This window comes from Eleginops maclovinus, chromosome 11, assembly GCF_036324505.1.
Source record: "Eleginops maclovinus isolate JMC-PN-2008 ecotype Puerto Natales chromosome 11, JC_Emac_rtc_rv5, whole genome shotgun sequence".
Lineage (NCBI taxonomy): Eukaryota > Metazoa > Chordata > Actinopteri > Perciformes > Eleginopidae > Eleginops > Eleginops maclovinus.
In genome coordinates, this window is record NC_086359.1 from 22,858,322 (window position 1) to 22,980,217 (window position 121,896).

General features: G+C 41.1%; 1 protein-coding gene across 1 annotated transcript; it reads right to left on the reverse strand.

The window, feature by feature from the left end:
• Positions 1-26,136: 26,136 nt before the first annotated feature.
• On the reverse strand, positions 26,137-121,317 carry uvrag (UV radiation resistance associated gene). Its single transcript, XM_063895821.1, has 15 exons — positions 121,030-121,317; positions 117,261-117,378; positions 113,964-113,998; positions 112,714-112,875; positions 111,493-111,567; positions 111,299-111,384; positions 101,840-101,945; positions 98,117-98,243; positions 89,205-89,289; positions 86,439-86,526; positions 85,443-85,503; positions 81,429-81,594; positions 64,812-64,887; positions 38,365-38,456; positions 26,137-28,785 (listed from the first exon to the last, which is right to left on the reverse strand). The coding sequence occupies exons 1-15, from the start codon at positions 121,132-121,134 to the stop codon at positions 27,966-27,968; spliced, it is 2,202 nt and encodes a 733-aa protein (XP_063751891.1). The 5' UTR covers positions 121,135-121,317; the 3' UTR covers positions 26,137-27,965.
• Positions 121,318-121,896: the final 579 nt, after the last annotated feature.

Consider the following 121,896-nt stretch of genomic DNA (forward strand, 5'->3'; position numbering starts at 1 on the left):
GGGAAAGGTGGGTGGGACGGAGGGCGGAGAGGTCAGGGGAGAGATGGGAGCGGGGGTAGAGGGAGATGAGAGAGAGGGAGGGACGGAGTGAGGGGGAGCAAGAGGAGAGAGGGAGGGAGAGAGGTAGGGAGGGAGGAGAGAGAGACAGAGGATTGAGGGAGGGACTGAGGATAAAGAGAGAGTGAGAGATGGAGGGATGGAGGGAGGGAGGGAGGGAGGGAGAGAGTGAGAGGAGAGAAGGAGGGAGGGAGAGAGTTCAGCATCCTGACCGCCTGGTGGAAGAAGCTGTTCCTCAGCCTGGTGGAGCTCGAGCGGAGGCTGCGGAAACTTCTCCCTGAAGGCAGGAGGCTGAAGAGGCTGTTGGAGGGGTGTGTGGGGTCCCCCGCAATACCGAGTGCTTTGCGGGTGAGTCGGGTGCTGTAGATGTCATGTAGTGTAGGGAGTGAGACCCCGATGATCCTCTGGGCAGAGTTCACGATGCGCTGCAGGCTCTTGCGGTTGGAGGCGGTGCAGCTTCCAAACCACAGCGTGATGCAGCTGCTGAAGATGCTCTCAGTGGCGCCTCAGTAGAATGAGAGCATGAAGTGGGGGGGGGGGCTCCTGCTCGCTTGAGCTTCCTGAGGAAGTAGAGGCGTTGCTGGGCCTTCTTTGCCAATGCAGTGGTGGTGTTGTTCCAGGTGAGGTCATCTGTGATGGTCACACCCAGGAATTTGGTGCTGCTCACCTCCTCCACAGCAGCACCATTGATGGTCAGAGGGAGGGGGCTTGGGAGTGGGTTCTCCTGAAGACAACAACAATCTCCTTTGTTTTCCCCACATTGAGGAAGAGATTGTTATTTTGGCATCAACGGGCCAGCTGGTTCACTTCCTTCCTGTAGTTAGTCTCATCGTTGTGGCTGATGAGACCCACCACGGTAGTGTCGTCAGCGAACTTCACGATGTGGTTGGAGCTGTAGCTGGGTTTGCAGTCATGGGTCAGCAGGGTGAAGAGAAGGGGGCTGAGCACACAGCCTTGGGGGGCCCCCGTGCTCAGTGTTAGTGTGTTTCGATGTGTTGTTGTTGACCCAGACAGCTTGTGGTCTCTCTGTGAGGAAGTCCATCAACCAGTTGCAGAGAGAGGGGCTGAGGCCCAGGTCTGTATGTTTACCCACAAGCTGCTGGGGAATGATGGTGTTGAATGCTGAGCTGAAGTCTATGAATAGCATTGTGACGTAGGAAGATACCTCACTGAGTATAGGCTATTAACTTCCGCTTGATATTTGGTATACAAAATGGCAAATTAAACAAGACAGAAACTGTATTTCGCTAAGACACTCGTTTTGGAGCATCACCACTTACCAGTGACCACTCGGTGAGTTGCACATCTTTGAAAACGAACGTTTAAGGTTGATTTAAGGACCGCTTTATGAATGCCCTTACATGAAGCATGGGGCACCAATGGTTAACAGGTCGGTGTCAAACACACCATTTCATCCTAGACAAACCAGAAATGGGGCTCAAAGTGCAAAATAGTGAACTTATCCATACTCTTATTGTAAAAGGATAGTTTAGGATTTTTTGAAGTGAGATTGTATGTACTTAGCAGCTAGTCAGTGGATCATACACAGCAGACTGCTGCCAGCAGCAAAACTAAAGCAAGCCTAATCAAATCAAGGTCAGTTTAATGTACTTTACATTATAAATGTGTACCATTTTAGCTTCTTGCCAGACGATTTTTTCCAATAGGAAAATTAAGTATATCTCACTCTCTCCAGCACACCAGATTCCATTGACAAAAATGGCTATTTTGCTTTGCAGCACAAAGGAGTTGCTAGTCTACTGCTGCCTCATTCAGGTTGTTTATGTAATTTAGGTAAATCACAACAAAGCTGAACTATCAACGAAGACATAGAATAGCACAATTGAACTTAATCATTGAGCCAGCAGTAGACCAGCAATTTCTGTGTGATGCACAATTTCTGTTTTTGCCAATGGAATCAGGTGTGCTGGAGAGAGTGAATTAACAAGCATACTTTAGTTTCCTGTCGGAAAGGGCTGCTTGATGGCAAGGTAAAGCAGGAAAAATATAAATTAATATAGTAAGTGTACACTGAAAATGGAAATGTATTTTATCATGTTAAAACAAACACAATCTTACAGTATACAATTCATAATAATACATAAATAAATATTAACACAATGTTAGCATTGATATATGAGGAGATAGTTTCAAATGCAATTCATGTGTGGCTATAAGGGACTTTCTGACATCTGTTTTATATGCTTACCTGTTACAGATTTGAAGAATACCAGATGAGCAGAAGCATCATAGATGGACCACAACAGCCTTCAATCTCGTGAAGCGCATTACAGCACGAGTCATTCACAGCAGAAGGCTATCACCAACACAATACTGTCCGATTTGATTATTGATTGCAACCTTCCCCTGTCTATTGTGGAACACAAGAGTTTTCGGCACTTTCTGAAAGTAATTGACAGTAAGTACAGCCCAGTGTGTCGCAGAACGTTGACATCAAAAACAGAAAAACAAAAACAAAACTTCCCCAGTGAACAAGAGCATGATGACGGAGATCATCTTGATGACCCTGATCTCTGGTGTGACTTAACCCTGGAAGAACAGCAAACGGTAGATGCTGCTACGGCAAAGAAACAGCGCCTGCAGTGTTTTGCGCATACTCTTCAGCTGGTGGTGGGAGACGGTTTGAAAGAAACAAAAGTGGCATGTCCTTCTCTTTCCAAGTTATCAAAACTAGCTCATTGCAGCACACAAGCACAACATTCAAAGATGTGTTTGATAGTGAATTTGGGGAACAGAAAGGCATCCCTGCTGCAGTCAACACAAGATGGAAGTCAACACTGAGGCAAGTAAAGGCAGTTTTTACCAAAAAGTTCTATTTTGGTTTCATCTGACCATATGACATTCTCCCAATCCTCTTCTGGATCATCCAAATGCCCTCTAGCAAACTTCAGACAGGCCTGGACATGTACTGGCTTAAGCAGGGGGACACGTCTGGAACTGCAGGATGTAAGTCCCTGGCGGCGTAGTGTGTTACTGATGGTAGCCTCTGTTACTTTGGTCCCAGCTCTCTGCAGGTCATTCACTAGGTCCCCCCGTGTGGTTCTGGGATTTTTGCTCACCGTTCTTGTGATCATTTTGACCCCACGGGGTGAGATCTTGCGTGGAGCCCCAGATCGAGGGAGATTAGCAGTGCCTCGCTGGGGAGAGACGTTCAAGATTAAAAACTCAATTGAGCAACACTGAGCATGTTTCAGTCACTGTGGACATTTGGTCTGACCGAAAGATGAGGGGATTCCTTGGTGTCACTGTCCACTCGATATAGAAAGAGACAGCTAAAGAGAGGATACAGCTAAATACAAATCTCTTGGCCTGCAATCGCTTCAAAGGCTCACACAGCTGAACGAATCTGTGACCAATTTGAGTCAATATGCGATGAATACAACATCAAAGATAAGTTGGACTACACTATTAGTGACAATGCTGCTAACATGTGAAAGGCATTCACTGTGTGCTTCCCCAGTGAACAAGAGGATGATGACGGAGATCATCTTGATGACCCTGATCTCTGGTGTGACTTAACCCTGGAAGAACAGCAAACGGTAGATGCTGCTACGGCAAAGAAACAGCGCCTGCAGTGGTTTGCGCATTCTCTTCAGCTGGTGGTGGGAGACGGTTTGAAAGAAACAAAAGTGGCATGTCCTTCTCTTTCCAAGTTATCAAAACTAGCTCATTGCAGCACACAAGCACAACATTCAAAGATGTGTTTGATAGTGAATTTGGGGAACAGAAAGGCATCCCTGCTGCAGTCAACACAAGATGGAACTCAACACTGAGGCAAGTAAAGGCAGTTCTCCAGTGTGATCATCTAAAGCGCTGTGCCATTCTAGAAAAGGCTGGGCATAAGGAGTTGTCATTCACACCACGAGAGTGGAATCTGTTGAAGGAGTTGGTGGACATCTTGAAGCCGTTTGGAGAAGCAATTGATTTGACACAGGGAGAGAAGGTCGTCACAATCAGTGCAGTTCTTCCATCCGTCTTGTCCCTCAATCATCACCTTGAGAAGCTGAAGCCTCAAGTTCGTTTCCTGAGCGGCCTGGTCGGAAGTCTCCAGGCATCCCTGAACAAAATATTTCTTGGGATCTTCCTTAATGTGAAAATGGCCGGGACTCAAGATGGGATCACTGCCCCCTTTTCAGACCCAGTCTACCTCAAAGCAGCCGCCTTGGATCCAGCCTTTTCTCTGCTGTGGGTGGAGCACCATGTACTGGTCAATCGTGACATCAAGGCAGAGGTGGCACAACAAGTTAAAGGTAGATATTATTGACTTCAGTGCAACTTTTTTTCTCGTAGTCTGATCTTATTGACCGCATCAATAATTGCATTTTTCAGTCTAACACTGTATCACCAACACCAATGGTAATAAGAGCTCTTTTGTTTCTGCTGCTGTTAAATGTTTTTTCAGAATTGATCCTGCAAGATGCTGCAGAGACTGAGCAACCTGTGCCTCTGGTTGATGAAGAAGAGCAAGAGGAACTTGGACAAGCAGAAGGGCTGTTTGCTGAATACCATAAGAGGCAGAAGAAGGATGTTGGGACCACTCCAGCACTACAGCTAAGTCACTACCTAGACACAGCCGAAGGACAGAACGCCCTTTTGTTCTGGGCACTGAACATGAAGTCTGTTCTTTCACTCTTCTGAGTGGCCACCAGAGTCTTGGCAGTGCCTGCCTCTAGTGCTCCAGTGGAGCGAGTTTTCAGCCATGGTGGCATCATACTACGTCCCCATCGTGCACAAATGACTGACAGACTTTTGGCCAATTTGATCTTTTTCAAATGCAATGCAGCATAGGGCCCTGACATAGAAAAGCACAACTCTGTTCATTGTCATGTTCATGACACTTCACATCTAGTCCCCTTCCAGACACACACATGCCTTTTGTTTATTTCAGATGTGTTTGAACAATGTTCTTGGTTTGATGAATATATACAGATCTTAAAAGCATACATGATTTGTGTAAATATTATTTCTCCTTCGTTAAAAGGACTCGAAAAGACTTGAAACTTAAACGGTAAGACTTGGGACTTGACTCGGGACTTGACTTGGGACTTGACTCGGGACTTGACTTGGACTTGACTCGGGACTTGACTCGGGACTTGAAAGCAGAGACTTCAGACTAACTTGTGACTTGCAAAACAATGACTTGGTCCCACCTCTGGAGATCAGTGTCCAAAATACACCGACGCTCGGAGGGGATTCGGGTAAGAAGGTGGGCGGGTCTTACCGTGGTTGTTTTTTGCTAATGCTGTACAACCAACAAATGACGTCAAAGATGAATTTTACGTATGAACCCGAAACCTAACTCACCCACTTTTTGAGCGGCTTTCACAAACTTGGATCAGGAGGGAGAGAGACAACCTTTGTTGCTGAAACGTTCTGAGTCTATTAACACACAGGGGAGACATATGTATTAAAGACAGGGTTAGGGTTAAATAATTCTTAATCCATGTCAGACCTCATTCATCCTGCAAACACTATCCATCCTTTTAATGTACAAATATCAAGGTGTTTTTCTTGATTTACATCACACTTATGGGGTCCCCATCCTTAACTAAAATGGGAAAAATGATACATGCATTTGTTATGAACCATTCATAAGACTGTACAATATAGCTTATAAGATACATCAACACCAGGCAAACTTCCTCCTTGGAATAACCAACCCTGACTTCAAAACCACACAAATAATTCTGCCATTACATTTAACTTTCAGATTCAGACTCCTCTCCAAAACATACTCAATCTTGAACGAGATTGGAGCGGGGGCTCCCAAATTCTTTCAGCACGAGAGCCAAAACATAATTTTGATGTCTTATCGTGACCCAAACTTATACAATTACAGTTCAGTTGTCCTTGAACCGGCAAGTTAAATCCTTAATTGTCATAACATCTGCATTTAAAAGGTCTGATAAAGATACATCAAACCATGAATTTAAAAATGTTCATGAAGTGCAATACATCCATTGTTAAAAAAACCTCAGATCAATAATCTGTTAAGTTTTTCACTTCATAACAAAGATGCATCAGAATCTTCCCCTGGTTGAGGAACCGGTCAGATCTTACTGTAAATCCAACATTTCTGCTGCACAGTCACCACGAGGCTCTCTGATGCAGCCCCTAGTAGCTCACACAAGTGCTCTGAATATACAGTGGGGCAAAAAAGTGTTTAGTCAGCCACCAATTGTGCAAGTTCTCCCATTTAAAAAGATGAGAGAGGCCTGTATTTTATCATAGGTATACCTCAACTATGAGAGACAGAATGGAGAAAAAAAATCCAGAAAATCACATTGTCTGATTTTTAATGAATTAATTTTCAAATGATTGTGGAAAATAAGTATTTGGTCAATAACAAAAGTTCATCTCAATACTTTGTTATATACCCTTTGTTGGCAATGACAGAGGTCAAACGTTTTCTGTAAGTCTTCACAAGGTTTCCACACACTGTTGCTGGTATTTTGGCCCATTCCTCCATGCAGATCTCCTCTAAAGCAGTGATGTTTTGGGGCTGTCGCTGGGCAACACGGACTTTCAACTCCCTCCAAAGATTTTCTATGGGGTTGAGATCTGGAGACTGGCTAGGCCACTCCAGGACCTTGAAATGCTTCTTACGAAGCCACTCCTTCGTTGCCCTGGCGGTGTGTTTGGGATCATTGTCATGCTGAAAGACCCAGCCACGCTTCATCTTCAGTGCCCTTGCTGATGGAAGGAGGTTTTCACTCAAAATCTCACGATACATGGCCCCATTCATTCTTTCCTTTACACGGATCAGTCGTCCTGGTCCCTTTGCAGAAAAACAGCCCCAAAGCATGATGTTTCCACCCCCATGCTTCACAGTAGGTATGGTGTTCTTTGGATGCAACTCTGCATTCTTTCTCCTCCAAACACGACGAGTTGAGTTTTTAGCAAAAAGTTCTATTTTGGTTTCATCTGACCATATGACATTCTCCCAATCCTCTTCTGGATCATCCAAATGCCCTCTAGCAAACTTCAGACGGGCCTGGACATGTACTGGCTTAAGCAGGGGGACACGTCTGGAACTGCAGGATTTAAGTCCCTGGCGGCGTAGTGTGTTACTGATGGTAGCCTCTGTTACTTTGGTCCCAGCTCTCTGCAGGTCATTCACTAGGTCCCCCCGTGTGGTTCTGGGATTTTTGCTCACCGTTCTTGTGATCATTTTGACCCCACAGGGTGAGATCTTGCGTGGAGCCCCAGATCGAGGGAGATTAGCAGTGGTCTTGTATGTCTTCCATTTTCTTATAATTGCTCCCACAGTTGATTTCTTCACACCAAGCTGCTTACCTATTGCAGATTCAGTTTTCCCAGCCTGGTGCAGGTCTACAATTTTGTCTCTGGTCTCCTTTGACAGCTCTTTGGTCTTGGCCATAGTGGAGTTTGGAGTATGACTGTTTGAGGTTGTGGACAGGTGTCTTTTATACTGATAACGAGTTCAAAAAGGTGCCATTAATACAGGTAACGAGTGGAGGACAGAGGAGCCTCTTAAAGAAGAAGTTACAGGTCTGTGAGAGCCAGAAATCTTGCTTGTTTGTAGGTGACCAAATACTTATTTTACCGAGGAATTTACAATTAATTCATTAAAAATCCTACAATGTGATTTCCTGGATTGTTTCCCCCATTCTGTCTCTCATAGTTGAGGTATACCTATGATAAAAATTACAGGCCTCTCTCATCTTTTTAAATGGGAGAACTTGCACAATTGGTGGCTGACTAAATACTTTGCCCCACTGTAAGTGCATTTACTATAATGATTCCTCTCCCACTGATGTTGAATATGTTGGCGGACGGTTGGAAGGGAACCAGCCACAGCATGCAGCAGTGACACACAGAACATGATACTTCTGTTCTGTAACTTTGACACATGGGGATGAAGTTGAAAATGAGCAAAGTGGTCCTTTAATCTAACGAGTTACCCTCTGCAGCATAAAAATAAGCACATTTGATCTGCTGATGTTTCTGCAGTCTGGGTCTACACTACATTTGTCATGCAGATACTAAAGCATGAACACTGCACAGTAAATGTAGACTAATGGTCAAGCAATCTGCACTCCAACCACCTGAATCGGCCTCCTCATTAGACTCTAATCAGACTTTAATATGGCTCAGTGTTGTTCTACAGTGCATGTGTGACTTATGTGTGACTCGTCCGTTACTCAGTGTACACTTACTTTAATGTGCTCTTGATAGATTGAAGCGATTTCGCCCCTTGCTCCACTGCTTGCCATCTCAACGTCATTAGACATCATTGTTATGATAACCAGGACAAAATCTTAGGAATGGCAAAGGCCGAGGGAACATTTGATTAAATACATCAATCTCTATTAGGAGGCCATACGTGGAGTCCACGCTTGATACATACAGACGATGAAACCTGCTGCACTGCAGCTATAAATTAAAGTGACGTTTATCCAACTTATCACTAAAGCAGACTTTGTCACTGAAATAGGATGCTTGAAATATTTATGGGGAATATGAGTGAATTTCAAGCTTTGAGAAATGTTATTCCTCTGCCAGGTTAGTCCAGAACGTGTTACATGAACTTTGGTTTATGACGCCTGAATAAGAACTGTGTTACAGCTGCATGGCACACTGTGCACTATTTCTGGTTCGGCCATTTATAACTGAAAAGTATACTTTTGGGTTAGCCACGGGTAACCCATGTTTTCTCTGTACACTTCCTGACGTTGCGTGCTGTCTCTTATATGTACCCGCACTGCCATGTGCTTTTCATCCTCAGTCTTCAGCTCAAAGTGTGGTCATATCCAGACTGCTTTTCTTCGGCTAAGCCTAATATTGTGTAGGAAATTCCTGATACAGTATTCAGCTCAACCATTGTTATACACAAAGTTAAATATTGGCCGATAGGCTTTGCATTACATAGCTTATCTCATCCTTCCCCTCCCTGCTGCCGGTGATAGGCAACCTGTCTGCGTTGGGAGCAATCACACTGGACAAAGCAGGAAGTATTTTCTGAAACTGCAACAAAAGAAAGGTCATTTGTTCCTCTAAGGTTCTGTATCATGTTAGCTATGTGTCATTAAACTTGACTTACTGTCCTGCATCACTGTTGCCAAAGAATACTTATTGTATGCTAAAAAGGAAGCATGCATGTCAGACTGATTGATCTAGCCCTATGGACCCTCAGGCCTCCACATCTAATCTGACATATTACATTCAAGCACATTTTAGATATTTTCACACGCTGCATGTATTCTTTCAATTTGACTTAGAACCCTTTCACACATGCAATGCAGGTCCTGAATATATTTAGACATAGCCCGGAAGAGTTGTATGAGAGAACACAACTGTCGGACGGTACTTTAAACAGATTTCACTCTGCCTGTTTCCTCATTTAAAGTCTGTGTAATGTCCGATTGAGCCCATGTGGCGATCATTCTCTGGAGATTTTGCAGTCAGTGAGTGTGCATGGTGATGACATTTCCATGTGCTAGTGCAAAACCCAAAATATGCCAAACATCCGAGGTTGAAGAAGAGGATTCATTTTTGTGAGAGCAGTAATGAAAATGTCTTATTTAGAGATGACTAGACTCTGGGACTTCTGTCTGTAGCCAATGTCAAAGAATGGCGAGAAACTCAGTTCAGTCAGACAACTCGCGTGTTTCAAATATATTTATTCATTTATACATATACATTTATTAAGGTTGGCATCTAGGCTCGGGTCTCATAACTCCACAGATTTACATAGAACATTGAGTGATGATTCGATAACTAACCCCCCGAGCCTACAGGTGCAAGCTGGGGTGGTGGTGGGGCAGGCAAGCAGCAGCGAGGTGAACGTAGAAGCAGCAGCAGTAGCAGCAGCAGCATTAGCGAGGCAAAGGTAGGCATATCTGACAGTTTAAATAGAGCACCAGATTTGGGAGACTTTGTTTGGTTGGTTGCAAGTGTGGCGAAGGCCGTTATGTGCGAATGTATCATTGGTGCTCGAGTTGACTGCCTGAACTATCTCGCAGGCTTCGCCCCATTTGTTGGAGATCAAATTCGGAACCACCTTCACAAAGTACTCTTATTCTACTCTGCCACTTTAATTTTGACCAATCCACAACACAAATGCAAATTCCCTGAGAAATTAACCTGTTTCAGATCCATCTACAGGCCTGAGGCTGCTAGCAGCTCTGTGAACACCAGACACTATTCAGGCATTGAAGCTACATGGTAACGTCAGCATGCTAACATGCTCATGATGACAATTTTAACATGTTGTTACCATCTTTACTCAGAGTGCTAATACGCAACAATTTTCCATTTAGCACAAAACACAACATAGCCTACAGCTAAGGCTGATGGGAAAATCATTAGTAGTAGTAGTTTCTCTGTCATTCAAACCATTTTTAGAGGGCTGGAGAGGTAAGACTTAACATGCTAACATTTGCAAATTAGCACTAATCACGATGTACAGCTGGAGCTGATGAGAATACCAGTACATTTGCAAGCAAAGAATTGGGCACGTTAAAAAATGTATTGATGAAGTCACAGGATTGCCAAAGTTTCTGTAACAAAATAAATGAGAAAAAAATCCAACAGTTGATGAGGCATTTAACTCAAACCGTATACTGAATGTAAGCCAGCACAATAACACAGAAGAATTCATCCTCTGGGGATCATGAATGCGAAAGGATATCACAATCCATTCGGAAGTTTCGATCTGGGTCAAAGTGGTGAAGAAAAGAGACAAACACTAACATCACTAACATAGCTAAAAACACGCAGAGAGGTACGTTGCCAGTCCTTCTGTCAGGTACTGAAAACCGGTCAGACATCCTGACTCCTGAAACCCTACAGAGAGATACTCTTTGTTTTGCATACTTTATGTTGTCAAAGTAATTTTTTGCATGGACAGAGCCAACGGAAACAAAACCAAAGGGCAAATGCTAAATATTTCCAGAACACTGCAATCTACAAAGAATACAGTCATTTTCTCCTTCAGCGGATAATTACACACTGAAGTAACACTATCAGACATATTTAACCCAAACTACAATAACACCTTAAAAGGACCTGTTCTTAAGCTTAGTCAACGTGATATTCTATATTATGTCATTCTTCACATTACCAGACTTTGATACTGTGTCTGATTTCAGCGTTAAACCGGTAATAAGGGTAATGTTAATGGAGTAATAATGCCATTTTATGATAGAAGGGCTGAGTATCCATTTCAAGGGCCACTAATGGAGTACTGGTGTGACAGAAAGAAGCTGAGGAATGTTTCAGGTCTCCTTTTACAAAACCAAGAAAGAAATATCCCACTAGTGAACACCAGTATGGTTGTGCAAAATAAATTCACATCTATTGCACAATATCAAGCAATACACCGCCAAGCAATACACCGCCAAGCAATACACCGCCAAGTCCTTGATTGACCATACAGTAGTATTTTATGTTTTTATAACACAGTAAACAAACAACTTCAATATTTGCACTGCCTGTGTCCAGACATGTATGAATGCCTCAGAAACGTCTTGGCTCACCAAATGGAACCTTTACAATTATAAAATATTTGGTAACCTAACCTCTGAATATTGCAGGCTGCCAAAACATCGGAAGGTATTTTCTTTTTAGGATTGAAGCAATACAATCCTAGCTATTTTAGAACATGGGGTCATAGCTACCTTTTAGGACACTGAGGTCTCGACCTTTTTATTTTTCCTATGAAAATTGGCAGCCATTCCACAGTTGAAATATTCACATGGTGAGTATTTCAAGGCAAATTCCATTATTTCTTTTGTGGGTGAAAAATAAATAAATCATGCCAATAAATAAAGTATGCTCCAATATAACTCTACCCCTGAGTGGAGAGGGCTTTGAAACCTTTAGGTCTTTATCGTTGAATGTAAATATAGAGTAAGGCTTTATTTAAAGTGTCTTGAGTCCTCATGATTACCTGGGAAGTTTCCTGGAAGAATATCTGGTATGTGTACGTTATGATATCATCTGAAGTCATGTGGAGACCGTGAAGTTCTGTTATAGTTTTGGAGTTTCAGTGGTGGGCTGAACTTCAAAAACTGTTTAACTTTTATTAGAAAACTTCATTTGACAGCTAAGTTAATATAGGAAATAGAAAAAAAAAATCCAAGATAAACCTTTATACATTGTTTAATGTCTGAATGGTTCAAGGGGGGATTTGGCTTGTCCAGAATCCTGTTTATATCTGCTTTTTTGTTACCAGTTGAGAAATAACTTAAAGATACATCTCATGCTGGTTGGTGATCATAAAACATCTTGGAAGCCCTTTCATACCCCTGATGAACCCGGGCTCCTCTCTTTTTACCTCAGAATATTATTAGACCCAACATTAGCTTGGGTCCCTCTCCAGGGGAAGTTGGCTGGGTCGGGTCGGGTGGTTACGGCTGTTTGTCAGTTTTCTGCTCAGTCCAGGAACAGATTTCTGGAAGGGTCTTCAAAACAGTGGCCTGCCATATTCCTTCCCCCAGTTGAAAAAGTAGACCATGAGGCCCTATAGAATAACAAGGAATTCCTGGAGCACAAATAATCCTCCCCATATCACACAATAGGGGAGTATGTGGATTTTGTCTCCAGCACAGCTCTGAAAAATGTGCAGAGTGATAAGAACACTGCCCTCTTTATCGTAAAAAACAAGGGACACAGATTTAACTGAGCAGGCTTACCCAGCTATCCATGTGACTTCCTGTCCCTTGTTGCATTCATCCTACACGAGCGATAACTGAAACCATACAACCCTGATTACACACATCAGGCTCCAGAGACATGTGTCGTCCTGGCAGCTAATAACTGCATGTCCAGTCTTAATATAATGTATAACAGTAAAATGATACTGACGGGATGATAACACGTCAGTATCATTTAACATAACACACAGCTGACATACAGGACCTTGATTGATTCTGTTCGATAATTAAAATGACATATCTTCTTTCACAAACAGGATAGATGGTTTATCTAAAACGAATATGGAAGGTGTTATTTAGAGCTTTCTGTTCTCACACTATTTGTCTGCTCTGATTGGTTAGCTGGTTGGCTCAGCTTTGTTGTGACTGGTCAACCATTCAGAGATGTCCGGCCCCTAAGCAGCAGCAGCAGCAGCATCCAATAGAAGCGCTCATTTTAAATAGTGACGTCATTATGTTACTGAAGTAAACAAAGGAGTCCAATGGAGGCGTTTCAGGCGGGGAGGGGGAGGCGGGTGGGAGAGACACTCCCTCTGGAGGAACACAGGGATTTTAGCCTTTGCAGACCATTTACATGCACTAAAACCTATAGAATACACTACAGGAAAGGGAAGAACCTCAAAAAGCAAAACAGGGCCCCTTTAAAAGACACACTTTAATGCCTACTATGTGTGAAAGATACTCCTGAATCATATAGGCTCATATTTCCATATAAAATAGTAATACAAAATTGCTATCAATTCTAGACTTCCGTAATTAATAGTTGATTGTAGAATTTCATTCCTTTAAAATAGAAAGCTTTGAAACATTGTATGTATCCAAATTCTGACACAAGTGTAACCTATATCAGAGGCCAAATGTGAAAATCAGATCCCAAAATAAAAGCCTGTAGGTAAAAAAGAAAGGCCACATTTATATAGCTGGCCAACTCATGTCTCAGTTATGATTTAGGAAGTTGATTCCAAACATTATCCCATCTGTGTCTCTGGCAGTGAACCTGGTGAGAAATGTTTCATTTAAGTGCAGATCTTTGATTTTCCCCTGATTTACCTGAAGCAGCAGATCTGATTCGACTGAAGCTTCTGCCCGAGCTCTACAGAGATAGAATATATGAGTCACTGAACATGAGCATTTACAGCTGATGATGATTTAGCCTGCCAGGTACCTAACAATCAAACAAAGTCCAAATCCATGTTTATTTGACTAGATTCTCTCATAATACTGGGTGTATTGTTTTGTGAGGCAGCGTGTCCTGTTTCACTCGACATGGCCTACAGTAATATATAGCATATGTGAGTGAGTGACCACCTACAGGGCTGGTCGGAGGCACAGCAATCGGACTGGTGCCAACGTCATGAAGTTATGAAAAATCCTCTTACTTTAATATCTGGAAAACTGACCCTTACTCCAATTGATTCTCCAAGTTTCTCCAGCCAAATCAGGAGCACTCATAAAAGATGTGTCCTTAATATGGACAGATGTATCTCAGAAAGCTCTTCAGACGAGAGAAATGCTGCAAGACTCGGTAATACTGAGCAGAGTGATAGTTGTTCTGAGTTGATCTGGCAGGGAGAAAGTAAAGGGGATTGTTCCACTCTAAAAGGCCTGTACAACAACATTCTGTTTTATTACCTGCAAATCTACCTGGTGATTTATGGTGATGAATTTCACCCTGAGCCCAGACATTCATCTGGTGGCTCGGTGTTATGTGTATCCTCCCAGCGAGGGAAAAGAGTTAGAGGAAGTGACATTTTTATAGAACCCAAATTGGCTCCAAGATTTTTATGCATTCATTAGAAATAAAGCTTAATGTTTAGAGGGAGACAACAGGCAGGCTGACTTCATCTGGTACTTGACAAATGGGAAGAGAGAGGAGTTCCAAGATGGGATGTGGAGCAGGCCAACGGGAGGCGGAGCTCAGGACACAGTGGAGACTGTTGCATGTTGGGAAATATGTTGTTTTTATGCCACTGAATAAATCATTCACCTTGTTAATATTTAATTCACAGTCATGAAAGTATTATAATTGAGGTTTACTAATTATTATGCTTTTATTTATGAAATTATTATAACAGTTTATTTTTGCACAACTTATAAAAATGTTTATACTGTATTGATTATTTCTGAATGATTGTAAACCTTTCAGAATTGTTTGTAAAATGTATTAAAATATTAAATAGGTTGACCAGATATTGGTCAGTAATCTGAATATGGATGGCTATAAAGTTGAATAAATGTTATTATTTGTTAAATAATAATAACCAGTTTGAACAGTATTCAAATTATTCAGGCAAAATGTGGATTTTAATTCATGATAATTAATGATTGATTTTGGAGGTTGTTGTTTTAAGGTTTTACTAAATATGTCTTCCATTTTTTTAAATCATATCATGTATGCAAGAATAAACTCATGTTATAATTGTATTGTTGTTGTCCTTTTACATGACACAATACATCATTTATAAACAAATTATTTCATATTTCTCAAACTAATGAAAAATAACATTAATCAAAGCTTTTTCTAAAAATAAGTAAATTATTAATTATCATTTAATTGACTAAAGATTAAAAGGATATTTACAATCATCATAATAACTCCCTCAGAATATTGCAATCTCCGCAGGAACATATGACTCTTGTACAGCATGGCATGAAGCTGCATTCTCATAAAACGGGATGAGCCCTTCTCCGCCTAGTGGTGCAAACAGGTATTTAGTTCGTTTCTATGGTTACATTCCCTGCTAGCTTGTTATAGGTCAGCGGTAACGGGGTCAAAGTAACCGCTCCAGAATGTCGCTCTGTTCCATGTTCAAATTATTTCAACTTTGAACTCTCTAGGGCTGCCCTCGACTAAATGGTAATGGACTGTACTATCAGGGCCTCAACAAAAGCTCTGCCCTTTGTTTAGATGCTGGCAGTCGGGAAGCTTCAGATGGCGTGGATACGGAGTCAACATTTTTTCTGCATGTCACCTTGTGGAGCCCGTCCTTTACACACTCAGAAAGATCCACACTTTGGATTTCCTGCCGACGAATGAACTGAATGACCAGGCAGCTCTGAATGAAGTGAGGGGTTTTCTGGCTGACACGTCAAAGCACACGCAGCACACGGATGGAGTTATGTTTTCCTTCCTTCGACTAATAGACTAATGAAAAATGTGTAGACAAAGAGCTTTTCCGCTGAGTAACATTTAGTCAACTAATTGGAGGCTGACCTTTCGACGGGCAACCAGTCAGATCAACAGCTGTATGTAGCGGCGCAAGCTAGCAGAGGAGTAAACCATAGACGCAAAACTTAACTGGCTGTTTCCACCGAAGGCTCTGCAGCCAACCTGGTGGTGAGCAAAGAGCAAATCATATCATGTGAATGCAGCTTTAGCCAGTGTGGGTCTTAATGAAGATCTTAAATGTGTTTGCTCCTTGTAGCGCTGTAGAATGTGTGTTACTCTTTCAGTGGTGTTGATGAACTTTGATCAGCAGGAGTTTTAATGCTCCCTGCTGGCCCGGGAGCTTTCCAGGCCAGGGTGAAATACTGGGTCACTGCGATCTGTTTCCACACAGAACTCAAGAGGAGCAGCAGAGACCATTTGTCAGAAATTAACTTGACATGTTGATGAACTGTTCTGCTTAATGTGTAACCGCCAGACACATATCTGAGAGCAGCTGAGGTAAGTGACTGCAGTCGGATTACACTGTCCATGAACATGCACTATACATTTGAGAGGTGAGAAGTTATATAAAGTAAGCAAGAACGACATATTCCTGTTTCGGGCGAATCGGTCACTATTTCCAGGCAGATCAAAGCCGTCCATGCAGCCAAAAGCACATTCTTTATTTTTCACACAAGAAAGCTTTTATTCTCCAAAGCATCGCAGCCAGCAGGCTTTGGTAAATCCTCAGGCGAGAGTGACCCACCTGCTGAGAGCTTTTCTAGAAAAATGTCTTGGCCCCCAGCCCCTCCCTGTAAATCTCACCTCCCTTACTTAGCACTCAAGTGGCTCTCCTTCACACACACACACACACACACACACACACACACACACACACACACACACACACACACACACACACACACACACACACACACACACACACACACACACACACACCATCCCTCTCCCCTCTTTCTTCCTCTCACTCCTTTGTGTAGCTCCTCTCTGAGAGACAATGAGCATCAGATGTGTGTAATTGCTGCTGGGATGTAAAGGCCTGGAAGCACCTGTGATGTACGAGATGAGACAATTACACACATGACAAGGTAATTAGTAAAGGGAACATCAAGTCCATTTTACAACCTTGAAGACTTCCTGATAAAACGCCGGTGTTTCAGTGATTATCAGTGACCGTGGCCATGTGTGTCCCATTATCAGAGGACTGAGTTTGCACAGCTAAGATGGGGCTCTGCTCTTGGTTTAAATCCAAAATTAATATTCTGTCCTAAGCTGAGCATTTTATACGTGGGATGATACAAACTCAAACAATTTATTAACTGAATAAGCTATTTTCTAAAGCTAGGTAATTGTTCACAAATGTTTGGTCCTTTTCCAAAATAATCTGCATACTTCAGATTATTTAAATTTGATTTTCATTCAGCAACCTGTGAGAGTTACCTGTACAAATTGATCATCATGCATCGTCTTTAACTGTAGATCGATGTATCTACATTTCAGGACCACAACACACATTTCTATTGCGTTTCTCATATGTTTCCACTCAACATGTGTTAGAAATACAGTTTCAAAGTAACCCACCCGTCCTGAAGAAGACTCGCTGATGTGGTGAACATGACAACTTGATCCCTTAGTGTTTGTAATGATGAGTATTGGAATAAAGTCTGGTAAGTGGAATGAAGCTTAAGAAGCTGACTTTCTGTGCCCGTTTTGGATTTGATGACAAAAAAACAAACAACACACAATTAAAAGCTCTAGAGCATCTGTTGCCATTGCCTAAAAGCAAAAGACTAGCAGTGGCTTGGAACCTTTTCAGCAGAACCAATTTCTTTTTGGACCAATACCATCAGAAGTTGTAGGTGTCTGTTCAGTTTCACGCAGCACAAGTTACTGTAGGTTCTCTTTCTCTGTCATTTAAACAACTTTAGAGACCTGAAAAGTTAAGACTCAGGAGTCTACAGCCATGGTAGCGTCTTTGTGGGGCTGTACGTAGGCTGAGGGCTACAGGCTAACGTTAGCATGTTAACATGCTCAACGACAAGGCTGAAATGCACGTACAATGTTTACCATCTAAGTTAAAGAAATAACTTATTAGTACTAAACTAATTCAGCTGGGGGAGAGGATTTTGTGTTTTTTGGGGGAATCGGCTCATAAACCAATATATTTGACACAATACAAATGTTCACCTGATGAAGTTGAGGTCTCACTTTTATTAATGTGTGTGGAAACAGGGCGAGAATAAAAGTCAGAGGATCACCAAAGCCAATAAGCTTCATCTTCTAGGGAACACCTCTGTCTCACTGCAATCCATTCATGGTTTTTGAATTTGTTCACTGCAATCTGTAATTGTGCAGCAGACAGCGCTTTAGAAGAGCCTTTCAGGATCGACTTTTTAAAAACATGGTCAGATGTTTAATGACTGGAATGTAACACTGTTGCTAACCCATGTGAGGCACAAACCTGACCAGAGTAGAGGACCAATTAACCGACTGATTGGATGAAGTCATGCTACTATCATGGCTAAAGGCAAGAATTAAAGAAAAGAAAATAGGTGTTCTTTTTTATACATAATATGCAGAGGTAAAACGATGCAATTTAAAACAAGTATATATTTAATGCATTAAGAAAATGCAAGTAGGGAAAGTATTAGCATTAACATCCCACCTGGACACACAGTAGCTACTTGTTTTACATAGGACAGTATAAATGGGTGTGGTAGGACTTCATCAGAGGAAGGGAAGATTCATGCTGAAACAATCTACCAATAATGGTTCAATATGTGCAAATAACTTGCAGAAACCAACGGCATTTCTTTTAACTCCCCTCAGTTTTTTCTCCTTAAACTCCATTTGGTGGTATGTAATGCTTGGTAGCAGCTTAGCAGGACACCATTATTGTTGACGCTCAGTCCGTGTTGCAGTCACGAGATCTGCACCATGAATCACTGCACGGCTGTACCTCAAAGGCACAGAGAGAGGGAGTCATTCCCAGGAACAAGAGAGGAGAACACATGATGTTACCCATGACAGTACTTCAAAACATGTACGTACCACATACAGGACAATGGCTACTGTAAGAGAGCAATGATCATCCATCAAAAATCCAACCTTTCCCTCTGTGCTGTGATATGCCTTTTCATATTGTGTCCTATTGTTAGCTGCAGGGGGTCTGTTGTTGAGGCCCATTGTGTTCGGGGAGTATTCCCCTCTTCCTCAATATGTCAGGTGTCAATTACGTCATTCAAACTTTGTGAAGGTAATTATAGAAAGCCCCAATGTCTTCGAGCAAGAATACACTCCGAAATCCTCTGATATGGACGATGACATCAATCCCGTTTTTAATTTCACAAGTTCATAATAAAACCGTCACGGTCATTGTGATAGTATACCCAGTCCTGCTCTCACAGCACTCCAAACCCAATATTGATATTGCTGCAATGAGATCAGCTGGACACCGCTGCATTTCATTATGCTGTGCAACTGGAGCATGTGGGGAGAATAAGTGAGCCCCATAAAAGTGTGAGTGTGCTGAATGGCTGGGAAAGGTTGAGGCTTGCATTCTTAAAAACAAGGGAAGTGATAGAGAGGAGAGAGTTTTACTGCCGAAAGACTGGAGAGGTGACTGGGATTTCATCCGGGCAGATAGTCTAGTTTCGGAGATGGTTTAAACAGCTGAGCCGGGTCACAGAACAATGTTGACCAGCCAAGTCCAGGACCAGGACAGGTGGAGGTGAGCGGGTCCACCAGGGCCTGGTCTGAGCTCTCAGACAGGACACCGGAGCTGCTGCTTCTCCCACTGCCCTTGTAACCTGGCCCCAGGATCCCTATATTATGACTATAATCCAGCCATAAAGAGTTACAGTCGTGGTATGAGGTCTCCACTCGCTAATGAAATAGTAAGTACTTTACGTCCTTGTGTTGACTTTAAACCACAGAGCTGAACGCCGGCCAGGCGGATATCTGACTTCTGCTCTCTTCTTGTCCTGAGCCATTACATACTTTTAGCTATAATTCATTTACGTCATGGTGTTTAGAGACATATGCAACACAAAATTAACTCACATCCTGTATGCAAAGTCAAACGCTTAGTTTCAGAAAATGTGCTCATCTGCTTTCTAAATGGGAAGATGGATGCCATTTTATATATCAGGCACAGTAATACAAGAGGCAACAATGGTCTGAAATGTGGCACCATTGCCAAAGTGCCGCAAAGGGCCCCTATTATGCAAAATGCACTTTTTGATGTCTTTTATACATAAATATGTGTCCCCGGTGTGTAAGGAGACTCACAAAGTGTCAGAAAATACAACCTTCTCTCTTTTCCTCCTTACCCACATCTCTAAAAACGGGGGTACAAACGAGCTGATCCAGATTTGCTTCGGTTATGACGTCATAACCGAAATGTGGGCTGGCTTTACATTGAACTCCTGGCAAAGTCCCGCCCACGTGACACGTCCCAACCTATCGTTCCCCAGATACAGTCGGCAAGCTGAATCCCCTCTGCAGCACCTCTGTGTGTCTGTGTATTCAGCAGGATGTCTGCAGGACGGACTTAGAGTTGTTGTAAATATAATGTCTCTGTTCTAGTGGTAAACACTGGAGAAAGAACAAGCTATGTGCTGTATCAGAAACAATGCGCCACGTGTTTCTGAAGTATTATGGTCTGTGTTTACATTAGCAAGCATTGCTAACACTCAGAGCTAACGCTGTACTGGAGAAACTGTGTGTAATATAAAGGTCCTGTCCTTGTGGTAAACCGGAGAGAGAGAGACGTTTGAGCTCCAGACTGCTTCAGAAATAATGCTGGATGTGGTTTGGAACATAATATGGCGTTAAATCAGGGCAGCGTTTAGCTGAGTTTCTGCAGCTCACAGCGTGCATGCAGATGCTCCAAAGAGGCATGGTCAGCTTCAGGTCAGCTGAAATTTGTCACAGAATCAGCACTTCAGGAACAGGGCTGAAATAGAGGGGGATGAGGCATGCTACAATGGGGGATCTGTTTGGTGTTTTGAGCAAAACACTTTACAGACAAGTTTTCTACAGATATCAACAATAGTATAATAGATGACTTTTAAATCTGTTCTATTTCCAATTTTCCAACAGGGGGCAACTCCATTGGTTACAAAAAGAAGTCTGCGTCTGTATAATTCTATGAGATGATTAACCTACTTTTCGCTGTTGCTGTGGTCCTGAGTCGGGGGTGTGCCTGTAGCTGTGGTCCTGCCTGATGCTCACTTTACTACTTCTTTGATGGCTCCACAGGATTGTTGACATTCATCTGGATCCATATTCTTCTTATTTATAGACACAGTTATAAAACAGTGTAAGTAGAGCGGTGTCATACAGTTAGTGACCTGTCTCAGTGTGAGCTGTACAGTAATATCTATCTGAAGTTTGCTTACTTTAGTCAGCATAAGCTATTAGTCATTCCAGACCAAGTAAGGCTATAGCTCAGAACCCCTCGGTGTATTGAACTAAGCAAGTGGATGTTTTCCCCTGTCTCATTTCTAAGACGAGGAATGTTATTTTTTCTTCCAAAAGTTACATGTCCACTTAAACTCACACCGAGGTGTGGTCAATCTTATTTCGCTTTTTGCAGTCACCTCAAAACAAACTGTTCAAAGAAAGATTCTGTATGTATAGCTTCCCTTCTGACTCTGGTGTTCCTTATAGAAGCATGTTGGTCACTAATCCACACAATACAGAAAGAAGAAGGAACCCTTAATGTTCCCACAGAGGGGAAATATACACTCTGCATTTGACCCGTCCTAGTGTTAGGAGCAGTGGGCTGCCATAAGTACGTGAAAGCAGTACATTGTCTACTTGTTTAGAGATTTCTAAAAATAAGTGTACAGTATGTGGAAACACTTGGCGTGAAGTGAGAGGATTGCGGTACACGAGTTGCTGCCCACGGTACCAATGACGGGACCAGGTAATGACAGGGGGATGGAGTTTCAGTGAGACCATAGAATGACAAGGGTACGATGAATGACTTTGACCCGGGACCCACGGTGTCAGACGATATGTCTGCAGTATAAATGAGGTGCTGATGGACTGCAGCGAGTCTCCTCCCTGTGCACATTGTTAATCCTACCCACAATGCACGCTGAGATGGATTCTACTTTATGACACAACACACATCAGGAGTGGACAGTATATTTGGGGACTATTAAATCAATGGACAGAGTAAGTGAGGACACTGCTATGAGGGTAAAGACAGAGGATAAGAGTTCCTTCATTACTGTCACACACACACACACACACACACACACACACACACACACACACACACACACACACACACACACACACACACACACACACACACACACACACACACACAGTGGTGTAAAGCCAAGAGGCCGGGGCTTAGACAGCAGGCGTTGCTGCTCTGGGCTGGTGTGTATTTTGTGAGGTGCCTGTGATGATGACCAGTACAGCAGACTATACATTGCAGCAGCGCTGAACTCTTTAAACGGAGCACTCAGCTCGAGAATATGAAGATGGCTTTGTGAGTAAGGAAATGAGGTCTGCTTACCCTCACTCTCAATGCCTTGGTTCTTGTTCTCATAAACTTTAAACTACAACAATAACCTGCAAACTATCAACGTTTTAAGTCGTGCACCTGTGCAGAGGCACATGCACTCACATAGAGCAGGTCTGCCTTCCATGATGGCACAAATGTCCCGTCCCAGGCTGGATGAAATGTGATTCCCAGAAGGCCGAGCGTTGAGGCCTTCAGACACCTGCGGGGGCTTAGCTGTGAGAGCAGACAGTCAGCAGTGACACGAGGAGCTTACAGAGCAGGAAACTGGGTAATGTGAATCTGGACACAGAGAGCACTGGGACAGCTTCAGCAATCTGCATTATTGCAATTCCTAAAGGAATGCCTATAAAAAGCCCAACAGGTGATTTTAAAAGAGAAAGCTTTATTTTTAAAGATATTTTTGGGGGGCTTTTTGCCTTTAATCGGATAGGACAGTGGAGAGTGACAGGAAAGTGGGAGAGAGAGTCGGGATGGGATCCGGAAAGGACCACGGATCAGGAATCGAACCCGGGTTGCCGGCGTACGGTGCAGGTGCCCCAGTCAGTTGCGCCACGGCCGGGGCCAGAGAAAGCTTTATTGTATGATAAATATATTGATAGCAGTCAAACATAATCGGCCCAAAAGTGATTTTCAAGCACACTGTGCATTCCAAAGTTACTGTTATCCGGTGCTCAATGTGAACAAACTCAAACATTGCCTGTAGCCCTAAAACGCATCGACACGGTAATACCAACAGAAAGGTTGGATGTTACCCAGACGCGTGTATAATGAGTTAAAGGAATAAACACAAGCTTATTTCATTAGAAAAGGGCTTACGTCAAGTGCTGAAGGCACTATAAGGTTAATCACATGTATCACCACATTTGTACATGTATGATAGGTCTGTGGTGCTCACAGGTGCTCTACTTTAAAGAGTCCTCTCCTGCTGATGTTCAGGTGTATATCAGTATGTAGTGTCTCTACTTTAAAGAGTCCTCTCCTGCTGATGTTCAGGTGTATATCAGTATGTAGTGTCTCTACTTTAAAGAGTCCTCTCCTGCTGATGTTCAGGTGTATATCAGTATGTAGTGTCTCTACTTTAAAGAGTCCTTTCCTGCTGATGTTCAGGTGTATATCGGTATGTAGAGTCTCTACTTTAAAGAGTCCTTTCCTGCTGATGTTCAGGTGTATATCGGTATGTAGTGTCTCTACTTTAAAGAGTCCTCTCCTGCTGATGTTCAGGTGTATATCAGGTATGTAGAGTCTCTACTTTAAAGAGTCCTTTCCTGCTGATGTTCAGGTGTATATCAGTATGTAGTGTCTCTACTTTAAAGAGTCCTCTCCTGCTGATGTTCAGGTGTATATCAGTATGTAGTGTCTCTACTTTAAAGAGTCCTTTCCTGCTGATGTTCAGGTGTATATCAGTATGTAGTGTCTCTACTTTAAAGAGTCCTCTCCTGCTGATGTTCAGGTGTATATCGGTATGTAGAGTCTCTACTTTAAAGAGTCCTCTCCTGCTGATGTTCAGGTGTATATCAGTATGTAGTGTCTCTACTTTAAAGAGTCCTTTCCTGCTGATGTTCAGGTGTATATCGGTATGTAGAGTCTCTACTTTAAAGAGTCCTCTCCTGCTGATGTTCAGGTGTATATCGGTATGTAGTGTCTCTACTTTAAAGAGTCCTCTCCTGCTGATGTTCAGGTGTATATCGGTATGTAGTGTCTCTACTTTAAAGAGTCCTCTCCTGCTGATGTTCAGGTGTATATCGTATGTAGAGTCTCTACTTTAAAGAGTCCTCTCCTGCTGATGTTCAGGTGTATATCAGTATGTAGTGTCTCTACTTTAAAGAGTCCTCTCCTGCTGATGTTCAGGTGTATATCAGTATGTAGTGTCTCTACTTTAAAGAGTCCTCTCCTGCTGATGTTCAGGTGTATATCAGTATGTAGTGTCTCTACTTTAAAGAGTCCTCTCCTGCTGATGTTCAGGTGTATATCAGTATGTAGTGTCTCTACTTTAAAGAGTCCTTTCCTGCTGATGTTCAGGTGTATATCGGTATGTAGTGTCTCTACTTTAAAGAGTCCTTCCTGCTGATGTTCAGGTGTATATCGGTATGTAGTGTCTCTACTTTAAAGAGTCCTCTCCTGCTGATGTTCAGGTGTATATCGGTATGTAGTCTCTACTTTAAAGAGTCCTTTCCTGCTGATGTTCAGGTATATATCAGTATGTAGTGTCTCTACTTTAAAGAGTCCTCTCCTGCTGATGTTCAGGTGTATATCAGTATGTAGTGTCTCTACTTTAAAGAGTCCTCTCCTGCTGATGTTCAGGTGTATATCAGTATGTAGTGTCTCTACTTTAAAGAGTCCTCTCCTGCTGATGTGCAGGTGTATAGCATCTCTACTTTAAAGAGTCCTCTCCTGCTGATGTTCAGGTGTATATCAGTCTGTAGCATCTCTACTTTAAAGAGTCCTCTCCTGCTGATGTTCATGTGTATAGCATCTCTACTTTAAAGAGTCCTCTCCTGCTGATGTTCAGGTGTATATCAGTATGTAGTGTCTCTACTTTAAAGAGTCCTCTCCTGCTGATGTTCAGGTGTATATCAGTATGTAGTGTCTCTACTTTAAAGAGTCCTCTCCTGCTGATGTTCAGGTGTATATCGGATCAGTATGTAGTGTCTCTACTTTAAAGAGTCCTCTCCTGCTGATGTTCAGGTGTATATCAGTATGTAGTGTCTCTACTTTAAAGAGTCCTCTCCTGCTGATGTTCAGGTGTATATCAGTATGTAGTGTCTCTACTTTAAAGAGTTGGTCCATAACTTGAATATTCCGGTCTAAAAATGTAACCCTTGGCGCTGGCCGTCGTGCAACTGGCTGGGGCACCTGCACCGTACGCCGGTGACCCGGGTTCGACTCCCGACCCTTGGTCCTTTCCGGATCCCACCCTGACCCTCTCTCCCACTTTCCTGTCACTCTCCACTGTCCTATCCGAATAAAGGCAAAAAGCCCCCAAAAAATAACTTTAAAAAAAAATGTAACCCTCTTAATCTAATGTATTTTTCTGCTTCTCATGGTCTTATATGTCAAGTTATTTGATGTGCTTGAGTACATTTTAGAAGATATCCCTCTCAATTTATGAACCAAAAAAAGAATTCATTAAGAAAACGAACAGATTAATATATTATTCAAAAATGATGATTAGCCCTAACATGGCGTTTGGTGAGCTGGCTTTGTTGTGAAAGATTACTTTACCCCACTCTAACCTGTGAAAATGTTTTACAAAAATATCATGCACTTCATTTCTCCCATCATTAACTGATCAAATATAGCATGAAAGTCAAGTCACACTTCTGCTAGCCAGGAGTCCTTCTCCTCCCCGGCCTGCTGTGGTCATTTATTAGCAATGTTATTAGGTTCCACACGCAGCAGACTTCTTATTTATTTTCAAGCTAGTGGAATAGCTCTTTGGAAAGCTTTCAGGCGATCAATTACTTTGATACAGACGGAAACCATGAGGCGTCTCCACGACTCCTGGTTGGATTGCCATTACCTTTGTTGCACAAAGGAACGTTAAGTGCACATATCCTCATGAGAATGAATCGTGATAACTATTTTTGTTTAGTCCTAGAAGTATTTGTTGGCATGCTGACGCTCTAAGATGGTGAAACATGGTAAACATTATAACTCCGTAATGCAAGTTGTCAATGTGAGCAAGATAGCATGCTGTTAGCATGTTTGCTACATTTTTTATTTTATTGCTGTAAAACCCTTACAGTTAAACTTGAGCACACCAATAGAAATAGAAATATATGCAGAGCACTCTCAAGAGGGCTACATACATCCATGCCATTGAACTGTAAGTCTTTAATAACAAAAAACCTCCATACAAAAGTATCTGTACATGGTCACTGTATAGCATTTTATGGAAATGATCGTGTTTTATCTGTAGTTTTAAATACAATACCTCAACAGTGAGCCAGAGCCGCACTGGATCTGAAACACAGCCGCGCTGAAGTGTCCATCTCCGTCCCTGCCTCTGGACTCAGACACTGGTAATATCAGTCTAACAATATTAATGAGCGACATCCCACGAGAGTGGGGGAAATTAAAACTAAATATGGATTTCCTTTGAAACAAAGCACACACAATCATTGAGACTTAAATAATGCAATAATTGAATACCAGTGCAAGAAAGCATTCAGAACATGGACACAGGACAAAATCACAGACAATGGAAAAGAGACATTTGCTATTAACACTTACAATAGAGCCTGAGTGAGACATTCCAACAGAACAAACACACAGAATGAAACTCTTTGGTCCACTGAATATGAGTCAGTGGACGTGACATTAACATGGATGGTAATAATAATGGGGTACATTAAAACAGAAAAATAAAAAGAGAAAAAAGCAGGACATGGAGATGGACAGAAAAACAATTGCACCGTATCCCTGCCATGTGCTCTGAACTCCAACCGGACACCCGACCCTCACCTAAAGACCTGAAGGAGAAACTGGACTCCACGAGGAGAATGAGGGGGGGGCTGAGCTGTCGTGGGAATGCAGAATATCTGACTCTCACCTCCTTTTGTGGTGGCAGCACCCTGCCATGTACAAAGGTCATTGGTGGAATTCATTGAAACCTCACTGTAACTGTGTAGCTGTTGCATGCTAATGTGAAGCTGCGACGCACACATATACACACTGCGTCCTTCCTCCTGCACACACACACCGTGCATGCATCCTGAATGAAGGCTCGGGAAGCGTCCTAACATGGGCTTGTACAGTTAAAGGTGTCAGTGCTGGGACAGTCGGCTCAGAGAGGACGATTCATTTGAATTATATTTCAAGTTGAAACTATTCCCGCACTATGAATGTTGCAGTAAAGAATAAAAAAAGGTACTGCATAAAGGACTTGAAGTGCGATTGATACAAATCGTAGTTGTTCTACATTAAGGTCCCCTGGATCAACTGACTAAACCGAAAAGACTGAAACGTTGACTTTAATTAAATGTATTATCTCAACAGATTCCACATAACTGTATTAGGTTAGTTGAACGCAATAATATTAAGATGAACCTAATATTTTTTATTTAAACTCAGTAATATGGCTTCCAACTAGCCTAATACAGTTATGTGGAATCTGTTGGCGTATTACATTGAAATAAAGTCAATGTTGAGTGAACAATAACACTAATTCATAAGAGCCATTCTTTATGTCATGATCCAAATTATGTTGTGAGTAAAAATGTCTGTATGATGATGCATTGTTCCATCTATTGTTAAAAAATATATACTGCTGGCATCAAAAATAAAAGCAAAGCTAACTGTCCCAATACTTACACTTTAACTGCATTCCATTTAAAAGATTACCATGGAAACATTACAATAAGTGCAAATTGGTCGTTATTCCAGAATAGCTCGTATCATTGTTGATGCTGTGATGAGGGAGTGGACCCCGCCCTTGTCCTGATGTCCCTGCATGTGTTTTCATGCCTTCCTCTCTCTTCAGGTGCTGGCCTCACTTATCAGAGTTCTTGCGTGGCCTGCGGAAGCTGGACATGTTCTCGTTTAGTGCATAGATGCGCCTGGAGAACTCCTCGAAGCCGGCAGCGTCCAGCTCCCCCAGCTCCCCCAGCACCTGTTCGTCACATTCCACCGCGACTGCGTGGTCCACAGGGATGGAGCGGTAGTCTTCCATCCGGGCTTCGTCTGCTACCCCTATCCCCATCCCTAAACCTAAACCGGTGGCCTCTGTGCCCATGATCTCCTCAGCTTGCTCCACAGAGCAGCGCAGCTCTGGAGCCAGACCCTCAGGTGCCTGCCCTGGTACCACAGAACCGTTCATTGCGCCTGTGTGCTGACTGGTTTCCTCACCTGTGTCCTGCACTGTAAAAGAGTGAGGCGCAACAGGGCTACTGGTCGGTTGTACCTCAGTTTCTTCTCGTTTATTTACTTCAATCTCTTCATCTGTGCTTCTACATCTCCCAACCTCCACTTCTGCCTCCCTGCTCTCCTCCTTCTCTTCCTTCTCCTCTCCGTCCTCGGTGGGCTCTGTGGTCTTGGCCAGGTTGAGAGAGGCCATGCCGGCATCAAGGGAGGAGGACAGGTGTTGGGGTGAGGGTGACGGCGCTGCCAGGCCAACCAGGGTCTGCTTTTCCCCCATGGCTGTGTTGTAGCTAGGTGGAGGAGTTGGCTTGTCTGCCTCTGAACTCGCCCTCTTCCTCAGGCCTCTGTCGGGGGAGCTGGTGTGGCAGGGGAAGCCGATCTCTGAGGCAGCAGACACACCCAGCTGAGACTTGGCTGGTACTGGGATGGAGCTAGAGACGTGGTGTCTGTCACTGTGAGGAGCAAAGAGAAAGACATAAATAATCAAGGACGTAAATAAAAGCAATGACAATCAAAGACTGAGGTAAGACTAAGTAGCAATCTCTATATCCAAACTTAAAGCCTAGGACGTCTCCCAGGCTCCCTTTGGACCTGATCTCCAAGCACCCAACTCTTTTTTCCCTGTTCAAGGAGAAAGACAGCTGCAGTTCTTTGTAAATCATTCCAACTTACAACATTCAGAAAACATTTGCGCATCCTGTGGGACTGCACTCAACTCTGTGCTGACTGGAAGTGCGCAGCAGGCGTCCACCCAAATATGTCAGACATTCTCTTCGATAACAGATAACAGACTCTGTATCTGGGGACACCACGCCTGGCCCCAGTACTGAAGCCATAAATTTACTTAAATGGGGGCCATATCGCCTCTTCCGATAGCCAGTGCCAAAATTACAGGACTATTTAGCGCTCCGCTTAACTATTCCGCTATGCCAGGAGCCGAAGCTGTTGGGGTCAAAGGTGAAGCGGGGCCTCCCGGTGCTCTCAAAAGTTTCACATGTGTTGCTTAACGAGTTGAAGGACATAGCTCTGCCTTTTCAGTTGGACTTGCAATCATAATAGATGTCCTTGTAAATCTTTTCCTGTCGTTTACACCCACAAAGCAAATCATTCTAACAATGGCACTCAATGTATGGATGTATTGTTTACTCATTCGTCGTCTGACGGACACTTCAACCACCAAAGACATGACAGCTTGTTAAAAAGGGCCTGACCTTGTCCAAGGCTGGCCCCCTGCCTCTGTGGTCCTGACAGGGTTCACAGGCAGTACACTGAGAAGAGTGAAGGAGTCTGGCTAGTTTTAAGAGAAACTTCGAAGTGATACAGTAAACACCAACCATGCACGCTCTGAAAGTACAGTGTTTAACCGCTGATGGTTCCAAACTGTAAATACTGGATGGATAACATTTAAGATACTTGAAGGCATACAGATCTTTTTGTGGTCAAAAGTCAAAGTTAAGAAAATGAAGGCTCAGGGAAATGACCTGCTGGTGTGATGGTGTTGCTATGTAGTGAGCAGAACAGGAGATGGACTGTGCTTTGCTTGGCAGTGATGTCCATCAAAACACATCGTTTAATACAACAAGCATGTGCTTAATTCTGCAGCAAAGAATTTTTAGGCAAAATGGAAACAATGTGCTCTTTTACACAAAATGTTCAGGGGTAAAAAAAATAATATTAAAAAATGAATGGAGGAATTACTTGCCATCTCAAACACGTATCAGTGACTTTCCTAATGAAACCCCCATGGGATCTTTGGAAGCCACTAAAAGAAATGTAAAACTGATTTGGCAGAAAGAAAGAAAGACAGATGTCAGGAGAAGCCAATTATCATTTTGGTAAGTGGAAAATGTGATTCAGACTCTTTGAAACTCAATACAGGATTGGAAACCAGAGAACACTGTGGTACTGAGAGAGTGGTTCAAGTTGCCATTCATCATGTATAAGAAGCTAATAAGTTACTACCAAGTCCTTGAGTTTGGTTGACTGATGTCCTTACGGCATTGGCTGATTAGATGGCTTTGATTTTAATTAGTAACAGCCATTTACTTCCATTCCTTCCTCCAGCTGGCTCTCCAATGTAATCCATCGGATAGCTGGCCAGCCGGGCCTTTAAGCACATTTATTAATGACGACGTGATGACCATTTGATTTAATGCCACTAAGTCTTTTGTATAATGAGGAATTTCATATTTGGACCATGTCATTCTGTTTACCTATGTTTCTAAGTTGGTCTACATTTGTTCTATTATGTGTGTAACTTGTGCAGCAGTGTATGAGTAACAGAGGAGACTGGGCGTGTCTGTGAATACTTCAGTCAAGTAAACCTCTGAACAGCCATAACAATTCTTCTTGAAACATTTGTACTATTATATCAATGACGTGTTTTTATTGTGGGATTTTAGGCTACACATGTATGGCCACTGTGAGCATGTGTGCTGATTTAAGTTCCTGGGAACACAGAAACACATTTCCTAAAATTGTTTGGAAAAGCTGGAACTCATACAGGTCAAATACTAGCATTGCATGAGCTAACTGTCTCCTGTTGACATTCTTGGTTAACTGCGTGACATTTTTCAAATTAACATTAAACATTTGCTATGTCCCCATCTGAAATGTCCTTCTCTTTGCATAAATCATTCTTGGAAGTTGTCCTTAAACTCCATTTTTAGAAGGGGGAATGCAATTATAACTGTATCCATTACTTGATGAAGAGTGACAGAATATCTACACTAATGGATAGTTATTTTTAGTTTATATCAGATTTTTGACATATAATATATGGTTCCCATAGGATGAGTTCTATTTCTTTCGGGGTTCCCTGACTTTTCTTTAGCTCCATCAGCACGTCAAAGTTAAATTTCTACAAGATAGATTAGAAGAATATTTTGTATAGTCATAATTCCAAGAGGAAGAGTACTCAAGACTTTGGAGATGTCCTTGGATGCCAGCACAAGGTGAACTTTTGTTATTTTAGTAAAATGTCTCAACACTGTTAAAGACGTAATATTAATAAGAGCCTCTCAGGTTGAAGTGTTTCGTTTTGTTGTTAACTTAACTATTACAATTGTAAATCTAGAGGAGGCTAAAAAAGAAACTTCACAGACACCTTCTGAATAGATGGACACAAACGCATATCCATGCCTACAACAGACAATACTTTCAGATGTCACATAACTGTATTAGGTTAGTTGAAAGCAATAATATTACCTTTAAATAAAGAACATTATTAATTTCAACTAACCTAATATACCTATTTGAAATTTGTCGACCTAGACACTTCATTAAAGTCAACATTTCAGTTTTTCAGTGTATGAGATGAAGTGTGCGCTCCACACAAGCATTTTAAAGGCTGTTATGGGTTCAATCTTACGTCTGGGACATTACTACTCCAATTGTGGACCCCAACCGCACAGCAACATTTGTTGCAACTTTAGCCTATAACCCTGACATTGCACCTGTTTGCCTACAGTCTTTCCATTGATTTGCCTCCAGTCAACACTGTGACGTAAGCATGACAACGGCTCAAAAGGTTGCATACTTTGGACTTATTTCTTCCAAAAATATTCCCATCAGGCTCAGCAGTACATATTCGAATGCAAACCTTAGGTAAGATAATTGCTTAGCATTTAAGCGTCATTGTTGTAAGCATATTAGCAATATTAGCATTTGGTTCTGTTGTCTCCAGGCATCCCAGAATCATGACACATACAATTGCTGTCGGTTGGGTTGGACAGCACACTAGAAGTTGTTATTGTGCACATCTTTAGCATTACTCATTACATAAGTATATTTACCGGAATGTTTTAAACTCTATCGTGCAATAGTTTGAGCTTGGAAATTGTTACGTTCGAACACTAATAACTCCCTCCTAACTGAATCAATAAAAATCAAGAAAGTGAATCCATAAGAGGAAATTGTTCCCTGTATGCACACTGCAATACGCATGATCATTTACAGTAGAGGGCTCATATTTCAAACTTTCTGTACAGCTTTCTGACTCTTGGGTAAGGGTTATGACAAGCGAATAGACTGAATGTGACCGCTCCTTAATATACCATACTGATGGGGAAAAGGCCTGTTGCACATCCCAATTATATGATACACAGCTGTTAGCTGATAGCTGCCCTGCACTGGTACTGTAGCTATCACCTTCAGTAAGTCATAAAAGGGTAACTGGACCCCAGTCTGTTGCATCATCCTGACAGCACTTTCACTGCACACTGTTACTGAGGTCTCAATCAGAAAACGGGACATGCCAAGCCAGAAATAACTCCTTTGTAAATTTTAATCCTTTCCACTGCTGATGTCAACCTGGCATATTTCAGGCAGACTCAGGAATTTCATAAACCCGACCTTTCCACTGTCCAATCCCCAGACCGGCTTCACAACATGCCCCTGTTCAATCCAAATCCTGCTAGCAATCCAGGATTTAGGGCCAAGAACAACAATGGCAGATAAGATTTGGCCGTTTGATGTGGTTTAGGGAAATCCCTGTGAAACTAAAAGAGCAAACATTACTAAGAATCTGATACACAGTGCGCTGGAAGCTACGTTTTCTTTTTGCTCTAGCAGGGCAGGACTTATTGACTGTCTGGCCTTTGAAGACAGGGAATTACTACAGCGCAGCATGTGCAACACCATCAACAAGCTGACAGAATAACCCCCCCCCCTGCTAGACGGTGCAATATCTGAGCTATTGCATCAAATATAAAGGGCATGCTGTCGCTGAAATGAAGAGTAATGTCAAATTAAATGAATAGATCATACAAATAACATCACTTTTAAATTGATATCCATTCAAATCCATTTTGTCCAATTATGGCACTTTTACAGCAATATGTGTTATTGTGCATTGTCCCTGTTGATTAACAATGAACAATGTGCACTAAATGTAAGGCTACAACATCTTCAGCTCACTTATTCAAACATGATATCTTCTTTGTTTAATGAACAAAAGTAAAACAAATGTTGATTTCCGGTTCAGTAAGCTTACGCTAACTATCAACTTCAAATTATTCTGGGTGATTGAGTTGATGCAATTCTTTTAAACAAAGCTAGTGATTAGCAGTATTATAAACACGTGTTTCAAGGGTAAAAACAAACTGTGCTCTGTGTATGTTAAGGGAATAAAATCTGAATTCCAAATTAAAAAGCGATCATGGCGATCATGCTTGAAAAATGGTTTGTAGAAGTAGAAAACGGAATGGAAATTGCATTATTATTCCCAAGGGGTAAGGAGGAAGTGGTGTTTGGAAAAGTACCGCACATTTACAGAATATCACATGAACAGAGAAAAAGAAAACATCCTTGATTTATTCCTCGAAATGGTCAACTGCTATTATAAATAAAGTAAATCCATAGGGCACCTGTCAGGCTTAATGTACCATGCAAATGCTTATTTTAGGTATATAAATTTCAGATTATATCCTTTTTATCTTCCACTGATGAGACTGCAGCTGTTTGTGTAGGTCATGTATCACAGGGGGACTACCGTGCTCTTCCTAACTTTACACTCACTATCGGCTCTTCAGGGAGACTCACATCCTCCAGCTGCAGTGGTGAATCTCCCTGGTCTGGAGCTCTGCCACACCTTGCCTCCCCCCGTGAACATAGCCCTGCTTCCAGGCACCGGAGCGGGATTACAGGGACCTGTGAACCTCTGCCAGGCCCTCAGCGGATGTGAAGCAGCAAATGGCAGCATGTTGAATGTGTTTGCTTTGATGTTGGCAGACTGGAGTTTACAGAGAATTGGTTTCTGGTACGGTCTCTGTCTGCCTCTGGGTAATAGATTCACCATTTTTCTGCTGTTTCTTATCCTTCCGAAAGATTAAAAATACCCCTAAACTGCCCATTTTTCACCAGATCTGGACTCTATATACTATGACATGTTATGATGTGTCTGTGAGACAGGACTGTATAAAGATAATATCAGCAACTCACCAGAAGGGCATCATAAAGCCCACTGTGTGCACTTAGAGGTTTTTCATCCGGTCGGTGTAACATGTCTGAGATGAACCCGCTCTGCTCCCATAGTTTGGGGCTTGGTGCTTTAGGAAAGGCTCTCCCTGTGGACTGGATGCATACTGAATTAGTTCTATATGGAGGGTGGAACCGTTTCCAAATGTGTTCTGGAAACGGTGCCCTTGGTCATATCCTTCATCACATCATCCTTGTTTGGATGCGTGGAAGGAAGAAAGAGGTGGCAAAGAGGGATAGAGGAAGCAGATTAGTCTCTCTCTCTCACAGTCTATAGGATAATTATCTGCAGCTGCCTCACATATTTTTATACATCCATATTTCATGAGCTGGAAATTGTATCTGAATGTAGTCTTTTACAAGAGCCAAACAAAGACTGGAATGAATATGGAAAGGAAAAAAAACGCAACAGTTTGTGAAGAAGAATCTATGCATACTCTCCTTGTGACAGGTATTGTGAAACCGTCACCTCCTCATCCTCCCTGCAGGCTTCACAGGACATTAGGCGGAAGCTGCAATATGTCTAACCACTGTTTGTATCCTCTTGTTATAAATCTTGACATTATTATCCTATAATGCTCTTTTCTGTAAATCTTTTCAATATAGGGGCACGATGATAACTCTTTGTATAAGTAAATGAATAAACAAATGCAAGAAAGAAATATAAATAATGTGCTGAAATTTCTTTTGTTTAGGATTTGCATGAAGTTGCAAAGTAGTACAAATAAAAAATACAAATAAATAGTTCATAAGCCATTGCATTTCCCTGTGAGGATCAATGAAGGTCTGTCTTATTTAAATAGGGGGGGAAAGCTAAATTTCACATTTCAACACGTTATGTTTCAATTTGTCTAATACAGACATGAACTAAAATGTGTTCGTTAGTGAGCCTCTGAAGAGCCTGTTCGGCCAATGTCACTGATAGAGTCAGAAGAAGAAGAAGGAGCCCTTACTGGTCCCACAGAGGGGAAATGTACATTCTGCATTTGACCCATCCTAGTGTTAGGAGCAGTGGGCTGCCATATGTGCAGTGCCCGGGGAGCAGTGTAGGGAACGCTGCCTTGCTCAGGGACACCACGGTAGCACTTGGTCTTTTGGGAACTTGAACCGGTGACCTTCCGGTTCCCAAGCCAAGTCCTTCTGGTGAGCTAAGATAATCGCTGCTGGCTGCTTCTTATCTACCTACAGAAAAGAGTGGTATCAACTGTGAAATATTTCTTTGCTAAATCTTTGTAGCAGAGCTTGAAACTGTATGTGTGTATGAACAGTTTGTTAGGGTGAATGATGATCTCAGTGTTGTTTCAGCTCAGTGTTGCTCGCGCTGATGATAAAGTCAGTTTTTGATTCTCTTCTGCAGACTTCTGAGTCAGTTTTGTTTTGTTGCTTCTGCAAGCCACTGTAGAAATGTTACACTTCCACCTCCTCATCTTTCAAACTTTCATGCATGTGTACACATATACACACACATAGCTCAAGGCTTAGCGAGCCCTTGCTTTCATCTCATCTATCTTTGGGCCCTTCCACTTTCCATTAAGGAGGGGGGCGGGGGTGGGCTGATTTTAGAGCTCAGGCTTTTGATGGCTTCTTTCCTTTCAAAACAAAAGATTATTCAATTAATGTGTGTAATACACATTTTCCCCTTTGCTGACCCTGGGAGAGGAGAGGAGATCAAAGACAGCTTTCTCTTTTATAGGGCAGTGGAGCTGAAGTCTGACGGAGAGCGACTCGAGTTTTAGTGAAAGGTTACTCACAGGCCATAAGCTGCTGAAGGAGAGAAGCAGAGAATTAAGCATTCCACTTCACCCGGACAGAGTGGCTGCAAATCTCATTAAACACTTCTTTTAAATGCAGAGGTACTTCTGATGTGCAGAGGTGCTACACTATTACTCTTGCCTAATACTGTACATATATACATATGATTCCTGACCATACTGTGATAGGTCACAGTAAAATGTTGTTGTCAGAACAATATTTCTTCCTTAGAAGATGTAATACTGCTAGAAATGTATACATATCCAGGTATATATACACACACACATACACAGTATTTACATATACAGCTGGGATAAATATAAGCACTGCAACAATTATCTGGTTGTACTATTTATAGGTTTGTATTTGAAAACAATTGTAAAAGTGTTTAAATAATGCAAAAAACTAACTACGAAAACAAGCTTCATTTTCTAACACCAAAATATTGTCTGTGCAGAAAGTAACAAGTTTTCTCCTAGGATGACAGTTTGTCCCTTGTTTCATGCATCCTTCACAGAGACAAATCTGCCCTACTCCAGCCTGAATAAAACCTACCATCCTAACCAAACACAAGGTTATCACCAATCCTCCACCAACTTTACAGTCAGTGCAAGACTATGGCAATTAGGCCACTCCGGCGGTCCTTTTCACTATTAGATGACCAAGACTTGAGAAAAGCTGGAAATGGGACACATCCGGAACACATGACCCTACTCCAGTCCTCTTTTGTTTAATCCTTACAGTCTTTCACAAACCTTAGTCTGGCTTGGCTCTATTTTTTCCTAGCTTTGCACCACTTCAGACCTGCACCGAGGAGCCTGTTTAGAAACACGTTAACCCAGGAGTTAGACTCAACTGACCCACATTGCAAACACTGAATCATCAAGACAAAGATGGACTTTCACAAGCAACTAAACAAAACAAGCTGCTTGAATTTCTGAAGTTGTTTCTTTGCTTTATCCGAGGTCTGAAAACAATGAATCTTTTGCAGTGGAAGCATTCGCCAATAATGTTTTAATTAATCAAAAACAAAGAGGGAAATTCACGCAGTCATGGATAACCCATACAATTGCACCTAGCATAACACTACACTACATTGAGTGTTGTATTATGGGTTGCTCGTTACTCAAAGATACAGGAGTCTCTAACAGCTCGTGTGACGTTAAATGGAGTGTGTCTCCCAACACCTTGACTGCAGGAACATCTGGGGACAGAATCGTCCCTTAAGTGAGCGAGAGTTATTCGTAGTACAGTAATGCGGACTGACGATAAAAGCCAAGAAAAAATCATTCCCTATGTTTCCAAGAACCTGACAGTATCTGAGTGATAGGCAAGGTAGATAAATGTGGGTTTTATGTTGAGCTTTAATGAAAGTATTTCATGTTTCAATTTATGACAGAAAGGCTTCAAGATGTGGACTCTTTTCTCCTTGGAATACATTTCAACCACGGCTTGCCTGAAACTCAAATGTGTCAGCATGTGTCTGTGACTCGGGAGGTAGAGCACTCGTCCACCAATCAGAGTGTCGTTGGTTCGATCTTCATCAACGCAGTAACTTAAAACGCACCTGTTTCGACTCTACCACGGCAATTCAATTATTGTTTGAAAAAATAAAAGCACTTCAAAAAGTTAATTTAGGCCTTGTTACTAATTCAGCACTCACAATGGTATGTCTTGCTTGAACTGAATATATCTGCACTTTCCTTGTTGTTCAGAGTCTGAATCTCTGCTGTTTTTGCACTTATTGTAAGGGCTTTGGATAAAATCCTCAGCCAAATTAAATGCAAGGTCATGTAATGTAATGTGTCCTTAGGCTAGATACCTTACCCAAATTGCTCCCACCAAAAAGCGCTATTTAATTGCAGTCCATTAACATCTACATTTCCAAAGAAGTGTATTGAAAATCTGTGCAATTAGGAAAGGAAGGAATCAGGAATGTACATTTTATCTTATCATTTTATATACTTTAGATATAATGCAAAAATGGAATATACATTCAAGTAGTAGCCATTCATTGTGTTGTTTATGCATTGCTACTTTTGTCTATCAGTTTATGTGATTTATTTAGGATGTGGGTTTGTGTGACGTACGTGATTATACGCTGTCTGTTAAAGTAGTCAATTAGAATAAGCTTGTTTTGATGAAGGTAATGGGTATTGATATCATTAATATGAGGTTATTAAAACATGGTCGATTGTATGAGAAACGTTTGATTGAATTGAAGCACATCCCTGTTAACATTATGTTTTTGGCTGAAGTCGCCTCTAGAGAAATATTTTAGGTGTAAAGTTTCTGATCCTTACCATCGCACCAGCAGACCATGCTCCAGAAAGTTCTTCAGGTTGGGTAGTGTCTGCTGCAGGTCGGGGGTTGTCAAACCATGTTGATATCTCAGCTGCAAGAAAAGGGAACACATAGCGATCATTTACCTCAAACAAACCACGACATCTTCCATTCTTCCATCCCACAACCCCACATATAATGTGGAGCGGCTAGCACACTGCGCATCACTTAAACACGTGTGCACATTCTCCATGGTCGGATGTTGTTAGGAGAAGAAAGAAATACCACCAACAGGAGAGGTCTGAAGTCTACATTCTTTCACCATGACACATTTCTTCTTTCCCCATCAGACCATTACTCATCTGGACACACAATGGGCATCCTCCCCTGATAACAGGCATGTGAGCTAATATATAAGGCGTGTGGAAAGACAGGGGATGAGATGCGGGTGTAAAAACATCTGGATGAAATGGGGCAAAGAGAGCACATTAGAAACCCCATTACACTCTCCTATGATCTCTCCCTCGCTCTTCAATAGACCCACTTCTAAATTAAGCCTTGAAATTTCCCTTCCATTACAGTGTTTTATTTCATGATGATAGAATCAAATCCAGTGAACAAAAATCAACAAGGCCACCTTGAAACTGTAGCTTGGTGCCAGAATAATCTCCTCCAACAGTTGAGCGATGTCTAAGCAAGCCACCTCTTGTCCCGGAGAGTTTATTTAACCTCTATTACTGAACAGCAGAGGAGCATCATGCCGCACGTCCAGCGCATATCTCTGAGGCCCCGCTGACACACACACTGCTGCACCAGCTGACATCTGTTTGCTTTTCACTTCAGTGCTACAGGAACCACTATACTTCTTACACACACTTCTGGTGAAGGGATGCAGTGCACATCACTCTGAGAAATCACTCACCCAAGACTCTTAAACATGGATGAGTGATATAATATAAAGATATAACAGAGAAATACATCTTTGAGCCTTAAAGGGCATAGGTCACATTTACTTGTTATTTTCATTTAGGATGAGATCAATTGTTTGAAGGGTATCAGCAGCCCCCAAAACACATCAATAACTGTTTTCTAAGTAATGTAAGTAAGTAGTATTCTGAGTAATTGGTTTAATTTATAACCATAATCCTGCTGTAAAACAACTGGTTATGCTTGACTTATAGCAATAGTAATGGCATAAGAGGAGGCCACATGTTCGTTTGTGTCAAATTTGTGGACTGCATGGTATGAACGATACGATATGTGCATGACAAAGTGTTTCATGTCTCCATCAATGTTTCTGGCCGCAATTGGTCCAACAGTAATGATGGTATCCGAGGACGAGTTAATCAAAGAAGCTTAGATTAAGGGAGTCAGACAAGAGGTGTCGCCTCAAAACCCAGACGCTGATGGAATGGTTATAAAACCTCTGAGAACAACATAGAGATCCATTCATGGCTCATGAAACCTCAGGGTCTGACCAAATGACGGCGCTGCGCTGTCCACTGGGCCAGCCGAGCGGAATTGGGTTTGAAGCAGTAGGCCAAGATCAATAACACCACCAGTTTAGAAACCGAAAGAACATAGCAACATTGAGCAGGGGGCTTGCTTGTTCTGTGGCCAGATGCTATAAAAAAGAAAATCCCGATCTAATGGAAATTTCAAGGATACGGTCTAGAAAGTATGAATCAGAAAGCGTGAATCAGATATGAGCAAAGAATAAATATTATGGCTTCAGAAAGTTAAACAGCGTTTGTTGGATATACTGTATGCTTTCTTTGATTCTCAGTCAGAAGGATTAACAAAATGCTATCTTTAAATTCCATTACTTGCCTTGAGCTCTGAAGTGTGTGTAAAAAGCACACAGCGTGTCTGACAGGAGCCCTATGTCAAATTACACGGCTGTATGTCTGCGTGTGTGGGAGAGAGGGAGTGTGCATTCGTATGTGTGTGTGTCTCTGATTGTTTTCCTCACGAGAAGAGATCTAGCCATGTGTGCAGCATATAGAGACTTGTGCTATGTCTCAATGTGTCTACTTCTGTACAAGTTTTGTTTTTAAAGGGCATTAAAGCGTCCCAATGTGAAGTATGGCAAGATGCAGTGCCAGAGAAGTACCCCAAGTTGTGGCCCAGCTGCAGTTGTGTTTGATCTGGCCCACACAGCACTATACAAAGAAAAGTTATTTGTGCTAGCTAACAGAAACAATTGTCACACCTTGTGAGGGCCCAGCAGCTGTGTGACATTTCAGACAACACTACACTTAGAATTCAAACGTAGTGCAAGTGCTCAAAATGCATCACACGGCAGTGTACTTACTGTACTGTAGAAGAGTATCCACATTGAAACACTGCACAGACATGGCTACAGACAGTGATTTGTTCATAATCCATGCCACCGACAAGGTAACAAAAGAGAATTCCACTTGCTTTGAAGTTTGCTCGGGCGTGTGCCAAACCTCTGCCAGTGGGCACCAACAACACTTGAGCTAAGTGTCTGTTTGGCTGCAGTGGGTGACTGCTGCTTCACACCATCTTTGTAATGAGATGTGTTAAACACATTCAGACAGTTTGGAAGACTAAATATTGCAGGCCTACAGCTGACCCGGTCCACGGCAACCAGACTCTATTAATATTCATAAACTGGTCTGGCCCTCCCTGGTGGAAGCTGCATTGGGTTTCTCCTCAGAGTGCATGGTGTGTGTGTTGCTCATGGCCTTCGTCTTAGGAAGGCATACATCCTGGACGCTGGCTGTCGAAAATATGCAAACCCCCTCACTTCTTCTCTGCTCTCTTGAGACAAACATTACTGACCTGGCTGTGTCATCTGAGGGAAAAGAGAACCGAGAATGTTGTAATGCTTAAGCTGGGTGTCATTTCCAATTATTGGCACCTTCATGAAGGTTTGGACTTTAGAGTGGAAACAACCAGCTAAGCTAAAGCTTACATTCTGGTCTTTAAACCAAACTGGTCTTGGACAGTCACAAAATAAATAGATTTCTGTCGTGCTCAACAGGAACAAAAGTGTGTGAATCTAAGAGTCAAAACAGTGAGTATCTCAGAGATTTTTTATACAAACACAGCAATGAGAAATACCTCTGAGTGTTCATATGTCAACAGCTTCGAACCAGATTATACAAATTGCTCCGAATCAGTCCACTTGAGACAGCTTGTCATTTCCAGTTTCCCTAACATATATCATTGTGATGGATGCTGGTGTAGTCCTTTGCGTGAATGTGCTGCTGGCCACGGGGTTCTTTGTAATGGGGCTAACCAGATCGTGGTGAGAAATTCCCAGCGCCCATTGAGGAAGGTGGTAAGGCGAGAGGAGTTGGTAGGGGGGGTTCTTTCATATGATGACATAGTGAAACAGATACAGCCAGGTCCCCCCACCACGGCTCACACCTTTGTGTCTGGACACTCCCTTCCCTGTTTAGCTATTCTTCTAAACCCAGCATTGCTGTGGAGACTTCCAAGTGTGCGAATAGGAAATCTGTTGCTAGTGTTAGGTTCAGAGAACTGACCGTCACATCTGAGAATGATGGGAATCATCCATAGTCTGTGACCCATAGAATCATCTATCTCAAAGATGGAGAAACACCCTACATTTTGCAGCGGAGTAAACAGTCCCAGCTTGCCAATCTTCTTGAGCCATGAACACACAAACACACCGACTAGAGCCGGAGGGAAGCAGTCAGTTTACAGTACATGCCACCCATCATTCGGCAAAACCTGCTTGTTTGCCATGAGCTCCGTACAGAGGCTAAACAAACACAGCCTGGCTTATGCCACGTATTACAGTTTCCGTCGAATGTCAGTACTAATCACCTTCACATCAGACCACAAATGTGGGCGGGCTGCAGAGAACTTTGAGGTTGATTGCTGATGATGTGGCGGTGCAGGTAAAAAGAGCACACCTCCCCGCTACTCGCATGCTATGAGGTCACTGTAGGTGCCCCTTGTCAGCGCATACCTCTCAACTGGTGCATATCGTTAGTATCATGGACAAGCGGCCGTCCATCCTCCATGGAGATGAGCAGTGCAGGACATCTGAGACACAGGATATTTTCATCCACAGTGTTGTGTTTCATGTGTCAGGAGGTTAAAATATCCAAATCAAACCCTGGAGTATCCTGTGTATGTCTGACCTGCATCAAGGACAATTACCTAGTTTAGCTTTAGATGTATAAATCAGGAGGCTTTTGTCCACAGGGGTAAAAATAGAAATGGTTGTTTTACAGAGTACGTATGTTTTACATACTCCCTGGGGATGATAATCAGGGAGCTCATTAGGTTCTATGACAGCTTGTTATAGAGGGGCTAACCAGGTGTTCCTCCCTCCAACATCCCTCTGGTCAAACCTTGGACTGGATACTTGAGCAGAGACTGGGAGGGTGTCACAGACATTAGTCTCCATTCATAGACCTCATAGCATATATATGTAGAGAACTGGAGCTATGGGAGATAAGCTGTCACTGATAATATGTCAGGACTGTGTCCCTTCTTGTTAAAATGACTGATTCATGAACAGCTAACATACCGGTGAATAAAAAAACAAGCTGTAACACAAATATTATTATAGGAGCTGAATGATAGCATTGTATATCCTGTATTAACATTAGAGTGAACCAATATGTTACAGTAATAGAACAGTTCCTGTTGATTATACCGGCATTTCTACTGATTCTGCAAGGAAACACTATAAATCAGCATGCTGGGTTGTTTATTTTTAACCCAATGCAAATTGGTCAGTGAAACTGCCAAACAACCTACGTGTTTGCGAAAATTAATAACTTTAGGAATGACTGAAGCTTAAACAAAACAGCTCAATTATTATTATTATTATTATTGGACACTTGTTTATGTTAATGAGTCCAATGGAATAGTGAAAACGGTTAGATTCTAATAAGCAATGCTTTAAGCTACTATCGCATTCATTTCTATTTGAACTGGAATGGGTGTTAATGCATAATAGATATTCCTCAAAGTTTTAAATACTTAATTTCAAGAGAGACAAGCCATAAAATGGTCAATAACCAACAGTTTCTTGCCTCGTGAAAGCAATTTTTGGGCATCCACAGAATCCCCTGGAGCTGATTGGCTAGAGTATGAAAACCACATACCCCACACATAGTTCATGTTTCTTTCTATGATAAAGCTCAAGGAGCTATTAAGTCCAACCAATAAATTGCTTGCAAATGTTTTAACAGCAGACTGTAGGCTTGAACTGTCCTGATGGCAGCAGGCAGAGTTCAACTGTCATTATGAATGAATTGTCGTTACAGTGGTCATTCATCTGTGTATGCATGTTCATGTCGATCCAAATATCTTAAAGCTACTACCTACAAGGACTTATTAACTGGTTTCAGTTTAAAACTGATGCAATATGTATGATCATCAAAAGCTATAGTTCATCTTAATGCCTGTCACAGTGTCTTAGTCTCCGCGAAATCAGACGCTATTCTAAAAATAGTTATTGGTTAGGGCTACTTAGTGGGCCGTGATTAGCGAAGAGAGAAACAAAAATTGATCAAAGAACAGAAAAAAAGGTGTTAAGGGATTTATATAGAAAGCCTCTAAAACAACCGTAGAGATTAGTCAATCATTCAACAGATGACAAGAGAAATGTGGGATCTGAAAGGTGTCAAAGCAGATCCTACATCGTCCCGGATCGCTGTAGACTGCTATGCATTTTTAAAATCTAAATTGAGAGAGCTGGTTTTACATCAACTAATGAATTTGTATTGTTAGCTAGCTTGTACCTCAGCTAACATAAGTTGTATGCAGCTACACTAACTGATGTATTATTGCTATGCATCCTGCAAAATTAAAAATACTGCTGCATCATTATTTCACCCGCTTCCAAAACAAATGCACGATGCAGGTCTTTGCAACAAGAGGCGATGGCAGTCAATGATAACCGCAGTCTTCATTCCAGAAGAACACTACTACTTTAGTCCACAGGGGACACCACAATTACCATGAAAGAACGGTTCTTGTAATTGCTTCAAATCTTTGTTTACAGCCACACAAAACTCATGATCTATTTGTGTTTGCCAACTGTTGTTCCCAATTTTTCGAAAGGGCTAAATCCAGCTTTGAGGAAATAAACAACTCATTCACCTCGGTGGGCTGATATGGTTAGAGAGATGTATAAGAACACTGTATTTATAGATACAGAGATTTTATGTCTGATTTATTGTTTTGACGTTACAATAAACAGTTTGACTCGTCCAAAAGAATTACACCATTGCCGGTTTCTGTTGTGGCCAAGCTGCATAGCCAGACCTCACAAGTTTTTGTGTTATACAGTATATTTATTTTAACCCAGAACATGCAATATCGCAGCTATGTTTGACTATCATTTTGAACATGGGGAGTTAAACAACGGACATTTTTTGATCTTTCGCCTTGTAGCTGAACCAGAAAGGGAAAACTTGGTATAACACCATGGCGACTGCTGTTTATTATCTTACTTAAACTGGACTTTCCCTTTTCCACTGTTTGTAGCCATGAGCCATAGTGAAAACATCCAAACTAGCCCAAAACAGGTCACATGATCTCTAAATGCATTTTTTAATGGGGCCAACTAACTTGTCCACCGCCGTATTGCTAATATTAGGCAATATTAACAATATATCTCAAACTAACACTCCAATTGGAGATGATTGGTAAAATTGGCTTAAATTGGTAAAGCATCATTAAGAAATTATGTTATTATATCCCTGCATAGGTCTGCTAAATTTGGAACAAAAGAGTGTGAGAAAAGGTAGCCAACAGTTTGGTCCATGTCTTACTTCTGGCAGCTATAACAGATCTGCCAGGAGACTATAACAAAAACATTTGTTGTTAACACGAAGGTTGAAAACTTACATATGTACTGAAACATCTACAGAAATGCAGCCAGAACAGAAATGTTTGGGGTGATAATGTAAGGTTAACAAATACACACAGAACTACTTGTGTTGTCAATAGTTGGAAAAAATGTAAGATTGTACCTTTCAGTATTATCAGCATGCGTCTTCATATGTGTTTTGCCTTTGGTTTTGTTTTTGTGAATGTTATCTGATTTACATTACACAGGACCCCCCCTCTAAGAAGCTCTTTCTAGCTCACTGGTGGATTTGAAATGGTTGATTATGTTGGCTACAGTGCGGTGCTCCGATGATTTCGCCCATATGGCTTATTGTGGGCACATAATGAAACTTGCTTTATACAGCCTTCACTCATCCACTAAATAAGTTACAGTGAACTGTTGACCAGGACGCATACAAAGCGGCCGAGACAAAGCGGCTGCAGATGAAACCTGTGAACAAATTATATGTTTTACAAGAATATGAGGATAATATGTGAATTCTTATTGGTCCTTAGTGTTTAAATTTGGTGTATATTTTTAGGGATCCTCTGTTGTTTTTTTGCTGACCTGCAGTTTTTGGAGTTTACATTTGCAGCTTGGTATCTGACAACGACAGATAAAACCTCACATGGAGCAATGGAGGTTCAAACCTCAACAATCATGCGGTTCAGCGTTGAATATGAAATCCAACTTGATTAATCACTGCAGCCTTTCATGTGTCTCAATAAATATACAGAGAAAGGCTGAAGAGTTGTTTGAGTCTGGCTAGAGTCATATAATTCATTCACAACAGAAATGTACTTCTCTTATACTCAGAGCAGTTTTCTGGCCTTGAATACGTGCCACGCTCATCATCATCCAGTCTTTAAGCCAAACTGGGAATCTGGATTCATAAACACCACTGGCGTTTGCTTACCACAGGAAATATCTTCCCACATATTCATAGTGAGAAGCATCTCTCCTTGTTTTTACTTGTCTTGCTGAAAGTATTTCTTCAGTTTCCATGCTTAAGTTCGAGTTAATTATTATTCTTTTTCCAAACCTTGCCACTGACTTACATTGGATGTAGACTAGGCAGAAAATGTCATCCCGAAATGTCAACACTCCAACGCAATAACTATGGCAGTGGTCTAATGGAAAGAGAAATGATTGTTCATCCATACTGTATGGCCCAGCTTCAAACGTTCCCGAGGACAAACAGAAAGAGTCAAGCAGGATCAACAAAGTATCACGTTATGTCTTCTGAGTGGAGTTTATTTTCATAAATTGTTCAGACATAGTAAACCACCAACACAAGTAACTGTATAGTAACTTTTAAGCTCTAGGGATTGTACAATAAATTCATTTAAAATAAATACTCCGACAAAAAGATATGAACTGAGTCTGTGGAGTCCACCAGGGACACACAAACACTTGTTTTGCCAGAATCATGTGTGTTTGGAGTGATTAAACAGAAGTTTGGTCCAGTTTGTCCATGTTATTATCAGATTTTATGTCAATACAAATTATGAGTGCTATTTTTTCAACTAATGCTACTCCCATCAGTTCCGGAAAGATGTCAACGCAAGCAATACAACATTAAAATATAGGTCTATGGTACCTATGGCTTTCAGGCATTAGTTTTAAGTGGTTGTTGAAGAACACCTTCAGGTTGTAGCAACCAAAATAAATTATTCTGCTAAGCAGCAAGCAATAGGAATAACTTGTGGAACTATCATGACTAAAATGTAGCTAACATCTATTGAAAGAATTGGAAATGGACTATTTCTGTTTTTAAAGGGATGGGTTAATGCCTCATAGCTTACATGAGCCTCTACCATCTTAAGGTCAGTGTTTCGGCTAATAGAGGCCTTTAGAGAATCATAGCAATTCAAATCTAATATTAACAATTATCTTGTTTATGGATGTGAGCAAGATAAATAGAGCTGAGCTAAAATAAAAGTATGGTGAAAAGGTGTCATATGGTTTTTAAACCAAGTTGGAGGAGTTCAGAAATCTTCTCATTTGGTGAAACTGCTGGTCAGCCATGCTACTAAGACCTCTGAAAAGATTGTTTGCTACAGTCCTGTAAAAAAGTACCCATTGTGTTGTAGATCAGAGTCCAGCACATTGCATCTTTACATGAATAGCCTTTTAGAGTCTTGGGTTGTGCATGGGCTAAAGCCTTTCACTTTCATAAACATATCCACACCTCTAGATTATTAGATAGCAGATAGTGGTCCTGTATTTGTAAGATTATGGTATTTGACTAAGTTATTGACTTTAGCAGCGGCCTTATCACTGTAAGATGTTTAAGAACCAAAGCAAACTCAACACTCACATACATGGGAACTGCCTGACTGCATAGTTCATACTATATGTTTAAGCACTTCCTTATAAGCTGAAATGTAATATTCAATGTACTTCCTGTCTCTGTTGCCATTTCAAACATGCGTGTAATAAAACTGTTTTTAATATTGCATACTCGCAGTTCGTCCACTTCATTTAACATCCTTTTACTCTCTCCCCTCCGTTCTGTCTCCGTGGTAATGTAATACAGGTGTGGTGTACTCACAGTGCCTGAGTCTGATTCAAACGCTGCCCTAATTCAAACCAGATTCTTCCGTCGCATTACTTGTTGTTACACTTTGCGGAGTATCGTATTGCCGCCAAATTCAGTCAACAGATTTACATAATTATGGGTAAGGGCTGTGTGAGATGAATAGGAAATTCAGTTAGGGAGACCACCGTGGACAAGGGACCAATGTTAGACTCCTGTGACCCCAATCACTGCAGGGCGTGCGGGAGGTGGGTACTGCAGTTCCGACAGTTTTAATGAGATCCCTTCATGATGTGGTCTGTCGATTGGCTGGTTGGTAGAGAAGGCCAATGTGTGCTACAGTGACATCTATTGGACGGGCCACCATCTATGAGAGTCACTCAGATGTCCCTCACCACTGCAACAACTATTGCCGTAAAGTAACCCACATTGGCTGAACCTGTTTGTGAAGTCACAACACTGAGGTCAACTTCCTGTTAGCAGTATTGGCATGCATCATCAATCCTCCGTGGCAGCTTTAACAAGAACTCCTGGAGCCTGACAAGGCACACCTACAGAAATATGCTAATTCACTGCTTTGTAGATTTAAATTCAAAGCATACGTAGATTGTTCTTGAGGGATGCTATAAAAGTGTGTGGTCTATAAGGGGAATGGTGGCGAACAGTTAAGGGCACAAGGAAATGGAGGATAGTTCTAATGTCTTCTCTTAAGCATGGAAAGATACATGCATGGAGGAAAGTGTTTTTCCGAACAAACAACAAACTTTGCCCGAGTTGTAGCGTGTTTTTTAAATAAAGCTGCCAAATATAGTCATTCAAACATTATTTTAACTCAACCAGAGTCTGATCACACTCGTTTTATTATTTGTAATAAAAGTGTTGTGGTATTTTACAAGGGAAATCTTTTTTTATATGCGAGTTGTGTTTCCACAAGGCCCCTAGGAAAATACTAAACCAGCGATGGGGTTGAATCTATGGTCTGTGGGCAGGTGCCTATCCTGGCTTCATGCTGCCCACAATTTCTCTCCCTTCCAATGCTCATGAATGGGCATATTATTTTCCCTTCGTTTCCTCTTCATTTTGTGGATGGTTTTACGACTGAGATTTTCTGTTAGTATTACCACGGGATGGGAGGTCACAGCCTGAGCTGGCTAACTGTGTACATTCCCCCTTCATCTGTCTCGCTTACTAACTTTTAAATGTATTGCTTTCAAAGTGATGGTTGACGAGAGCTACTTATCCAAATGTCTGCAGTTGTTTTACCAAGTCAAAACTGTGAGTGAGCCATAACAAGAAATGAAGAATGATTAAAACTGATCTGGGATTTGTTGTTTCTCACTATTCCTACACGTAACTACAAAAGGCATATTTGCATCTGGCAAATAACATTCTATACCTCTGTCAGCTTACTTCATAAAAACTATTTTTCCAGTTGGAATACAACCTTGATGACAGTAAAACGACCACCTCTGGCCTATAGTCCACAACTGGCTGGCCAACTACAAGCCCTATCAAAACAGTAACCAGAGAGCCCCAGATTAAACCTCAGACTTCCAATATTTCACAGAATTCAAAGGGATTTCAAGACAGATCCCGCTACTATTCTACCAGTATAAAATATGCAGCATCAAACTGGTTTAAGTTTAAATTGGAAAACGAGAGTTCTTTCTATATCCACACCATGAAGGGTTTAGTATGATTATCACATGCGATCTACTGTAGTTTATTGACTTAATTTTTGCACACAGGGCATAGTGGAGATTTGGAAGATAGTTTGGTTGTGTGTATTTGTGTAACTTTGTTTGTGGGGGAGCCAGACAGAGTCATCTGGATAAGGTATGAACATATTAAGTATTAGCAGGCATCCTAGTTGTAAGCTGGCAGATCAGCTGTGCCTGGGTTCTTGTAGAATAGATCGGAGATTGTGATGAGCTTTCCAAGAAACACGTTTTGTTTTTGTGCGTATCTGCATAAATGTGTCAGTGGGGGAGGTAGACAGAGCTATCAGGATAAAGTAATGGACATATTGAGTATTAGCAGGCATCTTAGTTGTAAGCTGTGCCTGGGCTCTTGTAGAAGAGATCTGAGACTGTGGTCAGCTTTCCCAGAGCCACCGGTAAAGTCCACATTATGTTGCAGAAAAAACGATTACATGAGAACATCAGACAGGAAAGTACAGCTTTGAATGTGAAATATGGTCTAAAACAGGGGTTTCCAAACCTTTTTAAGTGTTTGCAGCTCATTTCTTAAAACAGAAGCCTCAGATTGCTCATAATAAGGAGAAGTATGAAGGGTATATTTCAAGCTTGTTATGTAAATACGTTTTCTTTATTTACTAAGATTTGTTAGAAAATGTTTCGGCTTTAATTGACTGACTATTGAAAAAGTGGGTTTATTTAACACCTGAATACTACTGTAATATATATTTACATATACATTTAACAAGTACAATTTAAGCAAAGCACAAGTTTCACGTGTGGGCCATATTCTTTTACACATTTAGAAATTGCTGGGGCGCATTTGGCCCCCGGGCCTTAGTTTGGACACCCCTGGTATAAAAGTTCAGCACTAGTTCACATTGATTTAAGTCACACTTGACTGACTAAATTGTGGAGAACATAACTGGGATTTCTATGCTGAAGAAGTAGTAATACACTGTAATGGTTGAGCAAACAGTAAATAAAGGGTTAGAGGGGACTTCCAGTAATCTCTGCGTCAGAAATTTGACTGTAAAATTATTGTCAGTAAAATTCAGTGTGTATCTTTAGAAAATATAGAAGCAATGATGATATCTTAAAAATGGCATATCAATTAAAAAGCAGCATAGCTATACATTAAACAAAAGAAAAGAAGAACCCTTGGCTCTCTTCTTTATTGGCCCCAAGTATCAAATTGAAACCTGCCACGGTATGGGAGGAGTAGAGGCCGTGTCCGGTTTACTTTGGAGAGCCCGGAGCATTCTGTGCTCATCTGGGTTTGTTCAACTGTGACCCTGCATAGTGTTAAGGATGTTAAAACTTTTCTTTATGCACTGCCGAAGGGCTGCTAAGATTGGAATTGAAACAGTCATAGTCCACTACAGAAAGATGTTGGTCATAATGAATAGCTGATTAGAATCATGCACAATTTAATGAAAACAATATTTTGATCTCACCAACAAAGCAATGCGATGCTTGTGGCAAAACCCCCGTGTGGAGCGCTAGTGCTGTGTTTTCAATCAGATAAAGAGGTGTAATCTGCGATAAGACCGGCAGATCCAAGCTCACTCTGTCCTCAGACTTAGTGCTGTCCAGAGTTCACCCCACTCAACTGTATGCTTAGAAATAACAGCTCATGGCTCTTAATTTGTTTGCCTACGATACAATGATTAAATTCATTAGCTATGCACTTCCTCTCCAGATGCAGCCAGCCAGACAAAAGATATGCTGTAATACATTTAAATATTTCAAACATTTTACTTAACATAACCAGGACCTGATGGCATCCCTGGCCGTGCTCTCAAGGTGTGTGCAGTTCAGCTGGCAGATGTGTTCACAGACATTTTCAATAGGTCACTGCTCCAGTCTGTAGTCCCCACATGTTTTAAAGAGTCCATCATTGTCCCTGTCCCCAAAAAGACAAAACCCATCTGCCTCAATGACTACCGCCCAGTTGCACTCACCTCCATCATCATGAAGTGCTTTGAGCGGTTAGTCAAAACTTTTATCACCTCCACCCTCCCTGACTCACTGGACCCCCTGCAGTTTGCCTACAGAGCAAACAGGTCCACGGATGATGCCATCTCCCTCACCCTCCACACTGCCCTCTCCCACCTGGACCAGAGGAACACTTATGTGAGAATGCTGTTCATTGACTACAGTTCAGCATTCAACACCATTGTGCCCTCCAAGCTCATCATTAAGCTCAGGGACCTTGGGCTCAACAGCGCCCTCTGTGACTGGATCATGAGCTTCCTGACGGGCAGATCCCAGGCAGTGCGGATGGGGAACATCACATCCTCCACCTTGACCCTCAACACCGGAGCCCCTCAGGGTTGTGTGCTCAGCCCTCTCCTCTACTCCCTGTTCACGCACGACTGCGTGGCCACACACAGCTCCAACACCATCATCAAGTTTGCTGACGACACGACCGTCATCGGCCTGATCACAGACGGCGACGAGACGGCGTACAGAGAGGAGGTCAGAGCCCTGACATCTTGGTGCCAGGACAACAACCTCCATCTCAACGTCAGCAAAACAAAGGAGCTGATTGTGGACTACAGGAAGAGGCAGAGAGAAGCACACACACCCATCACCATCGACGGGACTCCTGTGGAGAGAGTCAGCAGCTTCAGGTTCCTCGGGGTTAACATCAGTGAGGACCTGACATGGACACATCACACCAGGGTCATATCCAGGACAGCTCGACAGCGGCTCTTCTTCCTCCGCAGGCTGCGGAAGTTCAACATGGACTCCAGGATACTCTGCAACTTCTACAGGTGCACCATCGAGAGTATCCTGACTGGCTGCATCACCGCCTGGTATGGCAGTTGCACCGCCCTCAACCGTAAGACTCTACAGAGGGTGGTGAAAACTGCTCAGCACATCACCAGGACAGAGCTGCCATCCATGGAGGACCTCTACACCCAGCGGTGTAGGAAGAAGGCCGGTAGGATATTAAAGGACCCCCATCACCCCAGCAACAATCTGTTCTGTCTGCTGCCGTCTGGCAGACGGTACCGCAGCATCCGGACCAAGACCACCAGACTCAGAGACAGTTTTATACCACAGGCTATAAGACTACTGAACTCCTGAGCTGTGTGAATGTCTACTCACATCTGTTTATAGTACACACATACATACATATATATATATATATATTATACACATCTGCCATACATATCTGTTTATAGTACACATATCTATATATTATACATATCTGCCATATACATCTGTTATACATAATATATGCATCTGTCCATACCTCCTCATTCAACAGTGTAAAGTATTTAAATACTCTCAAAGTATTCCACATATGTATATATTTCACATCCTCAAATCTTTATTGTTGTTATTGTAAATATTCTTCTCTCTTTTTCACTATTTTATTTATCTTTTGCACCATGTATGTTGAGTTGTTGGAGGAGCATGCGACATAAGATTTTCATTGCCAACATATACGCTGTATCTGCTGTGCATATGACCAATAAAACCTTGAAACCTTGAAACCTTGAAACCTATTTCAATGTGCACTAAATCCCTATGCAGTTAAACAACCCATAATATTTGGTTCACCTAATAGAGATGCATTTGAAATGTAATAATGAAACTTCATGTGTCAAACTCTTGTCCAAAATAATAGGTCATAAATACATAACATGGTGGAAGTTTTCAAAAACATTTGACCTTGGTCTCAAGGAAGCCAACACGAGTAGGACTTTTAGAGAGAGGCAGAAACAGACAGATGAACAAAAACAAATAGCTATTGTGTGGTCATGTTTTTTTCCAACCGCACTTTTGGTAGCCAAGTATGTGGATTGTTCCATTAATTCAGCATGAGGGAAAGAGTGTGAGGTTGGATTTGTGGTTTCTAACTCTCTAATGAGCTGGAAGGAGGCCACAGCTGACTTGAACTGAAGGTTAAAGTAAAATTAAAGTCAATCCAGCTCTCCTGCAGCAGCCAATTCATATTGAGCAAATATTTACAGCTTCAGGAAAGCAGCTGTACTGAACATCATCTTTTCATCTTACGAGGGACATTAAAAAGTAAGACAGATAAAATATTTTAAATCAGGGAATCTACTTGCATGAAGCAAGTTGAATATAAGACCTTTGAAGACTTTTTTTAATTGCACTCTGAAGGACATGTATGACCTACTTTACACACTTTCCGCTATCTGGATCTCGATAACGCTGCGAGATGTTACCAATTATTAATAGATGTGAAAAAAAACCCAGTTCATAACATTCTACTTCTCATGTCGTAGCCTTTTCTGGACTGATTTAATACATTTTAAAACAAGTTATTGCACTTTTTTTGTTGTTGATATAAATAGGAGAAGGTCCTCCTAGACTTCTGCAGCCATAACTCTGTTTGTAGAAATAATACAATTTGACCAAGTCAAAATGAAAGTCGAAGGAAAAAATACATCACCATTCAACCAAGAATCCAAACAGCAGCTTTCATCAGATGGATTTATTGATCATAACTCTGTGGTCTGCAGACTGGCCAATTGGTGTCGTATGGCTGAGTTTGTCATGCGGAATGAGTCTTGTCATCTCAGATGGAAAAGATTCATTTTGACATTGCAGCTGGAGGCTTGGTTCTCACATTCAGCTCCTCTCAGGAATAACTCTATGTTCCAAACTGCTTTCCTCTGACCGTTATGCTTGTGGTGGGGCTAAAGCTCCAAACACATAAAAACAAACACATAAGCTGACGTATATTTGTAGTTGGATGCGTTTTTAGCTTGTGTGCAGTTTCTGCGGACAACCTGCTAATTGGTCTGAGAAGCACAAGCCAACGACTTAACTGCAACATGTTCAAATAGGGTCTGTTTTCATGGGGACAACAACAGGTTGGGGAATATATATATATATATATACACACAGCCCTGGAAAAAGTTAAGAGACCACTGCAACATTATCAGTTTCTCTTGTTTTATTTTTTCTAGGTATGTCTTTTGAGTTAAATGATTTATTTATTTATTGTAATTTTATAAACTACTGACAATTTTTCTCTGTGTTGGAATTCAACAGACACTGGAATGGCTGCCATACAGGTAGAGATAAAGATTTAAGAAAAATCTGGAGTGGTCTCTTGATTTTTTTCAGAGCTTATATGATAAAAGCTTTATCATTCATTTATGGGAACAACATTTTAACAGCGGTTTCGACATCTCACATTGCAATGATTTTCCCTATGAAATCCAATCAAATAATGCCTCATTAGAATTATCCTTTAGGTAGCAATTTTCTTTAGTCTTGTTTTATTTGCTCATGTTAATACTGATTATGCATACAAAAATGTATGTAAACAATCTTCTCTATTCTTGGAAATACACAGACGTACACTGACATTTAGTTTCTGCATTTAACCTATCCTGGTTTAAGGAGCAGCATTCTTGCACTTTATGTTATATCTTGTCTTTATTTGCAACTAACTGTACTTGTATGTATGTATTTTTGTGCTCTTTTATCAGTAAGTGCAATTCATTTTTTTTTTAGAAAACAAAGCAACATTGTTCATTCAGACTTAGACCAAACAGCTTACAATAATTATCTTCAAAGCAAGAGAAAAAAAAGGACCCTGTTGCAGCCTCCTCTTTTTTTAAACTTAAGCTGGTGTTTATTTAACAGCTGTTTTCATGAGCCACTTAGCCCCCTCTACGCAATAACTGTAAAATGATTATTTGGCCTCTGGGACAACAGGCCTGGACCCATCACAGACGCTTCATTAATATAGACAGAAGGAGGGGGCTGGATGGCAGCGAAGATGACACCCAGCACACATGCTCTCATCCTGGTAGAGTAATGGAGGCTGACATTGGGGATGATGGAGAGACACCGGCCTAATGAGGTGAATTTTTGTTTGATTGAGAGGAGTGTTGGAGCGACTGACGTTCAGAGAAGGAAATTAATGCTGACATTATCTTGATGAAACCAAATTAGGGGATACTGACCCTCTTAACTTGATGATGAGTGCCACTAAAAGAGATCAGTTGTCCAGAGTCACTGTGTTAATTCAGATGGGAAGCTGCTGATTGGCCAGAGTCTAAGGGCTGTAATGAAATCCACATGGAAGCAGAAGGCACTGGGTAGCAGCAGTTACAGAGTGAGGGTGTCTGATATTTTTTCAAATAGTGACCAGATGAGGCCAGCATTGTTTTATTCTGAGAGCTGTTTAATGTCACTGAGCCACAGCAAGTCCTGCGCTCATGATGGAATACCTCTACTCCCAAACACCCATGTGACAGCACACAGGGCTTGATGAATTAACAACAAAAACAAGTTTTTCTAAACTTGCTGACATAGAATATACTTGGTCTCTGCCCCTCTTTATTCTTATGACAAGTTAGTGGGGGCCCCAAGAGTGAGGTCTGGCAGCCAAGAAAAGCCCACAAGCAGAGAGAAATCTTTTGTTTGTGTCTTGGTCCAGTTTCCCCTCAACTTCCCCAAGAGAAAAACAGAAAACTGCAGATATTTCGACACACAGTGACACAACTATGATCAATGGAAGAGATATACCCTCCAGAGTTGTAATGGACTGTCTGATTGGTTTTGGTCTTTCCTTTTGTCTCCAGAGCAGTTACTTTCCTCTGAGCCTAAGCCAGCATTTTTAAATATTACCACAGAAACATGAAGTGGAGTAGAGACGGAGGAGTAATCTCTAAGTGACAGTGCTGAAGCAGAGAAGTATAGCATGTAGGGAGACAACAGGAGAGCAGACTTGAAACAAACAGGCCTTGGCTACAAATTCAAACCATCTGGAAACTGCAGACGCACTATTAAGTAAATGATGGAGCAGAGTAGCCAACACTTTCCAAACACCCAGAATCACAGCAAATCCCTCCTTTCAGAAAGCTCCTCCAGTCAAACCCCTGACCTGTGGGAGGACGATGTTCATATCAACACCGATTGACCTTAAAAGACAATACATGCAAATTAAACATTTCCCCGTATTCTCTGAATGACCCATTCATTCTGCTACCATGAAGAAACTACTGTATCCTCTCCATCCGATGACGTCCTTGCAAACACAAACTCTCTAAACTCTCTGAATAGCTAGACAAAAAATACTTTGGCACTGACTGTATGAAATTCTCTCCGATCATTCTCCATTTCTCTCAGTCATACACACACATACACACAGACACAGAACTAACATTTACTTCTATCCTTATATTTAGTGGAACTAGCGCGCCTATGGTGCCTCTTTGCGGTGATGGACAAACCTGGAACTACCAACCACAAAATGTGGAAATTCAATTAGACGAATTTAAGTGTTTCATAAAGTCATAGGTGGCTGTCCAGAGGAATTCCCATAAAACCCTGCAGCTCAGGCATAATCGCAGCATGCTGACGGACTCGCTACATACACACGCCCAGAACTAGAAACCACAGAACAGTGACACACACTTACAACTGCGGTCTGAGACTGGCTTATAAAATGCAACTTCTGGAGGATGTCAGGCTGACAGACCACTCTGCATTGTACTGGTCTGGATTGGAGTGTCACATGCTTCCAATCTTTCTTATCAAACATGGGACCTGCAGGGCGGTAAAGGCTTTAAAAGCCCCGCACCTCAGACAAACTACCGCCTTCCCACAATCTCCTTGATAAAGTGAGAAAGGAAAATATCCGTTTATAGAAAAGGGTGCTCCGACTTCTGGTTGTAAAAAAGGGTCCCACCAACAACTGACTCTGGCCAATGAGTGGCACTGGATGTGAGCTGTAGCTAACAACAAAAGTTTGTGATGGAAAACAGAGACCACACAGTAGGGCTATGAAAACCCATGGGCATAGAGAAGTGTACGTTATGGCCTGGGTTTGGTTAATAGGTAGCTTGAACAAGGACTTCCAGTCAGAGAACCACGGGGCGACCAAACCACTGGGAGACTTTTTTTTTTTCTACAGGATTTTTCTTGGAGCAGAAAAAACAGTTCTTATCTAAATGTCATTTCTCAGTAGTGTTTCTTCCTGTCTGAGTGCGGGAGCTGCTCAAGATTGTTTTACACTTCTCTTGTTCAGCCTAGGCCAACACAAACAAACACTAGGTTGCTTCCAACTTGTGTTTCAAAACTTACCAAGAGCCACAAATATGACAGCAGTAATTATTATAATCATTATGCATTTCACATATTTTGAAAATATTCAGCATGTTGTAATGCAAACATACAACCTGATTATCTGATCAAATTCTTAGTATAGTTCATTATAGTATAGTATTGCATAGTATAGTACAGCACAGTACAGTACAGTAAGGTATAAAATGGTATGGCATAGTATAGTATCGTACAGCACACTATAGTATAGTATGGTATGGTTTGGTATGGTATAGTATGGCATAGTATAGTAGGGTATAGTTTATCATAGTTTGGTAAGGTATTGTATTGTTTAGTATAGTATGGCAGTGAAGTATACGGTAGTATGGTATAGCATAGTATAGTACGCTATATTTGATCATAGTATGCTATGGCATTGTATAGTATAGTACGGTAAAGTGTAGTATAGTATACAGTAGTATGGTATAGTATAGTAGGGTATGGTACACTATAGTATAGTAGGGTATGGTATGGTATAGTATAGTAGGGTATAGTTTATCATAGTATGTTATGGCATTGTATAGTATAGTATACAGTAGTATGGTATGGTATGGTATGGTATAGTATGGCATAGTATAGTAGGGTATAGTGTAGTATAGTATGGTATGGTCTAATATAGTAAATGATTGTATGGTATGGTACAGTTTAAGTATAGTAGGATTTAGTGTCTGAACAATTCATATAATATCAAATCAAGTCAGATATTATTTAGATTGCGCCACATGATAACAGAAGTTATATCATGGCCTGTTTCATACAGAGCGGATGTAGAACGCACTTTAGGTAGAATCAAAATGAGATAGGAGAGGCTACAGACAGACCGTGTAAAACAATGAGATAAAACAGGCTTTAGACTACAACCGTTGACAGACCTAATATAAAATCCAGCATCAGAAAACAGGGACTTCCTCTCTCTGGATCAATCACAGAGGGAGAGGGCTGAGAGCCATCAGCCTGTTGTGTCATGTCAAGCTGTTAACAAACTCATAATACAACCCACACCACCACTTATGACCTGTAAAAAATCATTTCTTGCTTGAAATGTGATAAATAAAGTACACTAATCACATGCTTTTCACTGTCAACAGGCATCTTGTTTAAGTGGCACCTTAATGGTGTTCAAATTCAAAACACATAGTCAAACTCAGGGTTTCTAACTTATCCCCTATTAGATATAAGGAGGGGGTGATTATCCAACATTTGTACAGCATGTGGCCATGAGTACAGATGCAGGTTCATGTTGTTCTTCTGTGGGCTAAAGCAAAAACACATTAATGGTGCATACAAAATAAAAACAGTCCCTTTTTGCCTCACACCTTATATCATCCTTCTCTTTTGGGATGAAAGTGACATAAATTACATTGACTTGGCACTATATTTTTTCTAGTGCCTGTCATGTCCATTATATGTTTTATCACATCAATCCCTGTAAAATGGAAAACAAATGTGGCTGTTATGGAAGGATGAAGACAATGAGTGGCAGTCGGCCGTTGAAATGGCCTGATTACTTCCAGGCTCTGTCTGGAAGTAAGCGATGGTGGCGGAGCCTGGGGAACCGTGGTCCAGGGTTCAGGTAAACAAACAACATACAGTGGGCTGCATTATGATTTCTGAACATTGAGGAGTCTGTTTGGACAGTGTAGATGTAATCATCTGTTTTTCTTATTTTTTTTTTTAACATTTCTCTGGAACACACCGAGAAGTGAGTCACAAACCGCAGACCTCAGATCGACAAGGAGAGGAAGAACAACAGGCTTGTGAGTGAAACCTGGAATAGACTCGTCTAACAATGTTTTGATTCTTATTTAAAAGAATCCGAGACATGGAGGAGTGAATAAATGCACACATTTGACCAGATAGAGACGGACTTATCTGATAGGAGCAATGCCTTAAATAGCAAATAATGGATCCGTCAGATCGGTCTGTCCCTATGAATGCCTCGACTCACTGTAGGTGGGTTCAGGGTATTGGCTCTGACACATTATTGCCATCACTCCTATCTCATTCAATATAATTGAAGGAAAGACATGTGACAAAAGAGATCGGGTCATACCATTGTCCAACTCTAAGGAGCCAACCGTATTTATAAAACCCAGACTGCAACATCTCAGAAATTCACAGAAGAAGGGAAATAAGGTAATATGTGGAGAAATGTGTAGATTCTTGGCAACTCAGCCTGATGTGGAGGGAGTTGTGAAGTGGAAGGGAGCTGTGTAATGTTCTGTTTGTGCATGTCTTTGCTTGGGTCATATGGTTTTTATCGAAGCACAATCACATGAGCTAATGTCCGCAAAGGGCGATGCCAAGACCTTGTCGTTTCTCTTTTGATAAGGGTTATGAGATTTGAAACCGAGGTGAAGGAAGGACCTTAACATTGGAACGTGTCAAAAGAACATTATGCATGCTTACAGTCACCCCTCTAAACCTGATGACACCGACAGAACAGTTAATTCCTATATCGTTATTCTTTTAGGGTTAGGGTTAGAAATAGAAAACTGATGGAGCCCCGCATTCAGCTTATCCAGTCAGACGTGTGGATGAAACATTTCTTTCTTATATTGTATTCAAACCAGATTAGTTTATGTGGATCATACTATGCCATTTTGATGTAACCTAGCTCTTTTTTTTCACAGTTTCATGTTCAAATAATGCAAACAAGTAAGTGATAAGTATAAGTATAAATATAAGTAGTAATGTACAAAATATTGTAAAATGCCACATCATATTTCCCACTTCTTCTTTTTACACTCCCCCCACCCCATTGCTCCCCGGGCACTGAACAATAGCTGCCCACTGCTCCTAGTACTAGGATGGGTTAAATGCAGAGGACCAATTTCACTGTGTGTGCTCTGCTGTGTGCATGTATGTGACGAATAAAGAGGGTTTCATCCTCCGATTCTATCTATAAATAAAAAAAAGTCATTTTCATGCATAATATACTCTTGCTGGAGCACCTAATAATAAATAATCCCTTCACCAAACTGGCTCCTGTTCCGCTTGCTGCCACCTCCACTAACCGCTAAACACAGTAGGCTCCCCCATGAGTCACAGCCATGTTTTATGGAGCCACAGTTGCCACTCTTAACGGCACTAGGCGATCTGACGTATGCTTCAGACCACCAGAATGGCACTCTGCCTGCAGCTCATGGTGTAAGATTGCACTGAGACTTGGAAGTTGGGAGACTGCAGGCGACTTTCCCCAGTAGACTCAAATAAAGGTGAACCCAGAGGTCACCTGCTCGGGCCACAACAAACTTGCTGAGTTTTAATTCCAATACTAGCTTTCCTGTGCCTGGGGCCCACAACATATGATACGGCAAGCTTAGTGACTAAAAGCTAATTGCTGCGCCTAAAGAGCTAGCATAGCATTGGTTGTCATCTAATCAGCCCCACATGCCGGTTCCACAACAACGTAGCCTAGTGGACAACACAGTGCTAACACATGGCGTGCCTCCAGACAAAAGGCTGCTGGATTTCCTTTGGAGTCGGCCACACTCACTTGGACAATTTGTCTCTGTGAATGGAGGAATGGCAGGTCCCAGTGGTTGTGCACATCAGGCATAGCTACATACCTGTGGCCAACTACTTCAAGGAAATGACGGCTAAATGCCATTAATTTAACAGCTTTGCAGAGAGAAAATCTAACTTCTGGTATAAGTTTAACTGGGACCAAAGAGAAAATATGCATATTAACACTCCACGTAAACATGAGTCACTCAGATGTTTTGTAATATGTACTGATTGCACAAGAAATAGAAAGGAGCTGTTCAGAATGGCTGCATGTCCATGAAGTATTTCTTCACTCCTCCTGTCAATCACATTGACCCGAGGTGGCAACCTGGGAGTGTGTTACCACCTCCGATCCAGGATAAAGCCTTGCCCCTGGCCTCATGACTTGAGGCGTAATAAAAGCAAACTTCTCCCTCCGCCACATCAAACCAGGGTCGACCAGCGTCTCTGTATCGCTTTCCAAGACAGCCACACAGGGCAATTTAATAAGAGATGGACAGCTAATGTCTCCCACCCAGGCTCAAGTCCGTCAGCAAACCAGCCAATCAGACGGTCTGCTCTGATACCAGACCTCTGCTTTGTATCACACAGCCAGACATCCAACAGGCTCTGCAAGGGCTGCATAACATGCATCGCTTAACAAACATTAGAGACAAGGAAGAACAGTTACAAACAAACATAATTAAGACTGAATCCTGCAACAACAATGCTGTCAGTGAATGATATGAGCAGTACAGGATCCAGCCACCAGGTGTAGGTTAGTACAGCCACTATTTCCAAAGAAGGCAACAAAATAATCCATTTATTACCAAGACAAATACTTCAGAGCAGGAGTGAAACAAAGCCTTACTGATCAAGTAGTTGAGAATGAAAAGCTTGAGGAATCCTTATTAGATTTACACGGAGCAATGACGTGAAGCCTTGAACCGTTGTGTAGATGTTCCCAGTGTTACGTGTGTGATCCCAGACTCGCAGGAGAACACTTTTGAATTAGATAGCGACCAAACATGCATGGGGAATTTCTGTTTTCACTGGATTCCTTTTTATCGACTGTGACATGTTTGCTGCTGCTTCAGTTTTTGAAACAATGGTGTATTATCACTATCATATGGAGCAGGAGCGCTCAGGTTGAACCATTATATTGTTTTGGAGTAAACCTGATATACCCAATCTGAATGTGGACGTAGTCAGGCACATATGGAATGCATGAGACTGAAAATGAAATATCAAACTGTCAAATACTGCTGCTATACCAAGCATAGACTGGATACCAAGCTGTGAAGAGCAGGGAACTCTAGCTTTACTGACCGTACAAATAATAAGTGTTTGTGTCTATGCAACCTTACATTGAAGATGCAAAGAGCAATTTGTTTCTCTCTTGTGTGCATGAGTTATATTTGAGTTGCTGTGCAGCTTTTGTCCAGGAGGTGGAAAGAAATGAGCCACAGATGTCATGCTGTCAATTATTAAATTATCATCCTTACAGATCACACACTTCTCACATGTGCCCACCTGTATTAGAGCCGATGGCTTACATCTGTTTTCAAGACCTTAAAATTGAATCCTTTTGTATTGGTTTCATGGAAAAAAGGTAAAACATTTGACTATCTGGACCTCATTTCCCCCTGCTGTGCATGGATTCCTTTGAAGCTTATAAGAACATGTTCCATTCTTGAGTAGCAAAGGAGACATCTCTCCATCCCTGACACCGCAAATTCAGAATTGTTATTCTAATGTTAATACCGGGAAGCAGATTCAGATAGAGAATACTTCTCCTCCAGCCACCTACGTGTGTATGTCATGCATATTAAAATCCCTCTCCTCTCTGATGCATACATACAGTACAGTGTGGATATTAAGGTTTAAAAAAACCTCATCCTCAATTTACACTCTGCAATAAGCTCTTTTCAGTGTGTTATTAAACCAGGTTACACTAGGAATCAGTTTCAACGTAACAAACAATAAAGTACAATAAGTTCAATGTATTACAAATATATGTATGAGCAATATAAAGAGCCTTCTTGAGGCTTCACGCTGAACTGTTTCCAGGTGTCTGATTTAGGTCACAGTAGTGCAAAATGCGAGTCGATGTGTGTGTGTTCAGTCTTGGTAGTTGATGAAGGCTTGAAAGCGGAGATGTATGCCCACATATTTTTACAATCCATCTATAATTTTAGTCATTGTGGTTGTCCATACTGTCATGTTATTATGTCCGACAATTTTTTAAAAACAACCTCTATTTTCTGTCTGTCCGTCCACAAAAGTGATCCTTTTTTGTTAATCTTATGAGGTTTCTTTCACTTTACCTGTCAAATACTATATTTAGAGAATTGTTCCTTACTTAATGAAGGGTCTAAAGACAGGAAGGGTTGTATGCTGTACAGGAAAACTGTGTGAAATATAGCTATATCACGATAATGCTCAGACATGATGGATGAGTGTCATCATAATGTACAATGAACGCTAAAATACATGTACACCAGATTAAATATTGGTTTCTATTTTGGATTCATGAAATAACACGCTGATTTATCGTTCCTTTTTATGGTTTTGCACAGCAATTATTTTCATTTGGTGTCCAACATGTTTTCTTATCTGGCTTATTTTCTTATTCTTGGACTCTGGTCCTCTGTAAGATGGCAGATTCAGATATTGGCAAGCAGCTTGTGGTCTGGCATTAGAACCCTAAACCTCCCAATGTGCAGCAGTTTAAAGTCAGCCACCTGCTAACGATAATTGCCCGGTCCTTTTCAGTGGAGAGGCCCTTGGTTCCCGCCTGGACGAGGAGGAAAACAGGCAATGGAATGCAAATGGTGTGAGGGATGAATGTAGGGAGTAACCAAGGTCAACATATTAGGTGTACTTTAATAAGCAGGGACAGGTCAAGGGTTCAACCATCCCCTGAGGTGTTTATCGGAGATGGGGGGAGAAGAGAAACCAATTTACAGCATTAATTCAACTTGTGTACGAAATGTCAGCTGCACAGGCAGACACATCCGCTCCTTCAGAGTGTGGTGATACTCCGTTGTTGTTCTTCTTGTCAACAAATATGGTGAAAAGACCAAAAAATAAAATCAATTGACACTACAACAAGTGTTGCTTGTGTAGCCCAAGCTTAATCTATCATATCATATGTTTATGGGCAATGGAGCTACTCGTGTCCTTGTTTTGAAGGTCCTGGACTACAATTTTGACCTGATGGAGCTAGATGGTAAGTTATAGTTCAGGGAAACTTTAACAACTGTATAAACGGCCATGGCAACCCACTCCACCCATACTTCAGTTACAATCTGGACCAAACTGTTGTACAAACTGGTCGTCATCCATATTAACATGCTGCTAGCATGGCTAAAACAGGTAACACATTTCATCATTACACTGAACATGGGAACTGTACTATCACTTTGTCCCACATACACTGCCCCTCCATAATAAAATACGTCCAAGCACACCCTTTGGCAGGTGAAAGTAGTCCCCAACAAATGCATTGTTTACTCAAGGTAATTCAATTCCTATTATGTTTTGTATTAAATGGCCAAGAGGCTCTGCTTTTCCCACAGATGATCAACTTCTTAATATTCAAATGGAGTATATCAATTGAAAGCACTTGTGTACATTCCCTTTGATTGACATGGATAGGATAAGGGTCTTCCACTAGAAATATGTTGTGTATTTAAAACATTTTCTTCTTTAGAAAATGTTCTACTCACATTCTACCCATTTGCCTTTCATGCAAACATGCGTGCACTATGTGTGTGTTCATACCTGGGCAATGTTCTTGTTGAGTAAGTAGACACCGTATTCAAAATGAAAGCGCTCTCCTCTGGGGTACAAAGGGAATCTGTTAAAGACAGGAAAAAAAAGACAAACATGGTGTTACACAAGAGCAGGGGATTTATTCCTCCTGATCCGCCGCCAGCAGAGTCTGGAAACAAAGGCATTAAGACACTCAAGAAACGCATACATTCCAAATAAGCACAGTCAACAGCACTTGGTACATACTGCATACCATATTATAGGTCTTTCCGTGTGAAAATGTCAATAAAGGATGGTTGGATTAAAAGGGTTCATTGCTTATTAATTTTACTTTGGGAGAGTGTAGCTCTTTGGCTTTACGATATGCAATGAATCCTTAAAGTGGCCGTTCTTGGAGCCAGAGGCGTTTACACTCGCTAACACTTGTAGATCGCTGATGAAGCTGGGTCCGGGTCTATGATCCCATCCCACGGACGCCACCTCCGTGTCTCGTTAAACTGAAATATCAAACAGGAGCGGAGGCGTCCGAACAGCCTGTCCATCTGCCTCTGAGCAGTAACAAAGAGAACTTTTACTTTGGTGGGAAAGTCCCACTGGTGCCCCTCAGATGTCTCAGTTAGCACTTGCTCATGAAGGATTGTGAAGACATCCCTGGGTGTTGGGGAAGGGTGAGAGAGGAATATGCTGACATGTAGAGGGAGCATTATCATTGCTATCGGGGACTGAAGGTTGGACTCATCCCTTCCTGTCATTATGTGCTTATGTCTGCTGATCTCCCACTGAGGAGGGTACCGTATTTGGGAGAAAACAGTCCAATGAACCAAGCAGGACTGACACACACATCAACATACTGGCAGAGACTTTGTTATCTAAATGCTTATCTTAGAGCTATCTAAACTCTAAATACCTCACCTTCACCTTCAGAGTAACCCAAACCTAATCCCACTCTTAACCTCTCACCCAAAAACTGAATAAGTGCTTGTTAAGAAAAGAAAAATCTAAGAGGATTTGCGTTACTTCTTTCTGCCCTTGAACCAGGACATCTGGTGTTTGGAAGCACACAATTCCAACAACACACGTGAGATTTTAGTGCCAGGACCTGCCATATTTAGCTCGCTTACACACAGATGCCGCATCCATGCAGTGAGCCCCATCAGCAGCTGCTGAGTGGCAGCAGGCCATGTCAAAAGGGAACGAAAAAGCAGAGGGAATACTGTTGTATAAACTGTATGAGCCTTTATTTCTGAAAACTAACTAATAAGCGTGTTTTATTGGGAGGCTCACTTCTGGATACAGAACATAGTAGTCCTTCACAGAAAGGTCATCAAATGATAAAACATGCACCAGGTCTTTAAGATACGATGTCTCTCTTTGGAACGACAGTGAATTCATTTGCTTTTGGTGTTAGGTTTGTGAGAAAGGATGTTTTCATTGGTTGCTTTGTCATTATGGTTATTAAAAGAACTATTACCACCTGGTTTTTGTTGGCTATTCTTCCTCCAACTAGTCAAGTTAAAGCCAATATTTATGTCTGTCCAAAATATTGTCAACTCATCACTTTACCCTATTAATACATTTTTGAAACTGTCATATTTTACACAACATGAATGCAACTTTCACCCTTTGACCAAAAATGTAATTAAGCTTTTAATTTTCAAATGGACTTTTCTGCCAAAATATGACACCTCTGTAAGATTTGAAAAAAGTTATATCCCTAGCAACTAACTCAACAAGCCGTGGCTCTGTTGTCTTCAGCAGCAGATGCGCTCTGATGTGTGTGTGTACTGTACAGTATGTGCAGACATGTGTTGAATGCTTTGCATGTGTGTGTGTGTGTGTGTGTGTGTGTGTGTGTGTGTGTGTGTGTGTACTGCTGAGGATGTGCATCCGGGATGCCTCCTGTGTGTGTGTGTGTGTGTGTGTGTGCCCCCTGGGGAATATGTCATGGTCTTCCGTTAATCCTCAGTGAGATCAGATACAGGGTCCCCCCACCTTTAACTGTGACCTACAGGCGCTTGCAGCAGTGTGAGAATACAGCAGAACACACACTGCTCAGCGCTGGCTGTTTTCTGGACTCCACTGTCAGACCCTGCTCACAGCATTGGAACCCTGCAGGTTCAAGTGTTGATTCAGATGTGATACTCTGAAGGCCACGTTTTCTCAGACCTTGATGCTCTGAAATCTTTGATAACACCCACGTTTCAGCATTTCAGCTGTCCAAGCATATGCCTTTGATAACATCAACCTGAGGATTTTGTTTTATTTCATCTGTTTGTTTTCCCCTACTCGTATCTGAGGCCGCCTGGAGATGTCAGACAACATTGTGACCTCATGCTCACTGTAAACACCTCCTCACTCACACTGTGACTTTGGGAAGCTAGGAAGTAAACCCTTAACAGATGGAGGTCATTTCAGCCTTTTCTAACAGGATGTTGCTTCTAAAGACTGGTGAGTAAAGAGTGAGATGCCGTTGCCTCGGGGACACACTGCCAGCCACTTTTTCGGCCCTCCATATCCCCGACTTGCAGCCAGAGCCCCATGGAGAAAGCAACATGCCAGAGGTCATATCTAAGCACTAGGAAGTGACTAACAGAGAGAGGAAGAACAACAAAACAGGCATTCCCCTCGCGCCGCTGGCATTCCCAACATCACTTCCCCACTAACAGATAGGCTTGGTTTGCTGATGAAAAGGAAAACAGAGCTACTTCCAAACACACACACATGTCTCATCGTCACAGTCCCAAAGTGATTAATGACCGCTGTCCACTGCGTCTGAAATCACACTGGAGAGACTCAGGGTCACCACACACCAGGAATTCCTCCCGGGAACGTGCAGCAAAGTCAATCGTATTATTACACACCGGCGAGGAGGATCCAGGGAGGAAGGCTGAGGACGGAGGGAAGGGAGGAGGCGACAAAGCAGTATGTCATCTGGTTAGCCAGCACACTTTATTATACATTATCTACTACGATAGCTTCGTCCTACCGAGATCAAACATGTCTTACGAAAGGAGAACTTGCCAAGAAAATGCTCGAAATAAGCAACGGAGATGTAGATCAAGAAAACAATGATGCAACAAGGCAAAATACTTAGTCAATTTAAATGAACATAAAGATTCATTCATTTTGAAAAAGCAACTTGCAGGGGGGGGGGGGGGGGGGGGGGAGTACTCAGATTTTGCACATGAGTAAAAGTAGAAGTACTCAGATCTTGTACTTGAGTAAAAGTAGAAGTACTCAGATCTTGTACTTGAGTAAAAGTAGAAGTACTCAGGTCTTGTACTTGAGTAAAAGTAGAAGTACTCAGATCTTGTACTTGAGTAAAAGTAGAAGTACTCAGATCTTGTACTTGAGTAAAAGTAGAAGTACTCAGATCTTGTACTTGAGTAAAAGTAGAAGTACTCAGGTCTTGTACTTGAGTAAAAGTAGAAGTACTCAGATCTTGTACTTGAGTAAAAGTAGAAGTACTCAGGTCTTGTACTTGAGTAAAAGTAGAAGTACACAGATCTTGTACTTGAGTAAAAGTAGAAGTACTCAGATCTTGTACTTGAGTAAAAGTAGAAGTACTCAGGTCTTGTACTTGAGTAAAAGTAGAAGTACTCAGATCTTGTACTTGAGTAAAAGTAGAAGTACTCAGATCTTGTACTTGAGTAAAAGTAGAAGTACTCAGATCTTGTACTTGAGTAAAAGTAGAAGTACTCAGGTCTTGTACTTGAGTAAAAGTAGAAATACTCAGATCTTGTACTTGAGTAAAGTAGAAGTACTCAGATCTTGTACTTGAGTAAAGTAGAAGTACCAGAGTGTAGGAATACTCTGTCACAGTAAAAGTATTCAAAATGTTCCTCCAGTGAAAGTAGAAAGTACTCTCATCTAAATGTACTTAAAGTAGCGACAGTAAAAGTAGTCATTGTTTGATTGGTCCATTTCAGAATAATATCTCTGATATGTTTTATAATTATTGATCATTAAAGTGTTCTCAGAGCTGGTAAAGGTGCAGCTAGTTTGAATGGCTCTGTATACTGCAGGGTAGCTGCTGGATTTACTGCAGGTGAACTAAAGTCTGATTTAAGGGCTGATTATATTTACCATCATTAAACCAGATCTGTAAAGTAACTAAAGGGATTAAATACATGTATTTGAGTAAGAAATGTAAATACTCAAGTAAAGTGCAAGTATCTCAAAATTGTTCTTAAGTACAGTACTTGAGTAAATGATCTTAGTTACTTTACACCAGTGGTAACTTGTTTCCTAAAATGTTCAAATCTGAACATGGGGACAGATAGTTATAATTATAATGTCTGCACTAAGAGTAAAAGTGTTAGTGGTTTGTGTCTCAGAGAGAGATAGCGCATATCAGAGGAAGAGGAGACAGAACGCCATTTTTAATCACTCAGCCAGCGACGGCAGCAGCAGAACTAAAGCATCCTCTGCACTAAACAGGATGGAATAAATTACAGTCCTGGAGGAATATGCAGCTCAAATCACAGCCCTGTCCGTCCATCAGGGCAGAGGGTTCAGAGTAAACAGACACCAAGCAGAAAGACTCACACACGGGCTTGGAAGAATGTGTTTTTCTGTTGTTGAGCTCACTTTCCCTTTTGCAACTTGTGTGCAATCCTGTTAGTCCTTTTGTTTAATTCTGTTGTACATATAAATCAAATTTAATTATCTCTATCCCAGCATATTTCTTCACTTTCCTTAATCAAGCTGTTTCTTCCGTCAGCACATCCTTCTCCTGCTCCCCTCAGTGGCAGCTCTGTTGAAGGGTCACGTCTGTGAAACTAACACAGCAAACCCAATATGACAGGCCCCATAATCAACACACCAGCTCACTCTAGCCTCCATTGGAAAGACTGATTGCTGAAACAAATGTGCTTTCAGTTAGCTAATATTCAACTCTGTGTGCACTGGACAAAAAGATGAAAAAGAAATGACAGGAAAAATAAATCTGTCACTTTTATTCCCCTCTCATTAAAAGATGTCTCTCCTCTGCAGGATAGCTCAAGTGCACGCTCTGGCTTTCTGCGTACTCACCAGATACGTGATTAATCCGTGCAGAGCCTGACACTGTCAAAAAAGACAAAAGCGCATCTCACAGGAAAGCCCCTCGTCTTTATGAGTGAGAATATCAGTGCCAGCTTTTTAACAGCTGGTCTAGACACCTTCCAGATATAAAGGAAGGACTCTTGTTAAGACTAGGAACAACCAATAAACACAGAGCTACAATGATGAGGTAAAGTACAGGAAGTGCTTTACTTTCTCATCCTGTCCATTTCTTTTTAAACACTCCTCGCCCGTTCTTTTATTCCTGTTGAAGGATCCTTTAAAAGCTGGCTGACATACACTTCTTTCCTGATCCGCCACCCCCTCTGGCTACATTTTCTCTGGACTGCGGACCCTGGGGCCTCCTAGCAGGTGTCAGCAGCACATTTTATACCCTCCAGTTAAATGGTCACATTTGTGGGCAGAGAGAAAAGATGGGTTTACTACGTCAAAAACACTCCCGTTTGTGTAAGGATGTTTCTTTCTGCATGGTTCCTGGAGTTTTACACAATACTGGAGCCAAACTGGAGTCCTGTTTTCTGAGTTAAACCGACCATGGTCTCTACAGGCAGTGCTGTTAAAAGTAGTCTATTAGAGAGGGTCAGTGGGGGCTTCTTGTGAGAACCGTAGACGGCATGTATATTTAAGCATGTTATAGTATATTGGACTTCCTTATTCCCTCTTGGGTCCGTTGTATTAAACATATAAAGGAAGACACCGCTCTGCAGGTGGGTGGTCGTGCTGAGCGCTGCTGTGGTTCATGAGAAGAGGGTGGGAAGACTCCTGGTGACTGGCTGACCTGCAGTAATGTATACACAGGCCGGGGTCTCCACATGTGTTGGATTGCCTGTTTAGACATCCTAATTAATACGCCAAATGTGCAAAACAACAGTTCTGGCTCACATAGTGGAGACGAGGCTTGGCTAGTGTGTGCACGCCCCTGTTTTAATGGTGGGGGGGGGGGTGCTTGTGAGTTTCACAATGTCTTTAATGTGCGATTTCAAACAGCACAGGGCCATAAATCATGTAGGCTCGCTTTAGAAAAAACACCTGCCTTGCAACTGTCAAGGCTCTAATGGCAGTGGTTACTATATAAATCACAGGGAGCTGTAATTTTCAATATCTGGGAAATGATTACACTGAGCATCTGTCAGTGAATGCTATTTTAATGACCGCTGCTGCACTTAAGACCCCAGTATAACCGTTTCGCCATCTTGGTGTGTGCCGTTAAGTCTCCTGAGTGATGTGGCGGTTTCTCGCTCCGTCATACTGAGTTTTCATCACGGCTCTTAAGAATATCCAGGGGTCTGCTGACCCCGGCTCCCAACCCCTGAACTCTCATTTCTTCCCTTTCCTTTTGTTTTTATTCCATTGTTTTAATCACATGCAGAGGAGCTCAATCTGTCCTACATATTATTTTGTTGCCAGAAACTTAAGCCAGAGCAGACATCACTGCATCCCTAACACATTATTTAAATAATGACATGCTATCTAACCTCAAATCAAAATATTATAACACCCGTTTAGGATTAATAATTCAACCTCTTGGCAGTCTCTGGTCAGAACCGATTCTCATGATCATAGCTTCACTAAGACTGAGAGTCTGCAGCCAGGAGTGACCTCACGCCGTCCTCTGAGCCCAACGGTAGCAAAGGTATGCAGTAAAGATGGTGATATAGATCCAAATGTTCACTTTGCTCTGATGATAAATTATTGCTGATCAGAAGCAGTTATCCGTGCCAGAAAATTAAAGCAAAACCGTACGTTTCCCTCTGTGGCTAAACCTGGGTTTCACATGAGGTTGTCGTTTGGTTCCACTCAAAGACATATGATTTATTGAACAATAAACTCTGGTTGACTTTCCAGAAAAACATAAAATAAAATGTTAAAAAAAATCCAAATATATTATTCTGATAAAAATGATGTGCTAAATAGTGCGCCAATTAAATTAGAACAAGGTGCCAAATAATGTGATCTTGTGAATGTGAATGTAAATATACACATATTAGATCAATAAATATCTTAACAGTTATTTATAACATTTCATAAATAAAGCTTTAACTCAAATATATCTTTCAGATATTTCCATCATAAATCAAAAGGCTCTAACACCCTCAATCTATGAACAAGAATACACTCCTATGAGAGGTCACTCCCTCCAACCTGATGCATCCATCAGAGAGCCGCTCAGTGCAGATGCTTCTTGTTATCCTAAAATATGGAAGACTGATCAAACAGACTGCACAGCAGGGCTCCCAGATGAAGGGCTGCATATGAACTACATGTCAATGTGGAAGAGACTCCGTGACTTCTTCAGAGCTTTTATAAACACAGCAGTCCTTCCATTGTCCTTGAGTAATATATCAGACAATCTCAAAAGACAAGTAAACATCCAGTCCAGAGAGCCTTTAACATACAGATCTAAAGAATGAGATATTTGTTGGAATTCGTTTAAATGCTCATTTTAAGAGTTGATCACCTCTTTCATCTCTTCTATTTAGAACAGACACTACAGTATGTCACAGAACAAGGGAGAGGGGCCACTGGAATAAAGTGAAAGAACAAGAACCTCAGCTGTATTTAACCTGTGGTTCTGTTAAAGCAGCTGAAACGGGATCTGTTGTGTGTGAGTACTGCCGTTACACTCGGTTTTTACAGTCCTAAATAATGTCATTATTCTGTCAATAATTAAACAAAATATATAAAACAAATATTCTATTAAATCATAGTCCTGGGTTATTTTCTGTTCAATTTTTTGGAAGGGAAATATAACATCTGTTGTTCTTATTTCGGTGAGAGTGATTTCAACCACTTCGGGTACAAATGGGAACACACTAATTAAGAGCCAGAGCCAAAATTCATTGTGAATGAGTCTGTGGCTCAGTGGATTAGTGCGCTGATCATGAAAGCACAGGTTCAATCCCCACTGCAGTCAGCATGTTGTTGTGTCTCTGGGCAAGACACTTCACCCCAAACTGCTCCTGTGGGGACTGTCCCCAGTATTGATATATGTAAGTTGCTAAGTATTGTAATACAAATTAAAATGAAGAGGACACCCATACTCATTTTCCTGAGTACTAATTTGAATTATTTTATAGAAACACATAGAACACCATGAAATACTTATTTCAGCCGTGGAAAAAATGAAGAGACCACTGCAGTATTATCAGTTTCTCTTGTTTTATTATTTACAGGTATGTCTTTGAGTTACATTATTTTTTATTTTATTTTATTGTATTCTATAAACTACTGACAATTTTTCTCCGTGTTGGAATTCAACAGACACTGGAATGGCTGCCATACAGGTAGAGATAAAGATTTAAGAAAAATCCAGAGTGGTCTCTTAATTTTTTCCGGAGTGGCATGAGTTTGAAAGTTGTGATACCTCTACAGGTCTTGAGTTCCAGTTGGAGATTTAACAGATGACACATTTAAGAGCAGAATGTTGATCAGGTGCCAAAATGCCATTGACCCATACTGCACAATGTTGCCTTGGAACCAGAAATGCCATAACGGATATTTGAAAACTGAAAGACTAAAGAGAAAAATCCATCTGTATGACTGGATATCGACTACTAAGCCTCTCCACATATGGAACTTGGGCAAACTCACCCTTTTAGATTTAGGTACTTAATTGCCTAAAGTGATAACCAAACTTTGCTGTTGTGTGTTTTCTGCCTAGCCTTTCAGCAGGAAGTGCAGAATGCTCTGCAGCCTCAAGGCTTTCCCTGCCGTTGCTGTGCAGGACAGGTTAGTTTTGGTCCCCTCTGCTCTCGGCACCTGGTCCCTGCTAAGGGAAATGAAGCCCAGGAACAATAACCTCTTTTTTCACAGCTTCCGCTCGTCTGGCCTCCACCAACAATTTGTTTTGTGTTTGAACCAAGCAGTGATTTGTAAATCCCACTGACATCCTTTTTTTTCTTTAGCTGTGATAAAGAACACAACAAAATTGACTTGCTGTAATACTTTGGGGCGAGGGCTATATGAGGCAGCGCTTGCTTTTTAATGGCCGGGCTCTGGACTCAATCAGACACCGGACATCTGGATCGCATCTCTCTGGTTCTCCCCTATGCAATCAGAAACACTGGAACCGGGCTCTCTGCAGCACAAAATGTGGGCGCAACATGCTGTTAGAATCCACTCCTTTCAGAGAATGTCTCTGAATGGGATCTCAAAAAAGCCAAATCATAGAGGAGCGCCCAACAGAGCAGTCATTCCCACACTTTCAAACCTTCTAACTTGAGCAGTTTTAGGAGAGTAACATTATTCAGATCAACACATGACTCATAAAGTGGCGACATCTTAGCCCATATGAAACAAGCTTCACTCACTCCTACAGATTTAAAGGAATAACACGACTCAAAAAGGTGGAATATATTCCTTTTCTTCACACTACAGTGAAGGCCCAATACTTTTAACACTTAATTTAACAGGCAGAAGGAATTTGACTTGCTCAACTACACCCAGAGCTCTGAAATGAATATGCTCAGCAACTGAACTGTGGATCTCTATAGGTACCGTAGTAGAGCCAATAAAAGGGGTGGGTAAGCATTACTTATGGATGCATGGAGTCGTCTAAGAACTCCATAAAGATTCATCACTTTTGCAGAAGTAGGGTCAGGACAATTACCATTTACCAGGGGCCTAGAGTGCAGCATGCACCTAACACACCATACGGTTCCTCTGTGCACCCCATTACAGATGACTGACTGCTGGCTAATCCTACCACGCTCTGAGAAAACTGATCCCATGTCACCTCACTTATCACCACGGGCTGCCTCTTTCCGACACTTTAATCACCGCTTTTCTGTACACTTTTAGAGCCCGGCGAGTTGCTTTCCGTCTCCCCACACATCATTTTGCTTTGTCTGGAGTCCGTTGAGACCTCAGGGGTCATAAACATAAGGTGGAGGGGGTGTAATTTTTCTGGAGCGTTTGGCCCCACTCAGGGACACCTCAGCTGGTTTGTGGGGCCGGTGGACAGCCACACATCCTACCAGTTTATTTCTGTTGCTGGCGTATATATCCAGCATGGTAGGATAGACATGTGTAAAGGGACTCCTATTGAGCCTCTCCAGCTGTTGTCATGACATAATGACCCACACAGAGAGATAGTCGCTCAATCCCAGGGTTGTGTGATAATGTCTCTCTTTTTCTCAGACACTTTCTCCCAGCTGTTTGTCTGTTTAAGTATGACACATGTGGATGTGAGAGTGTCAGAGCTGATTTACACATCGTTCCCACGTGCTTCAATAAGAAGCTCCTTGTTACGGAACGAGAGTCCAGCACAAGGAGAGACTGGTAAACGTGTTGACCCTTGCTAGGGGAGGCCAAACTATTCCTGAGCCTGGCAAAGATACTTACCACCTATCCAGCTACTCTGCGCTGTCCAATCAGGGCGCTCAAACCGGGCAGAACTTCACTCTCCTAGTTTGCAGTTGTTGGTTTGGTTCCTAAAAATGTGGTTTTGTTGTGGAGATTCTTAAACAATTTAATTTTAAAAATCCATATTTTCAGAGATGATCATGAGACGTGAGACGAAATGACATTTTAAAATGTTCATAGTAATACGGATTAAAAATAATTGATTTAGGAAAAAAAGTAGTGCTTCAAAAAATCTAATAAAAAGAACAGCTGCCAGTATTGGCATTATTCTCTAAAATCTGAAAATTAAATCGATGAAAATTTTTTTTCACATTTATAGTGAAGAACAAAGTCCATGTGCAAAATCTGAAAACAGCACAGTTCTGTCCAACAGCACCAGCAGCCCGACTGGATGGTGCTGCAGCTGACCCCGGTTCAGCTGTTCACCTTGACTGGAGTGAGCGGTTCAGCTGGAGACATGGTGTCAATCTGGGCTCTTGAATTGTTTGGCTTTCCCTCACAGGGTTACACCCATAGTTGGCAAATGTCTGCCACGCTACTGTAACATTAAAAAGGTGAGAATAAAAACAAAGTGAGGCTTCTGGCCTGCAGTCCTGTTATAATCACCTGATTTACCACCGCCATGTGGCCTGCATCTCCTCTCCTACCACTTTAAATAATTTACTATAATGAGCCTCCAGGATTCAAACCAGCCCCGCTCAGTACTTTACAGACACCTGAAGAGCAGACTGCTCACACAATACACGGCCCGCAACTGTTCCTCAACTACCCATATGTACATAATTGTACAGCTTCTAAAACCTTTTTCCTATTGACCAATTATGCCAACAATTTCAGATAATTAAAGATACGTACAGTATATATGATGTAGTGTTGAGCTACTCGAGACGGGTCTTGAAACCACTTTTTAAAGGTCTTGGTCTTGTCTCGTAATGGACTGCATTTGTACTTGGTCTTGTCTCGGTCTCGTACCTACAGTATTGGACTCGAGATGTTATGTCAAGAACTGCTGTAGCTGGGGATGTGATTGGATGTAAACCGCCCTGTTTCAAATGCAACCAATAACGTGGTCTTACTGACTTTTTTTCACTGACTTTTAAGCACTCACGGGACCTCAAATATTTTACTCTTGCGCAGCAATGGGACATGGGACTGGACCCCCTCACCTTTCCCCACCCACACTCAAACGTCGTGAAGTAAAGACGTCGGGAAATTCAATGATAATTAAATGTAGGAAAACAAACCACGAAAATGTCCCTTTTCTAATTTTAAATGAAAAAAAAATAATCACATTTTCAATAAGTATGATGAAGTTGAATTTATATCTTAACTTTTCTACATGGGTCTTTTTCTGATGATGGGAATCTTTCAGATGAAATTGAATATGATATATTTTTTTGACATTTTATTGTATGTGTATTATGTAGTGTAGGACTCACACTAGTCTGGTTCGGGTCTTGATTCGGTCTCGTCCTGCCTCGGTCTTGAACTGTTCTAGGCCTCGGCCTCTTAAAGTCTTGGTCTTGTCTTGGTCTTGGTTAAGCTGGTCTTTACTACAAAACTCATATGCTGTATGTGAACTCTTACCTGTCCTATCCGGTATCTAGCTATTGCTACTATTACAACTGAATTTCTCTGTGGGGATTTATTATTTTTATCTGTTCTTATTTGAACTTTTCTCAACTTATCTTATCATCATTCATTTAATCTTAATCAGAAAAGTTTTGATTTGTCAGAAAAAGCTGTGGTTTTGAATATGAATAACTATAAGCAGACTGTAAAAACCCTTATTCTTCTTTACCATAATTCACAACATGTTGACAATCAAGTACAACAATCATTAAGGCTCCCAGTAATAAGCAGGATTAGTATTTATACATAAAAAAGGACTTTAATATTTTGCTGATGGAAACAAGTCCCTGCACAGCAAAATCCAAATTGTGAGCATCAGGTAACAGCTGACGAGCGCAAGCATGACTCAGCCATTTTCATATTTATACTTTCACAGTCTAACAACATACCCAGACTTCTCACTCCAGCTCAAAGGAGGCAATCATATTAAGCCACACCCCCCCCCCCCCCCCCCCCGCCATCCAGCCCTTCAGAAGAGGCGCTTGCATGTTTGGAATGAGCATACCTAAGCATGTGTGTGATAAGCGTGCAATTATCATAACGCAGCAAGGATTTTTATTCGAACTTGATGCATAGTTACAAGAAATAACACACAAAAATAATTATTTCATTACGCCGGCCCCGCTGTAATAACAGTGCACTTCATGACAAACGACCCCGACAGAGCCCCAGGTCAGGTTAGATTCTCGGTTTGTCATTTGCTTCTCTTCATGTCAACACAGTACTTTCCATCATGAATGGCTTGATTCAACAGAAACGATATAATGTGGTGAGGAGAGGAAGCAAGGTGCTTACAGCCCGAGGGAGAGAAACATGTGTCCTGAACAGGCACTTTGATTTGCAGAATCTCTGGTGAAAAGACAAGAGCGTGTTGTTACCATGGGCAAAACAAACAGATTGAGACAGGCAGAACCCTCCTAGCCAAGCTATGCAGGTATGAGGTGGAACGGTGGAGAGCTTTTTCATGTTGCAATTTAACATCTGAGAATTTTAGAGCTGTATTTGGAGTTAGGGGGCTTTTATACGTGTTATACTTTCAAGCCGTGTGAGGGGGAGGGCCATATTTTAAAATAAATTCATTATTTTCACACAAGTCATTAGTTAAGCCAAGGCAGACTTGAATTTTTCCTATAAAATTAATCTTTGTTGTTTTAATCTTCATCTAAAATAATTGTATACACAGAGGACTGCAAATACCAGACTGTGTTTCGTTACAGATTTAAATATTTCATTGTGATGTACCCCTTTTTATATTAAGATCAGCCAAAAAAAGAAAGAGCAACAAAATGAATTTCAATGGTAATTTAAGAGAAAAGAAAAGAAAAAAATTATAATTTGAGAACAAAGTGGTAAATAACAAGAAAATAAGTATTATATTCTGACTATAAAGTCAAACATTTGGGGGGGAGAACATAAGGAATTCTCAGATAAAAGTCACATATTTACAAGGAAAAGATCAAAATGAATGGGTTTTTTTTTTGCCAAGGAACCACATTGCTTTACTTTGCAAGGTAGGATTGAACTCAAAACACCACAGACGCTGCTGGAAGACAGGGATCACGCACACCTGAGTGAGGAACACAACAAATACTTCTGAATCTCTCAGAGGTCCTAAAAGTACTCAGGTCTTGTACTTGAGTAAAAATAGAAGTGCTCAGATCTTGTACTTGAGTAAAAGTAGAAGTACTCAGATCTTGTACTTGAGTAAAAGTAGAAGTACTCAGATCTTGTACTTGAGTAAAGTAGAAGTACTCAGATCTTGTACTTGAGTAAAAATAGAAGTGCTCAGATCTTGTACTTGAGTAAAAGTACAAGTACTCAGGTTTTGTACTTGAGTAAAGTAGAAGTACTCATGTCTTGTACTTGAGTAAAGTAGAAGTACCAGAGTGTAGGAATACTCTGTCACAGTAAAAGTATTCAAAATGTTCCTCCAGTGAAAGTAGAAAGTACTCTCCTCTAAATGTACTTAAAGTAGCGACAGTAAAAGTAGTCATTGTCTGATTGGTCCATTTCAGAATAATATCTCTGATATGTTTTATAATGATTGATCATTAAAGTGTTCTCAGAGCTGGTAAAGGTGCAGCTAGTTTGAATGGCTTTGTATACTGCAGGGTAGCTGCTGGATTTACTCCAGGTGAACTAAAGTCTGATTTAAGGGCTGATTATATTTACCATCATTAATCCAGATCTGTAAAGCTACTAAAGGGATTAAATAAATGTATTGTAGTTTAGGAAAAGTATACCATTGACCTCTGAAATGTAGTGGAGTAGAAGTACAAATAAGCAAAAAATGGAAATACTCAAGTATCTTGAGTATCTCACTGCAGTCTATCCATCGAGTTGTAGTTTTCGATACACAAACGCTATCACCTCATCACAATCTGTATGTATAATGTCCTCCACTGAAGGCATTGATCCAATATTAATAAGTGGATCAATTTGGTTTCTTGAAAAAAAAAAAAATCTTTGGAGAAAAATGTGTTTTTTCGTAATAGACAGAATGCTGCGGCTACCATAAGCTAATGGAAGAGAGGTCACTGCAGTATGATGCAGCTGAGGGGGGTAACTGTGGGGGAAGCAAACACTTCTTACTGTTCGTTTACCCAGGATAACTGCCACTGATCGGAATGAAGAAGACGGTTTTTTTAACTGAAAATAGAAGAAACTCTCATTTAAAACCCTACCAGACCTTCTCCAGACAGCTTTTGATTAACATTTTTTAAAAGGTCTTCCTATCTTGAATTGCATTCTCAAGTACATTTTAAAAGGTTGCTAAAACATTATATGAGCATTACAGAGTAAAATGTAACTGTGCCTGTGGTTTGGCCTTGTGATGATGGCTAAAATGTGATGACCATTTTTGTTTCACTTCGTATACCATTGTTCATATGATGAAATGAGTTGTTCTATTTTGCTTTTAGTTTTGCTTACTGTTTGTTTTGTGTGTGTGTGAGGACCCCAGGAAGAATAGCCAACGCTTATGCTAGTGCTAATGGGGATCCTAATAAAGAAAGAAAGAAAGAAAGAATACAGGACCATTTTGGCCATTTAAACACTAAACATAGATTCCAGCGCAGAGGATTTGAAATGAATTAAAATGCTTAGTGAAGCAGTAGAAGGCTCTCTAGGTTTACAACTCCTTACCACTGTGTATTAAACACCTGGATTTATGACCTGCTGAAAACTTAAATATAGGACCTCAAAGAGAATAACAGTATAACAAGGCTGGCAATTTATTGACTCTAACATTCCAGGTGTTTGGAATCCAGCAGCACTGAGTTATTTGATGTGGCTCTTTCAGTTTGATAGATAGCGAATAAACTTGATTAAAACTTCTCATAAAGAAATAATAATGACAAGAAAAAACATGTTATGCGTGCATTCTTTGTTTTGCCATATTGACTTTTATGTTACTTTCATCAATTGTAAAAAACTTTTATGCTTTTTGAGTCTTGACAGATACAGTTGGATGTGTCTGATCGATTCCCCTTTCATCTCACGCTAATACTTTTCCACTGAGAACTGAGTTTTTAGAGGCAATAGCTTCTCTGTATGACTTGTATGAGAGCACATTGAGGTCTTTTTAACAGATCAAACTATGAAAGAGTTCCACATTGGTTGGCAAAACTGAAAACAGCTCAGTATCAGGACACATTCCTAATAGACAACGGAATAAAAGATAGATCCACACTGAAACAATGTATGTTCCCCACATTTCCACAGATTGAGGATCATTTGGTGGTTAAAAATGGTGGATGAATAAAATCATTTTCACATCAGAACTAAGAATATGATCCATGTTTTCCTTCAAGTTCCCATGTGTTACACGGTCATGTTTTATCTTTGGAAATACATTGATTGACATGACAGCCTTGCTGTGTTTGCAATCAAACTGTGCAGTAGAAACAATGTGTTAAAAACATGGCATTATGTTTGCATTCATTTGCTTTTCACTTAAGATATCACTGCACAATTACAGCCTCGCCCAAATACTGCATATGAGTGAAGCAGGAAATAATAGTGTCTTCAAGTCTTAGAGCTGCTGAGTCATATTGCACCTCAAACAACAAATATTCCAGAGTTCAGGTTTCTTTACTTCCTCTCCAGAAAAAAGGAGAGTAAAAGAAAGGATGTAATTCAGAAATCTCAGTTTCAGTGTCAGCCTGCTGCCTGCCACTCCTCACTCGGCACACCCACCGGACATCCATCCCATATTTATTCTCCGTAACAACAAAGCTGTCTCTGCCGTCTGACCAGACATTTGACACCATCTTCATATTTCTTGACTCATTGTACCGTTTTCAATGAATGTTTTCTGACATCATTTTAGACTTTTATGGGGAAAATGAGCAAAACCCTGGGATTGTATAAAAAGACTGATTAGCGTAATTTAATTAACAAATGTGTTGCAATAAGGAGCTATCTTTAAGAGTAAGTGTTGGAAAGCCATAGCAAATATTCAATTCACTTTGAGAAACAGAAACCCTGGAACATGTGTTTGTACAGCGAGTATTTATGATGCGTGCTGAGATCAGCTGATCTGGGCGAGTTTTGGGGCCTACTTACTCTCTCTCCTTCTCAGTGAGCCGGTCAGTGATGGTGTCCTTGATGGAGGAGCGTGAACCCTTGTGGATCACCGGGTACCGGAGAGGGATCTGCAGGAAGCACGAGATCATCAGCACCAGGTGCGACGTGTAACCCAGGGCGACTGCCACGCTCCCATCATCCTTTGCTGCAGGGCACAGAGTAAGAAGGAAGTTCAAGTGATCAAACATTAGATCAGAAATATCGTATTTATTATTCCACCAACACAACAAAGCCTGCAGAATAACATAATGCAGATTCAATTCAAAACAGAAGCATCTTAAATCACCCAAAAGTCAAAATCACACAGTCAGCAATGTATATTTGTATGGACTTTCACTTTCATTATATGGAAAAATAAATTGTGTTTACATATACCATGTCCACATCTTGGGAACAAAAAACAGAAATAAATACAGATCCAACCAAAGATAGGTTGGTCTCCACAGGAAGGAGAGCAGCTGCATTCATGTGGGATGCTGTTTTGAAAGTGAGACAGAATTTGGAACAGCTCACAAGGTCCCAAAAAACATTGGTTGCAGAGGGATCCCCAATTTCTTTCAGATATGTGCTTGACAAGCAAAAGCCTCATGAAAAACTCTCCCCTCCGAGCCGGCCTGAGACTTTAGGGTTGAAACTGTACGCCTCTGTGAACATTTCTGACAGCGAAAGCATCTTGCTTTACATAAGAGGAACAGGTTCAAAACAAAACACTAAGTGCTTTCACATTCTCAAACAGCAGCAGGACACTGCTCGAGGCAGAGATTTTAAATAACCTTGTTTTTATCTATTTTACTATTTTTACTATGGCAATTGTGCGTGGTGTGTTCATTGGCTCATACGTTGCACCGTTGTTCTTCCTGCGATTTGTCTAGCACCAAAAGCACCTGGAGTAAACAGTTTCCTGACCTCTGGTGCCACACTAACAGGAATAACTAAAAGGACACCTTAGGGTGCAAGTGGAGACAGCTCAAATCTTGTCAGGCCGAGCTGACACAGAGAGCTTAAAACACTGAGGGGCTCAGCAGAGTGCCACTCTGTTCCACTTTGACCCACAGTAGGATTAGGACTCCCACTAACCCTGACCCTGGCTTCTAATCGGGACCATCCTCCCCTGCAGGCCTGTCTGACCTGACCTCGACACCATCGGGACCGTTTTGGACTTGATCTTGCTTATCTCCGGGGCAGACCTCACACAAACACAGCAGGGGTGAGCCACAGTGTGCAAGGGAGGGGACGCATACTTACGAAAGATTATTGACATTTAGCTCGATTTTTACCCATTATAACTGTTATTATTTACGATGTAAATGTAATATCTCTGCTAGGCTTTACCAACAACACAATACAGACTGTTGCAATCGGGGGCAATTAAGCTGCCATGTGCAACAGAAACACTTGGAATTGTACTGTGCAATAGTCACTTTTTTATGTAAAAGCATACATATTTATAAATGTCCCAACATTTTATAAGCTCTCAATACTTGTTACAATAAATGTTATTTATGTAACTGAATTGTTTTTTGTTTAATTGCTACTACTCAATTTTTAGCCATGATTGTGTGCTTATTGTCTTTTTTTTACTTTTCTTATTCTTTATTACTGCTTGTTATTACCTGCAATGCCACTTTTGCTTTAACACATTTCCCCGCTTTTGGAATAAAAAAGGAATTTTAATTCTGAACATCTATTGCTGCTTCCTCTGTTGCTCTCCCCATTGGTTTTATTCCATTTTCCCCCTCTTAGTTGTTGTGATTCTTTGTTGTTTTTTCATGTGCGTTTCAGGGATCTAAGGTTAGGGCTATATAAATAGAATGTGATTGATGGATGGTAACATGCATGCTTTCATTGTCTCTTCCTCAGTTCTGTGCATGCTTTACTGCCTTCTGCAGGAAGTCTAACGGCCACAGAGATGTTAGAAGATGAATATTAATGTCTGCACTGAAAGAAAATGAAACGTTGACTTTAATATATTATGTCAACAGATCTCACATAACTGTATTGGGTTGGTTGAAAGCAATAATATTAAGTTTGAATACAAAATATTAGGTTCAACTTAATATTATTGCTTTCAACCAACCTAATACAGTTATTTGATATTAGTTGACATAATATACTTAATTAAAGTCAACCTTTCAGTTTTTTCAGTGCTCCTGGATGGCTTTTAACTTTACAAACCACAAGCCACCAAACCAGGAGGGGGGAGGTTGTTACTGTAAATGGCCACAGCACATGCTCATTCGTTTACTCACTGCTAGGTGTCCACCTATGCAGGACTGGGAGGCAGAAGCAGACCCAGGCCTCCACCTTATGGGAACAAGTGATAGCTGCAAACACAAATGGGCTGGCTGTGACCACTGTGCTCTAAAACAAGTGAACAGGTGGAGTGTGACAGCGGGGAGCGGGGGAGATCGGGAGTGTTTGTGAGTTATGGGTTCAGAGACGTGCTCGGCCGGACCAGCTGTGAGGTTGGAGAGCTGGAGAACGTGGAGTGGACAGTGGCGAGTGTGTTCTCAGTGTAGGACAAGTGGTGCGGACCAAAGAATATCATTCATAACTGACCCCTCCCCCCCTCCAATTTATCTGAGCTATAGAGGGGCCATGCAGTCACCAAGTTTCCGTCGCTGTGACAGCAATCACCATTCATCACTACACACAGGGTGACCCGGACCCTGACCTACCACACCCACATGTTAACAGGGGCTGTGTGGCACAATCTGTCTACTGACAAACATGAGTTTATGAGTGTTCTGACACCTTATATAGAGTATTTGATATTAAACCATGCCGTTATAGAGAGGTGCAGTGATTGCGTATTTCCAGAAGTTAGCACCACAAGGACTCCCTCAACGGAAAAGCAAAGGGGGTTTGGAATATTGCATAAGATCTGTTGCAAACACACATGTAAAAGCTACATGTGTTGTTCAGCAGCATAATGTCCACATGTTTTTTTACATTTTGAAGCATAATTGCAATGAACAGAAGTAAAAAGCTAACATGAAGCTACAAAACTCACTAGTTTCTTGTCATGTCTTAAAACAAAACGTGAACAACTATCCAGCTTTTGTTAACCAGAAATCTTATTTTAGGCAAATAACCAAAACACATTCAAAGGATTGTTGACTTGAGACGAGGGGAACCGGATGTGGTAAAATGCTAACTCCCTTCTGGGTTTTAGGACTCATTCTTGCACCGCTCTATTCTAGCTGTGTCACATTGGTGGGCTGGAACCAGTTTTTTTAAGATTGTGGTGGACAGAACAACTCCTCCATCTGCAGCAGATCAGAGAGGCTAAGTGATTAGACAAACAGAAGAATGCAAACCAAGTCCAACATGCCTGGCACCAAACGCTTTTGCTAAATATTCAAAATTAAAATTCTTTCTCCTTTGTATTGTTGTATCAAGATCAGTATGGGGCCTTCTTGTTCATCATTTTGGCATTACAACACTATTACTTAAATTCTATCATTTTTTTTCCTGCATTGAAGAGGGAAAAATACATACACAGATACTTGATGAGAACACACCCAGGAAAGTTTGTGCGTACGTGCCGTTTCGAAGGAGTATGATACTCAGACAGTATCTGAGGCAACAGGTGTTGTTGTGTGTGTCTGCATTGCGTCTTTTATTCTAAAGAACTAGACAGTCTTTAATAATAAAAAAAAGAGTTAATAAGAATGTCAACCTTTCCCAGCTAGTAAAAATATTGATGATACAATTATGTCATTATGTCTTTTGTGCATTTAAATGACATACCGGTAATTATAAAATTATGTAATTTATGCACGCTAAAGACTGTTATACCCCCTGCCAAATTGCCATGTGCAGTAGCCAAATGTATGATATCATAGATACTGTATGTATGAGATCATCGGCCTTCAAATTGGTTTCTATTCACCAACATCTACATAACTACCATGGTTTGTTTTGCATGCTTCACCACAGACCATCCTCCTGTAACTCAGACACTCAAAAGCGGGCATGTGATGGAATTACCTTGAAAGTCTTCAGAGTTCGGCAGCTTCACTTCGCAGATGACATAATCTGACTGATTGGCCTGTGGATTTAAAAAAGAGGATTTATATTAAAGACCAAGATCAGACACAGAAAGCAGACAGGATGAAACCCGGTGTGGACCAGAACACCAGCTTTGGCAGAGGCACGGGTTTTAAATTATTCCATCACTGTGTGGTGGTGTCGTGTCATGCTAAATAATAGCCTTAATATTGCATGTAGCCCATGATTATATTCGACTGGCTTTAATCAAAATGTACACAAGTCTGTCTGACAGTTAGAGATTCTTTCTGCTCAAGTCAAGACATGTGTAAGTGTAACGGAGGACTCCTACGCTCACTTTAGTCCCCCCAAATGTATCATGTTGTTGACAGTGCTACAGGCTGGCTGAGAATGCTGCTCCTAGGGTCCCTAGATTTGCCGTGAAACCCACAAACTAAAGCAAAAGTTGAGACAACTTGAAAGGAAATGGAGTTCCACTTATCGGGAAGAATCTGGTTTACTTTGGCTGGATATCTTTACAAACAAAAGAATGCTTTAGTACTGCCAGAGCAGCCTATTATTCATCAATAACCGAAGAGAATAATGCCAGGTATATTTTTGAGAGCTCTATAGAGCCTTCTTTTCATATAAGCTCAGTAACAAAAACTCCATCAGCTTTCTTGATGCTGAAAATAGAGCAAGTTTTAACACTGTTGCTTTACCCGTGTAACTTGTGACATTGGGTTAATTTGATTTGACCCCTAGATTGAGTGTAAAAATGTGAGAAAAAATAAAATGACCTTCATATTTATCAGAGAGACCCGTCAAACTGAAAGGTGATCTCATTAACTGCAGTAGGAATAACACTCACAGCATTCCGGTGAACTGTTGTGAATGCAACACAGAATGTGCACCTTCTCTGCCTGATCGAAGCCTCGATTCTGGGACCAGGTCAACAGTGTGTTGTGCGGCAGTGTACCACAAGTTTCAACTCACCACATCAATGGGGTAGATGTAGGAGAGCTCAGAGAGGAGCTGCCGACAGCGGAAGGTGAGCTGGGCGTTGGACTTGAGGAACTGCTCTCTGGGGGAGAAATACCACACAGTGAGTAACCGGCTGGCAGGAGGAGACACGCGCAGTGGTTATGCGTGGAGGACATTCACAGGAAGGACAAAAGGAAGAGCAGAGATGAGACGGTAGGGGAAACAGTGTTGTTGAAAGTGATAGAAGGAAGTGGAAATGAAACTGCTGATAACCTCAGGGTCAGGGTATTCTAGAAATGAAATGACTAGCCCAGACCCTATGTGCTGGTTAGGGTTGTTTGTTAACTGTATTTTACAAATGATCTTTTTGGGGGATTTAAAACTGTTTCCAGATTAGAACATCCTTTACATCTCTGCAGCTAAAATAGTTCTTTCCAGGAAGCTGTTCCTGTGACACAGATGGGCTGCTATGTAAGAATGGTGTGTGGGTGTCCTCTACAATACTTACACCACTACTTACGGGTAATAGCCCATCATTCTATGGAGACAAAAAGGGATTTTGGGAGCAAATAGTTATTGAATGTGATGCCCTCTGCCATCCATTCTCCTCGCATTACACGCAAATATCCTTTTAGGCTTTGACTGTGGTTAGCAGGCTCTTATCATTTCCATTTCCCAGGGAAAGGTCTGTAAAAGCGGAGACAGATGGGTGTGTAATGACCGCTTGATATGACTTCACTCATCTGTCCAGATCGGAAATGACTCCTCTTATCTGTCCCAAGGTACATTTTGGTAAAAGAAAAAAACATTTATACCTTCTGACAGACTCAGATGAGAAGATCCACACCACCTTCGTATGGGTGCTTAAGTAAAATATGAAAGTATTTCCCATAATGTCAAACATATACTTCTTACATTAAAAGTACTCATTCTGAAGCATGAATGTATAAGTAGCACTGCTTTACCTGATAATGTCACAGTTAGTTTGTTCTGGTGAGTCCCAATCTAGGGGTCAGACCAATCAATGGCTTACAAGATAAATCTGGAGGTTGGGCGGGGGGGTTATGAGGTCATTGTTGTAACTTAATAGCTTACAGTTTAGGATTGGTGATTTGATCTGTTTTCTGTTCTGTTGCCTAACAAAGGGTTAAGAAACTACCAGAATGCTTAGCGGCTAAAACAAGAGTTACGCGCGTTTTTCCTTAGTATAAATAGAAGTGCCGCGTATACGGAAAACTACTAGCATACATGGAGCTGTTGATTATATGTTTTGTGAAGTTGGCTGAACGTGTAATGGTCGCTACTGATTTCCCTACATAAAGAAGCCTTTGTTTCATATCCGACGTCCTGCTGTTTATTTTGGAGGTAGTTAATCTACAGTCATTAATGGAGAAAGGAGGAAGAAAAACTGAGTCTTGCTCCACAAAATAGTATAAAATTAGTTCTGACTGTTCTCCAATTATAATGACATTTTGGCTCAAACAGAGAAGTTTAGAGGGGAACTATTTGGAAGAGCCAACATCTAATTGAGATCTGAAACAAACAATGGTCATGACAGTAGAGATTGCGTTATTGAAAGGGTTTATAAGCAACCATGGCTGTGAGTGGGGTCGTCTAACAATCTGAAGGACCAGGGGTTCGATCCTAGCCACTGCAGTCCACATGTTGATGTATCCTTGGGAAAGATACTGAACCCCAAATTGCTCCCAATGGCATGGCCAATGTGTGTGAATGTACATCTGCCAGAGCAGGTGAGCCAGCCTCTGCCTCTGTGAATGTGTGTGAATTGGTGAATGCTGACTTGAATATGTAAAAGCTCTTTGAGCGGGTCGTAAGTCTCGAAAATGCAGTCCAATTACCATTTACCATAACCAAGCCAAGATAGGTTGGTAAATACTGGTTTAACCCTTAACAAGGCTGTATATTATAAGCTTATTATAGGTTTATTTTATTCATATTCATCCGCGAAAGTCCCATAAAGTAGTATTGTTCTATACTTAAGTCAAGTGCATCAACATTGCACGGGAAAAAAAGAACGATACTTGAATTCATGTACTCTAACTTTGACACTTCAAGCATGCTACAGGGTCTAGAGAGTCAAAGTAAAGAACTTTCTTGTTTTCCAAAAATTCACTCAACCCAACAACTACAGCTTCAACAATTAACGATACTTTAACTGATGCTTTTAGCCCCAATTTTGGGAGATAAGCTGTTTGACTGCAGCCGTGAGATATTAAACAGGAATGTGGAAAGGCTGAGAAAGCTGTGCATGCTCAGCATAACTTTTCCCTCGCTGAAAGTAAAAAAAACCTAACAACACAGATATTTCCAAGGAATGGATGTAAGGCAGATGTACAAATGTCGGTGTTAATTTCCTGTTTGCTGGGTATCTTGGCCCCTGCTCTCCTTAGTGGGGCTCTGGTTTACCCTCTGTGACTGCCAGGTACTTCTCAGACAAACAAAGCTGTATCCAGGGTCGACACCCGCCGAACACGTCTCCCCGCAGGCCAAGGCAAACACAGGCCAATAGGCTTTTTAACACAATGTGCAAACTCTCTGTTGAGAGCATATAAATAGGCAGCGCCAGCCGCAAAAACATGGTGCTGTTTTGAAAGAGGATGGGGGGAGGCAGGGAGCAGGGTAAGGCCCCATCACAATTCAATATGACTGTGGGTCTCATCATCTAGTGGGCTCTGGTTAATGTCTGGAGATGATTGTGTTTAAAAAGTGTTTTCTTTGCAGACATAAAGCAATAGCTAATAACAGGTTCACACATACCTCTTGGCAGTGCATTCCTTCTGCAGCTTGGTTAAAGATTCTCTCTCCTCCTCCAGACTTTCGTGTTGAGCAGAGAATGCTTCCTCTGATAGAGACAGGGAGAGAAAAAAAGAGTAAATTATGAGGTGTGTGTTCTGATCTTCTACATCTGAACAGCCAGGTGGGCTTTTGTTTGGTTGGCTGCCATCAACTGTTAAACTCAAGCAAGATCAAACAGCTCTTTTGATCAGGCCAAAACGTATTTCCTTTTGACACCACATAAAACCAAACAACATATGTATGCAAATTATAGGATTTGTCAGACTCTGTAAATATAGAGCTGGGCAAATAAATAAAATCTGACAGATAAGGGACGGTGATGATACAGCTTGGGAAAGTTATGTAACTGCAGTATTGGCAAGCTCACAATACCTCATTGTAGTGATAAACCGGAGAGAAGTATAATTTAGGGTTGTCAGAATATTTCTCTAATCCGTCTTCATTCAGCAACACGGGATGGAAGACATACAGTAAGCAACACAACAAAAAGTTATGGCTTCACAGTTTAGATAAACAAGAGGTTTGGAGCATTAACATCCTTATATTTTATTTGATTAAACAAATAAATACATGTGTCCAAAACACAACATGAGTTCAATTTCAGCATTACTTTAATTTGTTCTGTTTGGCAGCAATTATTACACACAGTCCCTATTGTAAGGAAAGAACATCATTCCTACATATTCTTATTTTGCCTTTTTGTCCACACTCCAGAATACACAGAAAAAAGCTCATTTAGTTTAGTCTTTCTGTGGAGGAAGCTGTAAAAGGCAAACGCAGACGGATTAACACATCATTAATAAAACCTTTGGATTCCTGGTTAAGAACTCAACCACTCAAATCATGGTGAGACCTTCAGGTGCCCCAGATAAAGGACTGTGGCTGGTGAATATATGGTGGCGTACAAAAAACATTGCCTTATTGCAAAGCTAGTCAAGTAAAAAATCACATGTTCCCAATATTGGACTGTAAATATATAAACTTTGATTATCAGGATTTCCCCCGAAATGGATGGTCGATGAAACGGGAAGTGCTTTGCCACAATTGCTAAGTCACTGCTCCTCTACAGAAAGGTGAACACGGAGAGGCTGCTGGGTTTAATGAGAGGGACACTTCTCAGGGGACTCAGTTAAAACGCACTTATGACTGACTGCATAGTATTCAGGCTTAACTGAGAGGGCTGAATGATCCACCAGGAAGAGCAGGAGGAAGTTGGTGAAGAAAGAAGCATATTAAAATCTGTTTACAGGGCTAGGGAGGACTGAGGAATTTGCGAAAAAACTGTTGCATACAGTATTTTGTGGCTCCACAGGGAGTCGCACAAAGTCTGATTTATTACCTCAAGTGATGTCAGCATCAGTTGGAGCTGTATGCTTCAACCAAGTCAGAATGAAAACTAAAATGACTGCTGGAGGTTAAATTCTTCCGCCATCGCAGTTTACATCCATGTCATCACTTCATCAGTTCAACCTATTGTAAATTTGACTGAAATTATATTGAATGAACCCCACACTTTTCCCAAATTCCCTGAGTCATGTTCACCAAAAAACATGTACAGATGTAAGTACAAAAAAAATTGAAGAAATAATGCCTCCCACCTTGGCTGTCACCAGGACGGGAGGAATACAAATCAAGGGGTGTGGATTAAAAAAAACGTAACAAACTCTTCTGGGCTTGAGGCTAGTGGCTCGACGCTCAGCAAGAATAACCTAAAACGTTTGCAAGACTTTCCAAAAATGGGTAGGATTGTGGGTGATATAGGCAGGTTTGACAGAGAAAATAAATAAACGGAGTTTGTCGGTCTTGATATGTTCTTAACAACTGTCCATTGTGAGTCCAATTATGTTATAGGAGTGCAATGTTAAAGTTTGTTGGAAGCAAAAAAAACAAACAGGAATGAATGGGAAGATTTAGTGTGAAACTTCAGTGTTTCCTCTTCCATATTTCTACCAAGCACCAATTCACACTTGCAAAACAAACAGTGGTCTACCATATCCAAACCACTGCACTCACTGCTTGACTCTGTGCGCAACCAGCAATTTAGAAGTATGGAATTGACAAGAGGATCCAGACAGCACTTTGCTTGATGATTCTTTCACATTTACAATAATTTTTGGATCCAGTGTACTTCTTTATAACCTAACCTGATGTTTAAATGCATTGTTATACTGAAAACATTTCAAAATGTCTTAAGACTGTCCAAAAATGTGACAGTATGACAGCAGTAGGCAGAAAAGTGAGTTTTGAGCATTTAAGATGATCAAATCACATGTAATCTGATGGATCACAGGAGAGACTTTTTCTCACATACTTCCACTTACATGCTGCCTGAACTGACTCTATACGGGTGTTAAAGAGATATCTTGACAGAGACGACGGGAGGAAGAAAATAAAAAGGTAGTCCATCAGATTAGAGAGACAGAGATCAGAAAGGCCATCCATAACCCCGACTGCGTAGGCCTGTATTGCTCTCTTGCTTTCATGTAATGCCCAGCTCTGTCCTATCTGTTCTATCCATCTTCTCATCCTTTCATCCCGCTAACCTGTTCCAGTTGTTATCAAGGTATGGACAGACAAAGCGTGGCATACACCACGTCAGCGGACAGGCAACATCTATATGTATATTAGCCATGAGCGCTGGGTTGTGGCCTGGCTTTATTCAGCTATAGGGTTAATGCTGGTGAATCTGATGGAGAGAGGGACACAGGGGAAAAGAGGGGTGAGGTGAAAGGTCAAAGTTCCCCAACAGTCTAAGCCAATAGCAGCAGCACTAGATACAGTAAACAGTACCAGCTACTTGTATATGCTCACTTATAATAAACAGAAATATATACTGCTATTCCTTTTATATATTATGTAAGTCTGTTCTCTTTACTTTATCTGCTATAGACTTCTGCTGCCCCTTTGTGGGACAAATGAAGGAATAGTGATTCTGATTTCTGTTGCTCATGCTTGACTTGAACCAGCCCTAACTATAAGATTTCGTAAGCTACTGGGAGATTTTGAAATCTTTCCACTGATCCTGACTACAGGTCCTGTTGTGGATAATGCAAACGGTGCAAAGGCTATAGCAGGGGTGTCCAAACTATGGCCCGGGGGCCAAATGCGGCCCGCAGGGCATTTTATATCGGCCGTCAGCAAATTCCAAAGAATAATGGAATATGGCCCCAACCCGAAACTTGAGTTTTCTTATATTGTACTTCTTAAATATATATGTCAAAATACATTTCACAGTAGTATTGTGTGTGTTAATAAGCCCACTTTTCAAATAAATTAATTCAAAGTTGAAAATATTTTTAGTTGTAGTTCATAACAAGCTTCAAAAATACCCTTCCTAGTTCTTCTTATTATAACCAATCTGAAGATTCTGTTTTAGGGGTTAAGCTGCTCACAAAATAAATGAAACCCTATGGAGAGCTATGTTGTAGGCCGTTGGTTTTCTTAAAGGACTTTCAAGTATCAACAATAATTGACCTACATTAGACTGATTTAGCTAACTTATGAGGCAATATACTTCACCTCTAGTGAGTGGCCCAGCTCTTCGTACCTTTTTGTGATTGTGGCCCACGGTGAAAAAAGTCTGGACACCCCTCGGCTAGAGAGATGACTGCTTTCTTGTCCAAATATTTACCCTCTGTGGTACTTTTAATCAGTAACAAGATACAACTGATCACTGAAGCTATTGAGAAACAGACATTGTGGTAAATTACACTTCAAAATGTTCATGGACGAATGCCACATAAAGAGTCTTTCAAAATACTCATGTAATCTGTCTCACATTAAAAACTATAATCAAAAGTTCATTACAAAGCACGGGGGTGTTCAGTTTGACTTTGCAACGTGTTTATCCAGTGATCTGCAACACATTCAGCGTTCAATGCAGCTGTGTAAAATTATAAAAATGTAAATCAACCCAAAACAGAACAACAGAGTATCATTAGCCATGAAATGAGCTAAAGAGTAGAACTGTTTTAAAAAGAATCAAGCGTCCGGGGAGGAGTGCTTTATGGAAGTGCAAGGCTAACCATGGTCATACTTTGTGAGGGAAGGTTTTGGCTGGAACAAAGAGACGGATCTGGATGAAAGGGAAGGTTAATAAAAAAAAGCTGGGAAAAAGTAGAAAGACATGCTAGCGCGTCATTATGCAGAGTGTTGGACTGCGGTGGCTGTCAACTCTTACTCTCAGTCAAACGGCAGCCAGCTGAGGGACGTAAATGTGTAAAGCTGCTGCTAAAGGAGCACTAATGATGATAGCTTCAATATGAGACCTTTTCTCTAAGGTGACAAATACCTGCTCACACCAAACCTTCACAAAGCTGTGTTCCTTACACTTAAAAAACCCAACAACTGACATTTATTGGTCAGGAGCTCTGGCTCTGTTACAGAGTGTGAGAAGGACTACCGTTACCAAGCACAATAAACGCTGTTCCCAGACCTGATTTATGTCATCTGCTTCAGGTGGAAGGAGGAAAATTAGACTTGAGGAAATTGTGACAAGAATGCGACCCCACCAAATCCTTCCATTCTTGGGGACAAGAGAAAGACTTTTTAAATTTGCAGTTGTAAAGAAGGAAAAGAAATGCGGTCATGCTCACATGTCCTCTGTTATGGCTTATGTAAAAGGCGTGCAGTGGAGTAAGTGTGTGTGCGTTTGCAGGAGAAGAGAAGAACAACAGCTTTTCTTTTCTTTGAGTCTACACCTACGCTTTTACAGTAAAATCAGCTGGCATTGAACAGCTAGCCGTTAACCTGTCATTAGGATGATATCCACTGCCGATGCTTTTCAGAGCTATGCTAACAATGTCCAAGATGGCAAAAAGAGAGCGTAACAAATGAACACAGACACACATGGTTGCCTCATCTTCATATGCTTGCTCACACCTGCAGAACCACAACTGTGTGTTTGGGTTTTCTGGGTGTTTTGAGAGGGGACAGGTTCCTGGGGCTTGCTAATGAGGCTGAGGAGTGTGTACAAGATGGGAGGACCACACATTCAGACACACATCCTAGAGAACGTGAACAAGAATGAAGATTAACACTCCATGCAGGATTCCCTCTGGGGAAATATCGCATAGCAAAGAACTTACGCCAGCTTTTAAACTGTCCATTAAACTTTAAAAGAAACCTGCATCTCATAAGCACTGGAATGTGTGAAAGTTCCACAGATGAAGCACTCACTTCTATCAACATTAGCTTAGCCAGCAGCTTCAGTGATGAGTAATCTATACGATCGAATGTTTTGACAGACAAGCCAATGGAGTCCCCAGAGGAAAGTTACAAAATGAAATTTAAACTACAACGATAAAATGATATGTGTTCGACTGAAAGATGAGATCAGATGAAACAAACACGCTGCGGTGCCAATATAAATATAATCAGACAAAAAAATCGAGCTGCTGTACGAGATACTGTAAACGCCTGTCTTTCAGAGTATCCTGTCTGTAATTAATGCAGGCCGTTTTCCGATACTGAAACAAATGAATATGTGCAGGCTGATTGGAAGAATTAAACAACGCGCTGGAAGTACAGCCCAGCCCAGCAGCATATGGCTTTTAGCTTTTGAGTTATGAGTCTGGGGAAAAACAACAAGAATTTCAGCAAGCCCCATTCAGCTACAGAATTCAACTTATCCTAAATACCTTTTCCCTCTTTAACAGCTAAAGGAATTTGTTCTTCTGTTGCTTAATAAGCACTTGTCCCGTCTGGAAATAAGCCATCAGTGTGCGGCGGAGACAGAGAGCAGCGGGTTCTTTTGGCTGTGGACTAAGTGGTGACAGGTAAAGAGGCGGAGGATTAACGGACAATTTCTTTTTTAGAATCATAGCACAAAGGAAACTTCTCCCTGAACCCTTTTAGTGCTCACTTTTTGTGTGTGTGTACGTGTGCTTGTGTGTGTATTTCTGGACACATGTGCAGACTTAATGCCTATCATTGCCAATCCCCACCTTAGGTTGGTGGCTCAGTGGGATTTCAATCGGCACAGGAACAGGCTCAATCTCCACCATGTTAGGAAACAAACTAACAATAAACAAGTTAGTAAAAATAGTTCCCTTTGTTGTTTGCATTAAATATTAAATAATAACAATATAGTGATATTAAATGATGTTATTAAGTGGTGCTGCAACATAAAACTGAAATTAAGAAATAGAAGTCGGAGGGAGATGCTGATCAATTTCTTGATTTTTTTAAAGCACTTAAGACACCTTCGTAAACCTGCATATGTATGTGTGTGTGTGTGTGTGTGTGTGTGTGTGTGTGTGTGTGTGTGTGTGTGTGTGTGTGTGTGTGTGTGTGTGTGTGTGTGTGTGTGTGTGTGTATGTGTGTGTGTGTGTGTATGTGTGTGTATGTGTGTGTATGTGTGTGTGTGTGTGTGTGTGTGTGTGTGTATGTGTGTGTGTGTGTGTGTATGTGTGTGTGTGTATGTGTATGTATGTATGCATGTACAGCTCCGGAAAGGCTCCACTCCACATGTTTCTTAAATCTTTATCTCTACATGTATGGCAGCCATTCCAGTGTCTGTTGATTCCAACACAGAGAAATGTTGTCAGTAGTTCATAGAATACAATAAAAAAATAATTCAACTCAAGACATACCTATAAATAATAAAAACAAGAGAAATTATGATAATGCTGAGGGGATCTCTTAATTTTTTCCAGGGCTGTGTGTGTATTAATGTGTCTTTTTATGAATTACTGAACCGCTTGACCTTTGTTAAGATAAGAGATACTTTATTAATCCCAAACTGGGATTTTTTTTCAAGACAAGGCATTGCACATAATTAGTCATCAAAAATAGAGACATCTCAAAATAGAAATAAAATAAACCAGCATTAGAGTAAAAATATATATATCCAGTCCCTTTGGCCTTTTTCTAATTCCCCGTGTACAGTAAGGCGCAGCAGTAAACCCTCCCCAGATATCAGTCAGGAGCTGCAGACTCCACGGGGTTAACTCGATGACACCCCGGCACACACACTGTTGCTTCAGTGGTCTGGCACGGACTGGAAACCACAGGAATGGCTCCTTATATTGCACATCGTGGGTACATATGCATGTGTGTTGAGTGACTCCCGTCCTCTGAGCGGCAGCGTGACAGAGGTTTCCTGTATGTGACAACACTCTGTACTGTGCTGCAGAATGAACAGGTACACACACACACACACACACACACACACACACACACACACACACACACACACACACACACACACACACACACACACACACACACACACACACACACACACACACACACACACACACACACACACACACACACACACACACACACACACACACACACACACACACACACACACACACAGCTGCTGTCCCACACCACTGAAACCCTGACCCATGTGTTCAAAATTCAAGTCTCCTGAGCAATAGAATCACAAGCCAATAAACTCTAATAAATGTTAAACATTTTGTAGAGTTTGTTCATGTAATTCTAGAGATGCAACTGAGCATATATTAAATGAATAATATATATGATCTGTTTCAGCTAAATATTAACATAAGCTGCATTGAATGAAAAGGGATTTACTATTTGATTCTAATAATACAATTAAAAATGTTCTGGTTAGGCCTTTGCTTTCTGTACGGACAAAATCACGATCAAACTGTCATAACCACATTGTCTTTTATGCTTCCTTTGTTTCCTATTCCATTAGTAGCTGCAACAGGGCCCTGTAGATAATAATATAAGTTGATTGCTGTTTTATCATCATTTAATTATGCAACACTAGATGCCTTTCCCTGTTATTGCCACCAGTATGTTACTGTTACGTTGAAGCAGTCCTGAGCTAATCTAGGGTACTGAATATAAACATCAACATGCACCCTTGTGTGTATTCAGTTATCACATTTTTGGCAAAGTTGCCTGTGGCTGAAGAGTAGGCCAAAATTGGGCAATACTTCAGCTTGGAATAGAAGAGCACTGTTTCAGTCCTCAAGGCAGCAAGATGAAGTCTGCAGCACTGAAACAGCTGATAATTATATCTATGTCTGTATTTATCTATTAAAAATCATATTGTTACTGCAAAACATGAATAAAGCTACAGAGTGCAAAATTGAGTCCTAAGGCAGGATATGAGTCAGCACTTAGCACTTCCGGGTACCTTTGTCTTAAGAGTTTTTGGTTCTATTTCCTGAGACAGGTCAGTGGTTAATATAAGCTTATGAGATTTTTCATATTTGTTTTCGAGGCGTAATAAATGTCAGTTAATACCCTAATGGGGATTGTCTGAATCTTTAGCATGGTTGCTAACGAGTGGCTAAATGAAGCTACTAAACGTCATCACTGTGCACAGAGGTCTGGCTTTAGCTTAACACCATGACCATGATGTAGTTTATTTATAGAGATTCTGTGAGTTATTTATTTCTAATGTTTGCATTTATGCTGAAAAAATATGTGGAGAAATGTTTGTTTGCCACAGAAATTATTTACTGTAATTTTGCAGAAATCCAATGGAAAAATCTCATTGACTTTTAGTTGTGGGAGACCTTGTGATGCTACAACTCCGGAAAAAATTAAGAGACCACTTCAGCATTATCAGTTTCTTTGGTTTGACTATTTATAGGTATGTGTTTGAGTGAAATGATTATTTGTTTTTTTTTATTGTACTATAAACTACTGACAACATGTATGTGTGTTGGAATTCAACAGACACTGCCATACATGTAGAGATAAAGATTGAGGAAACATGTGGAGTGGTCTCTTCATTTTTGCGGAGCTGTAGCTTCCAGGTTGACCCACAAAAATACATCATCACTGCACCACGCTGTAATCAACCCATATCCCTCCCCATCCTGCATTTCACAGGGAAAGATTGCATCAGTCTGAGTGTAGTATGAGCCCCCACAGGCTTTACCTTTCTTCTGAAGTTGCGCACTCTCTTTCTGCCGAAGGTCTATCTCCCTGCCGAGCGCCTTCCTCTGCCGCTGCAGCTCACTCCGCAGCACAGCAATGCGCAGCTGCATGCACTCTCGCTCTTTCTTCTTCTCAGAGCAAACACAAGACAACAACACGGAGACAAAACAGAGGAAGAGGATTAAGGAACATATTCAGTATGTGAGCACAGCAATTAACTGTGTTTAGAACCATTTTAAATACCCTTAAATTGCTACTAGCTTCATCAAAATAAAATGTGTTTCCACATTGATTTATTGCACATCTCACTCCTGCGGTCAGTAATATAGACCCCACTGTCAGCAGTAAATGAGAAGATGGAGAGAGTCAGACACTGGCTTAAAGGTGGGGAACAGCACTCTTTTTTATCAATAACTTTATTTCAGCAACATAGTGGCGACGGTTTGATTCAGCTTGATGTCACTTAATCAATTTAAGTGTGCTTTCAAAGATAAAGATAACAATATTCTGATTAAAGCTGCTAAAATATTAGATGTATATATTATCTTAGATAGATATTAGATTAGATTGTTACTACAACTGCATATCTTTGAGTTATAAAAATTGAACAACAATAATAAAGTAAAAAATCATCAGCATTTCTCACTATTTTATGAGATTTAATGAAAAGACCAAACAATTTAAGGGTTATCCAACAATGGAAATAATGGTTAATTGCAGCCCTATTTACTGTATATATTAGGATATACGAAAGTCACACTAAATACTCTCTAAATAAATCATTTTAATTTAGCATGATCTAACCTGCAGATGTGTTCCACGTTATGTTTAATGTGGTTAAAGCAGGAACACTGGTGAAGCATCCTGAATTTATCTATAATTAAATCTGCGTGATTCTCACAGAGTATTTTATCCAGAGCTGATTATTGCTTCTCAGCTGCCAACACAGAGAGCCAGGGCAGAGGAAAACCTGTGAATGTCCACAAGCCGGAGTGAGAGATCACAATAAAACCATCTCCAGATCAGTGCCAGTCTTTGACTCTTTGTACCCACAACTCTCCTCTGGTGTCTCTCGCACCAGCACCATGAGAGGACTGGGTGACTTGTGGGTGAGAGGGATCATTTAGGGCAAGGGTGTCCAAACTTTTTTCATTGAGGGCCAAATACAGAAACACATACAACAACTCTAAGTCCCAGGCAGGCGTGCATGGGGCTGCTTTTTTGTTGTAATTTTAATTTTCTCTTTTCTTTCCTTATCACATGTTATTGTGCTGTGTTAGTTTTGTTTTGGTTGGATTGGTTTGGGTGGGGGGTCATTATTTTTCTTTACGTCACGAAGTTGTGGTATTTTATTGAAATTTGGATGCATATTTTTGTGACAAATGGCCGACCTTACACTTTTCATGCCCACTCAATATTGTATTGTATTTTTGTATTTTGATGTGCAATTGCTTAATAAAAATTCACAAAAAAACAACTCTAAGTCCCTCCTGCAGACATCCTGCTGAACACACAGAAGTGCTGTGGAGGGGATTCAGCTCCGACTGTATATGGGGGACGAGGGGACGTGTCACGTGGGCGGGGCGTTGCCAGGAGTTCAATGTAAAGCCAGCCCACATTTCTGATATGACGTCATATCAGAAGCAAGTCTGGATCAGCTCGTTTGTACCCCCGTTTTCAGAGATGTGGGTAAGGAGGAAAAGAGAGAGGGTTGTATTTTCTGACACGTTGTGAGTCTCCTTACACACCGGGGACACATATTTATGTATAAAAGACAGCAAAAAGTGCATTTTACATAATAGGGGATCTTTAAATTATAAGCTAACAAATCAAATATAAATTGCTTGATACTTTAATATGCTTTAAGAAAAAACAGCCTCCATCGCAGCTTCACATTAACAGGGTTTCATTTATTTTGTTACAGAAAGAGTTGGCAGCTCATTCCTTGAACCAGAAACCTCAGATTGCTTATACTAATGGGAAATAGGAAAGGTATATTTCCAGCTTGTTATGTAAATAATTTATTTGTATTTTTTTATCATCTACAATTTGTTAGAAAATGTTTTAAACTTGAATTGACTGAATTTATGAAATTTATGAAAAATGATACATGAATACTACTGTGTTATATATGTTAACATATATATTTAGGAGTACAATATTAGAAGAGCACAAGTTTCATGTGTCGTTATGGGCGTCGTTTTTGTGATGACAAAGAAATACACATTGCGATTTGACACACACACACACACACACACACACACACACACACACACACACACACACACACACACACACACACACACACACACACACACACACACACACACACAGATAGTGATCGTGGTCTGGATCAGAGGAAACACAGATATGCTTCTTGGTGAAGGCTTCTGAGGGCATTGCCGTGAAAACAGAGAGGGCTATCAGTGGGCAGGAGAGAGAAGACTGATAGAGCCTCCATCTCTAATGTGTCACTCTCCACGCTCGCATGTTACCCGCCACTGGCTTTTGCACGAACCATGAGCCTCCTACACTTTCACTCAGCGACATAGTTGTGTGTGTATGTGTGAGTGAGTGTGTGAGAGTGTGAGCGACCACCAGGGCCCGTCTGACTCCTCCTGAACATCAAACAGCAGTGGGTCAGCTGAGTAAATAAGCAGCAGGCGTGGGGGGAGCATGATATAACCCACAGATTAATGGCAGAGCGTGGGTGACAGGGTGAAAGGGCCATGTGCTGGGGCTGGTGGCCTCCGCTCGGTCCCCCCTTTGATCTACGCTCACTATGACGCGCACAGAAGGAAAGCTCTGAGCTCTCAAAGAGAAAAGAGGGGGAAACCCTTAGAAGAGCCACACAATGCTCCACTCACTCTTGTCCGGGTTTCATGAACGGAAAAGGTGGAGGACAAGGATTATGTGATTTATTAGCTGATGTGAGCTCTGAAAAGGGTTTTGAGGAATGTTTCAATGAGGGGGAAATATCAGAGACTTTAAGTTTTTGAAAGGGATCCTTTGTGGCAAAAGAATGGAGCCTCAATGTTTTAGCGGGGAGGCTTGAAAAGGCTTTGGTGGAGCTGTTTTAATAGGTAGGGTGAAGGTCTGGGCTAAGGAACAAAAAAAGGAGTCATATCAAAAGCCGATGAGAGCATGATGGAAGGCAACAGCTGTAACAGATGTCTAAGGCCGTCTACAGGGGAACTAAACCTGTAAATGTGGTATCTGTGCAAAAGTGCATATGCAGCACACACTCAGCTGTAGATTTAAACACTGTGTGGACACAAAAGGATCCCAGCTGTGCTTTGCTCCGAAGGCAAGTCTACCTGGAGGATCAAAACACCCAAGTGTCACTGCCTGGGGGCTTTTATAACAGCAGAAGAGACGGGATGCTTTTGAAGTGAATGTTTACAATAAACACCACGTCAAACCTGGGATCAGTGCTCCGTTTTCACAGCTGTCCGCCTGCCAATTCCAACAATGTGAAATATGCTTTCTTGCTTTTGTAGTGCATCCCAGTCGAGGATATGACAGGAGATGGAAACATAAACAGTGGATTTAGGTCAAAGCGTGATCATTGAGGCAGGAGGGATAATGCTCTCGGTAGAGTCATCATAACAGAAGGATACAATAACTGCCCAGAGCTGGAAATAAGTAAATAAGCAGCCTAAACACTGCTGATGAAAGTACGTTGCTGATTAGTTGGAATTTTGCTGCGGATGGTTGGGCTCACCCGCTCTGTGCATGTTGCTGTCGTCCTCAGTTTCTCCTCGATCTCCTTCCCAATCCTCTGCACTGTCACTTGGGTCTGTTTGATGGCTCTCTGTGCTGTGTGAAGCCTGTAGGAAGAGAGGGAGACAAAGTCACCATGCAGATCATTGTTTGGAACCACACACCGGACCGCATGTTGAAGCTGTGTTTTGGAGAGGCCGCTGAATTGACAGGATGCGTCAGTGTTATGACTACAGCAGCAATTACAATGACTGTTTGGAAGGATTCTTCCGCATTATGATTGTCCCCATGTGGAGGAGTCTTTGTGCAGCGCGTTTGTTGTCCCTCCAGGGTTTTTTTCTTGTTTACTGGGGTTGATCTCCTTTCTGAACTGTAAAAATGAATGACGAGCTCTGACATTAAACAAACGAGAAAAAATAAAACCAAGTAAAGTAATAAAAGTGTATAGTTTGTTTGACCAGACCAACAAAAGTTGAATCACTATTCTGTTCTAATGACCTAACCACTATATGAGACCTGAACGTATCAGTCCCAGGAAAGGAAAACAACCTTCAAAAAGGACTAATAATTTATTGAAACCACAGAGACAGAGGCCTAATTCAAACCCCCTGATACTGTCTTCACTGAAATATGGAACAGCAACATCAGGACATAAATGACAAGCAAGCCTATTATTTAGACCATTAATCAGAGGGGGGATCTGTTTCAAGTCCAAAGCCCAAAGAAAGAGACAAATCCTCCTCAAAACAACCCATGGGACTCCACCAACACTACAGACAACAATCCCATATGACAGGAATTAGTTACAGAGGACAGACAAAAGGAGGGACTGCCAATAAGCTCTAAAACTATCAGAGTGGTGATAGATCTTCCACTGAATCGCTCAACTATTGGAATTCTTGGATAAAGACGTGATCAGCTCTTCTGGCTAGCATTTTCCTCTTTTGAGGACCGCATTTTTACTATTTATTTTAAGCCTTCTTCACAAGATGACACTAACATACAGAAAGGAATCACGCAACGGTAAATACAAAAAGAGAATGACGGAAAGGGGGCCCCTTGTCCAGTCCATCCCACCCCTTTTGCCATGCCATGAATATGATAGATAATAGATCATTTGCCACTTTTAAACATGACATTCACACATTTTTTAACATCGCATTCCATCATTGTTCACTGAATTGGCAATGAATCCTCTTATGAGAAGGAAATATAAGAAATAATGCAAAGGTCCCCCCATTTTTAAACCAACAAGACGCTGAAAAACGTATTCATGCGTTCATATCAAGTAGGCTGGACTACTGCAACGCTATTTTCACTGGTCTTCCAAATAAATCTATCGAAAGGCTCCAGCTTATCCAGAGCAGCCAGGCTTTTTAAAAATAAAACAGAAAAAGAGAGCGCATTACTCTGTTTTAGCTGCACTACATTGACTGCAGTGTCTTTTAGAATAGATTTTAAAATGATGTTACTGGTTTTTAAAGCTCTTAATGGGCATCCACGTACCTTACTGAGTCACTATCATTTTATGTCCCTAGACGAGCTATATAATTTCATACAATTAAATAAAAAAACTAAACGATATTTATGCAATAAATTCAATAATAATCGCTATTTCTCACTATCTTATGAGGTTTATTGAAACGGTTAATTGCAGCCCTATTTACTGGATATATTATGATATACAAAAAGCACACTAAATACTCTGACCAAGGGTGTGGCAAAGAAAGAAAAATGGTTAAAATATAAATAAATCATTATAATTAAGCATTCTCTAACCTGCAGATGTGTTCCACATTATGTTTAATTTAATGTCCAGAATTGTTTTAATGTTATTCTCACTATGATGAGGAGGGTTATAATCTGTTCGTATTCATTTCCAGGGTGTAATGTGACAAAGGGTAGAGATTTCCACAGGGTATGATGACTTGCTATAGGCACTGCAAATTCAGATTTTACAGGAATGAGCTCTTTGTAGCCTCTGGTGTTTCTCTTTTAGCATTGTTTACAAATGCAATAGCAAGTTCTGAAATTCATCCTGAGCCAGGTTCTTTTCTCTCAATGTATTTTGCAAATTGCTGCCCACACATCTGCACAGCCCTCCACTTTAAAGTAGAGCACACTGCCGTTTTTTAGGTTCTTTTGTAATTTAAGCTTTGGTGTACAAACTTGTGTTATTTCTTTTTTAGTGCCAACAAGTTTCTTCAAAATACTTTCTTTTTGTTATCCTTATATTTTTGACCTACTCTTAGAACATATTTTAGATTGGTAATGTAACAGTACACTAAAGCCACTTGATTTCATTTATAATGTAATTCTGATTGTTTGTGTAAACATACCTGGTATAAAACTTTATTCTGATTCTAATCAGACAGGAACATAACCATTTTTGAATAAATAGAGTAGGGGGTTTCCATCATGTTTTATGGATTTTTTTGTTAGCATTTCTCCTAGCCTTTACCCTCTGGAATGGGTCATGAATGTTTTTTTCCTGTGGTATGCACTTGCTTTGAGAATTTGGCGGGTTTAACAGGTTTCCAGCTTGGTGGGGTCATTTTACAAATCCTAAGGGGTTTTTTGTTATGAAACTTGTAGAGTCACATGGTGGATACTATTGCTTCTGAAAATAAAAATAAATCTATAACGATGTAAATGCAGCTTTGGGGAGGGGCCTTACAGGAAATCCACTGCCTATTTTGTGCCCACATTGTTTAATCTGTGTCAGGCGACAGTGATGGCAGTTGGAGATAGTCCTCTGGAACATCAGGGCCGATCTGTTTTGACAGCTTCATCTGTTTAGGTGATTGCGATAGGAAAATCTGATATGGTCTTTTCCCCCAGGTGAGAATAGTTATCTCCTCCCTCCTTTTCACGCATGTCTGCCCCCTTATCGTTCCATGGGTCTTGGCCTAACACCTGCCCAGGAGGAGCCACATTGGAGCTGCAGTTTAATCGCTGGGAAACTGTACGGAAAACTCTTTGTCAAAAGCTGTGACTTTCCTTTTCTAAGTCATTCGAGGTCACTTTGCCACAGGAAGTTATGACTGAGCCTGTGCACTCAACCCATGACGCCGATAAACATCAGAAAAACAATCACATGTTCTCCTTTACCCGTGGCACTGGATCCTGCAGGGGTGTCAGAAGAAACTTGCAGATTCTTTGATAAACAGAAGGCATCTTGGACATTTTTAATAGGGAATTTTAGGTGTAGTTTAACCACCACACTAAGTAAATACAACGATATACAATACAGTAAATAAAAATAGATTAAATGACCTAAAGACCTTTCGGTTTCAATGTTTTACAGTGCTCTCAGTGCAGTTAGAGGCAACAGCCTTGGCAGCCGCTCTGAGACAGCTCTTCTGTTTTCTGTTCATTTAACTTTACTGATTATCCTGAAATAAATATTTACCACGGTTTACAGAGTGTGTTGTAGTCCAGCATCTGCTATTCTGAAATCAAGGCTGCGAATGAATCAGCAAATGCAGATGTGTCATCTGGCTCACTAAGATAAGCCAGAGAGAGACCTGCATGTGAAGAGGACAGCAGGGAGTACTGCTGGTCTTCTTGGCGAGAAACTAAGGCAGAAACATCAGGGAGGAGTAATGTAGCACAGAATATTTGAGCGGGGAGGTTTAAATGTTCGGGTGCTAATTCACAACACTAAAGGTAGTTACGGCAAACCGTTCCGTCTTCTTTTGTATCACTGCAGAGCTTTTTCTGACGGTTGGATATCCAAAATCCAGCCAGGCAATAACCCACATGTGGTGCCCTCCTCTTAAAAATTAGCTTTAAATATCTCTGAATTAATCACTTTGATAAAACACAACGGGTGATGGCCCTGAAGGAGGCGGCATTATTAACTGTATTATCAGTCTTCCAGCTGTTCATCACAGTGTGCTAAATGAACATGTCAAACAAACCTGGGTCCCAGGAAACAAGACCAACGACTAAAGACTGCACTCAATTCATCTCCAGGAACCATTTCTGATACAGCACTGGGTGAACAGGAGAGCCAACTTAGCAATTCAAAACAAGCCGATACATTTTTTTGACAACAAATTAAGCGTAATGTCCCACCATCACACCTCTGCTGGGGACAAAAAAAGGCAGCACCTCAGTCGGAAAATCATGTCAAACAAAACTGTCTGAATTCAGCCTGTACGCCAAAGAATACAAAACACATTTAACCACTTGTTTTTCACCTCACGTCACTATTGTCTCCATTGTCACGGAATATAAGATAAGACTGCTGGAGGTCTTCAGCGAGTGCATTATGCACTTCTATTCCTCCAGGCTTTTTGTGGGCTTCTGCTGAGTTGCTATGAGCAATGTTTACATGACAACTACCACAGAGTTTCAAAGAAGCTGAAGAGATCTTCAGGAAAGATATTGTTGGTCCTAAAAGGGTCATGAAGGGGTCACACACTTTGAAGATAATTATAGAAGTTTGGATATCCAGTCATGAGTTTAATCTCTTTTGCCCTTTGACTAACTGTTACCTGCTACTGAAGCGGCCTGGTGGCCAAATATTACCCAAAAGATAATGTATATCATTTAAAGCCTAGTGTATTTTATTTGTGAAGCCAGAAAACAGTAAGACAGGCTTAAGATTAGTATTTTTGAGTTTGAATATAAGAGGTGGGTGTAATGAACACTACATACACAAGCTGAGATAACAGAAAAGAGCCCTGCAAGGCAAGCACTAAAACATGGTAAAGCTAGAGAAAGTGAGAGAAAAATAAGAAACTAAGAAAGAATTGTGGTGTTGGTAATGGAAGATCAAAACACACACAAATGGAAGGCAGACAAGGTGGAAAAAAATGCATGAGCCTAAAAACCTTTGGGAGGTGGACAGTTGAGCAAATAATAGAAGGGGTGTTGCAGGCCCACAGCCTAAACTGAAAAAACAACCTAAAACCCCCTTAAATTATGTAAATGGAGGGGAGCTTTGATTCTGCTTTAATCCCCTCCAGAGGTGTGAAATGAAAACACAAAGCCTCCACATCCATTTCCCCACAGTGATTTAGAGCTCAGACGGTGCGTTTGTTTCTGTAGCCTGGCTGCTGCTGGTGAAGTCCCCAGGGTCAGCAGGGAGCTGCCTCGTTCCATAGGGCCACAACAACATCACAAGGCTGAGAGCTGTGGCCTCAGCATCCAGCCAGCAGGTCAGTAGACCTGAGGGACTGCCTGCAGGGAGGCATTATCACCCCAGAAGCCTCTGTGGCAAGAGAGACCCCCCACAGAGCTCCATCATCAGGCTGCCCTGCTTCTGTTGACACGTAGGTACAGTACATTCATAATTCACATTGAAGCATACAAAAGGATATCAGGTAATACAGGCCACTAGTAGAAAAGACCCGAAGCATCTACAAGGCCATAATGTCATTAAAAGAATACCTATTTAAGCACACAGTATGCAAGTTACTGCCACTCAGCAGAAGAAAGAAACCAAAGGAGTGTGATGTCGTCATAACGTGGGGTTAGAATGTGCGAGTTGATGTCTTCACCAGCTCTGCACTGTCAGGATTTCTTCATTGTTCATCATTCAGGAACCGTACAGGTCTCTTCCTCTCGAATATACTGTTTAAAAACACTATAAAGAAGCCTTTCTGACAGAGCAAAGCGAACAGAGATCACTAACGTCTGCGGAGTGTGTTTTCCTCTCATGAACGTTTTAATTGCCAACATCTACAGGGACAAAGTATGTCCTGGAAGAGCTGGAGCTAACCACTAATGCTCAGTTTCTCGTACTTCAATAACAGATGGACCCATTTATTAAAACTGCTTAAAGTGAATAAAGCAATTACATGTTAAAAAGGGACAGTGTTCAGCGCCATTCGCGTTGCAGTTACAGATGGCAAGAACCTTCGACTAACGCCTCCCTTTGCTAAACTCCAACAACAAGCTGCCATGTGCAAAACTGTGGTAATGCTGTCATCTCGTTCAGGAACTTGGCTTCACTCGGGGGTCATCTTTACCATAACACAAGTTTAGGAGACTCAAAATTCAGGCGATGGCTAGCGTTAACAGTTTTACGGCATGTCAGAGAACCACATGCCAGAGCCAGAGTCTAGTTAAGTTTTCTACAAGATATCGTTGAAACAAGGGGGTGACTCGTTGGAAGAGAACCCTCTGCTTATGTAGATATGCAAAGTTCATCCTATTGTAAAATAACAAAACGACAGTTTCAAATGATTATACACTAATGAGAATATTCAGCTCTGGAAAAAATTAAGAGACCACTCCACATGTTTCTTAAATCTTTATCTCTACATGTATGGCAGCCATTCCAGTGTCTGTTGAATTCCAACACAGAGAAATGTTGTCAGTAGTTTAGAGAATACAATAAAAACAATAAAAAAATCATTCAACTCAAAGACATATCTATAAATAGTAAAACCAGAAAAACTGATAATGTTGCAGTGGTCTCTTTATTTTTTCCAGAGCTGTAGTATTTATGCTGTATATTATACCCAATTTATTGTAATAGATCCCCTAAATGCTACTGACTTGCCCTTTGGTGCTGCTCTGTTGCTGTTAGTTTGTGCAGCTTATTTCTTTAACAACTGAGGAACAATATGTCTTTCGACGAAAAGTATCAATCTGGTTCAAATATATTGTGAAAACAACCAATATTTAAAACATGTATTGTAAAATTGTAGTTAAAGGTCATTGTATGATAGCCTCCGGCATCTAACAACAATGCGTTGCCATGACATTCAACCAAATGAAAAAGGCTGTTACCGGGAATTTGCCTTGAAATTGAACTACCTTAAAATGATGGATTTCTCTAGGTTTGAATTTAAATGTGCAAATATGAAGCTCAGTTTTGTGATTAAAGTGGTTGTTTCTCTGGTTCTCAAACATCAAACACTTTACTGGTAGGACAGAGGAACGGATTAATAGTGACTACATAAAATCTGGTTCAACAGCTGGATCTTGGTCCGTCACCGTCTCCTTTTCTGTCTTTCTACCCAGACAGGGCCCGGCTGTAGGATGTGGCTCTGGCGCTATCTAGGCCTGGAAGAGACAAAACTTTGATGATTGATGATCTGAGCTCTCCCTCTTCATCTCTCCATCTGAGACGTGTTGTGTTTGCTCGCCCACATCACCACGTTACTCACACCATGGGTCTGTTATACCGGAGCTGGGCTGAAAAGCAGACTGTGAATCCGCTGACAAATTACCGTCATTAATCAAGACCAGCGCATTCTTAGCAAAGCTGCTTTAATCCTTTTTCATTAAAACAGAGAGGGAAACAGTTGGGTAGACAAGCATCAAAAAGACATAAATAGTCCAAAAGAGGCACAATGGAAATTAAACGACCATAGGAGAACAACACTTTTCACCGGATGAAAAATCCTTCATCATTTACGAACACGCAAACACGAAGTAGAGCCAACCACACAACACATGAGCGGCACTTCACTTGAGTCATTCAGTAGGTAAAAGCACTCTGAAACAAGAAGCTCTCTGAGGGACACGGGCTGAGTGGTATATATGGTTATGTACCATGGGGGGTGGTAGGATAATCCCTGTTGGAGTGTACAATATCTGATGAATCATTCTACACTACCTAATCATAAAACATGTGCATATGAGTGCAGCGAGCCAAGGAGAAACTGTGACAGGCTGAGGAGCTGCAGGCAGGGCCGTGTGTGGGAAGAGGGGATCAATGTAACTGTGTTAAACTCCGCAGAGTCCCACTGGGTGTGGATAGAAGAAGAGGATGTGGAAGAAAGCTGCAATAATAAAAGAAGCGAGAGCAGAGGTCATAAAAGTTATGATTCAAACGGGGACTGTTTAAGTTCAGCTGGCTTTAGCAAAACTCCTTTTTCTGGATACTGTAAAGGCCTGTGATGCATTTATGTCCCCCTATTTAATTATAATAGTAGGAAAGTCTCAGTGGAAACCCTCTTAATGACAGGATCTTGATCTTATTTTGGAAACGTCAAATCAAAGCGTCTAGATTACATTGATCCAGTTACAACCGTGTGTAATTTGGATTTTAAGTGCTTGGGGTATTTTTACAGGGTTTCCCTCTGGGGAAGCCCTAAGGATGTTGGAAGTGGTGTTTACATTCGACCACATTTAAATATAAATGCGGAACAACACGGCCATGTTTGTCAACAGATGTCAGAAGTGCCTTGTGTTGCCTAAAATTCTTAATCCCTGCACCAGGGTTCCCCTCCGAACGTTCAGCCTGCTCAGCAAACCTTTGTCTCCCTCTTGTGGTGTGAAATGGTCTTGCCACAGTTTCTCACATTCAACAGTGTGTATTTTAAAATCAAATCAAAATCCCAAGTCTGACACTGGCCTGATAATAGGGATCCTTTGTTAGGATATAATGCTTAAAAAGGTCCATATACTTCAGTCTCATCATGCCCAACAAATAAAGTGTAGATTACAGGTGACAAAATAAAGTTGGTGCCGGTGAGAGCGTTTCTGATGAAGAATCAAAATGTGGGCTTTCCTGTGGCACCATCTGCTGGAATATAAATGCTAAAGACAAGTATGCAATAATCATTATAGGAGTTCGTATAGTCACATGACCAAATAGGCTTCAACTCAGAAAAGGTTGCTGCATTCTGAACAAGGAATCCTAACCATATGATAATAAATCAAGTTTTATTTATAAAGCCCAATATCACAAATTACACATTTGTCTCAGAGGCTTAACAGTGTGTTAAGGGGTGTCCAAACGTTTTTTACTGAGGGACACATTCAGAAAAACATGCGAAAGGCTGTACCACTCACTAGAGGTGAGGTGTATTGCCTCATAAGTTAAGTTATAAGTTAGCAAAATCAATCAAACGTAGCTAAATGATGTCTACCCGAGAACGCTTTAAGAAAAAAACCAGCCTACATCACAGCTCTCCATAGGGTTTCATTTATTCTGTTGGCAGCCTTAAGCCTCAGATTGCTTATAACAAGGAGAAATATGAAGAGTATATTTCAAGCTTGATATGTAAATAAGTTAGTGGGCTTTTTTTTTATCAACATAGATTTCTTAGAAAATGCTTTCAACTTTAATTGACTGAATTTATTTGAAAAGTGGGCTTATGAATACATGAATACTGAGTAGCATAGTTTGACATATTCAAGAAGTTCAATATAAGAAAAGCACAAGTTTCAGGTGTCCCCATATTTCATTATACTTTTAGAATCTGGTGAGGGCCGATTAAAAATGTGCCGCATTTGCCCACGGGCTGTAGGTGGGCACCCCTGGTGTACAGCATACCCTGCACACACTCTGTCCTCAGACCCCTGCAGTGGACAAGCCGACCCACAAAGAAACCCCCCAGTTAATGGGGGGAAATGCTATACCGTAGGGGAGAGCAACAGAGGAGCATCCTTCCCCCAGGACGGACAGACGTGTAATGGATGTTGTGGGTGTAGATTAAAAAAGATGATCAAATGACGATGATGCAATACTGCTCCATGGTATGACTCTTACCTGAGCAAAGAGAACACGCTGTAGGAGTTCCGCACTGAACACAGGTCGACCTGAAGCAGGCTGTTTTTCTTCCGCTCCGACTGATCCTGGAACAGCCACATGGGAGAGTTTCAATGGAGTTAAAGCTAATGTCATTAGGACTGGGGTTCCCGTTATGATGCAGAAGCTCTGAATAATTGAACAAAAGGCTGTACCTTATGATCAAAGTCAGCTGAATAGTAGCCATCATTCAATCCAAATATGATCTCATTTGGATTCCTGGATCGAATCTGTGGACAGAGCGAGGCAGAAGAGGCTCATTGCAGGGATGAGAGAACAAAGGACAGCGGGCATCTGGCTGAGCGTGAGACAGAGCTTTCTGTTTACGAGCTTTGAAACTAGTCTCACTGGGAAAGAATGAAAGTAACATTGAGTTCTTTAAGTGTATTTTGCAACAGCATGAATGAAAACCCTCAATTAAAAGTGCTTGTTGTTCAGTCCTCACACATCAGCACACGTTTCACTGCTCATAAAGCATAAAGATCACAGAATGCAAACATGTTCTCATTCCAACATCCTGACCCTGATATTGCAACATAATGTAATTGCAAATAACTTCACCACATCTGCTACACTTTTAGTTTGATGTTAAAGGGATTTGAAGAAAGTAATGCAATCAATTCCATTTTGATTACTATTACAAAGTGTTTGATACAGTGGTAGAAATAGTTGTTTATGGTAATGTCAAATATTTACCCACAGATCGGCTTAATCTTTTAAGTGAGTGAAACAAGTTCTGGTGTTTCAAATAAAACAAACTGTGTATTTAATACAGAACAGAAACAGATGCAGTGAACGACAGAGACTTCATCACTTTGTCTTGAGAGAATATGGGATTTACTGACGGGTCAAACTCTTACTGCGTCACAAGTAAAGCAGAGTATTTCATCCATCAAATTAAAGCTTTTTATTGATTCTTACTCTGCCTCATTTAAAGTTTGGACTCCTGCATAAGTTGCAAGGTTTTTCCTAATTGCCATTCATACAATCTTCAGGAAATTAACGGCAGACTGTTTTGCTGTGATTTATTACATTTTCAAATCCCTTATTTGATTAAGACCAAGTTATTTAAAAAACGCATAAATGATCAAAATTCATGCAATGCTCTGATAAACTCAGTGCGTGATGTACCTATTTTGATATGTTTGATCCCAAGGCCAAAGTTTAAAGTTCTGTGTTGAATCTGTTTTAACAACTGAGAACATTCAGTTGTAAATCGTCCACCTTGTGTGTTTTGACCTCAAATGTATTTTTAGACAGGAAAACAACTACTTGTGCACACTACCCCTCACGTTCCTATCAAACAGGGAACCTTATGGCAAAATGGAATATTAAATATCCTTTACTGTTATCATTTCTCTGTGCACGCTGCTGACCTGCTGTCCTGTGTATCTGAGGCCATCCAGATTGACCTTCCATTCTATGAGGAGCTGGTACTGTTCCTCCTGTCCTCCCCAGATCCGCACCACGAAGCAAGACACTGAGGTGTCCAGAAGGTCCGGCAGCATGCCAAAGTCCAGGCTGCGCCAAGTAGGATTCTGGCAAACACACATATAAACACACACGTGAAGATTGGCCGTACATTTAAACTAAAGCTACCGTTAAGTTACTTTTAATGCGAAGAGTTGGAATTCAAACTGAAATCAAGTGTGGGTTACCGCTGTCAAATTCAATGTCCTAACGGATCCCTTTACATTTTAAGTAATGTAATCATCCTGTTCTACATTAACCTTAATGTCTGATCCCAACGACAGTTACTATTCTGTCCTCGGACTTCCAGACCGACAGCACTAAGTACTGCTTCCACCAAGAACTGCAGCCATTTACATCATTCAATTATGTACCATTTCCCTTCATCAGAGACATAATCTCCAGCTCCTCGGGTAACTTTCAAGGACAGACTGGAAAGGAGGAATGTCAAAAGCAGAAGTACAATTCACATTGTGGGGGGGTTAGAAAACCGAACTGGTGAGAGTCAGTAGCAGAAGAGAAAGGGACATAGCAGAAAACAGGAAGATGCGAAGTGATGACGGGACTGAATGTCAGCAAGGATGTTGAACTGAACAGGAGGAAGCTGGGGGAGGAAGGACAAGAGTCATGACTCCTGCAGCGCCTTACACACTATCTGTCTGCAGAGGGAACTCAAAGTATGCCTGGAAAGCAGCTTAGGTCAGCTCATGACTCGGCAGCAAGCCCAACATTTATAGCTCGCTCTCCTTGGCAGCTCCTATAGCTTTGTGCAGAACTATTAAAGAACTACTAAATAAAAGAAGTAACAGAGCAAGAATCATGAGTCATTACACAACGTACACACCGACAGATACAGTTGCGTAAGTGAACGGCACATATACCATTGAATTTATGCTGCCAGAATGTTTCATGCATTTTAGTGCACTGATGTCTGAAAACCAGTTTAAGTTAGAATATTAAAATCCAGAGGTGAATTAAAGCGGGCCCTGCAGGGAGGCAGCAGGTATAAATGCCAGCCTTGGCATCAGTAAAACACAGGAAGGCCTCAGTCATGGTAGCCATGCGTATAATGACCAGGCTGCAGGTAATGACATCATCCTGACCCTCTCCCAGGAGCAGACATGAATACTTTAAAGGTTTAGGTTAGTATACTCACCAGCGAGTCTCGTATGACTTCACTCTTGTAAAAATCTAAAAAGAAATCAAAGAATGCTGGTTATTAGAAGGTAGAAAACGCTCATGCACAACAACACAGGTTAAATCTACACTGAAATATAATCTACTAAGTGCTTTCGCAGAACGCAGGAGTATTAGTGGTTCTTAGAGTCTCTGATCTCCTTCAGTTCATCAAGTGCCTCTTCCTGGAACCAGCTCTCATGGTGTTCAGGAGGAAGACCCCCTCTCGCCATTAATGAGCAAGCTTATGATTTTCCTCTATAGTTTATTTATATAAAGCTGATAGTTAGGGCTGGCTCAGGCTTCCCTTAATCACTCTCCTGTGTATATTACTTTATTATATTTACCTTTTACATTTACACTTTGTCAATCAAATTGTCTAGGTTGTATTTTATGTTTTACCGTCATTCATGTTAGTTGAACTGTACAAACTGTAAAGCTAAGTGTTGCTTGTAATATTGAGCAATATAGTTAACTGTAATTTGTTTTGAAAAGCTCAGCTCAGCTTTAATTTGTGAATTTAACTTTCAGCAGATACACAAGGCTGTAGGGATAATGTAATCTTTATTTAAAAACACAGTAAGACCACCACAGGGACTTCATGGGATTACATGGAGGTGCTCTGATTCACATCGGAGTGTGTACATAAAAAAAAACACCAGAATGAAAAAATCTTAAATACTTCTAAGTGTCATTTTTAAGAGGATCAGTACCACACAAATATGTTTTGTTAAGTCTGTAGGATACTATTTGTATATAGGATGGGATATATCTCTGCAGCTTCACAATACTTTACTGAAAATTGAATTTGAACAGATGTAGTTTTTTATTAGTTGTTTGTTCATATTGCAATACTAATTGTGCAGCTGTAGTCATAGATGCTAAATATTGTTTACAAATGAATTGCAATAATAAACTTTCTATTTAAGGACAACAACTTAAAGCAACTCAGATTTTGATGTTTATCATGACCCCCTCTTTTTTTTTAACATGTAGCTACTTTTGTTCATATGGTTGGAAATAGTTCTCCTTATTTGGAGAACATGGCACATGGCATTGTGTAAAACGTAAATAAATAAAAAATACAATGATTTGCAAATCCATTCCGACCTATTTTCAATTGAATACACTAAAAGACAAGATATGTAATGTTCAAAGTATTCAACTATATGTTTTTTTGCAAATATTGACTCATTTTGGATTCGATGCCTGCAGCACGTTCCAATAAAGCTGGGACAGGGGCAGTTTACCACTGTGTGACCTTCCTTTCACCACACTCAATAAGCGTTCGGGTACTGAGGACACTAATTGTTGAAGCTTTGTAGGTGGAATTCTCTCCTATTCTTGCTTGACGTACAACTTCAGTTGCTCAACAGTCTGGGGTCTGTTGTATTTTGTGCTTCATAATGTGCCCCACATGTTTGAAGGGAGACCGGTCTGGACTGCAGGCAGGCCTGTTCAACTCCCACACTCTTTTACTGCGAAGCCAGACTTTTGAACTCTGTGCTGATAACAACCTGGATGGTCCTTTTCCTCTTTAGCCTGGAGGACAAGACATCCATGACTTCCAAAAACAATTTGATATGTGTACTTATCAGACCACGGAATGATGTGGGTTAATGCAGTGCTGCAGAGGGATCAAAGGTCACAGGCATCCAATGTTGGTTTCCGGCCTTGTCGCAGGGATTTGCTCGGATCCTCTGAATCTTTTTTTGTTTTATTTTCAAATAATTTTTTGGCAACCAGTGAGTGCCCTTACTCTAGAGGCAGATGAGAAATGGGGAGACAGAGGGGATGACGCACGGCAAAGGGTCTGGGTCCACTGCATGGGGATCAAACCCCAGTATATGGACGCCAGCTCTACCCACTGAGCTATACGACGGCCCATACTCTGAATCTTTTGATGACATTATGGACTGTAGATAATGAAATCCATAGATTCCTTGCAATTGTATGTTGATTAAACATTGTTCTTAAACTGTTGGACTATTTGATCACTCACTTGTTCCCACAGTGGTGAACCTCACCTCTTCCTTGCTTGTCAACGATTGAGCCAGGGTGCTTCTTTTACACCCAAGTTTTTATAACAAATTTGTTGTGTATTCAATAGCCTCCTTGCACGGTAACCGTAAATTCTACTTCCGCTGTTACTTGTATGCGCGTCTAAACTTCCGGTCGAACACTTCCGTGTTATGATAGCGTTTGACAGCTGGATACCGGTAACCGGCTTTTACTATTTAGAAGTGTACAATGAGTGTGTTCACAATAAAAGAAAGACGACTGACCTTTCAAAGGGTGGGGACATCGGCACTGCACTGTTGTGTACCTCAGTGTACGAATTCTTCGAGGTACAATAAGCTACTTTCCTTTCATTCATTTCCCGTTGACCCGGCGGTACGGGCCGAGTGGCTGAGGAGAATCCGAAGGGATAATTTCAGTCCGACGAAACATTCAAAGGTCTGCAGTAGGCACTTTAAAAGCACAGATTTTGTCGTGACAGCCGGGGGACTAAGAAAACTCCAAAAGGGATCAGTCCCTGTTCTGTTTTCTTGGAACGGGTTTGAGCTATCGGCACCTAGACCGAGTGTTTGGGAGAGGCGCCCGCGGCCAGATGTGGAGAGTCCCGATGTCTCTGACAACGAGATGGAAATCGCGGCTGTAGCTACTGACCACGACTACTCGGTGTTGCCACAAACGGTGATACGAGCAAGTGACTTGGTTGAGGACAACGAAGCCTTGCGTCGGAGGATTTTGGACATTGAACATTGAAAAGTCGAGCAAAGACCACGTTAAATTATAAAAGTAAGTAAAGCTATTACCACAGTAATATCACTATGTAAGCGCTAATGTTAGCTATGTAGCTACAATAATATTGTGCCATAGTTACAACTTACCTTCATAATTGTCGATATAACTGGATAGGTACATTTTGTATCCCTTATCACGTTTGCTCTTCGGTGTAGAACTGCCCACCCGAACAAGTCGGTGGACATCTGAGATGGAAATGTTTGGGAGATCCTGCAGGCATCTAGTGTAGAAACTCGCCATGTTTGACGTTCACCGATATCACACCGGAAGTTTAGAAGCGCATACAGTAACAGCGGAAGTAGAATTTACGGTTACCGTGCAATGAGGCTATTGTACACAGGTATTCTGTTTTTATTTACGTTTTACACAACGTAACAACTTCTTTGGAATTGGGGTTTGTGCACAGTGTGCGTACTGTGTGCCACTCTCAGCTCTCACAAAGGGGAGTGATAGGGTGTTGAACACTGACCTCTAGAGATGCGCTCTCCTATACAGAGATGCATGGTGAAGTAAGTGTCCAGCAGTGGGGAACCATTCCTGTTCACAATGTTTCGGGCCGCTATGCTCCGGAGATGACGCAATCGCCTCTGTTGGTGGGAAAAGAAGAAAGAAGTTTGAGAAAAATGCAGGAATAAGGGCTGTTTTTAGTTTCACTCTTATTATGTGACGGAAAATACTATCTCTGCTGTTTTGAAGACACACAAGACTGGTTCACAGCCTTTAGAGATCAATGTTATAGAAATATATAAACATCTAAAAATAGCAGTTATCTATCATGCCTGCAGTCTGGTCTGCTAGATGTCAGCAGTTTGAAAAATAGAGGCATGACATCTTCATGGGAGAAATAAGTAGGCAGTTAACTCGGTAGGCATGGTTAGTCATGAGAGTCACATGAGAAGGGTATCAACATTCTTAGCTCTCCAATTATTTGATCAAAGAATCTATTAATCCAAATAAAACAGATGCTGAAAAAGTCATCAATTATAAAACGGCGCTCAACACAGAACAAAAGCTTGTTTATCCTGAAGACAACATACCACAGTTAAGACTTTAAAAGCTAAAACTTGACATGAATCATTGATACATCCCTAAACCAGTCCACCAATAGTCCAATTCCATATTGTTTAAATGTGAATCCAAAGACGTGCTTTAAAAGTGTGTTGCAGTGGTCACTTCAGTAAAAATCTAAGAGGCAAAGATCTGGCATTGGGCAAGTTCAGGCTTCAGGGAAACATGTTACCACTGCACAGATTCTGTGCTGAAGCCACCCTGAGACTAAATCCCAGTCATGGGATTCCCATTAAGATTAAGGGCCTCACCAACAGAAACTCAGATTGTTCTACAAGAGACTTTTGACCCCCTCTCAAATAATGAGACGGCTAATGTGGACCACAGGCAGAGAGAAAAAGTTGTAAGGACACAGTATGAAGCTACTCTGGTGAGCTGGGCTCTGCAGAACAAAACTATGCTGATCTCAGAGCCCATATTATCAACCTATCATCCCTGTTAGTTCCCCACATGTCAGATAGTGTTAAAAGAATTCTGATGTTGGTATGTGACAAAAATAACGAATGTGGCAAAGTGATTAGCTGTACACAATCCTCCTGCTGAACACATGTAAACCATGAACACAGATACAGGGCAAGCTAAATCAAAACTCTTTCTTAAAATAGTCTGAGGAAAGACATTCCTGAAATGTTACGGATAGAACTGATACTGACACAAAACACATAGACACTAAAACTAATGAAGTTTAATGAAACCTACCTCTGAGGGTTGTACTGATGAGATGTGCTAAAACTGAATTAAAGAAGTGTTGATTCCACTTCACGGTGTGTAGTCTGCAGGCTTTTACTAGTCTAGTTTCAATAATATAACATTGTTTCATACAGCTGTACCAGATAAATAGGAAACTAAGTGTAATACATTGCTCTCTCCTTATATAGAATTGTGTGCAAGTCTCCAACAGCTACATCAAGTTTATTTTCAATTTTGGCAGAGTCTCAACAAAGAGTGACCAAGTTGGTCAAAGTACAACATGAAAGAAAGGTACACAAGCGAAATGACTAAGCAAGACTTCTGCAACTCTAGTTCCCAATTTCATGGCTACCTTACACATAGTAAAAAGAGCACTGTGTTCTACATGGTCTTTGAGTTATAGATAAATGCAATAGGAAATCACAAACATGTATTATATTTCAAATAGTAGTGAGGTATTTGGGAGTGTAAACTTTTCTTATTGCTTAAAAAAATTGCATTATATTCTTATTGTCCATTACGGATTGAATGTATCTTTTTTTGGAATAAAAAAGATAACAGACAACTAACTTTATTTTCACATTGCACAAACACCCGCTAATCAACTTAGAGAAGACACAATTAAAGAATAAAAAGAACATAATACAAATAATTAATCTCTGCACAAAAAATGTTTAAACAGTTTAACTCCCAAAAAAAGAGTATTCTATCTATTATACAAAAGCTAAAGGCAACAATGCTCTCACACTTTGAATTTGTCAAGACCACACATCCCTAAACTAGAGCAAGCACAGTGTTTGCATTTTATTGAACAATGGTTCAGGCAGCTTTAAATGTTTGGCCTTAAGTTTTTCTTTATGAACACACACACAGTTTTCATACCACGTAACAAAAGAAGGCAACAGCCTCCTAATAAAACTCCTACATTCATCATCTCCCCTGAGTTTAGCCTTCAGTTTCTCTTTTGCCAGCATGATTTATTATGGAGCCAGAGAAAATTGAAGCAATCAAATGTTATCTGCAAAAACAGATTTGCTTTTATTTTTAAGAGTATAGCAGATTTTTTTGGATTAGCGCTGTTGGGAAATACTGCTGCTCATATGAATGAAATGTGGGGGTAAGTGCCTTGGTGAGATCCTCATGCCTTTATAATATCCACATGGTCATTGTCTGCTGCCGGGTAGATATAATTGAAGTTAATTAATTTTACTGCAGATAAATCTCAAAATATGCACATGCTTTAATGAGCGCAAACAAATAGCCAATTCATCTTTACATTTTGATGTGGTGGCTGCAGAAAATTCAGTCCCATTTTCAAACCTCAAAATATGAGCTACTTGAATGGCAAGACACCATAAGAGACAAACCATGTTAATTGTAATATGGGTGAATTGATCCTTTAAAAAGGAAGTGTGGATAAAATGTGGCACTTTTGACTTGACCAAGCATGCTATCATATTGTTAATGCTTACCAAAAGACAGTCAAACACTGGTGCAGGACAAAACTTAATTGGGGACCTATTGCAAAATAAATTGAACTTTCCAAAAGTCACCTTATGTTAGCACTTTTGCTGTAAATGTAGAGCAATACACTGTAAGAGTTCTCTACTGTAATGTGCATAGTAGGATTAGTAAAGATGACTGAAGTGGTTTGGTGTAGGTAAGTTCAGTATCTTGCAAGAAAAGTCCAAGACAGACTTTCTGCACGATGTAGTTGTTTGACTTACTGGATGAATTTCAGGTGTTGGCTCTGAAAACTGCACAATATGAAGCCAAATATCCAACAACAATGATAGGTAAAATCACTACAATCAATATCTAACTACAACTGAAATGACAGAAAAGTTGGTCTGTACCTGTGAGGGGCCGAGGCCGGTAGCCCTAATGGATGAACTGCCAACTGTTGGCAACATGTCGTTTCCAAATGAATGAATGACTGGATAGCTAGATTGATATTTCTAAGATGAATTATCTAAGCTTCCAAAGAGGCAACAATTAAATGAGTTCATGGTCTAACTTTTATAACACTTTAATAATCAAAGTAACTGTATAACAAAATATAACCTGGCAGAGATGACACATGCCACCGTTTCCCTTTTTTCGAGCTGTCACCTGCATGCTGACATAACGCCAAGTTACCTTTAGCAGACTAGCTTAGTGAACAATTAAACGTGTCGAATAATAGGTTTCCTTCAAGTCTGACAACACACTTAGAAAGCCGGTCTTAAATATGCCTAACACAATTCGAACTTGTGTTGGTGTGCCTTGGCTTGCAAGTCAATTGACATTAATTCCCAGTCAGCTAGCTAACTGTAAGCTAGCAGTTGCTAGCTACCTAGTTAGCCTCCAAGGCCTGCCGTGTTTCTCCAGGCAGCAGTTGTAACTGACGTTTTAAACTACTATATAACCCATAACTCAAAGTGTTCCTGTGTCGTTTAATGCATTTCGTGTGAACATGGCCTCAGAGGCTTTGCAATTACCTGCTGGGATGTGAGCTCTACATGCAAGGCTCGAGAGGAGGAAGCTCCAGAGTTGGTGACAGAGGCGGCGGGGATGGCAAGAACCCGACCGGTGATGGAGTTCATCCTCCTGTCGGCATCTAGCAGTTCCCCCTCATTCAACAAAACTTCACATCCAGGACATCCAGAACACTCGGTTAAATGTTGACGAAGCTTCAAGCAACCAGCAAAGCCATGCAGTCAGGGTTGTTTGTGAGAGTAAAGCGCTACAACAGCTGTCAGCTAACCAACGGGACGTAAACAAAGTACAGGCGATTTTGCTACACTTGGTTCGGAAATCCGTCTCCGGGTGGGAGGAACTATACTTAGGTTGCTGATTGGCTGAAGCTGACGTCTGTCATTTAAAGGCGGTGCCTGCTATTAGAAAAACAAGTTACTATTGGTTATTTTATCTGTCCATCTTCCTGGATGGGGCGGGTGTTCGTTGACATCTGTCAAAGCAGCAAAATATAAGGAAATTGCATAGTACAACGTTACATGCAGGTGACAGCCAGATACATTCTCTGCTCTAATTGCAATTAGAGCTGGTACAGAAAGTGACACAAAGTATTCAAATGTATATCGTACTGGCTTTCACAGGGGCTTTTGTCAACTTTATGTAACTGATCTCAAAGTACAAAAACATTAGGTCTTATCATGTACCAACAGCGCATTACAGGGGCCCCTTCAGTTGCATTAGTGAGTGTGAAACATCTGATGTCCGAGTTGTGTTAACTAGTTTAAATAAGCTCTACGCACAAATCCACAACATAATTATTGTTCACCTAGCAGCTGGGGAAAGAAAACGTAGGAGGCACAGAGATAGAGAAAGTACTGAGACTTAAGTAC

What these genes read in the sequence shown, in the direction of transcription:
- uvrag (XM_063895821.1), bottom strand. Translation starts at nt 121,134, where the DNA reads ATGAACTCCATCACCGGTCGGGTTCTTGCCATCCCCGCCGCCTCTGTC. An exon ending in TCAGATACACAGGACAGCAG is followed by an intron (nt 111,568 to 112,713) that starts GTCAGCAGCGTG and finishes CTCTGTCCACAG; the next exon opens with ATTCGATCCAGGAATCCAAA. An exon ending in CAGCTGACTTTGATCATAAG is followed by an intron (nt 111,385 to 111,492) that starts GTACAGCCTTTT and finishes TGGCTGTTCCAG; the next exon opens with GATCAGTCGGAGCGGAAGAA.